We start from the raw sequence: 143,451 nt of genomic DNA on the forward strand, positions 1-143,451 counted from the left end.
ATAAAGCCAGAAGCCTCAGGAGTGATTATTTAGCAAGGTGACAAATAAAGGAGACATACCAGAGTGTACAAAAGAACTGGCAGGGTAGGAAGGTGGGTACGGTTCTCCTGAAAATGCCCCCAATAGTGCCCGAGTGTCAGTGCATTCAGCACATCTGAAAGCAGCAGGTTTAGAACTGATTAAAAAACGAAAAGCCTTATGTAAACTTAATGCATAATTAATCTGAGAAATTCACTCACAGAAGACATTATTGAGGTCATGAGAGCATTAGAGCCACAAAAACAACTCCATTGGTACATGAAGGATGAGAACATCCACTGTTAAATTATTTGAAAACTCACCTAATGCAAAGGATAAAACTTGCTGTATCCTAACCGGGACAAGCCTTCCCTCCACCAGCAGATCATAGGAGGTTTCTCCTCCAAAGCAGTCAATGCCGATGGCCAGAAAGGAGAGCCTGGGCTGGACAAGCCCCTCTTTCAGGCTTTTTGTCCAGGTCAGGTCTCTAGCAGATATTATAAGAGGGACTTTGCTGCTCTGCTGTGGGCATCTGACTGGGACACTGAGGTCTGCAGGAGTTATCCTCAGCTGTCTTTGCACTTAATTGAGAAACCCAGCCCTTACAGGAGTGATTAATCTCACCCCAATTGCAATCAGGTGAATTACCCTCCTGAGGTGCCAGTCTTGGGGTGATCCAGCACCATGAGTTGCCCCAGGCAGCCTATGCAGATGGGAGGTGCATTGGGGTACCCCAGCCTAGGGACCACACCAAGCCATGCTTCCTGGACACCCCCGACACCAGTGGGCTATAAGGATTTGGATATTTTTAGGCTTTTACAAGTCAAGGAAAGGATGCATAGAAGTCTCCCCCCTTCCCCTTTTCCACCAGCCCCTCCCACTTACCTCCATTTCATTTGCCCCTTCCCTAATATCACCATCAGGGTCTCACAGTGCAGAGGCACCTTTCAGACTCACCCAGCTCTCCTGACTGGTGTTTGGGATTCCAAGGTATCAAAGACCTTCCTAATGCCAATTAAAATTAAAAAAAAAAAAAAAAAAAAAGGAAAGCCTCCCTTTTGCCAAAGTCTGTAAGCGAAACACCCACAGGCCTTGCCCTCCTCTCTGTTTCTGGCTTGCTTTACAACCATAGCAGCTGTTTCGCATTTCCCACTTTTTTTTTAAAAAAAAAAAACAACTCACATTAGATCCAGGTCTCTTTTGCCAAAATCCAGCAAGATGCAACCTTCATTAGAAGTCTGAGAGACCAAGAGCTGCCTTTCCCCAGGCAGCCCCTCCCTCAGCAGGGCCATGGTTTAAGTACCTGAGGCTCCCTTTGGAGAAGGCCGACGACAGGCCGAGCACAGCTCTGCACATCCAGGTTCGCTCTCCTTGCTCTGTGCCCAAATGTCCCACGTGCACAACACCTTCTCGGGGTCCCTACAGCACGCCAGAGGGGTTTGCTTACCCAGGACCAGCCCTCGTGTCCCTGCCTGTCCCTGGGCAACAGCCTCAATGCTTCTAGCACACACAAACCAGGGGTGCCGCCAGCAGCACCGAATGGTCCCTGGGGGGCAGTGCCAGGCTCCGTCCTCCCGTTCCAAGCAATCCAAAAAACTAAAACAGGATTTCCAAATAGTTGATTTTGCAGCTAGTTTCATAATGTTTTGTTGCAATGAGCTTGGGCTGCTTGTATTCACAGAAAGCAAGTATTTCAGGGCCCCAGACATCACCTGAAGTGCCTCACCACCTCGTCCAGGGCTAGAAAGGCTGACTTGGGAAGGAGGGAGAAAAGAAAAGAAAACAGGTGTCACAAGACTCCTGATAAATAAAGCAGCATCAGAGACCATGCAGAATGTGTTCAGGGCCAGGTGAAGTCAAAAGCCTGATCCAAGCTCAGCTTTACATTGGGTTCAGCCCACTGCATGGCACAGACCTGTCTGCTGCAACAGGACAAGGCAAGCAGACTTGCCTTAAACTCCCTTATTTTCCTCAAAGGCCTCAAGGCCTGGACTATTCCAGCTATGCAGTGCATTTAAACCCCATGAGTAAGGCAAGTGTGCAGACAAAGTGGCACACTACTGCACGGGAAAGTGGCAGCCCTGCAGCTGTGGGACCCAGGGGGGGGACTTGGGCAGTGAAACCCCCAGAGCCCCTGGCTCACAGGCCCTCAGTGATTACAGCAGCTGGGGTATATCCTTAGAAGCTTCCAGGAAAGCTGGGTTCCCATCTGTTGCCATTAACAGTTGGAGTCTGCACTTTCACTGCAGGAAATGAAAGCCTGGAGCAACCTGGTCCTTCAAATTGGCAAGTGTGCTGAGTCCTGCAAAAGCATTTCAGCATTGTTTCCTTCATCTTCTCTTACATGGCACCTCCTGTTACATTTAAAGAGTGTTTGTGGGGCAGCTGTCATCCAAATATCCATTGCAAGTTCCACGGAAGAGTCTTGACAAGCACAGCATCCAATGTCCCTCAATTTTATTGAAAAGGAAAACTGAGTGCTGGTGGCAGCCCAGAGCCTCTCCGAGATGCAGTTCCCCCACCTATCAAATAACAAGAAAAACAACAACCCTTCCTCAGCTCACAGAGGTGTTATAACTCATACCTGACATTTGCAACATTCATTGGCAACCCCCAGTAAAACCATTACCACTGGAGGGGATGTGAGGCCACACTCTGCCACCTCACTCTGTCTACACACAACGAGTTACTGCCACCGGCTCACTCAATATGTGAGACAGAAAATAAAATTTAACTTTCATCTGCTTTGTGTTGCTTTGAAGTGACATTTTACATGCTGGCTAGACAGGGGACGCTACACTGTCATCAGGTCACCATGAAGATCCGATTCCCTAGAGGGACAAGTCTTTCCTTTTTAAAAAAAAAAAAAAGTGTAACATTGCAAAGACACTTAGAGACATTTTTCCTCATTCACATGGAGAAAAACTTGCAATCTCAGGTTTACTGAATGACACAGAAGTGTCATTCATCTGTAGAACTTGGAAACAGACAAGGAAAAAGAGAAAGAGTTATATTTCACATTTCAAGCGTGGCTCAAGCTGGCTTCATACAAAAGGACTGATGCCCCAGGGCATTTCAGGTGATTCACACCATCTGCCCACAGGTAAACCTGAGCCTTAGTAACTCCCCATGAGATGGTGTGTACCCAGTCCCTGCCAGGCCTTCCCCAGCTGGTTTCAGGCTGGTTTCAGCATGTTGAACCCTCGTAGCTGGAAATCTCTTTGGATATGTTGTCATTTATGTAGTTTCACCTCTGCTGGTGTATTCCTTTGCTAAGGATCTAAAGGATCTCTACAGCTTCATCTCACGGACTTTTTGATCCACCTGCACAACAGCCCTAGCACAGCTGCTGATGCCCCTAAGTACCTCACTGGGAAAAGCCCGTCCCTCTCCAGGGCTCAGGTCCTTCAAGCACTCTGGATGTCCAGCTTGCCTCCACAGGGATGCACGATTGCCAACGCAAACTGACATCCCAACTTTAGAGAGTTTCCAGAAATCAGTGGCTCCTGACTTGAGCAAACAGAAGGAGCACAGAAACTTCACCCAAATAACAAATGCCCACTTTCCTGGCTCAGTGTCAGCACTCCAGACTGCTCCCCAGGTTTAGACCACCTCCCTCTCAACATTCCTGCCCTCCTCCCCTCCTTTCTTTTTGAGCATATGGAGTTTGCCTCTCTTTTATAGATAATTTCCCTTGGACTTGTTGATTCCTCACCCATCAAACCTAGATTTACCTTATCCAGGTTGCAGCCAAGACTTAGTGCCAGCAGCTGTCCATGTTTATGGCAGATTGTTTGTTCTGTAACCCTCTGCTGCCAGCCCTACACTGAATTTCCTTCCAGTGTCAGTTCAGCAGAGAAGAAAAAACTCAACGTCCTGCATTCAAAACAGGGTTTGTTGGGTGACCCATGCACAGTACAAGTCCTGCAGGATGACAGGGAATTGATAGCAGCAGCTGGACTCTGAGCTTGGCACTACCCAGGAGACAAAGATGTTTTGTGTTCACCTGGGCCTGGAGAGGCCACTCTCATTTACATCTCTAAACACAGCACTTATTCTCCTGAGCATCCTAAGGCCTTTACAAATTAAGGGTCAGGTTGTTCCAGCTCAGGACCATGCTGCTACTACTCTTTCAGAGGCATTTTGCACCCAGAGCTTTGTCAAAACCTAGTGCTGGGTGCATCCTCTCTGCACTGTACCCTTTAGCTGGCCACAGAGCAGAGCATCCAACAGATGATCCAACAGAGATCCAACAGAAGGAGAACTTGGGCCAGGATCCCTCCTCCATGTAAAAATGGAGCTCTGCTAAAGCAGCCCCCCATCAAACGAGAACCTGCTGTTCCACTGGGTCCTTGTTCCTTCATCAGAGGGTCTTAAAGACGTCGAGATCAAGGGCCCTTTCATTGCTCATTCCTGAAAGCCAGGAGGAAGCTGCAGATATACTACGAGCACTTAGGAGGAAAAACATTACAGCATCTAAAGGCACTTTAAATGATTTAGATACAAACTTGCCTGTAATAAGACATCTATTTTGGTTAATCTCTTAGTTGCAAATCTTGAAACTCTTGAACCTGCCTCAGGCTACTGTCAGCAGCACTTCATTTAACACTGCTTATTGGGAATAACTGCTATTTCCCACTGTAACCTCCAAACCTCTTAAAGTCTCTCTTATTGTTTTGCCCAAATATACTTGCCTTGAGGATACAGAAGGTTTTTTCTCACTAAGAACTGTTAAGATGATTTGAACAAGCTGAATCAGAAGAGACTGTTTCCCAGGTGAAGTGGCCAAGGCTCAAAATACCTTCCCTGCGATATTTAGGGAGTGATTCTTTTCTTGATCATTTACTTGGGTTATGAAATCGATCGGCTACGCTTTGATCGCTCCTCACAAGCAAAGCAGTCGAAGGGATGGGTGTGTGTTCATCCTCCCAGAGAGTCACCTGGGGTCAGCCATCTGGGGGAAGAGACCACCTCCCCTGCCTACACTGGGGATGCTGGGACCATCACCGCTCTGCCATGGACACATTCAAAGCTCTCTGCGGAGACTGGTCAGAGCTTTAGCACCACCAACACAGCACTTATGTTTTAAGCTCAACCACGTTTTTATTTTAAGAGGCTGTGGAGTGCCCAGGCATTACTCCAGCCCGTCGGCCCTACTGCCCACACACCCCAGCTTGGCTCCACTTACCAGGCTGGATTTAAACGCAACCATTCACATTGAGGGCAGCTGGACATACCTAGGAATGACTATACTGATGGGCTGTCACAGCTCCTGCCCCAGTAACCAATGGGAAATGCAGTAACCCTGAAGCAGGGGTGATGACCCACCCTATCCTGCTGGCACAGGGAGCAGCATTAAGCAAGTGCACAGTTTGTTCCCAAGCAGCAATCACACATGCCCCAGGTAAAAACAGAGGTACAAGAGGCCTCCAAGCAGGTCTTTTCAATATGGTATCTTTAACTATAATGCAGGATTTTCCAGCCAAGTCCTGTGTCTGAGACAACCAGTCATCTCTGCAGGTTTGCAGACCCCAACAATGGTACAACTTCAGTTACCACCTTCTCTCTGCTCAGTGGGACACGGTCCAGCCACTATGTAGTTTTAACCAACATGGTGCAGGGCACAGAGAAATGAGGGCCCACAACCCCAAAGAGAAAGAAAGGGGCTCACACCATGCTCAGACCTGGCTTGGGATCAGCCTCTGTTCCCACCAACATGCCTGAGAAAGTGCTCCAGCATGAAGGGATCACAGCTCCCAGGGCCTTAGAGGCACATCCTCCCATCCCTCTGCACCAGGTTTTACACAGAAGTTTCATTGCAAAAAGAAAAAAAAAAAATATCAGTGTGAAATATGTATATATAAGCTGTTTTTAAATAAAAGCATAGCTGAGTAGGGTCTGGCTGCTAAAGGACCCTGCCTACCATATACATGCACCCTGGTTTAGTTGGGATGAAAACCACCAACTAATCCAGTCTCTGCCAAGCTATAACCAGCACAGCAAGAATCAGCATGCTGCCTGCAAAGCTGAATTGGTATCAAACTCAAGAGTGCTCACCTTTGGCACACCATGGTCCCTGGAAAGCTGCAGAGCCAGTGCTCAAAGCCACTTCTTTCACCTCTGTCCCCCATCCTCTGCTTCTGCTCTGGAGCTAACCCTTAGCCTAAGCTCAGGTTGCAGGTAAGAAATATTCCACTCTAGATTTAAAACAAACACTCCTTGCCCCTTTCCCCCCCCCAATATCTCACTTTGCAGGATCAAAACCAAACACTTAAACCCCACTTCACTCCTACTGGAGACAAAGCATGTGCAGCGAGGTGCCTGCACAACCTTAAGCTTTTGGAGAACACTAGACCACAGTGCAGAAAATTATATTTATACTTAAAGCAGAATAAAAAACTCTCCAAACCTACTTCTTACACTTGGCAGCTCCAGTTCTCACAGAGGTTGCCAGCAGGACAGAGCCATCTCAGGAGCTCTGGGTCAGACCAACCCCACATGTCCCAACTCAGAACAGTGTTTCCCACCCAGCACGCTCTCAGCCCCATCACTCCTAATAGCAAACAGCTGCTGCTTTTAAGACCTCTGGAGAGTTTAGGAGTGGAGCACCTGCACCAGCAGCTGATAGCACTTACTGCTCTTTAATTAAGCTAATTTTGCACCAGGAAGGAAGACAAGTGTGCAACTGCTCGTCAGGCCACCTCCAGTTCCCCAGTCCTTGTGCCATGGCAGTGAGATGCAGGCAGGTACTGGCTCTTGCTGTGGCACCCAAAGGTGCCCCGGTGCCAGCAGCAGGAGCTGGGAAGCATCCCAGTGGCCCCTCAAGCACAGGATGCTCACAGGAAGAGTCTCTGGGCACCTTTATCACAGCACAACCATTATTTTTGTGCTCTGTCTCACCAGCAAACCTTGTACAGCCCAGCACGCTTAAGGCAATGCAGCAGCACTTGCTTCGTTGTCCTACAAAAGCCCACGTTGCGTGTACTCCAAAGCTGACATTCATGGTCTAGCACGCTGGCCTCACTGACAATAGCACAAAAAACACCTTGTTTAAATCAGCCTTTTCCTCTAGCAAGAAGCACTAAGAGCGTGGTGTGCTCTGCTAAAAATAACGAAGGTGCCAGATTGAGGTAGGGTTAGGTGGCAAAACCAAACCAGTGGGAAGTGTGCCAGCTACAGCTGCCAGCACGACCTCAAACCTGCCCACTCCTCCTCCACACCAGACTGCAGAAGTGCTCAGAAAAGGAAACAGCAAGCATCTACTCCGTCTCTTTTCCTTCACAGGGCTGAAAATGGGTTCGGTGCCTCCTTCTGCATCTGCAGGTGTGGACAAGCCAGTGCAGCCAGACCCAGGGGAAGGAGCACTGAGGGACATGAGGGGGACTAGAGGGAGAGGGGATTCTTTTGGTGCATAGAAGGTACTTCCAAGATGCCCCTCCCAGTCTTACCTTCACCCATTGATGGGTCCCTGGGAGGCAGCTATGCTCAACATCCATAAATCTTCATAGCAGGACAGATGGTCATTAGAGATACTCCTTCAACCTCCTTCCAAATGCTTTTTCTCTTCATCCATCAGCAGGCTTTCTCCTCTGCTAGATAAGCTCCCTTCCATTTTGGAGAGTTTCAGAAGTCATTTGCAGACATCTCAGCTTGCTCAATAATTTTGTTCCTTATTAAATATTGCTAATGATAGGGTTTTAGACTCTCGGCCATACATCCACTTTCTGTTCCAGTATAAATTTTAATCTATCTTACCTCTTCCTTCTATTCAAGTCTTTAAAAAAATAAATTACTGGAATAAAAAGGAAAGCACCAAATAATTGAAAGGAGCAGCTAAAAACAGAAGGGAAGGAGAGCTGAAAAAAGTTACGATGATTGAAAAGTTCAATAAAATTGGAGGAAAGAAGGAAAAGTTCCAATTTTTAACAAAATGGGTGATGAAAAAGGCCTTTTTCAGCTAAGTATTTTTAATATGAAAAAATGTCAACAGGCTGTAATCGTGATGCAGGCCCATAGCACCGTCCTGCATTGTTTCTCATTTGTGCGGATAAATCGGGCCCGCAGCTCTGCCTGGCTAAGCACTTTGCAAGAAAATCCCATTCAGAATTCCCCCAGTGGGCTGGGACTGTGCTACCACACCACGCTGAGTGTCCACATGGGTTCTCACCGGTACTGGGCAGCAGATCCCTTTGGCAAGAGCTGTTTTCCCAACCCAGCTCAGGCTCCCACCTCCACGGACCGTCCCAGAACTGTCACTCCACTTCGCTTTCCCTGGATTAATTGGCTGGAGGTGCATTTTCTCCTCTCCCTTCATCCTCATGTTAAATCTTTTCAGCTGGTGTTTTCGAAGCCTGACCAATAAAATGTTGAAACCAATAAAATTGCTTGTGGGAAAATTTTTCCAAAGAGAGAAAGCATAAAAATGATGGTTTACAGAAAGCTATGAGCAGAAAATGGGAGTTTAGTGTCAAAATGCTCACGCAGCTGAAGCTCGAACAGTCTATTCTCACCATAATAATGAGCACATACATGATTAATGAAAATGTTTATCTTCATAACCCACTGCAGCCAGTTAATATTTAATCCAAAATCCACGTGAAAGTCCTACATCTCCTGGTTCCTCACCTACCTCCTTGTTTCCTTGGAAATCTCTGAACTCTGCAAACTGACCCGGGATTTGGCTCTTTGGGGCTGATCTAAGAACCACGCTGGCTTTTTCTGACTTTCTGCATAAGTACCACACCTTTTGATCCCGTAACCGCCGTCACTTGGGACCTACAAGGTTTCTTAGATAATCCCGGAGAGTCGGTGCTTTGTAACTCGTTTCACTTTGATATTCAAGGCAAAGCTGGACAGCCCACACATGAAAAGACAGCCTTCCCTTTCTTCCCAGGCTTAATTTCATCTGCAAATTAAACATATCGAGACAGATATTTATAGAGGAATGCCCCGATCCTCCCAGGAGGGCTGTGGAGTCTCCAATGTGTAATTTTGCTTTAGGAATATGATTTTAATCTTGACTTTCTTCTGAGGCTGGTGGCAGGAGAGGAGAAGGGCAGGGAAGGGGGATCGCTGGCGGCAGCGCTCACCAAGCGCTCCTCTGCTCCCCCAGCAATTTCAGCTTAGAGCTAATGTGGTACGATATGGTGTGGATGTACACAAAGGGAATAAGGTTCTTTCTGCTTCCCTGTCTTTGTGTTCTGCAAAGCTATTGCAGGATACAGTTCTTAAAAGGCTACAATTTTTACCTTAAAAAACCAAATGAGGGCTGTAAACTTTGCCAGCAAGAGCTTTCAGCTGTGACTTCAAAACCAAACAACAAGCCACCTTTAAAAATGGTGTACAGATTAAAATAACTGCTAAACCCTGAATCTTGATGATTCTTTGTGACAAGGTATTCACACACAATCATCCATCTCCCTGTATCCCAGCCCCTCCATCCCACACTGTCACTGTGGGTGGTCCCCAGCACTAAAAAAACTACAAAAATGAAACGTTTTGGCTTATGTGGTTTTCAGAGAAGCCCCAGAGGGGAGGACAAAAGATATCAGTCTTCCTATGGGCTTGGCTTTTGAAATCAAGTCTTGCTGCTGTCGGTCTGAGCTCCAGTGGAGCAGTGATTCCTGTCTGCTGTCGATGCTGCAAAGGCCCCGCAAAAGGTTGGTCCACCACCCTGCAGCCCGACTGAGCCCAAGGCATCCCGGGGTGAAGGATCTGCAGGTGTGAGGAGGTTTCTGCAGGGCAGCCTGTGAAAAACCGCATCCGCTCTCCTGGAGCTGTTGCAGGAAAGGGAGGTGGGCACTGAGCACCGAGCACTGGCTTCTTGCTGTGGGCTGCTAGGGATGATGTGCTGGGGGGCCTCTTACCTTGGGAACAGCGGGGTCCACCCACTGGAGCCATATAGCCCCCATAAAATCTTTGTGAGCCTCATCTCCCTCTTTCAGCAGGCACAGCCAGTGCTTGTGCCCACACAGGACCAGCCGCAGCCACAGAGGACCCTGGGGCGATTTGCCCAAGAGATGGGCACACAGCAGCCCAGGCTGAGCCCCGAGGGCAAAGCTACAAACTCCTTTATACAGCAATCGCCTTCCTTCTGTTTTCCTACTAAATATTGTCTTCTATTTGCCTTCCTGATAAAGAGCCATTTAACGCCATTCTTCTTTTACGCAGGATCACACGCTTAAACCTGCCTTGCATCGCACACACACGTCTACAACAAATTCTGCTGCTGGGAACCCCGCTGACTAAGAGGCTCTGGCTCTGGCGCACCGGTTCGTTAGCGCACGGGTGATTGTAATGACCGAGGTGTCATGTCACGCTGCTGTTTGTAAGGGTTTGGTCAGGATGCCTGTCACCACCAGGCCCCGGGCAGGGCTGGGCATGCGGCACCATCCCTGCAGGGCTATTTCTGATGGGAACACTTCAAGGGAGGGAAACTTGCAGAAAAGATGGTTTCAGTAGTAATAAGAAGAGGGACTTTGGTACATTACTGCATGCTATGAGGTATGTCTTTAAGCTTCAGTAAACTTTTGGAGTCCCTGGGAAGCTGGTAATGTGCCTTTGAAGGAAGCATGACTTATGAAATTGCAGTTTTTAGCTTAGCTGGGTAATGTTAATGAGAAAATATCGTGGGCTGCGGGGTGGAAGTCTCCTGAATCCCATAAGTTAGGAATAAATTATTCTGTTTTCCTAAATGAAGCAATGCAGCATGATGCTGCTCCTAAATCAGGCTGATGGTGAGAATTATTTATTAATTTGCACAGGATCAGACACAAGCTCAGCCAGATAAACACAAGCCAAACTGTAGCAAAGAGTGACAAACTTCAACCTGCTCTGGGCTTGGAAGGAAAGTTTGTTCTGTGGTTTTAAGAAGGAGCCAGCAGGCTGGGACCAGCGCCCTTCGTGACCGAGGTGGCACGAGGAGGTGGCACAGGGGTGGAAATGGAGGGACAAATCCTCCTTTCTGCTGGAGCCGCTGTGAAGATGATCAAAAAAACCCCAGGCTTTCAACTGCAGTGCAGCAGCTTCTCAGTAATTAAAGCTTGAGATCGCCAGCTCTGCCGATGCCTGCTGCAGCCCAGCTTGCACATCAAAAGGAGATGTTTCCCGTGAGGACAGGTCCCACGTCACCCAATTCAGGTTTTGATGAGCACTATAGGCCGGTGAGCAAGAGTCATGATCTGGAAAAGTCTCTTAACAGCAGCTCATACTGAGCAGGTGATAACGCATCCCCCCGGGTACCCCGGGCTTGTGGTGACTCAGCGGTGCCCTGCTTTTTGGGTAGCACAGGCTCTTCCAAAGGGACCATCCCATCCAAAGGGACTGTCCTTGGAGCAGGGGGTGGCCCTGTCGGGCAGACCGGGCTCCCAGCTCGGAGGGCTCAGGCTCTGCGGGTACCACGCAGCTACAGCTTCCCCTCCTGCCAGCACCTGGCCTCCTACCCGGGGAGAATTTATTCCTCCCTGAACAGGTCTCCAATGACGTTATTAATCAGGGAGATGGACGAGTACAACACAGTTTATTGTGCGCTGCGGATGAGTGATAAGTCTGGGTGCCGATGCCAGGGAGAGCAATCAGGAGAGGGCGAGCGAAAGGAAGAAGAGGGAAGAGCAGCATTGTGGGTAAATGCGTGCGCTTCTGGTGGTGATTACCCTCCAAGTAATTAGTTTTTAAATCAGGCAGACGTTTCAGGAACTACTCAGTATGAGCTGCTTTAATTATTTATACTCCCTTTTATTCTTATTATTTATAGTCATCCTCTTTGGATGGTGATGGTCTCTGGGTTGGGCTGGTCAGGTGGAACTGGGACCCACCTCCAGGCCAGCCTAGCCAAACAGCCATCTCCTCCAACGCCACCCCTGCCACCAGGCATCCCGAGAGCCCGGCTGTGCTGGGGGGTCCTCCTCTCCCTCCTGCAGCCAGGCAAAGGGGAGCAAGCGCCCGTCGTCATCGCTGTGGAAAGCCCTGCTCCGATCAGTAATTAAACTCTCACTCATCTTCATTTTCCTCATTTGTTAAAGTGAGGCCACTCAATAAGCCATTAGCGCAAGGCCCTTTCTGTCAGCTACAGCATCATTAGGCAAATTTCCCTTCCAGACAGCTCGGGCAGGGGAAGCAGCCCCTTGCCTGCCTCCGCTGCTGCCCAGACCCTCCCCATCTACCCCCTCCCAGGACGCCCCTGCCCTTCAGCCGAGGCTCTGGGGAGAGGATGGGGCATTTTGCAAGAGCAAACCCTTCCCCCAGCCAGGATTTTCCCGTAGCACCACACAACCCCCTGCTCCATCCCAGCATCTGGCGTTGCTGCTCTCCCTTCACCAACCCCACCTCTCCGGAGCTTCATAAAATCTGGAAGCCATTCCCTGCGCCATTCCCATGAACGGACCTCCGACCCACGGAGCTCCTCCTCTGGGCTAAACAAAAGCAGCCCTTATTGCTTAGCTCGGGAATTTGGCCTGCCGTCCCCTCACCCCAGCCATGAACCGTTTCTCAATCTGTCACCAGGAGAGCATCTGCCTGGAGAGCCCCGCAGCATCCTCTGACCATCTCCCCCCATGGGCACGCTCAGATGCGGCATTGAGGAAAGCTGCAAAAAACCCAGATACCAGCATAAAAAACCCCACCGTAATGGGAAATGCTGCTGCAGATTTGTCCAGAAGCAAAGCCCACAGTCCATGTTTGTAATTATTACAACTATATGTTGATTTTTTTTCCCCTCTAAGAGCTTTTGCTCTGGGCCTTGCTCCACTAAGAATAGTGAGAACACCTTGATCTCGCTGCTTCTCCACCATAGACTCATTTGGAAGAGAAGAGCTGTGGGGGTGAGGAGTGTCTGAGCTAAAGCAACAAAGAAAATGCAGTATAGCACAAAAAAGAGAGAGTGTTGCAGGGGTTGCATTGTGGCAAAGGTGGCCCATCAACAAACTTTACTGCACACCTCACTGGATGCCGTACAAGATGAGCCGATTCACTGCTCTGAAACCTCTGTGCCAGCAGAAAAATGTAGATAAGCCTGTCCCATACTCTATACACCCACAGGAACCCAACCCAACCCAACTTCTGTCCTGTTGGCTTTGTTTTCATACAGTTCCAGAACCACAGAATCCCAGAGGGGTTGAGGTTGGACAGGACCTCTGGAGGCCATCTGGTCCAACCCTCAAGCAGGGCCACCTAGAGCCAGCTGCCCAGGACCATGCCCAGACAGCTCTGGAGTTCACCTGGCTTGGGGGGAAAAAAATACATTAGACATGTAAGATACAGATTAAAACACCAGACTGGATGGTGTCTTGTCTGTGACACCAGGGAGAAACGTAGTTTTCAGGAAGGTGTCCTGAAAAGTGAAGCCAACTTCCAAGAGTGTCCCTGCAGTCCCGAAAGGTTTTGAAGACCATCTGCCAGCAAAGCCAAAGCCACATTTGTGTGACCTGCAAGGTGCTGACTGGCCTTGAACTGGGTGCAACCCACTTCTTCATAAAAATACCAGCAACAGCAGTGGAAACAGTTCACCACGAAAGCAGATGGAGGGGACCCACCTGCATCCCTGGGGATTTGCAGGGACATAGGAGGCCATGCTGGCTTGGTCCCTGGGGTGCTCAGCACCAGCAGCTCCAGCGTTTGGTGGGGTACCTGGGGCAGATCTGAGGTAGGAAGAATCAAGGGGGTTGGGAATAAATCAAACCTTCACCCCAGAGTGAGCAGAAATCAGCAGCTCTGGAGCTGGACTCTCCCATCACCCGCAGGGTCCATGCAGTAACGATCTCACCGTGGATGGGAACAGACACTTCCAAACAGGCCTCCTTCTATTTGCATTCGAAACATTTATTTTGGGAAATACATATTAAACACTATTATTTATACAAAAATGGGCTAAATTTGTCATAATGCTTATAACCCCCAAAAGGCCGTTTTAATAGATCTGAATGAAGGTTTTTTTATTGTATTTTCTTTTTTTTCCTTCCCAAAAAAAAAATAATCAGGTTACAAAGGAGAAAGCGGCGTGTCTTGCTTGTCCCAGCTTGAATAGAGGAAAAAAAAAGTTTAAGATGACATTTGCAGAAGTGCCTCACACAAGAGATTTTTCTCCCCTTTCAGTCTTTTTTTAACACTTGAAATATATATATTTTCTCAGTTAATACACTTTTTTTGGGGCTTTGTTTTTGCTAAAATATAGCAAGTCAGCAAGTAGATAATTGTTCTTCCCCAACAGCTCCATCGTGCTGTTGTGGGGAGGGAAACATGATTTAAGGAGGGGAGAGTGGATTCTCCTTGTGATGCACCCACCTTTGGCTGCTGGGGGGGACATGTGTGGGGACCCCCTGCAAACCCTCCGCTGAGCAACGTCATCTGGGTGTCTCCACCATGATGAGAGCAACCTCCTCCTTCCTCCTGGTCAGCTGTGCTGAAGAAGGTGGCTTTGCCCCCCATGAAGACCATGGGGTGGGCTCTGCAGGTGCCTTCCAGCGCTAGAGGATGGGACACGCTGCCATTTTAGTATGTGCCCCCCCCAAAAAAAAGGGTGATTTGCAGAAAGTTTTATCCCTTAGAGAGGACACGGAGACTGACAGAGCGGACAACTAAGACAAGAGGAGCCGGGGTGGGGGGCAGGACTGCAGAGCTCTGCTCCAGGACCACCCGCTCCTGCGTCACGGCGTTATTTAACTGACCCCCCCCTTGCAGGGTCATATTTACTGGAGACTCGTTGAAAAAGGAGGCATGGAAGGGCAGAGAAGAGGGGGCCACGGGGCACAGCACCCACAGATGCCACCCCAGCCCTCCCCACGGCTGCGGGGCTCGGTCCGCGCATGCACAGTCCCCTCGCACAAGGACTAGCGACACAGAGGAGCATGTTACACCTACACACGTCACACAGGGGATCCAAAAAATAAAAAAAACCAAAATAATTAAAAAAATACCCAACAGCCTCCTCTGACGTAGGGAAAAGCCCAAGAATCACAAGGGTCAGACAGGACAACCCTCCGCCTCCCACCACCGCTTTGCAGAGACGTTCCACTCTCAGCCCCCTTCGGACAAACATACTCCGAGCCTTCAGCGGAAAAAAAACCACCCAACCGTATGAAAAATAAATATACAAGTGTTCCCAGGACACCGCCACATCTATGGTCCGAGGGAGAGGGAAAAGGAGTCTCTACAACGTGTCACAGGCCTTTGCAGGCCACAAAGACAGACAAGGCAAGCCCCCCCTCCCCTCTCCCACGCTATTGCATGGTAACAGTCTGAAAAGGCACTTCTCCCAAAGCAGGTCGCTCTGCCTGGCCGGAGGTCGGTGACAGGCGAGGTGACACCTAAACACTCCCAGTTTATTGCATGTAGGCAAGGTAGAGGGGTTGGGTTGGGGGCTGGCGGGTGCTGGAGGGCTGCAGAGGGCTCAGAGGAGGCGGCAGGAGACAAGGATGGCACCATCTTGCTCTCTTCACACCACCGTACCTTGCTTCTGAAGGCTACATTCGCCTGGAGGAACCCTTGCCTTCATCGGACGGAGAAGAGCCTCTGCACGGAGGGGCAGGCAGGGCTCCCGGGGGCACCCCAACCCCGCTGGCCCCATGGATCTGCTCCCCCGAGCTCGGCTATCGGGCCAGCGCTGGGGGCCAACGAGAGCCCGACCTCCGCGGGGAAAATGGTCCCTGGCCCAAGGATGCTGGACCAGGGCTGAGAAGAAAACTCAGGTCACAAAACAGCGGGGGATGAGCGGTCGCCCCGCTCCGCACGACAGAGACGGCATCTGGTTATTTGGTCAGTTAACATTGGCAGGGGGCTGGGGGGTGGGAAGAGGGACAGTGGCAGAGGATTTATATAAAAATAAAGGGGGAAGAGGGGAGAAATAGCGAGCGTGAGCGAGCAAGGTCCTGGCTACGGAGCGAGACGGTTACATTTCGTTAGCCACCAGCTCTTTGTCGGTCACGCCGTTGGAGAGCGAGCTCTGGCCCTCGTTCAGCCTCTTGACCCTGTAGGCTTCGAAGTGGATGTTGCTGGTAATATCCTTTATGTTCTGCATGTGCGTCCTGCGGGAAAGGGAGACGGGGGCGATCGCACCTCGCTGGGCGCAGGTTCGGCCAGCCCAGCCCAGCCTCCGCCACCCCAGCCCTTGCACCCCCAACCTTTGCTTTCAAACACCCCTCCAGACTAAATTTCTCCTCCTGCTTTACTGGTTAACAATATATTTAGGGCACAAGAGGGAAGTAAAGGTAATTATGGGTAGCCAAGACCAGAAGCATCCAGAAGCCTTCACTGGTACCACACGGGAGCCTTTGCTGCATAACACCCATTTGGGAAGGCCCTGGTCCTGCAAGTCGCTGGGGTCAGGTTTTAAGGTCCACGCAGTGACCTGCCAGCAACAGCTCAGATGCAGAGTTTATCTTGCAGCCAAATTTAGGAGGAGCCCAATGTCCCCTCCAGCAAGCCAAGGGGGCTCAGCCTCCCATTTCCCCTGCAGCAGGGACAGCTCTTTCAAGAGGGACTAGTGATCGCCCAGAATCCCCAACAGCACGATCCTGGGATGCAGGAGAGTGGTGTTTGGGGACTGGAGGTAAGACCCAGGGCTGTTGAAGGATCACTAAGGCCAAAAGGCTTCCCAGCTTGCGTGCAGGCGAGCTGGAGCCACACCACGCACTGCTGGCAAGCTCGGGGTCTGTCCTGACCCATCCACTGCTCCTCTCCTCCCTTAACTCAGCACTGCAGCTGGGAAAAGCCCTCTGAAGCCATGTCCCATTGCGTGGGGCCACCCCTTGCAGAGGGGCTGCAGCATTGCAGCAGGCTGGGAGGGACGGAGGGACAGATGGATGGATGAGGAGCAAAGCAGCAGCTGCTTCATGCTGGCCTGGGCTCTCCCCTTTCTTTGGATGCCACCTGGTGACCAAAGGCTACAGGGACAGGGCACAGTCCTACCGACCTGATGAGGAGGTCCCGCAGGTAGGCGAACTCACAGTGTGTCGTGTTCTCCACTGGCAGGAAAAGAAAGAAACCCATCAGCGTGCACCCACGGCAGGAGTATGGCAACCGCTCGGGGTAAGGAGAACCTTATGGGGCTTCACTAGCGTGTGGAGGGCTGAGAGGAGCACTTACCCCCAGGGGCTGTGGGTGCAGGGCTCAAGAGTCCTCTTTGCTGTGATTTACCCATGTATCTGCCCCAGCTCAGCAAGACCAACTGGCTGGTGAGGTCTGACTGAGCATTCCTAGTCCCTTTCCATCATCTCCCACCAAACGAGGAAGCTCCCGGCAGCATCATCCGACTCAACCCTCCTTGCTTTGGACAAACGCAAGCTTAATTGGGCACCAAACAAGGCAGCAGAAGGGACAGGGTGAGCTTTGCAGTGAGTGCTGGGCACAGCTCCACAGCTCTAGTCTATAGCTTCACCACGAGCATCCTGCGACATCCCAATCACACCAGTGACTCTGCTGCCCGGGCTGCTGGTGCTGCAGAAGGACGCAATCTCTTGCTGACAAAGGTTCCTGCTGTCTGAAGAGGGCTCAGGGCAAGCAAGAGTGTCCGCAAGAGGGAAAAATCAAGGGCTGTTGATCCACCACAATTAGTCTGACAGCTCACAGTTTACTAGGCATTTGAATTCATAGGATCAACTCCATTTTTAATTGTTTTTCTACCCAAACAGGCCATGGTTGGGTCCTGGGTTCTCACCGTGCTGAAGGCAGATACCACATGCAGAAGGTGAGCAATTTAATGAGTCCCATTAAACTCAGAGCTTCCACGGACGGAGCACAAGAGGGCAGCAGAGCTTTAAAATACACAGATTTTCCGGGCATCTTTGTTAAGCCGTCCCTCAACACAGGATTCCTATTACAAAGACTCATAAATGAGAGAAACCTATGAGATGAAGGGGAGGAAGAAAAGCCGGGTGGCACTGGAGACATGCCAGTTGGCTGTCAGGGACAGGGAAGTGTGTAGATGCGCTGGAGCCAGGAGCCTTTATCTAGCCTTTAAACCATGACTTAAAATGGGGGATAAAAAAGGGAGATGCTGACAGGATGAAGATGGAAGAAGTAAGAGATCCCACAAGGACACCAGCCAAATGTTTGGTGGAGGGTGCAAAGACCTACAGATGCCAGGGAAAGGCTCTAATCTGGGCTCGAGGCAGGGACATCAGCACTGCACTCCTGTGCCCTCAGATCCAGCCATCAGGCCTTTAACTGTGCAACCAGCAGAAGCCAGGCCAGGGAGGATGACAAGACACCCAGAAGTGTCCCCTCTGGCACACATCAACTTCCCAAGCCACACAAAGGCCCAGGAACGTGGTGTAGGAGCATGGCCCAAGGTGTTTTCAGTCCCCGAACACCAGGGAAGTAATCTTCTTTGGAGGGGCAGGGAAGCACTATATACACCTCGACTTCTGCTCGTTTTGGACCTCATCACCTCCTGTTGGGGCAGGGAGATGGGCTCAGGAGGTAGGGAAACAAGGACAAGGTACCTTCAATGGTGCCCCACTTGGTCTTCCTTCCAAGGATTCTTCTTCCATTAACCTGGTACTCCTGGTCACTGCCCACCACTGCAAATGGGATCATTTCCTGAGGAAAGAGAAAAAAAAAGCTTATGTTTTCCTCCTGAAAACTGGTCAGGAAACCAAGCTGGCAGACCCCTTGGACAGAGGCACAGCATCTTTGGAAAGAAAATAGAGGCACTTTGCCAGAGACCGTCCAGGCCATCACCAGCACCAGGAGCTGCAGGGCCCATCCAAGCACCATCCAACCCACACCATCAAACACTAACCCTGAATTTCTCATTCACTAGCCGATCTTCAGAGTCTTCATCAAACTCCTTCTGAGGATACACGTCGATCCCATTGGCAAGAAGATCGGCCATTATCTAGGAGAGAAGAGCAGAAGACCATGTGAAGGAAGACACGGGCAGAGGAGCTGCACTCCCACCACGGCAGCAGCTCCCAGCTGACCCAAGAGGCTCTCGTGAGCCATGCCCAGCAGCATCTTCCCTCTCCATCCTAAACACTGCCCACCTTGGGGAGAGAGACCTGTATTTAACTGCTACACACCTATCGAGCGTTTGCCCTGGAATCTCTGCAAGAACCTGGTGCCAAGACACGGTTCAGGCTGAGAGTGAGGTGAAGTTATATGAGCTGGGTGTTGCTTTGGGATTGAAAAAGACAATGAGACAATACAAACTGCACCAAGCAATGGGGAATGGAGCTGCCAGGCACAGAACCCAAAGTGAAGAAGTTACAGAGGTTACGAGTGTTTGTATGTGGGTGTCTGTGGGTAGCTGGCCAGCTCTGGGACTACAAAGTCAGCCTGGGACCTAAAACGTCACCTGGGCGCTTTCGACTGCTGATGCCATCCCTGGGTAATGAAAGACCATGGGGAGACCGCGTGGCTCACCCGTTCTGCACCAGGCGTGCGTGCACGGAGGAAAGCCCATGCCTTGCTGTGGATTGAGACAGCCCCTCCTCAGCTCCCCACCGCCAGCTCCCGACCAAGGGAACTTCATGCCTTGCTTCCCCCATAAATCTTGCCCAGCTGAGCTCAGCAAACCCACACGGTTTTTTGCCTGGTTCCTGTATCAGCGCACGATGCTGCACAGGATGGGTTTTCCAGCCTCCTACGTGCAGCACCGTCTACCTCCCAAAATAAGAGAAACCAGCCTGAAAATAACAACAATAACAAAGGAGGAAGGAGAAACAGGCCCCGAGACTTAAAGCTCGAAACTTATCCTGCACTGACAAAGATCCAAGAGAAACACAAGGAACTGCCTGGAGTGCAGGCCTTTCCCTCCGGCCACGTGGGATCGCTCAGAGCTGCAGCCGGAGGAATGCGCTGGGCTCCCGGCCAGGCGCTCGCCTCCCCAGCCCTGCCGGGGCGGGGAAAGGGGCAGGAGGGGATGGGGGACAAGAGATGGGAGCCCAGATAAGAGCCGCCGGCCCCTTACCCTTTGTTTGAAGTAGTCCCTCTCCTCCAGCGTTAATGTGTCGGCTTTTGCAATCACGGGGACGATGTTGACCACTTTGCTGAGGCGTTTCATGAACTCGATGTCTAGTGGTCGGAGCCTGAAAAATGCAACAGAAAAAAGGGGATCATAGAATGGTTTGGGCTGGAAGGGAATTTAAAGATCATCCAGTCCCACTCCCTGCCCTGGGCAGGGACACCTCCCACCAGACCAGGTTGCTCAAAGCCCCATCCAGCCTGGCCTTGAACCCCTCCAGGGATGGGGCAGCCACAGCTTCTCTGGGCAACCTGGGCCAGGGTCTCACCACCCTCAGGGTGAAAAATTTCTTCCTAAGATCTTATCTAAATCTACCCTCTTCCAGTTTGAAGCCATTACCCCTCATCCTATCTTACCCCTCATCCTACCAAGGGATTCACACACTCTAGCGAGGCGGGGGGCTGCTGCAATCCCCTGGCAGAGAGGGCGTGTTCAAAGACTAGACACAGAGGGGGAATCGCTTCCTTTCAGATAGGACAGATAAAGACATCTTCTTAAAAGCACAACAGCACGCCTCCGTCCCAGAGGAGGTTGGCAAACAAACACTTAAAACGTTTCCCTTTCAAAGCACCCCACTATCGCCTGCGAACCCTCACAAAGCCCCATGAAGTGGGAGAGGGCTTTTATCTCTGCACGGATGTTTGGCCACAGAGGACTGTGGGAACTTGCCCAAAGCTACACGTGTCCTTGGTGAAGCCGGGATGAGAGCACGGGTGACAGTGGCTGCGGGGCCAGCCCGCCCACAATGTACGAATCAAGCTGGGGAGAGATCACGGTGTGAAACCCCCTCCAACCCTATCCAAGCTGTCACCCACTGTCACGCACCACCCAGGGAGAGCACAATGTGGAAACGGCCACAGGTGACTACTCCTGCTCACACTCCCTCCTGCACTGACCATGAGCCAGGATCGCATCTCGCATCCATTGGCTGGGATTAAAAAAGGCTCTGCTAATTCTCCAGGGGCTCACACGGCACAGCGGAGATGCTGCTTGGTCCAGAGGGCAAAAATGCCAAAAAAATCTCTCTGACGGAAGTCTCAGCAGAGGAAAGCTGCAGAGATTGCATAACCCCAACGATCAGCCCCCAGGGAAATCTCTCCCTGCTAAATGCTCCTGCTGACAGCACAGAGGTGACCTCCGTTGCCACACTGCTCTGTGTCTCAGGGCTGCAGATAGCGATGAGGGCACCTGGCCATGACCCTTCCGCTCTCCACAGTCCTCCCTGAAGGTGTTTTTACTGCTGGGGCTTCCCAAGTCAGCTAGAGAAAAGCCCTCCTTAGGATATCCCCACTTGCTGCAGGTCCCCCCTGGTGGATCTGGAGGTGACAGGGACACATGCCCATGCAGGAGAGTTGAGCAGATGTTGCCTTGAAAAAGGAAACCTGGAGATCCCACAGGAGACCAGGGTACAGGAACACCTTTTGGGTGCTCATGGAATAAGGAGCATGTTAGAAATGAGCCCTCGCTGAAAGCACACAGGGAAGGGGCAGGAAGGTCAACCGAGCCCCAGAAGCAAAGGGACACCTCTGCTGCTCCTACGTCCTCATGACCTCTGGTGGTGGCATGTGCCAGCAGGATACAACTCAACTCATCTTTGGTGAAACCGGGATAGAGAGAGGTGAAGTCACCTTTCGGAGGACCCATAGGCTCCAGTGGCAAATATGGGGCCAAGAATGAGACCTCCCCAAGGACAGACCAGCCCTGTGCCACAAAACAGAGGCCCATGGCAACAGGGAAGAAACCAAAATAAATGGGATGGTGACTTAGCGTGTGGGAGCATGGAGCAGAGCAGAGCACTCGGGGAGAAAATGGCCAAGAAAGCACCTACTCCCAACACACTCAAGCCAAATCCCACCATGGTCTTCTCAGACCCTACAAAGGGCTCAGAGACCCCGCAGACCCAGCACGGCTCCTGCAAACACAACGAGAGTCACGGGAGTGCAAAGGGGAAGAGGCTGTCCCTGCTCCTTGGCAGTCACCAGGCAGCGTCCTCATCCCACAAGACCACCCCTACCCAGTTCCAGTGCCAAGGGAGGGATGTCCACCCCCAGAGAAACCCGCTCAGCTCTGGCTGATCCAAAAACAGCAGCTTGAGGCTGCTCTGGAGCAGCCAGCACTGGTGACCCAGACGAGCCCTCCCCTGGTCAAAGCCACTCCTCTGCAAGGGATCAGGCTGGACCATGCCAGGTGGACCTTCTCCTCACACACATAGCCCAGAGCACATCGTTAGCGTGCGAACAAACGAGTTCCTAACACAAACTCAGGAGTCACAGATCACTCTGGGCCCCAGGAAAGAAAGAGTTTGGCAATTAAAAAAAAAAAAAAAAAAAGAGAAAAGAAAAGAAACAAAAAAAACACAAGGAAACCCCCATGGACACATCTAAGCAGACTTGCTGCTGGCAAACATTGTTTGGAGCTCTGCATAATGTATTTCCCAGACCTCCAAGGAAGTAATGCAGTTATGCTCCTTTCCCAGTAGACTTCTTTCCCCTCCTCTCTCTTTGCTATTTTTCAAACAATTTTTCCCCTCTAAAAGCCTCTTCCCTACTGAGACTGTGTTCCTGCCTCTTTCATCAGCTCTTCTTTTAGAGTGAAGACCGGGATGCATATGTAGCTGATGCAGATGAATTCACAATCAGCCAGACATTTGAGTTTCAGCACGGCTGACAGGTAAAAGCCCCGTTACCGAGCCCTCATTGATACCCGGAGGATGCTGGCGGTGAGCTCAAAATCAGGAGGCAGAGCCAGAGCCAGCCCACAAGCCTGCCTGTGTCCACCAGCATCCACACAGGCACAGTGAGCGTGACCCACACCAGTCTGCACCCAAAGCACCTTTGATATAACTTTCTGCTCCGACCGGCTTCTGCAAGTGCCTTGTCCACGGAGGTCACCTCCTTGCACCATCCTGGAGAACAGGAAGGGAACCAAGGGACTCCCCAGAAAAGCAAACTGTATTTTTTTTCTAGAGTATTTTGCAAGTTTCTAGGTATTTTACCACTTCCTGCTGCGTAGCCCCCAAAATCCCTAAGATTTAAAAATCCCTTTTAAAAGAAAGTGATTCTTTTCACTAAGAACAAGACCTGTCGCTAGACGTCACGTTCATGTGAAGACACCAAAGGAGAATAAATGGCTTAAGGTGATCACGAGTGCAAAGAGCTTGATTTGCACTAATAACCCTGTACAGACCCATGCAGACACGGCCAAGGTCACGATGGAGCAAGCCCAGATCAGTAGGGACTTCTGCTGGTGCCTGCAGGGACCAGTTTTAGTGTTTAGCCACCACCACCTCGTGACAAGGCACAGCAGTGCTGGCCACCGCTGGGTATCTGAACTTGGTTCACCTGCACAAACCATCGATGCCAGCACCTGGCAAGGATTAGCAGTGAAACCCGTATATACACAAATATACAAAACAGCAAGAGAAAGCGAGTTATTTCATTTCCTGTGTGCGCAATCTGCTCTAAGCACATCACAAAAGAGAAGGTAGAGCTCAAGAAGAAAAAGCATCTGGTTTTCCTCCCCCCTCCCCAAATTGTCCCTGATATTATAAACTTGCATCTAGACACATACACACTTTGGGTTTTGCTGGGAGCGGGTGGAAGAGCTCTAAGGGGAGTGAATGGACTGGAGCAGGGGCTGCAGGAAAGGCTCCAGCCCACCCCAGCCAGTGCTGGTTGCTTCCCCATCCCCTCTTGCTATGGGGCTGGGGAAAACAGAGCAGCTGGGGACATATTATCACGTCTGGGCACATGTTTTTGTGGCTGGCACATGTTATCGAGGCTGGGCACACGTTATTTCTGCATTGCCCGCAGCCACAGGCCCTAAGCAGAGGCTCATTCCTGCTGGTTCCCTTGAAATGCCGTTATAGGAATCAAAATTCACGGCGAGCTGCAAAGTTATTTCCTTTTGGTTGTGCCCCAGATCAAACTCGCGGCAAGAATTTGAGCCGTGCGTTAAGCAAATACCAGCGAGCGCCCAGCAGCCGCCCAGCCCCATCACCAGGACCCACCAGCTCCAGGGACCCCCACGGGCACCCGTGAGAGGCAGATCGTGGGGAAAGCGGTAGTGGGTGGCACTCCGTCTGCCAGCAGCTCTGGTACACACAGGAAAGGGGCTGCCGAGGCCAGGCAGCGTTTCAGAGTGCTGGTTTGGAGCCGAGCGGTGCTTCACAGGGGTCAGAGCTGAGATATTTATTGGGTGGCAAAGAGCAGGGCTTGCGCGGCTGCAGCCAAAAGCCCCTGCCAGCACATTACTTAGCCTTCGCAAACACGGGTTTACGGGAGTGTTACAAGAAAGACAGGGTGTGTGCAAACTAGATAGGTTGCAAAGCCTGCCCTGAACTCCCTGCAAAGGGAGACAGCAGCAGAAATGTGATTTAATCCGTTGATTAACACTCGAGCTGCCCAGAATGAAATGGAGCTGAGCAACCTTCCACTCCAGCCTCTGAATCTGTGCACTTGGTTAACTTAGCTTTTTTCCATCTTCGTCCCTTTTTAATTAAGAAAATAGCAAGCTCTCACCCAGTGACCCAGTAGGCTTAGCCCTGGGAAGCTCCTGCCCATGCCAGGGGCGGGATGCCGAGTGCTGTGCCATGCCTGACCACGCGAGTGGGGTGGGACAGACAGACACGAGTCGCCACTGCTTTGGTTGTGTCACATGGTGAGGGCAATGCAAAAAAGCCCCAAGCAAATCCTATCCCAGAACAGATGGCACCAAGCATCCCAGGATGGCAAGCGGCACGAGGAGCACACAGATAATGCCACATGGGCACAGCGGGGTCCTCCGCAGCGGTTGTCCCTAAGGCAGGTTCCTGCAACATTACAAGCCACTGACCTTGCCAGTCGTGCTCCCCATCGGCTCCTGGTGAAGCCAGAAGCACCAAAGCAATGACCCTGATGCCCTTCCCATACCCTTCCACGTGGGACCACAGACCACTTGCCCCAGCAGGGGTATACACCTGCACTTAACATTGTATGACAACCCCATGTCACACCCTCCCAAACTGTTGTCCTCCAAAATGAGCACGACCCTCTGCTACCAGCGCTGCCACAGCAGCTCCACCCCTCAGGAGAGGTGGCCACGTCGTCCATGCTTGTCCACGGACAGGCAACGCTGGCTGGGGAAAGCCCATCCGTGATGATGAGAAATGTAATTTGGGCTTCACAAGGGAGCAGAAAGGAAACCTAATGCCTGATCAAGCTCTTGGAGAAGCAAAATTTCCCACCGATTTCTCCCTCCCAGGCGGGGTTTGTCCCACTTCACTCATTCCTCAGCTTATCTCCATCCTGTGGCAGGAGGGGACGCGTGGCTTTGACACCGGGGCAGGAAAGTGCAGCCCCCCCCAAACCATGGCCAGGGAGTGAGTGCTGGCCCCAGCCGGGCTATCAGGCTACGGGGAAGGAGGATCAGTGTGGGGCTCAGCAACAACAGCCTCCAACCGCCGGGCTGCCTCGGATATTGGAAACACATGTTCATTGGAGAGAAAGAAAAAAAGCAGCTGAATTCCCCGCAATTGCTGTTAGCCGGCGGGTGAGAGAAACCAGAGCGCTCGGCTGGAGAGGCTCCGGTGGGGGACGTGGGGAGGAGGCTCCACACCATCGCCTGCACAGCCCGGGGAGGGCAGCCATCACCACCCAAAACCTGCAGCCTCCACACAGGTCAAATATCTGCAGGATCCAAGGACTGGGCGCGCTTTTAAGGGTTAAACACCCAAAGCTAAGGCTGCAACACCCAACCTGCCACGGCAGGGTCTGGAGATCGGGGTGGAGATAAGCGGGACCAACACGCTAGACTGGCCTAAAAATGTCATCTCCCTTTGAACCATTTTCTGCTTTATCGTATTAAACCATAAATGCTTCGTCGGCCCCTCTGCTCCCAGTCGACAGCCGGTTACACAAGAAGAGCATAACTGGCCCAGTCATTTTATTCCAGTGAAGGATGCATTTTTGGTCTACCCACTGACAGAAGCAAAACAAAGTCTTTTCTATTGGAATAAATCTCTACATGGGGAAGAGGAAAAGGCTGACATTAATACAGTCGCTGGCAGCTCAAGTTTACTTTTGAAAACAGACCCAAAAAAAAAAAAATCCCCAAGCAGACAGAGCCAGAAGTGGAAGGAATTGACACAAATCAAAAGGAAACTTAGGTCTCGTTTTATGTTGTGATAGTTTAAGTCACATTTTTCAAGACGCTTTAAGCGCCCCAGATTTTCACTGCAGGCTACGTGCCTAAGAAAAAAAAAAAAAGTAAAAGAAAAAAAAATAGAGCAAGATCTGGGCCTTTGATGCTGTCGCTTGAGAAGTGCCAGAGCCAGGAGAGCTCTGCGCTGAATAAACTGCAGCCCACTTGCAGACTAGTCAAACAACCTACAAAACACCCTTAAAGGGTGAGGGTGTTCACTCCCTCGGTAGCACGAGGAAAACCAGCTTCTTCCCTTACAAAGGCAGGGGCGCAGCACAGAAAATTAATGTTCTGTTTGCAAAGGCAGCCTTTCTGTCTAATCCGAGAGCTCAGTGACTGGTGTCCATCCTTGGTCAAGCAAGCAAGGTGACCAAAGCAAAGCAAGCAGCTAACCGGAGCTCAGGGAGGCTTTGATGGCCCCTTGGAAGTGGAAAGACCGCATTTCTTGGGGGTACAGCAGCTCTGCTGCGTTATTGTGAGGTCTCCAGATCCAGCAGCCCTAGGAAGGACAGCTTCACGCTCAGCTCCTCAAGCCCCCAGGAAACACAGGGGAATCCCAAGGACAACCCTGACAGCTGAGCTGCCCCAGACCGAACGCAGGAGAGGAAAGCCCGAGGGTCTGAGGGAGGGCAGCAGGGTACGTACGAGTGGCCGGTGGCTGGGATGAAGTATATACAGCAGTGCACCCGCGTGTCGGGGATCCGCTTCTTCCGGTTAATGTTGATTTCCTCCTGCAGGTACTTCTCGTACTGGTCATTGATGAACTTCATAATGGGCTGCCAGCTGCAGAGAGGGAGGAACCCGGGACATTGGGTTGCGTCTAGAGGGATCTAGACTACCCTGAACCTCCCACCCAGCCTGACTGAGCGAAGCAGAGCCTGCCGAGCCGCGGATGCTCAGTGTCTTATAGAATCCCAAAAAACAAACCAACCGACCCAAACCACACTCAGGCACCCACTGCTGGGCAGGACAGTCCCACAGCTCTTCACACCCCGCCGTGGCACGGGAGCAAAAGCTGCATCAAAACCCACAAAGCCCAGCCCAGCTCATGGTGAGGAGAAGGCAACTGCCACCGGCCAGCCAGGCCAGCCCTGTCCCAGCCCGGGAGGGGCCATCTCGCACAGCCAGTCACTGTCCCAGGGACTCCCGGTAGGGCTCACCCTTCAGAGCCACATGAGCGAGGTCCGGGGACCGGCCACGCTGGCACACAGCTGCTCCCAGCTGCAAACAAAGCTCATCTCATGCCCAGAACAGCAAGACATTTGTGGGCTCTCGCAGGGCCCGTGTCTCACGCCCTGGGGAGCATGGCACCGCGCTGCCACCCACAACAACCCTCTCCCCGGCTCCCCACGGAGCATGGGTGGCACAGGACCAGGCTATGGCCCTCGGCACCAGCCCCAGATCAGGATGCCCCAGGGTTTGGCCACCTTTCCTCCGCACCAGTCCCCAGCTCACCAGTTCTCATTGTTGATGTGATCTCCAAAGCCTGGGGTGTCTATGACTGTCAGCTTCATGCGAACCCCCTTCTCTTCAATCTCTGAAATGGAGAAGAAAGATGGTGCATGAGGCAAGCATCGATGGGGCTCTGGCCATGCCTGCGCTCCCAAAAGCTGCCGGAGACTGTCCCCAGGGGAGAAACCCACCGTCACAGCTCCTCGCAGGCACAAATCAGCCCTCCAAAGAGAGGAAGTACCGCACCTGCCCTGAAATGCCCCCCCGCCATGCCCATCTCAGATGTTCTCTTCCATCACAGTTAAGTCAATGCTGGTGGATAAAGAGAAAACAGATGCTTTTTCAGCCCTGCAAGCATCTCTGGATGGTCAAAACCCTTTCAGACATAAGGGAGTGGAGGTTTAGTAGAGGTCCACAACCCCCATGAGCCCCTAGAGACACAAGGCAGAGCAGAACCAAAAGCCAAAGCACCAGGTGGGATCTGCAGAGTCTCACCATGAGTGATGGATTTGATTTCAATGGTCTTGGGGATCCGCTCTTCAGAAGTCGGCTGTACAGATTTCCTGCTGATTTTGGATTTGAAGAGGGTGTTGATTAACGTGGATTTCCCCAAGCCGCTCTGACCTGGAAAAGAGCAGGATAAACCACAGTCAGCACTCACTCGTTCCCGGGCTATTTTTTCAGGGGCCAGGGAATGGGGATGCTGATGGACTCAACCTGCACCGGATCTGCGTGAGGGAGGTCAGAGCTGCTCCCCTGCAGCCTCCCTGGCTTGAGGAGCTCAAGTCCATCCTGGGCAGGACGATGCTGCGGGCAGCAAGGACCTTCCCTGGTTTCAAAGCAGCCGGCTTGCTGGGAGTGAGCAGGGCAAGAGCTGGCTCCTTGCACCCATTGAAATCACAGCAACCCTGAGGACAGGCAGACACCTTTGGGCATGTTCTAAGGGCTGCGGTGATACTCAGCAGCCCTAAAGAAGGGGACGCATCCAGGGAACTGCAGGAAGGAGCATCCCGACACATCTGTACCTTTACCCTCCTGCAGCCTCCCCTGTCCAGCTCCGCAGGGAAGACTTAGGAGCCGCTTGGCAAGCCCTTATCTGGACAGAATTAACGGAGCAACAGCTTTCCAAACCTCAGCCCTGCAGCATCCACTGCCGCTTCCCGGCCGGACTTGCTTTTGCAATCGGACCAGCTGGCTGCAAGGACCCCTTTAGCCAGGTCCAGGCCAGTCCCACAAACTCCCAGGAAGCACATCAGATTCCACAACTTGAGCAAAAAAAATCTTTTACAGAGATGCTTTTTTATGCTTTATATACTGGAGCTGAGGTCAATCCATGCAGAAAAGGACACCAGCAGCTCTCAGCTCTCCAGACCAGTTGTCCCATGAGCTCAGAGAATAATTTTTCCAGAGCAAAGAAAACAGAGAAACTCCTCAAAACCCAGGGAGTAGACACTTGGCTTTAGAGCAGAATGTCCTGTGCCCCCTGCAATCACTGCAGAGCTCCCACACACACCAGGAGGGCCCCTTCGGCCCCGTTCTGCCGAGCCATGTTGCAGCCATGTTGTGGCACTGTTGCTGGCATGTCCCTGGCACTGCCAAGTATCTCTTAAGCATGAAGAAAGCAAGGATTTCAACTACATCATAGAATCATAGAATGGTTAGAGTTGGAAGGGACCTTAAAGATCATCGAGTTCCAACCCCCCTGCCCTGGGCAGGGACACCTCCACTACAGCAGGTTGCTCAAAGCCCCATCCAGCCTGGCCTTAAACACTTCCAGGGATGGGGCAGCCACAACTTCCCTGGCCAACCTGTTCCAGTGCTTCACCACCATCATCCTCCAGCACCCTGACCCATCCAGCTGCCAAAGGCACCCAATGCTAAGCCAATGGGAGGGTCACCCAGCACATTGGCACTGGGCATTACCTCCTGGCCAGCCTGCTCCCTGACCGAACAGCTATTTGGAGCTGAGCTTGCAACGCTACCGATGGCACACTGTAATCCAGCACAGGAAAACCCTGTTCACCAGCCATATCAGTGCCAAGATGTGGAAGAAACACATGGACCAGGCTGGGGTCTGGTGCTCCTGGTCCTCTGCTGCTTTGAAAACACACAGGGCACAAAGTGGTTTGGAGCCGCTCTCGTTGCACCACTCTTCATTAAACAGAGCACGTGGGGAGAGGGGGAAAGCGGTGCAACATGCTGATAGAACTCCTGGCAGCCACTCTCTGCATCCCTGCCCATCCAACCTGCCGGAGCTGGACTGCCTGAAAAGGGACCAGAGGCAAGAACCGCCAGCAGCCATGGATGGGATGTGCCTCTCCAAACTGCAGCCACAGGCTGACCTCGCTGAGCAACAGATGGGGCTGCACCCTGGGGACATGATGGCCAAGTGCAGGACAGACTTGCTCCCAGCTCCCGTGACCTGCAGCCCAGCGCCTTTCCCTGCGCTGAAATCAGGAGGGGAAAGAGCGGCAGAGCCTCACTGCGCCCGGCCAGCTCTCCTCTCCTCCCAGCTGCTCTGCACCAAAAACTGAACACAAAAGATGTGCTTTGGTTTTGTTTGTTTTTTTTTCAAGCTTAGACCTTTTTTTTCTCATCTCCACAGCCTTAGACAACACGGGGCTACACTGATCTCATCCCAAAGCCTCCTCTCAGAACTTCAATTAGGCTGGCAAAACCCTTTTTAACTGGGATCTGATACACAGGGCAGAGGATTTTCGAAAAGCCCCATCACAAGGACACAGAGTGGGCACAGTGACCCCATGCTGGCAGTGGTGCTCAATCCCCACCTCCCCTGCAGAAGACACCTCCCTCCTGGCATCTCCCACCTGTAAAACAGGAATTGCAATGATTTCAATGCAAGGATGAATAAATGGATGGGAATAAAGGAGCCAAATTAATCCCTAGGAGACTGACCATCCCCTGGAGAACTGCAGCAGGATGAGGGCTGGCCGTTGCCTCCCAGCCTCAGCAGAGCATCCCCTCCCCAAGGGGCACCCCACGAGGTGCTGCTCCTCCCGCATCCCTCCCCGCGTCTTCTGGGAGGGCCAGAGCTCGACTTGTTTATGCTGCCACGAATTCCCCAGCCTGTAAACAGTCAGCCCAGAGCCTGCCAAGGGAAGAACAATGTTTTCCAGCCGCGCTGCAAGCACGGGCTTTCATACCACACACAGCGCTGCCAAGGCAAAGCCAGGCCCTTTCCTCAACATCCCTCTGCATCTGCAAAGCAGAAAGCCGAGGTGCTGCCGCGGCACAGCCTGCTCACAGAGGGACGGATGCCTCTTCTGGCAGGGAAACAGGGGCTCAACTCACGCAATCTCACTTGCAGACTCTCAGGATCGGTGCTGCGACCCCTCTGCCCCGGGAGTGCTGCTCGGCTGGCAGCAAAGAGCTGGGTTTGTTAAAAATCCTTGCAAGAGCTGGTTCTGCAGTGACCGCGTTTGCAGGGATCTCCCAGCCCAGGGAGCCCTGCCCATACATCAATTTGTGTATGAAAATATCAAAATAGGAAAGACAGAGCATCAGCAGAGCTTGCTGGGAAGCTACAGACCACTAATACCTTTTACACAATTAGCAAACTCTGGATCAGGCTCTCCCAGAACTGTGGGGGCTCCTGCCCCATGTGCATCCTCACACAAACCCATAGCCCTATGCAGCTCCTCGCAGGAGGAAGCAGGATGGCAAGACACCACCACCACCTCCCACCACCACGCTGCCTCCCCTGGGAGATCCAGGCAGGGAGAGCTGCTGCCTGCACAGCTCGGCCCCAGGGAGCACAGCTCACACGAGGGGCTCCACGGGACCAGGCAAGACACCGATAGCTGGAAAAATGCAGAAAAGGCTCATTTCTTTTCCCTTTTCCCCTTGCAGGAGCACAGACCCCACAGCAGAGGCTGCAGCCAGCGAAGCAGCAATGCAGCCAGTGGCCTCCAGCTGAAATAAAGCTCCCTCGTCCCATCCACCCCGCAGCCTCAGAAAGCTAACGAACAGGAGCTTGCAGGCAGCAGGATTTAGGCACACAACCTTCCAGCCCTCCCTCCCTGCACGTGGACACCTTTTGGGACACTTTCATGTCCCCTCTGTGCTGCATTGCAGGTCCCCAGAAGAGCCACCAGTAGCAGAAGCCATTTGAGCTGAGCTATGCAAACCCTCTGGCTGGTCTTTATTCCCACCAGTAAATCACAAGCAGCACTTCTTCCCTGGTACTTGTACCGTGGTGGCATCTGCTGTCCGAGCTGCTCAGCACAATCTCTCAAATACAAAACTCCTAAGCAGGAATTTTAGCCAAATTTGGCTAAATACCAGCAAAGATCAGGGCTCTGGTTTACCAGCAGTGGTGCATGCCCCTGAGCCCTAACACGCTCCCTGACTGCTCAAACCAGCACAGGTCTCCCAGGAGAGGAGTCAAGGGAGCTCCCTGCAAGGATTCCATGAGCCCCAACACTCCTTGGGGGGTTCCCTCCAGGATGTGCCTATGGGTAACGCACCCTGAGACGTGGGAAGATGCACGAGACCATGGGCCACGTCACATCACCAGCTTTAACGACAGCTGAATTCAAGCCAGCTCCTCGGGAGCAGGGTTTGCTGACCCCTAAGGCATAGACCCTCGTGCTGAGTCCAAGCTGTTGCTCCTGAGGAGGCTCCAGAGGGGACAAACATCGTCGCAGAAGAACAAAAACAACTCGCCGAGCACGTTGCGGGCAGCTGGCGCGAGGAAGAGAACTCACCCACGACCATGATGTTGAACTCGAACCCCTGCTTCATGGCTTTCCGTCTCATCTGCTCCAGGATGGCGTCTATTCCCACATAGCCGAAGTCTGCAGCCGGTTTCTCCGGCCGCATCGGCGCCGGCTGCTTGGGGCCGGCATCCCGTGGAGCGTCCGTCATGCTGGGTGCGTGGCTGGGAACTGCCTCTGGACCTGCGGAGGCAAAGAGAGGGTGGTCAGGGGCGGCAGGCAGCGCCTGGATGCTGCTTCTGGCAGGGAATGAAAGGAGCTGCCTGTTGCATCCGAAGTGGGAATAAATCACATGCTGCATCTCCACTATTAACACCGGCAAGCGGGGATTCAGGGCAGTGGGAGGCTGAGATAGAGGAGACGTGGGATCTTCCTTTGCCTGTAATTACATCAAATTGGGGATTCCCCTTCTTACTGGATTCACCTTGATCCCCGCCAGCATCACCGAGCCCAGCGCAGCTGAGCACAGCAAAGGGACGCTGCTATGGGGGGAGCAGGCATACCAGGTCCCATGAGCAGCCGATCCACTGCCACGGAGCAGGATCCAGTGCCGAGAAAGTCCTCGGCACAAGTCCAGGAGTTTATTTTGTGAGTGATGAAGGCTTTTAGCAACACGGCCCTGTGCCCAGGCGCTGCCGTTAAAGGCTTGCAGACCTACCCAGCCCGCCCGCTCCTCCCTACCACTGTAATTACAGCGCTATGCAGATTGCTGGTGGGAATGCCTCCTGGCCACGTTTCGGGGAACTGGATGGCTCTGCAGACACAGAAAAGTCCTCAGCATCTACTGACACGTGCCCTCCTCAAGCTCCAGCTGACGCAGCGCAGAGGCTGCTGGCCCCAGCTCACTTCTCACCGAAATACCAAAACCCCAACGCATCTGCATCAAAACGGGTCACACCAGACAACACCCACGAAGCTTTCACGATCCTGCTCTAATTCTGCCCAACCCAGACCCTTTGGCTTCCCGCAGAGACTGGGCACTCATCTCTCCTGCAAGACGGCTCCAGGTTAGCAAAGGGCTCCAGGAGAAGCAAATGTACACCTACTGCCTGATCTAAGACCTTTATAACAAAAATTGGGAAACCATCCGCTGCCCCTGGCACGAGGCGGGAGCATCTGCCATTGGGAAGGACAAACTGCCCCTCACGCGCTGGCAGGCGATGCAATCTGCTCCCACCCGGCCCCAGCTGCTCCACATCATCTCAGCAGATATAGCAAATACCCCCAAGGCAGAGCACGCACAAGCTCAGCCTGGTCCTTGCCGGCTCCTGGAGGTATCAGCCGTGCAGGTGAAGCTCCTCTATCGCAGGCACGGAGAGACAGGTTTTAGGAAAACACACTTCGGAGAGCCCTCCCCACCCCGGGCTGCTGTTGATCAATGCCGGGGTCCCTGCGGCCACCAGCCTTGGCAAGCATTTTATTTTTATTAAGCCTTTTGCAAAGCTAATTTATTATTTATTTGATTATTAGTAATTCAAAAATATTATTAATATTTACAAAGGACTTATTGCTAAGTCCTCATCCTCATCCCATCAAACAGGAATATGGCTCTCAGCTCATCTCCTCACCCCACGGTTATTTCTGGCCTTTGACGAGGTGCTGCCTGCTTTTCTCTCCCTCCAAAGGGATTTGTCTGTAGGAGCGTGGCTGGTCCAAAGGGGCTCCTCCAAACACCAGCCCATCATCCCTTCTCCTCTGGTGACAGGGCAGGAGCCGCAGGAGGAGTATCAGACCGGAGCCTGCTGGGGTCTGCGAGGTGGAATCGCTCGGTTCCCGTGAGCACAGCGCGCTTCCATGCACTCAATGCACTCAAATATACTCAGATACACTCAATGCACTCAAACGCACTTCCATGCACTCAAATATAGTCCAAGCAGGAGAAAAATATATAAAGATAATAAAAAGCAAACCCAGAAGATTGTTGGGTCACTCTGACGACTTTTTTTTTCAACCAGGCTGTGCAGACCAGCATTAGTCACAGAGCTGCTCGCGAGCAAACACGCAGAGCAGCAACGCGCTCCTCCCCGGGCACACAGGGACCCAGGCTCTCGCACAGCCGGCAACGCGCTGCCACCGTGCCCCTCGCAAAGCCACCCGGCCCAGAGGGCCAAAGGTCTCGCCGCAAATCCCAAATTAGCCCCGTTCCAAAATGACAAGGCCAAAAGTGGAAAAAATCCCTACATACCACTGAAAAAAAAAAAAAAAAAAAAAGGACTAAATCACATGGAAAATATTGTGTCACCGGCAGCAGCGCTGGGTCAGGCGATGGCTTTGACTCCTGCAGGCACCGCCTGCCCACTCGGGAAAGCCCGAAGAGCGCTGGCCCCATGGGACACCAGCCTGGGAAACTGGTGCAGATAAGGTCCAGCAGCGTGCACAGAGAAATTAAGAAATTAAACCAATGGATAATAAATCCACCCTCCGCTTGCGATAAAGGCCAGGAGCATCTCCAGCACCCCCGTGCTGCAGCTCATCTATCAAGCTCCACTAACGAGCTACCTGCAGCGTGCAGAAGGGGCTGACCCCCTCCCTGGGCAGGGGGACGTGCCGGCAAAGCTGTCCCCGGCACAGGGAGGAGACGTGACGTGCTGCCTCATCACGTTGCCTTGAGTGCGAGAAGGAGGGCTCGGGACTCCCCAGCCCCCAGCAAGACAAAAGCCACAGGAAGCGCGGGGCGATGGCAGGCGGTGGTTTGTCACCGCCGAGCACGCAGGCGTGCTGCCGCCCGGGATGCGCTCGAGCGGCACAGCCGGCAGTGCGGCCCACGCTGCTTTGGTTCCTCTGTGGGGGAAAAACTGATTTAAAGGACATTTTCTTCTAGCACCTGGCTCCTGTTTGGGAAAAAAAATAAAATAAAAATGAAGATATTGCAACTCAGAGGGTCTGCAGGGCAGCAGGGATGCAAAGACACAAATGCCCCAATGGCACCAGCAGACTCCCAAGGGAAATGCTGCAACCCAGACCTTCGCTTTTCCCTTTAGCTTCCCAGCACTGAGCCATTTTTTTCTGAACAAGGACTTGAGCATCGTTTGGCTCCAATGGGTCTGTGCCAGCAGAGGCAGGATGCGGCCGAGCCACAGGACCACTCCGTGGCACAGCCACACGGGGCCGGGAGCACTCCCAGCAGACACTTGTCTAAAATAGAAAAATCCTAGAAATAGACTGGAGCAGAAGCAGTGACTGCCTGGGACATGCCACGGGCAGATCCTGTACTTCTGTCACCCAGGGACAGTGCCAAACCTGCAGCACTCCCAGTGCCAGCATTGCCAAGCCACCCCCTCCAAAGGGATGGGTTAATAAACACCCAATACTATCAGAAATTCCCAATTGCCACCGAGATCCTGGCAAGAGCAGGATCAGCCCTCACGCACCATCGCTTCACCAGTGCCACCGTAACACGGCTGCTGGTTCCTCCCATGGGGAGGGAGCTGGGGAAGCACACGGGCTGCTGGCTTTGCTGATGGGGTCAGAGATCTCGGAGCCTGCAGCTCCTTCTGGCTTGCATGTTCTCAGATAAACACGAAACACGCTGTTACACATGCTTGTGCCATATTTAGACCAGGGAAACCCTCTCCACACTGGCCCGGGAGATGTCAAGACCATCAGGGCAGCGCTGCAAGGAACGGGGACAGCCCCAGGGCTCCCACCCAGGCGCCAGGCTGACTCAGGACAGCTGCTCCAAAGGTGATTTTGCCAAAAATTCTAGGCTGTTGCACTGTAATTGTTGCATGTCAGACACGAGCCAAACCCAACATCTGCGAAGCAGCAGATGAAAGGCACCCCGTGGAGGGGGGGGAGCCCCGGGGAGCCCCCCGCTCCTCCAGCCAGCTGGACGCCGTGCGTGGGCGGCCGTGGGATGAGCTTTGCGAAAGGCTGCTGGCGAGGGGCTGCCGGCAAACCGAGGGCTTAGAAACGCCATGCTGATGCCGTGCGGCTACAACAACCCGGGACAGGGGATGCAAACACAGGCTGGTACCCCAAAACCCTGAACCCCGGGGCTGGCAGTCCTCCTCGAGGATCTGGGAAAGGGATCTGTAGGAGACTGGTATTTCCACTGCAGATACACAAAGGTTAAATAACCCCTGTAGAGGCTGAACTGGGAATGTCTCAGGTAACCCAGCTCCCGGCCAGACCCAGCAGCTCTGTGCTCTGCTCCAGCGATGCACAGGGAGCAGGATGCAGGTGGTCCAGGAGGGCAGAGCTGACCCTGGAATGGTGCCGGTCATGGGATCTGGTGCTCAGCGGCTGCACGAAGCCGCTGGAGAGAGGCCAGGAGGCTGCACCTCTGCCACTGCCACCCACCGGGTCATCCTTCCAGCCGCCAGATTCAAACCATTCGCACGCTATACGGATGCACACGCAATCAGTGGAGAAATGCTAACGCTTGCTGGGGAAATCAAAGAGACATCCCCCGGATGAAGGGAGTGCTGAGCATTTGCCACCTTTCGGTGATTCCGCAGCCGGTTCTGCAGAGCTACAAGCACCGAGACGACCAGGACGGTGGCGATAACTCCCCTTCCCTCCATGCAGCAGAGACTGGAAGCACCGTGGGCTTCCAGGCTCGTTAGATGGGTTCACATGAACACAGAGAAGATTCACAGACACGAACAGCGGTACATCAGGACATGAAAACACAACTTCTTCCCAGGCAGCTAAGCGTCCACAGATGTTTTCGAGGAAGCAGCGCGGACCAACTAACCTTTCAATTTTTGAGAGCAGCAATCTTAAAAAACTGTGCCTGTAGGGTGTAACAGAGACATATTTAGAACCAAAGAGTGAATTCATCATTCCTGGCTAACTGCAGCTGGCCAGCGGGACTGCAGCCTCTCCCCTTGGCACACCGAGCCTGTGAGCATGAGCTATGGAAACGGATCCAGCCTGCGACGAAGGTGGCAAAGCCACAGCTTTCCCTTCCGAAGGGACAGGAAGAGTCAGGAGAGGGAGGCGGCAAAGCCGGGGCTGGATGCAAACCCAGCGTGGCCCAGGCACTGCTGCTTTCTTCGTTTGCCCGGGCAGAGCCACCACAGGATTCCTCAGTGCCACAGTGGATCCACACTGGTCCCACAGGGATGCGTGGGTGCCAGGGAATGCGAGGCACAACTTAGTCTGAAAACTCAGTCCCAGCGCCCTGGAGAGGGCTCAGCCCGGTGTGCAGAGCTGCCATCACCACAGAGCCTGCAGCACCAATCTGTAACTAAGGAACGTTTCTATTATTTGATTGCAGTCATCTGAGCACAGCTGGCACAGCCAGCCCCGAGCTGGAGCCTGTCCCTCGCATCCCTGGGCACCAGGCTACGGTTTCAGGCTGGCTGCCAGCCCAGGCCCACCTACCAACCGGTTATGCTTCCTTCTTGGCTTGCATTTCTACCCAGGTGCCAACAGACACGACCTAGAAGTAGCAGAGGATGCTTAACTACACTTCATTAGACCAAATCCACCCAAGAGCTGTCAGAGAGGCAGCCAGGTACCTCCTGAGCATACAAGATGCTCCAGGCACGAAGGCTTTTATTCACGCAGAGCAATAAATCCATTTTCAGAGACCAGGAAAGGAGCAGCGACTCCTGTTCTGCAGCGAGCCCTTCGGTAGGTGACCAGGCAGGGCCATAGCACCGAGCCACAGGCACAAGCCACGGGCACGCACTAAGCACAGCTCCAGCCGTCCCTGCTCACCAGGCATGCTTCCATCCTCGCTCTGCTGCTTCCCCCTCCCCACTCCGGAAATATCCTCCACAGCTCACCCCTCTGAAGCTCTTTCATTTACAAGAGATGGATGCTCCAGGGCTCCCCATCGCTGCTTCCCTTCCCAGCTTAACCCTCCGGCTGCCACACGCGTTTCTGGGCTGGGATGCAGTGAGCTCATCCCAGAGGTCAAACCGTGGTGCCGGCTCTGCCTGGACACAACATCCAGTGCTGGCAAACTGTGGCCTGTGATTTCAAGGGCAAGACCCTGTGCCACCTCGGCGTGTCCCAGGTACGGCATGAGGCCAACCACCGCCTTCCCCAGCCCTGACACGTGCCAGCCCTTGCAGCGCGGCCGACAGTCGTACATCCTCATTTCTCCAACCACGTGAGGCAGCAGCTCTAAACCACTTACAGAGACCTGCAAGAAGCTGTTACGCTGTTCTTCTGTTTGCCCAGAGAAGTTTAAAAGAAAGGAGATGATCACAAATAACCCCAAGTCTTGCAAATCGAGCTCCGAGCCTCAGGCACACAGAGGTCTCCAGCCACGGAGCCCCAGGCAGCTTCCCCCAAGAACTGACCCCAAGACCAGCCCTGCCTTGCTGGGGACAACCCCACGGCAGGGGAACTCTCCTGCACACCAACACCAGCAGAAGCCATTCCATCACCCAGGGAGGACCCCCACAATGCCGATTCCCCTGTGGGTCTGGGGAGCGGACCCCCTGTCCACCCTGGGCGACAGTGTTCAGCGCAGGAAGGACGTGGAGACCCTTCCCAGCCCCTGGGCAAGAGAAAGCACCTCTCACCCTGCCACCGCTCCTCTGCAGAGCTCCAGCCTTTGAAAACAAAGAGGCAGGCAGCGCTCCCCAAACTCGGTTGGCCCAAAAAACGCCGCAGGAGCCACGCAGGGCACCTGGGCACGGGGACCTGGCACGGCTGCGTGTGCCCAGAGCCACCGTGTTTCACACCCACGCTCGACCGAGTTACTGACTTCTGCAGCTACGGAAACAAAAAAAAAAAAAAAGAAAGGCAAGCCAGCAGCGTCAGGGCTGCCATCACCCTGAGTTACAGGAGTAACAAGGAGGGATTTATACATCTTGGCTTTGGGGTTTTTTTGTATTATTATTATTTTATTTTTTCGGGTTTATTTTTTTCCTTTGTTTTGCTTTTTGGGTTTGTTTTGGTTTGTTTTTTGGGAGCAAGGGGGTTTTTTTTGTTTGTTTGTTTCTTTTTTTTTGTATCTTTTTTTTTGTTTGTTTCTTTTATTTGTTTTGTTTCTTTTTACGAAGGGCAGCTGTGCCCCAGACGCTCCCAGAGCCCGTTGATGGGGGGGCCGCAGGAGCAGCAGCGGGGCGGCGGGGACCCCGCAGGAGGTGTGTGTGTCCCCCCCCCACCCCCGGACACAGCCGCTATTCATCCCCGGACAATGCCGGCATCGCGGCCAGGCGGCCGCCGAACAACGGCCCCGCTTATGGGGCGCAGGGGCGAGAGAGGCTGGGGCGGGGGGGGAGAGGGGGGTTGCGGGACGACCCCCTCCCCAGCCGCGCCCGGGTGCCCCTGCCCCGGCACCCCCCGCCGCGCTCTGCCGCCCGGGGTCCTCCGTGGGAACCTCCCTCCCGCCTTCAGGCCCTCTCCCAGAATAATACACTCCCCCCAAAAAAGCAATTTCCCCCCCATCAGATCCACCCCCCCGACCTCCCCGGAGCCCCCGCCCCCAGGCACCGGCGACTCACCCGCGGCGGCAGCGGCTCCGACAGCCGGCGGCTCCCCGCCTCCTCCCGCGCTGCCCTCCGCCTCCTCCCCCATCGCCCTTCCTCCTCCTCCTCCTCCTCCCCCATCACCCTGCCTCCTCCTCCTCCTCCCCCCCTGCCCTCCTCCCCCTCCAGCCCGGCCCGGGGGGATGGAGCCTCTTCCCGGGAAGTTTGTTTCGCCCCCGGGCGGTTTCCATCCCCCGGCCCCTACGAGCCCGTCCCGGGCCGGTGGGGGTCGTAGAGGTTAAGAGGGGGAAGGGTTTGGGGGAGATGAGAAGCAGCACGTCCCCCCACCCGTGGTGCCCCCTTAGGAGATGCAGGGCGGGGTAGGTGCTGGGGACTTCCACAGGGAAAAAGCGAGGCTGGGACAAACTCAGCAGCCCCATCCCACTCCCATCAGCAGACCCCGCGGTCCATCCCGCTGCTCCAGGGATGAAGGGGCAGGGGCATGTCCCCATCCCCATCCCACCCCTTTTGCCACTCACCAGCGTTGAAACTTGCCTTTTGCTTTCAAGCAGCCTGAAATTCTCCCACCAGAGACCAAACCCCGTCTCCGGTGGGTGTTAACACTGCTGACTTTGCACTGCAGCTCTTTGAAGACCCCTGGGCTTCACCACATCCCAGCCTACACCCACTAGCCTGGCTGCTTTTTAAAATCACGTCAATTAAGCTGAATAAACATATTATCTGTCTCCACAAGCCCTTCCTGCCTTGTATCTTGATTACCAGAGCTTCACCACCACCTCTCTCCCACCAGCGGAAAGAAGGGCCCCAACAGGGACGCAGCGATGTGCAGGGGGGCAGGCAGGTGGGCTGCATCACCAGCCCTGCTCCCACTGGCGGTGTGGGGTCCAGGGAGGTGCTGGCTTGGGTGGAAGCCCCCTCGGTGCTGCTGGGTGGTGGGAAGCCCTGGGCAGCAGGCACAGAGAGCCCAGCAACGCCTGGAGGGCCAGGAGCAGAAGGGGCTCTCCCTCCCTTCACACCCAAGATGCAAAAGCCAGCCTTGCCTCCTTCGGACCCCCGGCTCCGACATGTTACTTTGACCTGTCCTATGATCTCGGACTGTTTTTCCCCCCAGCTCCCTGCAGTTCTCAGGACATCTGCATTCCCAGAGAAAGGCCTGCAGGCAACGAAAGGGTTAAGAAGGATTTGCACATTTGCAGTCCTCAATACCCAAAGGACTCCATTTCCCATGCACAGCCCACAAGCCAGGGGCTAGTACTTGCCCATCCTTTTTTAACCTGTTTATCAGTATCACCACTCCCCCATGCCAAACTCCTGCTCCACAGGCAAGCCCTGCCACCCCTGCCACCAGAACCGCAGCCCACCCTGCCTCCTCACCCATGACTCTCGTGTGGCTGTCACCTTTCTTCTCCCCTTCCGGACCGCTGGCGGCAGTGGCTCTTCCTCCACCCAGCGCAGCCACCGCACGCTGGCCTGGCAGCATCCCCTGCCCGCTACATCTGGGAAGGCTGCCCTAGAAACGACGGGGTCTCAGAGGGACGAGACTCGCGTCCCCCCACTTCAGCCAGTGCCACAAATACCAATTTCTGAGAAACCTCCACCCCAGCACCCAAGCAGGAAACCCAGCCTCAATCTGCTTACGCTGCAGCTGCGCGGTGCTTTCTGCTGGATTACACCACTTTTTATGACTTAACAAAGCTTTAACCCCTATCAATGGGCATTAGTGTTTTAATCTCCCTAATCTCCGGGAAAATCCAGCGCTAGATGCCAAACTGGGCTTGCCCGAGAAGCAGCTGGGTCTGTTTGCAAGTCATTCCAGCCTTGCGTTAGCTGGAAAAAGGTCAGAGCAGAGCTGGAAAGCAGCTCATCCCAGCTCTCCAGTGCTCTTCCATCCTCCCTCGGGTGCTGTGCTTGCATGGGGAATCAGGGAGGGATCTCAGGTGCACGCGGGTTTTGTGGGTGCCATCCTCTCTCCGTGTCCCTGCCACTAAACTAACGACATCTGTAACACCGTGCAGGTGGTAAGCACCCAGCACACGGTTCACTTGCCCAAACCAGGACCGGCAGCAGAGGGGTGAACACGGGGTGCTCGGCCACGTGAACCAAGACCTCCTTCCTCCATGTTATTTTAACACCTTGAAACTGTGGACTTGTTTTAGTCTTGCCTGTGAGTGGAAAAAAAACAACCTAGAAAAGTTTCCCCCTTGGTCACTGAAGCTCTGCGAAGACAGAAGCAGGATGGGAGCTCACGCTGCAAGTTGTTTTTCAGATTAATTCATAGAAAATATTTTGTTTCAACTCCTATCTCATCCTTCCCAGAAGCAACCTAAGGTGGGGGAGCGAGCAGCTCAGAAGGACAATAAAGTGTCATCTGTGGCCTCAAAGCAAATAAGTACATTGGGCTCTGCTAACTGCGCTTGTCCCCTGAAGGCTCTCGGGGGGCTTTGGGGCTGTTTGCACAGAGGAGGCACTCGCAGAGTCACAAACAGCCACCTCCAAGAGTTGTTATTACAGGAGCATCTCTCTATTCCTGAAACTTTTCCTTACTTACTCCTGCACGTTTCCTTACCTCTACAGTGCAGATGAACAGGAGAAGGATTAAGTGACTTGCCCAGGGTCAGGCAGAAAACTTACAACAGAGCCAAGAACTGAATCCAAATCCCCCATTCAGAGTTTTAAAATCACAAAATCATGGTTCTTCTCTTTTAAAAAATTATAATCGGAGTCAGGAGCGATCCTAGTGAGGCCCTATGGCTGCTGTAAGTCATCCAAGGGATTTGAACTAACTACAGATCCAGTTCTTGGGCTTTCAACGAATCCAAAATAATAAGGTTCCTGTCTGCCTTATGCAGTTCTACCCGTACTGCTTTACCTGACATCTTTGCAGGTGAAAGCAGGTCCCCATGTCACAGCCACGATGCAGACGGGGGTAGGGATGAGCTCCAGCATTAGAGCAGAGCTGGCAGGGCTCAGTGGAGAAGGTGGTCCAGGGATGGTCCAGCACTGATGCGCAGGAAAGGTTGGGAGGCAGCGGGAAGAGCAGATCACCAGCGATGGTTTCCATAGGACCCAAGTTTTGAGGAAAATCCCAACCACCCATCGCCTTCTACCTTGCACCAGAAACCTGTCCAGTAGTGGGGCTGTCACCCAGCCATGCCAGCCCTGCTCCAGCACCGTGGCTGTCCCCTACACCAGACAACACTCTACCCTTGGCCAGCACGTGCTCCAGCTCCAGCCACAGCTCTGAGGAATGACCGAGATCTGCAAATGAAGACAACTTAACCGGGACCAGCCAGCCTGGGAGGGAGACCCACAGGGCTGCCAAGAAAAACCTTTCACCCCAAGCTGTCCAACTCTAAGAAAACATCAAATCCCTTAAATACGGGGAGCACGAGGAGGATGTCTTTTCTCGCAGGAACACCGAAGGGACATTTCTAATTTGTACTGCATCGCACCGATCCCCAGCTAAAAGTGCAGTGTTAGGGCTTAGTTAATCATTTTTCTTCTTTTAATAGTGCGGCGATGCTGACCACCTGCAAGTCCCCAGTGGCTTCGACGGATAGCTGGAAATCCTGCCAGCTATATTTATAATCTCAGATCAATAGCAGAAGGAAAAACACATCCAGAGACCTTGGTAAAGCACCAGTAAGCTCAGTGGAAGGCAGCATGACCGAGAAAAGGACGTGGGCTTGCAGACCACGAGATCAAAACTAAATTTTTTAAACACTGAAAGAGACACCATCACTTTTAGCAGGAGCAGAAAGGACATCCCATTACCAGGAACATCTAAATGAAACTCCAACACTTTTCTAAGAACCTGGCTGCAGGTGTCAGACCTTCCAGGTGGAAGCCGAGGTAGAAGGGCTCTGGCAGGTAGCCACCATAGCCACCGTGGTGCTTTCTGAACGTGCAGGGTGACTCTCCAGAAGGTCTGTAATGGTAAGACCTGCAGAACAACGATACTTCCTCCCTTCTGCCTGTACTGGACTCCCAAGTCTATAGATGATGCTGGTTTCTTTCTTTCAAGCTACCTGGTTTTCAGCACTGAGCAGCTTCCTGAGCAGGCCACGTCAGAGAGACATCTCTGTAGGTATCACACCGGTTCCTTCACAAAAGGAGTTATTTGGTGGCCTAACTCTCCCTAGACAGAGACAGCAGTGAACCAGCAGGTACTGCAGGGTGCAGACGCTGCCAGGAGCATCTCAGGGCCCTGCAGGCTCCATCACATGGAGCAAGGACATCCTGAGCCAGCACAGCGAGCGACCACCACCAACCCCTCCATGCCCAGCCAGGAGCAGGCAGCAGAGCCTGCCAGCGTCATTGAACTGTGGCCACTTTGTGGAACCCATGTTACACGGTGGCAGGACTGTTCCCACTGCACCAAAAACCCGAGGGCTCCTCCAGCCAGACACCTTCAGCCTGTTCCCATTCTCAAGGAAGGAAAGGAAGGAAAGGAAGGAAAGGAAGGAAAGGAAGGAAAGGAAGGAAAGGAAGGAAAGGAAGGAAAGGAAGGAAAGGAAGGAAAGGAAGGAAAGGAAGGAAAGGAAGGAAAGGAATTATTTCACAGGCTGCCATCAGCCAGCGCATGCAGCTGGCACCATGTCCTTGGTGTGAGTCACCCGCTCCCTGGGGAGGCTGTGCCTCACTTCCCGGCGTCACATCCTGCTCCCCAGGGAGGCCGTGCCTCCCTTCCCAGTGTCGCATCCCAGCATTGCCCCGGCAGCAGCCTCCCTTCCTCCGGTGCGTTTCTTCTGCAGAGGATCTGCGGCATCTGCTCCCTTGAGCAGGGAAGGCAGGAGACTCCTCGCTGTGCCTGAGTAATCCATCATTTTCCAGAAGGGAATGGGCTTTGCTAGGAAGCCACTCCGGGGTCACAAATATTTGGAAAAAGCAAGAAAAAAACCTCCATTCCTCCCAACCCCCACCTCTTGCAGGGGTTTGGCCACTGATGTGCTGGTTCAGACAGACATGAAGCACATGCAGTGTCTTCCAGGCAACTCGCCCCCCGCTGCTCCTCTGAGCGCAGGTTTTGCTCAGCAGGGACCAGTTTGCCCTGGTACTGAAACACTGTGGCTCAAGACTCACCGGGAGAGCTCTGCAGATGGCACAGCTCGGCCCTGCCAGAGGAAACGCACTTCACTCCTTCGCCTGCTGCCTTTTCTTTAGGAGTAATCCTCAACCTTCCTCCTCCTTAAGGGTTTGATCTACTCCAGACACCCCCAACCAGCCTATCACAAAGCACGAATCACCCTCAGAAAGGGCAAAGCAAAATCTTCTGCACATCACCCAGATGTTCATCCCAGCATCCCAGAGCCCTGCCCCACCAAACTCCCATATCCTGCCCTACGGCAAGGGGAGGGCAGACAGACCCTCTGTGGGTCTCGCCCAAAAAGGGGCACCTCACCAGGGTCCAGCACTTCACCACTGCCTGTTCCTCTCACCACAGTCAAAGTGAACTCAGCAGCAGGGGACGAGGATGAGTATGGTAAAATAAATGACCTTGCAAGGGGCAATGGTATGGAGTGAAAATTCAGGTCGCCCCGCAGCTCAAGCAAACTTGTTCAAGTAGTTTAAACTCCATTTCACCCCAAAGTGGCATCTCCTCTCTAGATTGGGAGATGCTCAGGCAATGGAAGGGGATGCTCCAGCACTGCCCAGGCAGTGACATCCCCAGGGGTCATGGTATCCACCCGGTATGGACCAAGCTGCAAAGTGGGTGCTGGGGTGTCCTCAGGGTCCCTGCAGACCTTGTGCACCCATGCGCTCATTCCCAGCAGTGCGATGGATACGCGTCTGCGCAAGCTGCGCGTAAAGGGCCTTTCTCCATCCTTTGTGTGCTTCCCCCGTTAAACCTATACATTCCCTTTGGAGGTAAAGAAGAAAGAATTTAGGGCACCCTAACCTTGAAAAGATGAAAAACTCCTTTGCTCCAGCTCCATTCAAGCTGCCAAGCTGCCAGGCTGTCTCCTGCAGCTTAATTAATAGCAACCCATCCCCAGCAAGCTGCTTGCAACGCCAGCTGTCTCCTCTGACAGAGGTGCTTTTCTACAAAGAATAGTGCTTTGTATTTTGATGGAGAAAGGTCAGGAGGATGAGGGGGAAGAGGAGGACGGGTGGGAGGGAAACCGCGTTGCTTCCCCACAGCTCCTGGCGACGTGAGTGAGTCCCACACGGTCCCCATCTGCTCCTGGGGTCAGATCTGGGAAATGGCAGCACCCGTCCATCAGCCCCGGGGTGATCGCATCCTAACGTGCAGCAGAGCAGAGGGGCATGGGGAGAATTCAGACCCGTGGTCTGCAAGCCCACTGCTGCCAGGAGGCCTGGCGAGCTCCTCCTGGGGTTACTTTAACACAGTCCAGGACCCCCCATGAGGAAATCCCTGCTCTGCTCTTATCAGGAGCCACCCTGATAACAGCACAGGATCCACGCTGCAGGGAGCCAGCGTTGGGCACCCCTGCCAGCTCTGCTGGGCCACCAAAAAGGGACAGTCCCTGCTGTCATTTGGCTGTTGCATAAATAAGCCAAGCTGAGGCTGAGAGCAATCCAAGGTGATGCAGTAACGCGGCACAGCGGAGGATAAAAGGTGAAACAGACCCAAGCCCTGGGTGTGCGGCATGAGATGCTGACAGCCACCAGTCCCCAGGGCATGGCCGTGGGATCACCTTCATTTCTGCTCGGCCACGGCAGATTAGAGCCAAGCACCAAGTGCCAAACCAAGCCACCTCCTCTGACCCTGGGCAAAAGAGCCAAGGGCTTCCCTGGAGCCAAACAGGTGCTTTTTCCCTGCAACCGCCCTGCTGCAGCCTGGCAATTAAGTCCTCCAGCTCTCCTGAGAGAAGGATGCTCCTGCCCCAGCCCTGTGCCAGCGCCTGGCTGGGCACCATGGCCCCGGGGAGCACCACGACACGGTAATTGCTCTCTGAGGAGCACACAAGCAGCTCTCCTGCTCTCGCCAGCTGGCTCAGCCTCTGCGCTCGCTGTGACTTTTGTCCCCTCCCTATCCCACTCATGTGCCTCTGTGCCATCCAGGCAGCCTGGAGCCACCCCAGCACGGAGAGGGCTCTGGTGCCAGTGCAGGACTGCGGCACATCTCCCCTTCCACCAGTTTATCTGGGGCAGTAAAGAGAGATAAAAAATGCCAAAGACAGCAGAAAGCAGTGTTGGGGCAGGTCCCTGTCCCACATGCATGTCAACACAGTCCCCTACCCAGGCATCAAGGCTTTGCTGCGCTGGGGGAGGACACAGCCCGCAGTGCCCCCCCTTCCATCCACAGCCACCCAAGGAAAAAGTCCCCATTGCTTAGCAAAGGGCTATTCATCACCCGGACTGTGTGGGATGAGAAAGGGTTAACCCACTGCAGCTGAGCCAGAAATACCATCCAGGACAAAGAGAGACTTCATGTCACCCGCATCCGCCCAGCGAAGAAGAAGGGGCCTTAATCCGATTCCCAAAGAAAATGTGGCTTTTACAGCCCCGCTTGGCTGGGCTCCTCCAGCAAGTTTTGCATCTGCAGCAAGTGTTAACCCAGTTTGGGAGGGGGCCAGAAAACAGGAAGAGAAATCACTTTTCCACAAGTTCCTGAGAAGGGAGAGCCGGATGGAGGCGGCTGGACCCGGGCAGCGTCCCTGCAGTGGGACAAGGGGATGCAGCTGTCTCAGCCTGGCAAGCTCTGATGGCCCCAAAGCACACCCCAGAGCAGCCAGACCTCAACATTGGTTCTCATGTGATCTATCAGGAACTGGAGAAAGCATCACTGCCAAATTCCCAACAGGTGATGCTTGGCTGTAGTGATCACTGATGGCAATGAGGGCACACAGGAAGGGACCCACGAGCATCCTGACACTGCCTGGCATTTTGGGGACCGCATCTCGGGATGACGAGGGTGAGCTGGCTTGAGGCGGACAGTTTCAGGGTGTTAATGGCAGAGCTCTGCCACTTTCTGTGACCAGTTCAGGGACCTCAGGGATCAAAGCCAGGGATGCTGCTGGGAAGCAGACGGTGCTCACATCCGCCACGGATGCGGACAAACCGTCTTTGCCTTCGTCTCCCAGCTGACACCCGGGCACAGGTCCCATGATTCTGTATCCCTCCCTGTGTTACACTGTGGCCCCGATAGCAACACCCCTACAGCAAACGGGGGTTGTCCGTCTAGCATCTCCGCCACAGCTCCTTCCCACCACCACGACTCCACACCCTCCTGTTACCTTGAAATGCCATGTGCCCACTCCCCATGGATTTTTGGACAGGCACTTCTAGGATGCCACTGCAATGTTAACTCTTTCAGTCCAGTTTTTGTTATTATTTTTTAACGAACGAGCTAGCTTTACCATAAACTTCTCCACAAAGTGCTACCAAATTTTAGAGATAAATGAGATAAAGTACAGTTGTGTTCAGACAAGGAGTCACAGCACCCAGCAGGCGTAACTCCAGGAGATCTCTCCTTCCCTTTTCCATGTACCACAGCAAAGCTGAGACATGTTATTCAAGGATCAACATCTCCAGCACGGGTTTTGCCCAGCCCCAGCGTAGCTTCAACAGGGCTGGATGCGGTGTCACAGCCATACGGAAATCACAGCATTTAAAACCACAGGCTATAAAAATTCCACCGTTCTCAGAGAAGGGAAGTCTGGATTCCCCATGGAGAGGCGTCCAGGAACCGCCGCTGCCAGGTTATTAGCCACCGAGCCATTAGACCCCACCGCATCTGCATACCTCGAGCTATGGCTAGCACATACTGCAGACAATATACGTGCTTAATGGCTGTGAGGTCAAACACATTCAATACACCACCTCCGAGCCCCACAGCCACACAGGTATTTTGCTCTCGACATGGAAAATCATGAACTACAACTACAAAAGCACAGAAGGAGTCACAGCTCCCAGGGCTATTGCAGTCCTCTACCTATTCCAAATGTATTTTTTCTGTCCCAACACATCCTTATCCGTGCTCAGGATGCCCTTACAGCAGGGCTGTAAGCAGGGCACACACCCTGGATGGCTGTACTCCTCCTGGATGCTGGATCCTATGGTCTGGAATCACACCTGGATGGAGAAACGGCACTTGGGGGTTCACATGTTACCACAATTCTTGCTGTTTTTTTTCACAGGGTGGTGCCTGAGCTGCCACTCATCTCAAAACCCAAGCTCGATCGAGCATTGCCTGCACATGCAAATCTCCCATCATCCGGCCCAGGCCCACGTATCTCGCAGGGGAATTCAGTCAAACCAACCAACGGCCATTAGCGCCGGGGAGCCCAGGACCCTCAGCCAGCACATCTCCAACAGCGGCGTAACATCTCTTCCCACCCCAGCGCTGCGCTGCCGGTCTGCTCCATCTGCTGCACCCCGCATCCGCAGCAGCGGGAACTCAGTAAAATTAAGCAACTCCTTTAACACAAGGGATATTTAACCCCTAACTTGCCTGGTGCTAAAGTCGGATGTTCTGGCGCTCCTCTGGTCCCTGCGTCCGTGGAAGTCCACCCTTGAAAGCTGTGCAGGGCACGCGGCTGCTCAGCTCACAGAGGGCTGGATGCTCCGAAGAGGGGTTTGGGAGTGAGATGGAGTGACCTGTGATTTATGGAAGGGCAGACACAATGTTCTGTCAGTGCCCTCTGGCCCTAAACTACAAAAACTCACAGAAACCCTGTATAGACAGCTCGGCGTATCGCTGAAAGCCGTGGCACTGGGCAGCAATATCGGCCCCATTGGAGCCCAGCTGCTCCCCTGGCCTCTATCTGCCCTCGCAGAGCCGGAGATAGTCACGGCCCCGAATACGTCAGCCCAGATCCATCCCGGATGCTTCTTCCTTGAATGAAGTGTGGTCACACCAGGGATGGATATAAAAAGCATGGGCCGAAATCCTCTGGCACAAAGCCTTTCCTGCAGGCAGGACCAGCAGGTTGCAGCACAGGCAGGAGGGGAAAACCCCCACCCTGGCTGCCTCCGAGGGGGGTAAAGGCGCTGGGTGACAGGAGGTCATTGGGGTACAAGGGGAAAAGAGGGATTTTTGCCCGCACGCACCACACACGGCCTGGACTGCCCATGCCTGGCACCCCCAGCCTCTGCCGGACTAAGGCACACCGAGAAAAGAACCACGCACTGAGCAAGTCCTGAGGGTTCCCACTGTGTCACTTAAATGTACACATTCCCAATCCTCCACCATCACTGTGCAAACAGCCGTCAGGAGTGGCGAGAGGAGAACCAGGAGGTGCCATTAAAATTTAAAAAAAAAAAAAAGAGAGAGAAAAAAGAAAGGGGAGAGGGGAAAAAAGCAAGTTTCCCACTGCCCGGCTGCAACGTTTTGCATCGCTGCAACGCTCCGACACGACACGGACCCAAACTACGGGTGGGGACCGCCGTGTCCCCGCACACCCACGCCAGCCGGGAGCGCGGCGTGACCCGGCTGCCTCCCCCGGCCCCGCGGAGCCCCCGCCTCCTCCGGAGCCCCCAGCCCGACCGGCCGCCGCTTCTCCTCCTCCTGCCCCTGTGCGACCCAGGGAACCCCCTCAGCCCCGGGGACCCCTCTCAAGTCCCGGCGTCCCCTCCCAGTCCCGAGGACACAGACCACCCCACTCCCCCCCCAAGCCCCGTCCCCCCGCACTCACCCGGGCGGCCGCAGCTCCCGCGCGGGGCCGGGGCTGGAGGAGGCGGGGGGGGGGGGGGGGGAGGGAGGGGGTTGGACGGGGCTGGTTCAAAAGAGCCAATTAAAGAGAAAAGCCGGGGAGAAAAAAAAAAAAAAAAAAAAAAAAAGCCGCTCTCGGGGCGGGGGGAGGCGAGTGCCGCTCCTCCTGGGCTGTCCCACGCGTGGCACCCCCCGCTTCGCTGGGGACAGCGAGTGGCCGCGACCCCACACCAGGCTGGGGGAGTGCCGGGGCCAAGATCTCGAACTTATCCCCCTCCGGAAGGATCAGACCTCCCCTGGCAGGCAGCTGGGCATCCTCATCCCCCTGCTTTTTTTTGAGGGGGTTGTCCCCAGGCCTCCGGGTGCCTCCAGTTCACCCCGCAGTGCATCCCCCCCTGCGCAGGAGGGGGACATGTGCCCCGGGGACAGGCTGCAGCTCAGCTTTAGGGGTAGCCGAGCGTGTGCTGGGGCAGGATGGGCGAGAGTAGAGCAGGAGGATGCTTTTGGGGAGCGCTTCCCACATGGGGACTGAGAGCTACAGAAAAGGGCTAGGGAGTGGACGGTTCCCCTGCCACCTCCTTGGCCTGGTGCCCTGCACCACCCACCAGCGCTCACAAGGGTGCTCGGGAGATGGGTTTTTCCCCAGCACTCATCAGCACAAGGGGCCATCAAACATCAGAAGGCTCCCTCCCCATCAGTTCACAACCAACTTTCACAGCAGAAACCAAGGAGAGAGACAACCACGGGCTGTCACCCCTCCCTTACATCACCAGACACTCTCCCCACAATGCTACCGAGATGTGTTTCTCAGGGGAAGTAAAGCAAGAGCATCTCCAGTGCAGCCAGCAAAGCCCACACAGCCACACGTCTGCCAGGCAGGCATGGCTGCAGCAGCCCCTTCCCATTGCCTGCACGCATGCAGACAACCACACCAGCCACCTCTGGCTGCGGCAGGGCTCCCAAATTCAGTATGGACCCTTGTCCGGCATCGCCAGCAACCAGGGTCCCTTTTCACCGCAGGGCTATGGGTGCTGGGCGAGGGCAGCCTTCCCGCAGCAGGGTCCCAGCCCACGGGGAGCTGACATCCCAGGGGCCCCCCCATCGCCTGGATCTCGCCAGGGTTGCTGCCACCCTGTTTCACCCCCAAGACCCAGCACCAGCCGCTGTGACTCCCCTCTCCCGCTCCTGGCCTGCTCCAGCCCCGAGACACAGCCCAGCACATCCTCATCCCATGGTGAACCCGAGCGGTCGCTGCAAGTCGGCTCTGCCTCCTCCCTCTGCACAGGCCCTGACAAAGCAGTTCCCTGCGCCGATGCCTGCGTCATGCCCATGGTATTTTCCCCTTGCTAAGTCACTGCTCTATTTTTCCCCTCCTTACCCTGTAACCTCCCTTCCACTCATCGCATGGCCAGCCTCCAGCTTGCCTGCTCCACGACTTCCCTCTGGAGACCCCAGCACAGCCCTTGCCACCGCTTTTTATCCCCCGAGGCGGGGGAAAGCTCAGGCAGAGAGACTTACTCAGCCAAGGATTACGAGGAGGACAACGCACGCTGCCTGGCGTCCGCAAGAGCCAAGGATGCTTCAGCACCTATTTCAGCTGCCGCCCCAGCGAGTCTCCCCCCAACTTCTGAAAAGTTCTGCTCAATTCCCTTCGTAAAGGTCTCACAAAGCAAATCCCTCCTGGCTCTCTGCCTTCCCTCACCACCAGACATGAAAAGCACTCGAGTTTCTCCCCGGGTAACGCGGGTAAAAGCCTCCAACATCAAAGGCACCACACAAGAGTTATCCCCCCTCCCGTCCCTCCCATGCAGCAGCGCTGGTGCTGCCTCCCTTGAAAGTGCGGCAGCCTCAGTGGTTAAGGCACAAACTGAGCTAGAGACATAGTTTTGATTTTTTTCTGTCTTTTTTTGGTTGTTGTTTTGTTTGGTTTTTTTTCAAATTCAGCCACAAACTGGGCAGCTTGGGGCAAATCCGAGCCAGGCTCTCCTTTGGGGACAACGCGAATAGCACGGTGCTGATGGGGGTTTGCCTGCTGTCTGGCGTGTGGTCACCCGAGGAAAAGGGGAATCAAAATAATCCCTGTGCCAGTCCTCTCTGCTCATTGCCCAACATGAAAGGAAGCCACTAAGTGACCTGGAGCAAGAACACAAACACCCTCCGAGTGAACAGATTCACACACGTTTCTCAGCAGCCCCTGTAGCTCCGTTCCTCCATCTGCAAAACAGAAACAACATCTCTCCCCCTTTGCGAAGCACTTTGATATCTCTACAGCAAAGCAGGGTGAGGGAGGGGTGTTTACCTTCCTGGAAACAGGGAGCAGTATTTACACCCAAAACAACAACAGCCTCAGCTCTCAGAACACCGGGGGGAGAGTTGCAGATGCAGCAGGAACGGCCGTGGATTCAAAAGACGAGGAGGACTAGAAAATAGCTTCAAACACCGCAGGGATTTCAAAAAGTCATAGGACCACATGGTTTCTTGGCCCATTTATGAGCATTCTTCATCCCTTCATCCCACACAGCAGTTGTTCCTGCCAGATCACCGCCTGCCCAGGCTGCTAGGTTAATTTTATTGCTGGAACACTGAAACAACCTTCATTTGCAGGGGGGAGGTGGGAGGGCTCTGCCGTTTAACACTTGGCCGCATTCATGCTGTGATTAATATCACCCGATGCACAGATACCAGATGTTCTCGGGGCAGGCTGGAGCGTATCCTAAATTGCACCAAGATGGAATTTTTGGGCAATTTTCAGGGAGTGCTGAGGGCAGGCGCTAATGGGAGAGCAGAGATTTGCACAGATATGCCAAAAAAATAAAAAGCCGGTGGGGTTATGGCACCGGTCATAACCCCTGGGCTGGCTGCAGTGCCATGGGCTGCACTTCTCATAATCAACAGCTTGTCATTTTGGGGGCAATTACTCCAATTCCTGTTCTTCAGTGGGTCACAAGCCTCTGATTTCCATGTGTCCACAGCAAAAAACACTTCAGTTTTGCTCCTGCCTCTGCTGCTCCCCCAGAGCTCCAGCTCCAGGAGGGAATTGCTGGCACAGGAACAGCAAACGCTCGTAAGGTTCGACCCCTCCATGCTCCTTCCCCAGGGTCCCACTCCAAGCCCACTCCAAAGCAAACCCCCCCAAACCAAGAGCATCACTTCATCAGCAGCTTCTCCCCATCCCTACAGGCTGCCCTGGGGGGAGCACCCCAGGGTCACCTACACAGGCATCTGTTTAATTAGAACCAAATCCTATCACGTCGGAGACAGGATCATTCCAAAAAATCCTATCACGTTGGCAACAGAATCATCCCAACTTTTTGAAGGCCACGCACCACCCTGATGTACAGCTGACCTCCATCAGGGAGACTTCTCCTGGCCCTTTGCTGGGTGCAAAGGGATGGGGTGCAAGCAGAGCTGAGACTGGTGGCCTGTCCATCTCCAGCGAGACACAAGTCAATGCTTGCTTGAGGAGGGTGAGCACCTCGCTGTACCAAGTGGCCACGGAGCAGCATTTGTGGCAAAGTCTCTTTGTGGCTTTGTACCCAGTGACCATGTCTCTGTGAGTATGGAGGGGCTGAACCGGCAAATACTGAGGTCCAAATCAGGAGGGAATTTGCTGGGGCACCTTCAGCATGGCAGAACTACAAGAAACACAGAAACCTCACCATGAGATTCTCTCTCTTCTCTGCACCCTTCCTGCTGATCCCACACATGGGCTGTTGCTGATGTCCTCCAAAAATGAATTCAGGCAGTCCCAGGGCCTGCTGGTTTTCTCTTTTCTTCTTTGCCTGCATCTGGGAGCTTAGAGTGGAAGTTTGGGTCACTCTCCGGTTCCCCAAACCAGGTCGTCCCCATACTTAATACCTAACCACACAGGCTGTGGTTCACACAGCACTTTGACAGCACTGGGTGCTGCTGATTACGTGACTGGTGGCAATCACTAGCGTCAGTGTCACCACAGTTCATACCATATGAGACAAACCGAAGAGTGAAAAAAGGGTCCAGGACAGGAAAAAATAGTGCTAGTTGTGCCTTCTGACATAAGCATGAAAAGAAGCAACAAAAAAAAGAGCATTTCTCCTCCCTGAAATTCCGTTGCTCCCCACTGCTGGAGCCGGACACGCTCGCTGCCGGCAGGGAAACCGTGGGAGCATGTGTGTGTCTGTGTGTCCGGGCAGGGACAGTGACCGCAGGCTTGAGATGTCCCACGTCCCATGAGGCTGCCTTTTTGTTTCTACTGAAAGGGTAAGGTCTGGCTGACACCTAAAGCCTGGTTTGGGGGGTTGCTTAGAGCAGGAAGGAAGGGTAATCACTCTGCAGGCTCCCAGAGAGTCCCTGCTACAAAGGACTTCACCCAAATGAAGTCTCTCTCTGTCTCTCCTCCAGCTTTTCCCACCGCAGAATCGTGTTGTGCATACAAATCCGTCGCTGAATTGTGAATTTACACCCAGAAACCAAAAGTAAAAGATCTCTGTTATTCACTTCTTTGAGCAAAGGTTAAGTCCAACCAAATACATCAGCTTTCATGGACAGCACGAGTGTTTGGCAGCCAGCGGGAAGGAACGGGAACGTGGGAATTCCTCCTACGACTTGGCAACAGGCTCTTCCCCCGGCACGGGAGCCCTCTGGGGTCTGCTCAGCCTCTGCCAAGCTAAGAAAACCCCTCATTCAAGCACTCAGTAATCTCACAGGACATCCTGTAGCTCAAGAAGGAGTTTGGATGAGTGGCTGGATGGATTCAAGCTGCCTAATTGCTGAAGAGAGAGAGAGAGGGGGGAAAGGTGGGGTGGCAGACCTGGAGCGGAGATGTTTTAACCTGCTGTTTGGAAAAACACCTCTCTTCCTACTGAGCACAGAAGGTGTCTACAGCAAATTAGCTACCAAGTTGGCCATGCTGAGGTGTAACATGAGGTCTGCCTGCCATGGACACCATCATGACATGAAAGAAGTTGCACCAGTATTTCCAAGTCCCTTGTTTCATACATGGAGGCGTTAAAAAGCAGCAGGCTGGGGAGAACAAGCGTGTGATGGCCCGCAGTCTGTGCATGAGCTGTAGGGAAGAGGTATGGTCCTCTCCTGAAAAAGGCTCTGGTGTTTCTGCCCCTGCCCATGCATACACAGTGAAGGGACATGCCTGGCCTGGCCCCGTCATGCTCCCGGCAGCAGCAGGACTTGGGCAAGCTGTGGCAAGCCAAGTTCTGCAGAAGTACAGCTGGGTTTTGGGTGCAGACACTGATGGTGTTGGACCTGCAATGCAAGCTTCCACCCCAGGTCCAAAACACTCACGCTGGACATCTTCATACAGCACCACTCCAACACCACAACAGACCCTGTGGCTCCCTGAAGACTAGTAATGCCACTTACCCTCACCAGAGCTCCCAGGCCGCCAGCATGGCATCCAGCCCCTTCCTCCCTCGCTCCAGCTACTCCCATCATCCCACTCCCCATGACGGGGCACATCTTGGGTTTTGATACTCTTCCAGCATCACAGTGTGTTTTGAGACACAGAAGAGCCAAGGTATACATCCTAAAAGGTATTTAGGCACCTAATTCCAATTAGACTCTAATGCTTCCCAAAAGATTTCAGTATGTATCTAGAAGCACCAATATTTGAGAGGTGTTCAGGGGCAGACCTGCACCACAATCACACCAAGTGGGGAACAAAGCACCCAGAACCTGCACCTAGGTCTCACCATCAGCACTCCACCCTATGCAGCGTTACCTATACATAGACCAAGACCGGGGCTCAGGACCGAGAGCACGGTGTCCACATGCGTGTGACAGAGGCCAGGAAGGCAGATGGTTGCATTTGCCAGAGAAGTGGAGACACCCAAACTAGTCGCTGCTACTGAACAAGTTCTCAGTGGATCATCAGGAGCCATCACAAGAGCTGCTGGGAAGACAGTCACCTCTAAAAAAAGCAGAGTTTGGTTTTAGGTGTGAATAAAAAACATTTCTTCAGATCTACCGTGCACACTTGCCACGTGTTTTATTTTGGGGTTCATTTGTTCCTGTTTGGCTCTGTTAGACCTAATCCCTAGCTTTACAGCACCCACAGACCGAACATCGTAACAGCAGATCATGCTTTCTGGTCCAGCGGAAGGAGATCCTTTCATGGGATGTATTCAGAGCCAACTCCCCTGGACACAAACCTGCAGGACACCAAGAGTTCTCCCCAGCCTTGTTCCATTTCCTACGAGGACTGGAGAACATGGCCAGAGGATGCTCCAGACTGCAAGTCCCACAGGGTCCCCCATGAGTACTCGAGGAAGTGAGGCAGCCCCCGTTGACCCACAGCAACATGTGTCCCTGGCTCCGACGCACCGGGTGCTGCACTCCCCACACCTTTGTCCCAACTCAGCCAGCACAAAGCGGCAGCCGAGCTGAACCCCATCACCCCATGAAACCAGAGCAGCCCCACAGAAACCCAAGCAGGGCTCAGAGCCGCCCTCCTCCCCAGGCTGCGATCTCCAGATAACGGCAGTGGCTTCGCTCGCAGCCTCTTTTAAAGGTCACAGGCCCCGTCAGGTTTGAGGTTTTCAGTTCTGCAGAATACAGCTCTCGTTTCTGACACCTTCTCGTAGCCAAGAGCAGGGAGAGCCACCAACCTCAGCACATCCCCCCACGTCCCCGCAGCACCAGGAGCACTCTTGGGCACCAACCATCAGTCATGTTTTTGGGCCTAAAAGAAAAGCATCAGTGAGGGCTCCAAAAAAGACCCCAGATCCAGAGTTTGGGATCAGTCAAGCAAGGGGTGGAGCACAAACTTATTTTTTAGCCAAAGAGCAAAGGGGAAACCAGCCGTGTCTCCAGCCTCACTAATGGATGTCCCTGCCCTCCCCGTCCCGTCCCATCCCACCCACAACCTCTAGGCAAGGCAGGATCACAGGGTCTCACAGAGACTTGCTAAAACTCCCTCCTTGGGCCTCAAATTGCCCATTCATTTCAGATTTCAGGCAAGCTGAGAGATCAACTTTGGCCTCCCTACGGATCTGCAAGATGAGCACTGCCCTCTGCCCCACACAGAGCCTTTCAATGAGCTCTTTCCCAACCTCATCCCAAACCTTTCCATGCCACTCCCACTGCTGCAGCCCCGGGGCTCCGTGTCCCTCTGCAGGAGCCGTGGGAAGGAGGGCACATCCCGCGCGGGGACGCGCTGGCCCACAGTCGCAGGGAGGGAAGGGCTGGGAGGGGGGACCACGGGGGTCAGCCAACAAGAAGAAGAAAAATAAATCAACCGTGCGGCGATTTACACAGCGGCATTTGCTCCTTCCTGCAGACCCACATTTTCGCCACAGCTGCTCAGCAGAAGCCGGGGATGCTGAATCGCCTGAAGGGCTCCAGGACTCTTCTGTGGAAGGATGTTTCCTTTTCCAATGAATTTTGTCCCCCCTCCCGCCCCCGCCATCCACCCTCCTGGCAGGCTCGCAGAGTCCCGTGGACCAGGGATGCTACGTGGACAACTGCTTCACTACCTCCATCCATGAGGTTTTACTCCAGGACGGGGTGAGCAGGGCAGCAGCGGGCTTCCACCCAGCACCGTTTGGGACAGCAAAGCCTTTTCACCCCCCCACTCCATTCCGTGTGACCACCCTCCTGGTCTTTGCACAGTGTTGCAGCCACGCAGGCAAATGGGGGTGGCTCCAAGGGAAATAACTGTATTTCTGCCCCAAAAAAACCACAGCATCTGCCCCTCAGGTCCTGCAGCCCCATCCAGCCCACCCCTCCATTCCTGCCCCCACAAAGCAATGCCGGGACCAGGGCTGGTTCACACACCCTCCCGAGCTCTAACCAGCCTCGGCACGTTGCGCAAGAGCAGTGGGCACCACTGATGTATCACAGGGCTGCACACACAGCTTTCAGCCAGCTGTAACTACTTTGGGGATTTAACTCAGCCTCATCTTTCCCTCCCCCAAGTTTGCTGGCCAAAGCTTTCCTGGGGAAAAGCACCCCATGGAAAAAACTGGGAAAACAAACAGTATGTGCCTGGCCAAATCCCCAGCCCCAAGAGCTGCGTGGCTCTGGGTTCGGTGGGTTATGTGCTGTGGAGAAAGGTGAGCAGCAACAATCTGCACTGCCAGCCTCCCCAGGCACAGAGCTGCTTCCTGAGGATGGGACCTACCCCCTCCCCATCCTCACTCCTGGGGGCAGCCGGGGCTCGCCCTGCCCCATGTGAAATGGGGCTGGAAAAGAAGGGGTGAAGGAGGAAAGCCAGGGAGGAGGATGTTGGGAGCACAGCATAATGCTCCATTCATGGGAAACACACCTGAGAGGGCACCCACACGCTCTGCTCCTGGAGCTGCAATAACGCCTCCCAAAGTGACTCAGGTCCCAGCACAGGCGTAAGAGGTCTAATTTTCCTTCCATTATAAGAAATTTTATGTTTTTCAGTGACTGTTAGGAGGAAGTCAGTGCGAGTGAGCTCACATCAGCCCAGGTGCCGCAGAGAAAAGCTCCGACCATACCCCGCTTGCTCTGCCTGCAGCTCCCACCTCATTCCTCTGCTGCAGCTGTGGGCTCCCAGCCACATGGCATAGGTATTTTTTAGCCAACTGATAACATTTTAAATAAAATTACCTAAACCTCCGTATTCCAAGCCAACAAACTGGGGTTTGGAGAAGCTTTCCATAATGAGGCAGTGAGCTGAATTACATCTGAAGATGCAGCACCCACCAGAGAGCTCGCTCCAGTGAGGACCACCACCAGCAGAACCGCTGCCCTCCCCTCCTCACTGCCTGCCCTTCCCCACACTGCCTGCAAACAAACACTCATTTCTCTTCTACCCTGAGCATCACTTGTCCTGGACCAACAACGAAGCTGCTATTCCCTGCCTGGCCAGGTAGATGGTGCTCAGCCAGCATGAAGAGGGAAAGTATCCAGGCTGGAAAAATTAAGTTGCCTCTGATTAAGCCAATAACTCAACGTGGTTTCCGCTGACAAATGCGGAAGGTCCCGCTCCAGCCCCTAACAAACGGGACCGACTCAGATCCTGATCATCTATTTTAGACTTTTGCCTTTCGCTTCGGGCTGGAAGGTGGCAGATAAACCGGTAGCGACCATTTCATCCAAACCAGTGCTTTCCTAACTCTCATTTTCTGCTGGAAATTCACTCTGCTGACACTTCGCCCCCCACCTTTGACCAACTCTCCCCACACATTTCCCACAACCCCAAAACACAGCAAAGCCCAGTGCAGCAGGAAACAATTTGCTCATTTTTCCCCCCTAGAAAGACAGGGGTGTGGGGATTCAGGGGGGCACCAGCAGCGGGGGGGCATGGGCTTTCCATCACATCACCCCAGGGTCGCCCTCCTCTGTCATGCCGGATGTAGGATGTCTAATATTTCTCTGGTTCTGTTTTAACACTCACACCATCTTGGGAGCAGGAAGCTTAAGCCATTTCCTGCAAGGCATTGCTCTGCCATCCAAATATTTTCAGCCTCGGTGCAAGCTGTTTTAAAACCAAGCCTGGCAGCTGGAAGTGCGAAATCAGAGGAGGGGCTTGTCGAGCGAAAATTCAGTTTGTGAAACCTAACGAGTCCCCGCTGCTGCAGAGCAGTAAAATAAATACTGCCACAGGCAAAAAAAAAAGAGAAAAATTAATTTTGCATGTCTAAAAATGAGAAGAAAAAGCAGAAGCTCACACCAATGTTCTCTGTGTCCCTCCCAAGGGACACAGCACTGTTCCCCAGCAGAAAGCCACAGCCATGTCCCCCCCTTCTCTCTGCAGCCCGTGATTTGAGGCTTTCCCAGCTTTGCTCTCTCAGTGGAGCCCAAATGATGGTTTTGGTTTGCTTGCTCTTCAAATGACCATCCAATAGACTGTCTGTCCCACAAATGGGCTGAAATAACACCAGAGAGACCCTTCCCGCTCCACCGAATGGAGGAGACGCCAAATGCTCATTCCCTGAAGCTCCGCAGAGCAATTTTGGGCCATGCCAGGGCAGAACTGGAACCCCAGCAGAGTCGGGTCAGCAGAGCTCAGCCCCATCCCCACCTCACCCTCAGCAAGGACCAGTCACCGCTCAGCCCCATCCTTTCTCCCCCTGCCCAAAGTCACGTGTGCAGAGGAAGGGTCCAGTCCAGACCTGGAAAGCTCCTCTGGCCACGCTGCCCAGGGTTTTTTGGACAAAGTGGGTCCAAGACTGAAGACTTTTGGACAGAGCCCTTGCCAAGCAGGAGCACTGAGGAAGAGGAGAGAGGTAACGCTCTTGTTTTGCTTGCTCTGAAGCTGAGGACAGACACAGCCAATGGCACAAGCCCAGGGATCCCCTTCTGCTACCGCAACGGCTTCGTGGAGAAGAAGCCATGGGGTGAGGAGGACAACAGAGCCAGGCTCTCCTCTCGCTTCTTCCTCCTCTGCTCCTCTCCTTCGTAACCTGTGCTCCTGAATGCTTTCCTCGCTAACTGAACTGGGATTAAAATAAGGAGCTGGTTTTACTGCACTGTCTGAGCTTCAGAGAGGTGCCCAGGCGTCGCCGGGGAGGGGAGAGCAGGGAGGTGCCAGATGGTGATGGAGAGCCCTTGGGAAGGAAGAGCAGGGTACACTGCTGCTGGGGACACCAGGACAAGCTTCGGTCCCAACAAAAGAAAAGAAAACAAAATCCCCAGGACAAACATGGGCTCTGGGGAGATGCTGGATGATGGTGGCAAGGGGTGAAGGCAGATGGATGGCAGCCCATCGCCTGCTGCTGTCCCTTGCTGCTCCACCCCATGTGTCACACGTGAGCACTGGATACTTCCTCCCAGCTCTTCTTCTCCAGGTAACGTGCACAGACACGTGGCCTTGCTAGAGGGAGACAAAGCCAAGGCCCGGGGCCCATGCAAAGGCCTCTGCTTCACTGAGCTCCCACTGAGCTCTGCTTCACAGAGCTGCTCCTTTGCAAGACATTTCTGCCCAGGAACCAAAGCCACAAAGCAGAGAGGAAACCTCAGAGCTCCTTCAGGGCCGCACAGGAAGCCTTCACCTCCCAACCTCAGGCCATGTGTTCCTGGGCTGTAAATAAACTTTTATTTACTACACAAAGTAGGGCAAGGAGGACTGTTTCCCCGAGGGATGGTGGGAAGAACATCAGCATTATGGCAGGATCTCAGATTTCATCTGACTCCACAACACAACTCCTGGAGACCTTAGTAGGAGCCACACAGGGCCTGACAACAGCTCTCTTGTGGCCACATCCCACCCAAGTCCTCCTTGTCTCATCGTTTCCAGTCCAAACAAGAATCTCTCTAGGGCACGGCTCTGCCCAGGACCACCAGCTTTGGAGAGAGCATGGCTGGAGCAAATTTACCTCCCACATTTCACAGAGCAACACACAACTGAGGTCCATCCTCCGCAGATGAACCATGATGGATCCAATGCTGCCATCCAGGACCACCTGTGTCTCTCTGCTCTCAGCACTAATGTGCTGCGTTACCAAGGTCTCCTCTGCATTTCAGAGCACTGAACCACCTAAAGCCTGGGCATCATCCTCAGCACTCAACTGGGTCCTCTCGTCTTCTCCAAGGCCACCAAAATGGGTGGACAGGGGATCTTGGGGGCAGCATGACCCCAGGGAGGCCCTCAGCAGCCTGTGAACTCGGCCTCCCATTTCCACCCCCTTTATCTGCACGTTGGGCTGTAGGAGGATGTGAGTTCAGCCAGAGTTTGTCTAAACAATTATGTTTTATCAGAAAAGCTGCTCAGATCTACTCCTTTTTCCCAGGACAAATCTGGACAACTCCAAGGTAATCTCCATTCTCCTTCCTATCTGTACAAGATGGAAGTAGGCAAGGAGGACATGAGGCAAAGAGCATCCAAACACCCCACCAGTGCCTGCTCCACCTTCCTCAGTGTCAGCAGTCTCCATCACTCATACATCAGGAGGCAGCATCCACCCCCACATCTGGTCCCCACACATCCAAAGTTCGCCTTCCAAATCCTTTTCCTTCCTCCAAACTCCAGGTTTTTCAAATTTAAGAGAAAGGAGACTGAAGAGGTTTCTTCTAGACTGGAGAAGGTTTTGATACAGAAATGCTTTGATACTGTCCCCTCTCGTCCTGGACAGCTGAGGACCTCCCTCTTTGTAAAGCCTCTCCAGTGAGCTGGGCAGAGCAGCTTGTCCCATCTTGCACAACCCCACCGCACCTCTGCGACCAGGACCAGCAATCTCCTTATCACCAGCAGAACCTTGAAGAAGGGACTCAATGCAAGGACTGAACCCAAGGCATCTTGCCACGTTCACCAGCTCCTTGTTACAAAAGGAGAAACTAGAGCGGGTAGAGGAATTCACCCATGACAATGAGCAAGTGAACAGCAAAGGCAGGATCCTCACCAGGCTCTCCTGCCATCCAACCTTTTGTCATCTTCTCACTGTTTTTCTGGCTCTCAGTCCCTGAGCTTATATAGATAGGAGTGATTTGCCAGTGAACGCCCCAAGTACATCACACATGTGATGGAGGACAGCAACCTCTACGCCATAATAGCATGAACCTGAGCATTCGTAGCTTCAGAGACTGGAACTAGGGACTCAACCTGTATTTCCACGTACCAGCACTGCAGAGAAGGGTTCAGAGGACACCACCGCCTTGGTGCATGAGTTGAAAGCAGCACAGCCTCCTCAGAGCAAATAACAAGCAGAGTAAAAAAAATAAAAAATTCCCATCCAGAGTCATAACGTACAGGGGAAGCAAACATGGGCAGGGGCTCCAGTCCAAGCTGGGTAGGGCAATACTTGTGATGTCCCTCCAGATCTACCCATCCCACACGAAATACACCCCAGGTGCATTCATGCTGCAGTTAGGAGCAATACCCTACAATTTAAGACTTGTGAGCTACCATACAGTTGTAACTGAGAAAGCTCCTTTCAAGAGCTTATGTATCATTAACTTTTATCACTGCCCTCTCCTCTTATGCACCATCCCCCTTTGGATTCCCATCTAATCTTTTTTCCCTGAGATCTCCCCAAACTGAGCTTTTCTTTTGCGAGCGCGAAGGAATGTCTGTCCCACTCCAGGCACAGCAAGAGAGGAGGAGAGGGGAGAAGACAGAGCCATCATAAAAAGTTAAAGTACTATTGATAAACATCAAAGACAGTCTGACCTGTGCACTTAAGTAAATGATTGTCCACAGCGACCTGTTTGCAGAACAACCTGACACAAGGGGACCGGGTTTGCTGGGGGGCTGTCAAGCACTATTGATAACAAGGGATTAGTGGCTTGCACAGCCTGCTGCAACATCCCTTTGACTCTGGAAATAATACAGGGGGGCAAAAATTGTCACGCCCAAATGGAGACATCTTCTGCTGAACTGATTGCACAGGCTCTCTTTACATTCAGCAGAGAAAAACAAACCCTCTGAGGACACAATCCACACCAGCCTAAGGGAGACATCCAGATGATTAACTCAAGTGCCATGGAGTGCATACGGATGAAGCCATGTGCAAGGGATACATTGGGAGCATTCCATGCAAAGGTCTTGCTCATAGATGGACAAAGGTTGAATTCACACAGAGACAAAAGGAGGTAGGTGCTCAGCTCCCACTAAATATTTTTGGACCCCGCGGAAACACTAGCCGGGGCCATGCTAGAGCCACACCACTGAAAGCCAGAGAACACCCAGGGTCTGGTAAGTCCTCCCAACTAAAACGTAACCTGGACACTGTCTCTTGGGTTGAAAAGCTAAACACAGATCCAAGGTTATGCTCATATTTGCCAGAGCATCAACAATCTTTGAACTTCAAGGCGTTGAAAGATGCTTTGTTTCAGTCATTCTTCATCCCTGTTGTACAAATTGCCTTTGCTATGCAAAAACCAACCCACTGCTTCCACACAGAAGAACCTGCAGACAATACAAGTCAAGGAGGAGCCAAGCAACCAAAAATCCCCATGCTGTCGCTCCTGAACTGGCACAGCAACCTTAAATCACTTGTTAAAATTATTTGCTTTTCATAAATGGATAAACATCTGCAAAGTTTTGTTGTTTGCAAAATGTTTTGGACCAGACCCTTGGGTCCAGCTTTGTCTCTCGATATGTCCGGTACTATCTTCATGCCACGATAAAACAAAACAATGCAAGAGAGTGAAATATTCATGCATGTGACCCTACAGAAATCCAGGGAACTTCTGCGCAGAGACCTACTCAGAAGACCAACGAAATGAATGGCCCAAATTCAACTAACTTGAAGGAAAGCAGCCCTCTCCCCAAGTCCCTCCTCTAAAACCTGTAACAGATGTAAGAAAAATTGGGCCCAAAGAAGCCTGAGCACAGGCTGCAATCCAAGACCAGCTGCTTCTTCCATTTATAGCCACGTTCACTTCAGCTCCGTCGCAGCATCTTGGACAATACAAAAGTGTCTGTGTGCCTGTTTGTTTGCTGGAGGAGTAAAGAACACAACTGGCTTGCTGTCAAGTTATCTCTTTTGCTCACAACAATGTTTGATCTTCTCAAAACAAAGTTATCTCTCTATAATCTCAATTCAGTTCCTCAAGTCCTCTTACACAGTTTATAGAGTTGGCACCGCACCCAGCCTATGGTGTCCCTTCGACTACTGGCCAACAGAAACATCTCAGGCAGGGACAGAGGTCTAGAAATAGTCTGGAAGAAAATCATTTCTTAACTACAGAAGGTTCATCACCACTGCCATCGCTTCCCTCCCCCACCAGACAAGTCACAAAACGAGTGGCCAGGCCTTTCTGCAGGAGATCAAAGCAAACTCTTTGTTTTATCTTGGTCAAGATAACGGATTTTATTTGCCTTATCAGCCTGTAGGATGAATAACCTAAATGTGAGAAAGGTTGAAGATGCCAAAGGAGCTGATGGGCGGGGAGCATGTTCCCCAGCACGACCGCCATGGGCTCCAGACACGCAGATACCGCAAGATAAACAGAGAAACTCTTGGGTCTGGTTCATGCACGCCACCCTCAGCCAGGGCTGCGTCTCCCATCACCTTCCAGTGTCACTTATAGGTACACAAACCCAGCAGCAGGCAGGAGCACTCACCCGCGTTTCTCAGTTCAGCAAAGGCACCTCTCTGCCCTGGTTTGCACGCGTGGAGGCGCAGAGCCAGGAGGGTCCCACAGCCGCACAGGGCTCACAACCCAACACAACCAGCACTGGTCCCACCAGCCTGCAGAGAGCCCACACTCCAGGTGCTGTACTGTTGGTCACTTTCTGCCTGGAACAGGAGGCTTTGACCTCTACAGAGACGCGTTCAGACTCAGATGCTTTCTGCAAGGTTCAAGAAGCAACACTGATGCACAATCCAGCCCACAGACCCAACCCAGCAATGGAAGAGACCTGCCAGGTCATGAAGCCCAGCACCAGGAGGGCTCTGCAGCTCAGCACCCACAGGTTCGCCCTCTCCTGGTTTCAAACAACACGAGGCAGGGAAGGGAAGTGGGAACTGTAACATTTCCTATGGGAAACTATTCCTTTGCATAATGAATCTCTGCTGGGGAGATCACTGCTTTTCCTATGGGCCCTCAGGGACTTCCAACAGGGCAAAGGAATTAGGAATTCTCCGTGTGATTGTGCCTGGGGGTCTGGCTGCCTGCGCTGGAGATGGGGGGCAGGCAGGCTGGCTGCCTGGGGTGTACCCTGCGTGGCTGAAGCACCCACATGGGATCACGACGGCATCCAGATAAACTGTGCCCACACAGACATAAAGGAAGGGACACATGAACACCAACATGACTGGAGCTGAAAATGATGTAATGAGTTTGGGAACAGCTTTCCTGGGGGGGGAAAGATGTGCAGCAGAAGTACCATCACATCTACATCACCTGGCCTCCTTCCTGACATCCTCAGTGCCCAAAATACACCCCAAACGGAACGCACCGTGGGAGGGGGAAAGCAGAAAGCGCCCACACACCCCCCTGCTGCCCTCCCTGAGTGGGCAGGAGGCCATGCACGTGGCGTCTCTGATCAGGCAGTGTCTCCAAGATGGGACGCGATCATCTCCTCCTCACATGCTCCCGCTCCTTCGTTCCAAGTCACTGGCGCTGCAGGTTTCCATTTTTCCAGATTATCTCATTTTTGGCACCTGACTGCACGGACTGGGACTGCGTTTCCCACTCAATCCCTCCATTTGGTATCTCGGGCTGTAGGCGCTTTCCCGTTAAAAATAACAACAACAACAACAACAAAAAAAAAGACTACCCGTAATCTAGCCCAAATGTGTCAGCTGGTTTTAAGGAAATGTTTCCCTACAGCTTTAATCTCTTTGTACAGTTAAATTGTGGTGCAGCTCGGGGAGCTGGAAATGATTACTCACTGCGTCTCCGCTCAGCCTTGGCCTCTTCATTGCGGGGAGCGTCGCCGTGTTAATTGTCGTCCAAATCCCTCTAACCCTCAGCTCCAGCAAGCCAGCCCAGCCCCATACTCGGCATCCCCCTTGCAGGACAGCACAGAAGAAAAGTCGCCCCAAAGTTCGGGTGGCTTTGCTTCTCCATCCCTGGTGTCCACGGCAGGACGGAGGCTTGAGGCTGGCTGGGGGGGGGGGGGGCACTGGGCTGCGGCCCCCACAGTGGCTTCCCCAGCACACAGCAATGTGTCCCTGGTTTTCAGATACAGCCTTCGCAAGGAGCTCAGAAGATCTGACAGTTTTCTTTTACTGTATTTTTAATTTTTTTAAATTTTAATTCAACTCTACGGGAGCCTCTAAAATAGCGAGTTCTAAAGAAAAGGCTGTCCATAGGGGCCCAAGGCTGGAAAAAAGAATGAAAAAGTTGAATTGCCTCACTCTCCCACTGTCATCCTGCTTGTTCTACAGCAAAACAGGAGGAGGGACCCTGCTGCTTTTTATGAGGTGCCTGGCACACGTGGCTGTCCCAAAGGGTGGCATCAGACAGCAATGGGACAAAGATCCCAAAACAGCTGAAAGCTCAGAGATGGTTCAGACCATTTTGCACATCACCGTGGTAGGACACGGCTACTGCAGAGGAAGGTCAAGTCCCAGTTTTAGGTGAACGTTCCCATTGTTCCTATTGTGCCAAACTCCAGAGCATCCTTGCAAGAAAGGACAACAGGGGAGAAGAACTGTGGCCCAACCAGTTGCCAAGAGCAGGAAAACAGAGGGCAGGAGCAGGCAGCAGAGCCGCGGTGGAGAGAGCCTGCCTTGCTGGCAGCGTGCCGTCCCCAGGGCCCTGGGCAACATGACCACAGCAGCTTGTGTGGAGACAAAAAGGATCATCAGATCAAACCAGCTTTCACTTCTCATCTGGGATTGCTTCTAATCCATCACCTGAGATCCCAGTACTGAGCCTTCACCACAAGTACAAACAGGTTCAGATTTGGGGAGAACAAAGTATTGAACTTATGTGGAAAAACTAACTTTTCTGGGACGAACAATGTCTTCCCTCCCACTCCTGACCACCACTGGGTTGCAAGGCATGAAGAACAATCGAAGAACAAAATGTTCAACCACACATGCACAACACCAGTGTCGGCAACGGGGGGCACCAGTGGAAGGGGATGCTGAGGCAGGAGGATGTGGCAGGATTAGTCACGATGGACTCAATGCCGCTCTTAATTTGGATATTAAGATTTGTGAGTCCTACACATTTAAGACAGCCTCCTGCAGTGTCCGAGGCTGCGAGTTCAGAAACAGCACTTCCCCTCACCTTTTATATTTAATGTTGATTTTTAATTGCTTGTGCCTCTTTCTGCCCTTTGCATATTCTACCTTTGCCTACACCCACTGCACAACCCTGCTCAGATTTCTCTGCACAACTGACTATAGCATTCCACGTTGCCTGGTCATTCCATCCCATCCCATCTCCTTGTCCCAGCTGGGAAGCACCAGCCACCTTAGGGACACGAAGTCCAGCTTTGCCCAGGATGCTGATGCAGCGGTACATCACACCCATGATGTGCATCCATGTCCCACCTCCCTATCACCAATGGCCCAACTCAACCTTAAACATGCAGGAGAGTATAAGAAGGACTCAGAGAGGGAGAATAGGGATAGGGAGGAGTATTTCTTGCTCTTCTGCCCCATGAAGACACCTCCTGCCCTCCTCCCACCTTGAGAACCACGGCTCCAGAGCGGGCTCAGCCCACGCCACCAGCCACACCGCCCTAATGAAGTTCAGCGCTATAATTACTCCTTTCCTTTGTGGTTTGCGCTGAATTGCTGAGCTCTCGGTGATTGCCTTTCTCCTCCAACCGGCCCCTTCCTGCACAACACGCTCTCCTGCATACCTTTGGCAGCGGGACGAGGGGTTAATGGCAAGGCAGCTGAGCCCCAGCAGCTGGGAGAAAGCAAGCCCCAGCACAGGGCTGATGGCAGCTGGAGGCAGCTGCCTCCATCTCCTGCTCAGCTGTTGGCACTGGAGAGCCACCAGGCAACAGGATTGAGGGGTATCCAGTGCCATGGGAGTATCTCTTGGGCGCCCCAAACCCTGGGAGCAGCAAGAGGGAACAGGACTTCACACCGTATGTTTTCTCTGCTGCAGGCATCAGGGAGCCAACATTTTCACTTGGGGGCATGTGGTGGCACCAGAGGTGCATTGGACCTGGAGAGCACCAGCAACGTGCCTGCACATTGGTCACCCTCAGAGCTCCCTGAGGGTCCCTGTGCAGCCTCCCAAAAACTCCTCCATAGGCTTACACCAGTGACAAGGAGAGATGGCATCCACCCACCCAGCATCACCCCAGGGTGGGTGTTGTGGACCACGGGGAGGAGCATCCTGAAACAGGGTCCTGTGTGACAGTAGCCCAGGTCAACCTTGAGTCATGGCAATGGAGGAGGTTGGAGACAACTGGGAAGGGGACACAGGCTCTGGCAGCGACTCTGGGCTGTACATCCACGCTGACATAGAGGGAGAAGGAGCCAGAGCCCTCCCTACCCCCTCTACTTTGTCTCCTGGCTCTTCCTGGAGGCATTTAGCCTGAAAGCCCCTTTTGTACCAGTACCGAGGGCTGGCTGCTCTGCCAGGCAGCCCCCAGACAGCTGGGCTCTTGGGTAAAACTCATCCCCAGCAGCTGTCCTGGGCTTCTGGAGTCCTTTTTGATGCAAAGGGACCTCCCTCTCCCTCCCAGGCAGCTGGGGGATTCAGCAGCTAATATGGTCTTCTGCTCTTAAAGTGCCCAACCGTCTGTGGCTCAGAGCCTGGGAAGCTCAGAGAAGCCCAAACCCAGCACCACAAGGCCGAGCACCCACCCACAGGAGATGACAGGCCTCCTGGGCACCACACACATGGCGGCTGGGGACAGTAGGGAGCCCCAGGCTGACCCCATCACTGGGCTGGATCTTAGACCTCAGCCATGCCCAGCTGGAGATGGACCAACCCACTACATGCTGGAGGTGTTTGTCCATTCTTTAAAACACAGCTCAGAAAAGCCACACCTAAGCCATACACATGTACAGTGAGATAAACCCACTCAAGTCTTATGGCTTCGGCATCAGCTCCACCATTGACTCCTGATTTGATTTTAGATCATGCACACACACTGAAAGCCAGCCTCTTCGCAGACCCCGTTACTGCCCTGTGACCAGGGAGAGGAGATGGAACAGGGGACCATCCCACGGTGGGGCAAGACAAGGGCACGTGGTCCAGCTCCAGGGCCAGGTACAGACCTCCCAGGTCCTTGCTCGGCTACCGCACACCATCCCACAACCCCCAAAGAGAGACACAGGGTGGGGTGGGGAGGTGGTGCCCTCCATCCTACAGCTGCATCCCTTGCAGGAGAGAGCTCGTGGGTGATGGGGAACAGAAAAATAATTAAAAGGCCAGAAGAGAGGAAAAAAAAATATCTCCAAAACATCAGGGAGAATAAATGACAGCTGGCGGGGGAGGGAAGCTGGCTTTAATACGGGATTAATTGAAAACAAGATAGAGCTAATATAAGCCAGGGCTCCAGTTTAATAGTGGCTCTGGTCCATAATGTTATTACTTTGGTTCCAAGGCCAAAAAAACCCTGACTCCTGCTAATGAAGAGGCGGTTTCTGCCCCACAACCATGAGCAACAACACTAAACAACAAGCCATCACAACAATGCTTCCACAGCCACCGCCTCTCCAGCACCTCAGAGGCTTTTCTAGATGCTGCACAGGCGGGTGGCTCCACACACAGGGCCCGAGCCAGCAGAAGTGTCATTTTCTGCAAGCACGCAGGCTTTTGGCATTATCTTTTTAATTTCCTTATAGACTTGATAGTCGTTTTTATTCAAACTGACAGCTCTCTCAGCCAAGATAAGCCCAAGAGTAACAGCCACGTATGTAGACATATCTGAGCACAGACCCAAGACCAGCATCACCACCAGAGCTGAAAGAGCAGAACGCAATACTTGGCAACCCCACAGCAGGGGACAAAGATACCAGCCAGCGTTTCACCCCGGCAGCTCTACTCACCTTCTTCTCTCTTTGGTGGGCTCTCCATCAGCACTGGCGGTGGCTTTGGCTCTGCCTGGAGAGGCTGGGGGGCCACGGGAGGCTCCGAGCTCTCTGCCTGCCGTGCCGGTGGGGCTGGGACCTCAGCAGCCTTCGCTACCTGAATTTCCACGCGCTTGGTGGCCGTGTCGGGCACAGGAGCATTGGCCGTCTCAGCTCTTCGCTGGGGCATCTCGGGGATCTTTGATGCTGGTGCCTCCACCCTCCGGAGACCTGGCTCCTGGGGCTTGCCAAGGGTGATCTCAGTCCTCCGTGGGGTGGGCTCGGGGGGTTTATGCCCCAGCACATCTGCTCTTTTGAGGCCAAACCTCGACAGCCCTGAGGTGGAGTTCTCCACCTGCTTGGATGAGATGTCAATGGAGATTTCTGTTCTTCTGGACACTGGCTCGGCCAGTTTGGGTCCAGAGAGCTCCACTCTCCTCAGAGAGGGCTTGGGTGATCTTTGGCTCATGGGGTCCGCATGTCGGGCAGATGGCTCCGAATTCCTGGCGCCGAGTTCCTGAAACTTCTGTGTGGAGCTGGACACGGTGGACCTGAGTAGGGTGTTCGGGGTCCGTCTTTGTGGGGTGGAGGAATTTGAAGACTGATCTACCTCCTCAACCTCAAAAGATCTTTTCAGAGCTGGAAAACATGGAAAGGAGTTCAGAATTTAGTTATCATCCACCTAGGATGTTAGTTATCATCCACCAAGAGATGCCTACAGATGCTGCCCGAAGCTCATAACCCCACTCCTGAGGGTGAGGGTTCATAACCCAACTTAATGCAGGTGGGGACTGAGGACCAGGCTCTGCCTCCTCAAGAAAGTTACAAACCCCATAACAAAGCAGGAACAAGAGCCAGAAAATTCAACCTCAGAGCAGAAACTACCCCCGTGCTGCCCTCTATGCCCCCTGCACCCTACACATGCTCAGAGGGGAGCAGGGGGCCCCATGGCAGCACGGCAGAGCGGAGCAGGGCACAGGACTCGAGGGCAACCAGCGATCCAGCTCCCAACACCTCCCCTCTCACATCCGAAGGATGCACAGATAAACACAGGCTTCCCGATGAGCGCTGCCAGCAAAATCCAAGTTGGGAACAGGAAAACAATCCCAGAAGAGCATCAAACTCATATAAATCCAGCAACAAAACCAAGGGTGGCAGCCAAAGAAGTTCATATCCTTAAAAACCAATCCTAGAGATCACCCGAGCCAAAGACCGAAGTGCTTTGAAAACACTGACACGAGACCCTGATGCAAGGAAGGAGCCAATCAGGAAGGACAGCCTAAAATCTAAGCATCATCATCCCTATTTTACCAATGGGGAAGTTAGGAGGCAAAGAGAGACGGATGCAACATCAGATTGGATGTTCTGATTTACGCTTGAAGAGGCGGCAGCCCTGCCTTCGCTGTGCCCCAGCACCGTGCAGGATCCACCCCACACTCTCAGCTGCAGTCGAGCAGATGCACAGGTCACCCTGCACAGCGGAGTGGCACTCACAGGAGCGCCCATCCTTCGGCTCTGCCTGTCATATGGGTCCCCCTCAGCACGCAAAGCTACGTAAGAAAGAAACCCCCAACCCTGCCCCGAGCCAGAAGCGTGGAAGGAAACCTGATGGATGCTGGTGTCAGACCCTCAGCTCAGGGGCACAAATCATCACCGAAGGAAGCCTCCATCCGCAGAGTGATGCTTCTATCCCAGCCATACACGTGAAGGTCAGAAGCTGCCTGCCCATGTCCTGGCTCTCGCCTGGACATCCACATGTTCCCCACACAGCCCTTCCCACTCCTCTCTAGCCAGGCCTCTTGAAAGAAGCAGAGGCCCTTAAGCCCAGGAGACCCCCTGCCCCATGCGGGCTGAACTTCACAGGAAGGGGAGAGAAGCACTGCTGGATCCCATCCAAATGCCACAGGCTGCCCATACACCCTGTGCCCCCCAGCACCTAGGCAGGCACAGGGTCAGGGCAGGATGAGACACAACCCTGGGGTCCCAAAGCAGTCCCCACGAAGCGAAGCTGAGCCAGCATGGTGACAGCCTCAGTATGATGACAGCCATGCTGCCAACGACCGGCACAAGCATCAGTAACGAGACCACCATCCTTTACATCAACAGGATATATCACCGAGATTTAGCCTTTAAAAACCTGGGCTTGAGGTCACACAGGACGCCAGGAGCTGGAGGGAGAGACTGGAGCACAGCCTTCCCTGGTCCCAGGATGTCCACCCACCCCTGGCCACTCCTGAGGTGGAGCTGGAGAAGAGCCACCATGCGGGAAGCACCTGCTCTGCTCCACGGGGCTGCTCCAACTCGCGCTGTGCAGGGCCAGGGGGTCTGGGGACCTGGGGACACTTCGTCCCTCGGACACGTCCATTCGCTGGAGAGGAGCCAGCTGGCTGGGCTGGGTCCAGCTGGTGGGATGGGGGGACATCCATGTGGCAGCTGCCCTGGCTCTCCTCCACCAGCAGATTGCAAACGCAGCTGCTGATACCCACCGTCCCCAGCTTCAGCCAGGGCAGGCAGCAGATGTGGCTGACACCATCCCGGGCAGCAGGGGCTGGGGACAGAGGTGGCCCCGTCCCATGGCAGCAGCTCCCAGGGGTCCCAAAGGAGATGGTGAGGGAAGTGAGACCCTCAGAACTGGGACTCGCATGTTGGAGAAGCCACGCAATGGGGAGGCACACAGGAGCTAGTGTTAGGATACAGGCTTTGGGCTGCTTTCCCTTTTTGGGGAAGAATACACAAAAACTGTTAAATACGAATAACAGGCTCCAAAACCAGCCATAACGGGCACTGCAGAGGCTGGAATCAGGACCCTCCCCAGGATGCTCCGTATTAGTGACCTGGCAAAAGCCCCTCCGTGCTCAGGGACAGATGGACACAGCACAGACACATACCCACATCTCCCAGTTGTGGTTCAGACCCCAGCATGGGAACTGCCGGGAAGCGACGGGTGCCCGCGATGGGCTCCCAGGGAGGGGGTCCTGGCTGGCGTGGGCAGGGAGGGACACATGGGGTGATCCACCCTCAGGGTTAACCTGATGGAAACAGCACCACGGCCACTTTATGGCTGCGAAGAGAGGAAAGCGCTGAAGAACAACACACAACATCCACCTTGCAAAACCCAGGAAGGGCCCCATGAAGGGCACTTAGTGACAAAATGGTCTGTCCTGCATCTCAAAAATATTCAGACATTGGTACAAGGAGGGAGGGAGGTGGTAACGAAAAATAAAGATGTTTTTCCTCTATTTTATCCGCTCTGCTTTCCGCATCCCACAGAGCCCTCCCAGCCATGTCACCACTGGCTTGCAGAGGCGAGATGCTCCCTGCGGCAATCTCTGCCCCGTGGTCTGTGCTCAGCACATCTCGTGCTCTGCAGGTCTGCGTCTAAGTCTCAGTTCCCAGCCCCCCCCGAATTAATCTAAAAAAAATCCCACACTTGAGAGTTGTTCCAATGTGTCCATAACTCTCAGGTCTCCAAAACTGAGCTGGAGCTCAGACTCTCCAGCACAGACTTTTCTATTGTTTTCCTTCTCCATCACACCCTTAATTCAGACACTAACATTTTAGCTATTTTTTTCCCCCAAATTCCAAGTTTAAAACAATGCACCAGTCAAGCCCACTTTGCATTTTTGCAGGAAAACAAAGGGAGCCAAAGGGACGACCCAACGGGGAGCCTTTCCCCGGCCTCGAGCAGAACCGGGCAGGGGAGAGCAGTGGAGGACGCAGCCCAGCCAGGTGCTCCCAGCTCCCTGGTGGATGGGATCTCAGTTTTGTCCACGTCAGGCTCTTAAACATGCTCGTCCCTCCTCCAGCCAGCCAGCTCAGCCTCTTCTTATTCTCTTCAACAAAGCAGCCTAATAACCTCATGACAGATGTGTCTGCAGGAATAGTTTGAAAGTAAATGCTCTCAAGGAACTCAATAGCAAAGGAAATGCCGGCGAGCATCTTTCCTTAATGAACATTCCCCTGGAAATTTCTCAACACCAAGAGGTTTGGGGATTTCTTTCTGACCTGATAATGAGCTTTGGATTCAAACAGCCCCACTGATCTCCAGGGTTCATTGCATGAATCACTTCCATCATCTCAGCTCCTTTGAGTCCTCCTGCCACTTGCTACTAAGGAAGTGGTGACATCAGTGACCAAGTGGTGGGTTATCGATGGCAGTGCCGGAGCTGCTGGGCATGGCCCTATCTTTTGACATCAAAACTCTTAAAGTGCCCCAAGCCAGGGAAAAACCTGCCCAACACCACCAGCATGGTTTTTCTGGACCACAGCCATCACCTGCGCTTGTTGAAGGGCTGGACTGAATACAACACCCATACATGGCTTTTCTCCAGGCCTTTCTGGGCCCTGCTGCAAAAAGGAGAAAAAGGTCAAAGCCCAAACACAAAGGGGTTCAAAAAGCCTAAGGAAGAGCTGCAAAACCATGATTACAGCCACGTGAGACCCAAGCCATCCAAATAAAGCCTCCCATGCTGGCACTGTGGCCCCAACAGGCAATAAGGGGGTACCGAGGGGCTGTGAAAGGAACCATCCAACCCAAGACAGGGTTGGAAATGGCTCAGCACAGTTTCTGACAGCAAATTCACATGGACTCCCAGGTCCCAGAGGCATTCCCTTCCCAATGGTGTCACCAATTTGCCTGGGGACAACCCAAGAGCTTTCCCTACCGGAGCTCTCTGCAGGGTGGGATTTCCATCTTGTGCCTCTGGTTGCACGGGGATTTTGGTACCCAGCTTGTCCTGCCAGCACATTTGGTCACTGCCCTGACCCCAGTGTGGCCCAGAGAAGGTCAAATATCCCATGCACAAGAAAGGAGAGGGACTGTGACCCACAGGGCTTGTGTTTCCACCTCTGAGACAGAAACCCACTGCCATGAGCGTGATTCTCAGGGTTGCCACCTCCAGTGACGCCGGCCCTCAGCTCCTCTGCTCTATATCGTCTCTCTCCTGCTCCTTGCACAGAGAAGAAAAAAGGACCTCAGGAAGCAAAACAACTCTCGAAAAAAGAGAAAAAGCTTAAAAATAGCCTGTCCTGCCCAGAGCCAAGAAAGGAAAGTAAACAGCCTCTGCTCCAGATGACCCTCCTCCCGCTTCCTGCAGGGAAGCTGGCGTATTCGTTACAACAACAGGAGCCGAAGGCAGGGCAGCGCTGCGGGGCCCCGCACCCCGCTCCCACCGCGCCATGCCGGGGTCCCACACCAGTCACGGCTAATGCTCCAGGTCCCCACAGAGCTCCAGATCCACATCTCCCTGATACCCTGGGCCAAGGTATCCCTGTCTGGAGCAGGGTCTGGGATGGTCACATTGCAGGGTTATCCCCACTGTATTTTCCAGGGGGTTTTTGGTGCTAGCAGGGCTTCCCCAGCCTCACCAGCAGCATCCGATCTGCTGGTGGGTGTGGGAGGCAGTTGGCAGGGAAAGAGGCGGAGGTGCCGAGAATCGCCCTTCCTCTTCTTCCTCTGGAGGTGCTTCTGCCACGGGGCGTGAGCACAAACCAGTGTAACCATCCACATGCGCTTCCTTTTAACCAATTCCAAACCAACTCGGGCAGCTCCAGCTCAATCTGCCATCACTGAAGGCAGCAGCTCCCCTCTCACAGCAGGGAAAGCCCAAAATCCCCTAAAATGAGATATCCAAGCCCTTCCTTTCAGATGCAACCCCCACCCCTGCCAATCTCTGCCTGCAACCATCCTCCCCGGGCTGGGAACCACTCACTGTGGTCCCCCTTTGGGAACCAGACTTTTGCAAAGCCCTCAAGGTAGCAGGGTTTGGTTCAGCATCACCGAGATGCAGCTCTGCTCCACAGGGACAGCCAGGCAAGGACCAGCTTTAAAAAACACCATTATTAATCCTGGCAGATGGGGAAGACATGGGCTTTCCAAGAAAAACCTGCTGCAGGCAGCTCTACCCGCTCCACACAACAGCAGCAGCTCCTGAAAACCCACAGTCTTGACCCAAAAGCGGTCCCTGCCAGCCAGGCGCTTTGGGGCAAAAAATGCACGCCTTCATCCCCACCTTGAACGCTCCCCAAGCAAGCATGGGGCCTAAAAAGCAGCAAAATATTTATGTGTCCTTCTATTTTGTGCCGTGGCGCTGGGGATGTCTGCTCGGCACAGCCGCTGCGTCCTCCCGGTCACCCCACGGCCAGGCACAAGCAGGTCACACGCCACCAGTTAAAGCTGCTCTTTAGGGATCTTGCAGATTGGGAGGAGGGGGCAGAGGTCTGGTTCAAATCCCAGTAGCTCATACAACAGCCAAGATTTTTCCGGAGAAGTCACAAGCCAGCAGCAGGGCCGACCGAGGCCTTGTATCTACACGCTCCTCTCCCAGAAGATGAGTCCCTCCTTGGGGGTCCCAGCCAAGCCAAGGGTGCCCAGATGCCATGAAGGGCTGTGGCTCCTGCCCAAGGGCTCCACGTGTCCCGGTGGGAAGCACCGGGGTTACACTGTGGCTCATCCCACTCCAGGCACCCCGTGGGACCCAGGGTGGGTCAATGAGGGACCATCTGCTCCTTCTTTCTTCCCTTTTTAAATAGAATACCCCAACTAACAGTCGAGGGGATGCTTTGTACAAGGAAACCTCTATGCACAGAGCTCCGGGAGGAGACCAAAATAAACAGCAAGGGAGGCTGGCTCCTCCGGGACCCGCTTCACAACCGGAGCCTTGGGCTCTGCCGCGGCTGCAGCGCCCAAGTGTTTCCCATTAAACATCCTCTGCCCCTCAAGTGGTTTCTGTAACCCAGGGCTTACATTTGCTTGCTTGCTTGCTTAAGCACAGAAAGCTTTTCTTGGGTTTTTCAACACATAAGAGCCTTATGGGACTAGGGCAGCCAGGCGCCCCGTTATTTCACACGATACAATGGTACCGTTTCAGCGTGCTGACTTTCTCTAAACTGCTACCAGATGGTCACCTCCTGTTCCCGGGGAGGAAACGGCGGGGGGAGGCTGCAGGTCTCATCTTTCAAGGAGCCCTTGGAAACCCAACACAGCATTAACCGCTCACAGCCCTTAAAGCTTCCCAGACCCCTGTCACCAGGCAGCAGGATGCTCATGGTGGTTTTCTGGCCCAACTCAAGTGCAATGAGCATGTTTGCCCATGTTACCACGGGGCCACCTGGGTTTGGTTTATCTGAACCCACCATCCATGGTGCCGTTGAATAGCTGCTGCCATCCGTAACAGAGGTGGATGCATTTTAGTGAACTAAAGGCTCAGTTATAGGGACAAGAAGAGTGTTCTTCATGTATCTATAGGGTGTATAGACACTGTATGCTAAACCTAAAGGTCCCACAGCAGCAGGAGAAGGGAGCTGCATCCTTGCCGCAGGGTCAGTGCAGGACATCTCTATCCCATCCTCAACAACAAGGTGGTCCCAAGTGCATTGAGTCCCTCTGTGGGGTCAAAAACCTGGGGCTGAGATGGAGAGTTCACTGGCAGGGCAGGCAGCAAGTGATGCTACACACGCTGGTGGGGCTTTGCGAGTACACAAACAGCTTCAAAACAGCCCAAGAAATTCAGATCCCCTCTTACAGCTGGAGAGATGAAGGCAGGAAACTTTAAAAGCACCTTTCCTGAAGCTACCAGTCATCCAACGTAAGAGAAAAGTCAGGGTTGCTGGATCCCCTCCCTGTGTTTGCGCCAGGAAGTTTCACACATTTCTTTTACCAATAAACCAAACTTGTTGCAATACATACATATAAATACATATAGATAAATATAACACAATCTGCTGTTGTAGCAGGAGTCTGATGCCATCCTGGGTCAGGTTATGAATGGTTTATGCACAAATAAATCCTTTTTCTGACTTTACAAACAGCATTCAAAGGAAGTTCCAATAGGTTGCATGGTCTGACACAAATCACGAGTAGAAGATAACGCTGGCAACGTGCTGTCAACATGCAATGCCTTCCTGAACAGTGCAAACAGTTCCAAGAACTGAGTTATAGAAGAAATTTGGGGATAAATGCAAGTTCAGGACTCTAACATTAACCAAAGCTTTTCAAGCAGCATTTCACTGACACGCAGTAAGCTAGGAAGACAGACACAGCAAACCCCTCATTTACCAGAAATGAAAACGCAAAAGCGAAGTTGGGACTAAGAATAGAAAACCATAAAATCCACACTCAGATTAATTCAAAATCCCAGCTTCTCACTCCTTATAATGCAGTTCTAGAAAGGTTTTAGCTTTGATTCTCCATTACACTTTGGTTTATATAACCACTGACCCTCAGCAAAACGCTTCCAGATCAGACCAGTATATTTTACATCCCTTATATTAATTTCATACTTGTACAGAAAATTGCATAAAATACAGGGTATCCAGCCCAGCAGATTGCATTACTGTCTCTCTGCAGCTTTTGCCTTCGGTCTGTGCTCCAGTTTCCTTTCAGAAGGGGAGGAGGAAGGAGAGAAATAAATCTTCTCTGTGCCTCCCAGGGGACTACAGATTTGATTTGGTTCACTAATATTTCTAAAACCCCTTAAAATGATTACCCAGAAGGCAAAAGTATGATGCAGATGGTCTTGCAGATCCCGCACTGCCCTGTGTTACCAGCTTCGGGGCTGGGTTGGTGGGTGCCAGAGCTGGAAGGGGTGAAGAGCAAATGCAGCACCTCCACACAGGGTGTAGGAAGCCATAAGCACCCAGACACCAGCCCCATGAGTCACGACTCCCAGCATCCATGCAGGGCACCTCGAGAGTGACTCACGTAGGTGACCAGTCTTGGTGATTGGGGACTAGTTGATGAAATCATTAAGTGATTAAGTCTCAGCTTGAGGAGATGCTCTGATAGGTGGGGTTGCAACATACTGGTTAAAAAGCTACAGAAAAGGGTAAATTAGTAAAAATGGCTGAAGGAGGGAGCTGGGAGCCATTCAGGCCCACAGTGCTGCCTGTGCTGCCCGCTAGCCCTGCCTGTGCCACCCGCTGATTGCTGGTGCCACTGCAGTGAGCTCTGCGTCCCTGTTGGAGGGGACACCCAGCACTGCAATGCGAGCAGTTGTCCAAACGTCCTAAAGGCTGGCAGAGACTCCCAGACCACCCCTCCTTTCTCCTCCCTGGCAAACTGAGCATGCTTTAAAAAAAAATAAAATATAAAAATCCACCCTTTCCACATTTCCCCATATTTGCACTTCCAGTAACCAGATGAAAGAAATACTGAAGTCCCAACCCCAGTCCTCACCACACTCCTTCCCTCCCAAACCAGTCCAGCAGAGCAGTGCCAGCATGATGCTGTGTGCCAGTGCCCTCACCACTAACCCCTGCCATGACTCCCAGTGCTGGGACAAGCTGGAGAGCACCCAACCCACCAGCAGCAAGGGGCTGCACAATTTTGTGATGCTTACTCAAGGTGCTACCTCTACTGAGGGAGGATAGTGGCACAGAGCAATGTGGTCATGGTGTCCCCTGCCCTGCAATCCGTGGGACGTCATTGGTGGCAACACCCCAACTTGCCCTAGCTTGGGTGCCAGCAACAGGGCATCCGCTGCAGTGCTGGGAGGACGCTGGGGGACAGACTGCCCTGACACCCATGACGTATCACCTTTTAGCATGCAAACCAGCCAAGAGCCAGCTTGGACAGGCTCTCCACCTAGGTCAACACTCTGAAGGTGTCCCCAGGAGCCCCAAGTGCTGAGCTCCGTCCAGCAACCTCATAAAAGCAATCAGGGTAAAAGCCTGAGTCACAGCCATCAGGAGATAAGAGCTCTCATTAATCTGGAGGCAGCTTTTCAGAATAAGTTGAAGGTAACAATAAACCCCTTCATTTCCCAAGGGAAAACCTACTCCTCACCAGCACTATTTGAGCATCAGGGACAGGAGGGTGGAGGGCTCTCCTGCACCCGCACAGCAGTGGATACAAACTGGTGATGCCTCCATGAGTAAAGCAGAGGGGGGAGAGGTCCAAATGACATCCTGCAGGGATGAAATGAGAGGTGGCCAGGACACAACTTTAGCTCCATGCTGAAGGGCATGAGAGCCCACAAAGAGCTCTCCTGATGGACACTGACGCCCACCAAACAGGCACATCCCCATCAGGAACCTGACTCGGACCCATCGACTCATTTTACAGCCTTCAAACAAGCTTAACCAGGATTTAGGGTCACTTGACTTGTTACTTCCATGTTCCACCTCTAAAGACCAGGAAGGTGCCAGAGCTCACTTCAGCAGCAGGGAGGGAAGGAAAGAGGGAGGGAGGGAAGGAGGGAGAGGGAAAGTGCCTGCATAATGGTCCTCCAGAAAGACATTGCCTTAAATATCAAATATCAGAGTTAGAAACACGAATATCTGGAGTGATTATGGGCTCTGAAGTCTCCATTATTGCCTTTGGATTTATGACAAGTCCCAGTCCAGGCTTTTGCGGCTGCTGTCTGGGTCCTGGCTCCTGGGAAAATGGGCTGAGCAGCTCCCTGCAAGGAAGGGCTGCAAAACAGAAAATAAACCAGCATCCAGACAGTGTGGCCACAGGACTCCCAGAGGTGCGAGGACTCTCACTTAGCAGCAGGTCTGCTGGCATGCACTGGCCAAGAGATGTAGACATGGCCACTCAAATGTATTAGGCATGACTAAACACGTTCTAGAGGTGCTTCCTACTCACTCCACTGCCATAAACCACCAACAGACAATGAGCAAAGAGTAAAGCTGGAGAATGATTCTTACTAAGGGAAAGATGCTACCAAGATCCCAGAGACTGGGGAGTACTTGGAAGAGTCAGTATAATGTACACACTCCAAAACCTTATCTTACCTCCAGCCACAAGCAGTACACTTGCACTGCCAAAATAGCTGCCCTGGCCCCAGTGTAAAGATTCATCAACTCCCTGTCCCTTCCCATCCAGACACTCTTGAAAGGTTTCTTTATGATTAGGGCAACACCGTGCTCGCTTTGCCCAAGACAGATCTCAAATGGGCAGCAAGAGCTGACCTGTACCAGCCAACGCTGGAAACCCTCCATACTGATGCAGAGCCAAGGACACTCTGCTCCATGCTGCAGTGGATTCCCATCCCCAGGGACATGCAGCCCAGCCCTCTTTGCATAAGATGACTATAAACGACGACCTTTGGATGATCCTACATCCTAACCGGAGCCAGAGGCTATCCCCAGAGCCCAGCTCACATGGACAGAGAGATCCATGTCCTGTTCTTCCCTTTCCCACTCCCTCACAACCTTTATATTCCCAAGGAACTAAATATACATGGGGGGAAAAAAATAACACAACAAAAACCACACAACTGCAGGTTTCTGCCACTGTAACACCAGGCAGATGCGATTTTTTCACTCTATGCATAAAAGGACAGCTCTGCTGGGGAAGACAGAACTCCCGCCTTCTCACGGACACCTGCCCCCAGCTCCTGCCTCTCCCACCACGCGCTGATTCGGCAGAAAACTCCCATCCACCCCATCCTTTTGTCTCAGATTCAGAACATAGATAGGAAGAGTGGAAAAGGAAGAAAACTCTCTGAAGTGCCTGTAAAGCTCATCTTTGAGGATATCAGAGGTGACGAGCTGCCAAGAGCAGCACGGTACATCCGTCAGCTGGGAGAGCAGTGCTGGCTCTACCCATGCTGGGCTGGTGATGAAGAGGTACCAGAAGAGCCAAGTCACAGTATAATTTCTTGGGACAGCCCAGGAAATCCAACAATTGACGTTCAGGAGCTTTGCTTCACTCCTAGGGTTGAGATGAGCCGAGATATAATCTGAAAGATCCTTTTGCATTTCCTTTTCCAGGCATTGAACCTCTGCACACGTGGGACCGTTAGTCACAGACCCAGACTTCCAGCCCAGTCCCATGGATGTAAACCCAGGAGAGCACTCATCCTGAGGATCCATGGCAGGGCTTACAGGAGAGACCCTAAATCCAAGTGAGATGCTGACACAAACACCAAGCCCCTCTATGGGGCTTTTTATATTGAATTCAAGCCACATCACCCACATAACATTGTGACCATCCCTCTGGCACGTTCCTGCTAATATTAGCAGCAGGGCTGAGTCCCAGCATCCGCAGCACATGGGCAGCAGCTGCTCCCCACGGCAGCAGGCACGCCAGCCCCCAGCAGCCCAGGGGATGCACCATGGCCATGTGTCCCACAGACATCCCGGGCATTTGGTCAAGTAAATTTTAAGGACGAGCCCGTGAGATTCATACATATAGAAAAGCCTATTTCTAACACGGCCCCCTCCTGAAAACAACCTGGCTGATGGCTTTTTGTCTTTAATGACTCTTAAAACCACGACATAACTTAGCACAACTCATTGAGACAAAGCCTTTGGCTGAAATACTAGAAACACTCTGTCTCAGGTTATGCACCTGTGGGGAAGGTGTACAGTAGTGGGGAAAAAAAATAAAAGATAAAATAAACAGAGAAACCTTCCTATCAGCATTGATGTGTCCTGGCAGGGCTGGAGGGTCCCTGCCCTCAGTGCCCAGCTCCACGCAGCACACGACCACTCCGACCACAGCACTGCCAAGGCTCACCCACCAGCAAACATGCGTTCCCCAAGGGAGCTGGGCTACGGGGAATGTGTAAATCAGGGATTAACGACCACCAACAAAGCCTGTCTTGAGGTTTCTGCCAGAGCAAAGCTACAAGCCTGTCTCCCCCCAGGCTCTAGCTCTGGACATCACAGTGAACCCCTCAGCACCCCCCTGCTCCTCCACGCACTTACAGCCGCACTCAGCTTTAACCATCATTCACAGCTTGCCCCCGCTATGACACTTTGTGTTTCAACATTAGGAGGAAACGAATCTGGTGTTGACTGACAGCACTGGCACAGGCAAGCAGTGCTCGGCATCACTGCTGCCAGCTCACCGTCAGTGATTGCCAGCAAAAATGCGCCTCGGTTACCGATGGGACTCTGCTCAGCAGCAGCCACGTCCCACCGGGGAGAGGGGCCAGAGCAGATCTCTTCTCTCTTACTACATGTGTGCACAGTGCTTTAAAACCTTAGCAGGAAGGTGAGTACCACGTCATGGAGTTATCTTTGGGCATCATCACAACCAACCAGAGCTGCGAGCAGCAGCATCCACCCCTCTCTGCAGTCAAGCATCGCAGACATCAACGATCCCGTATCACCCAACCTGAACAGGACCAGGATAGTTTGGGATTTACACAACATTAACACACTGCACAAGCATCCCACCACCCAGGTTGATTTATTGCTACAGATTCCCTTCCTCACCGCTCAGGGCTCCACGTCTGAGACTCTGGGGAGCTGAGCGACCCGCAGCCCCCTTCCGAGGCACAGGTGAGCTTGGGAAGCTCTGCCACAACCACAGCTGAACCAGCCATGCTTCTGAAGAACTGCCAAAATCTATAAACCCAGGGGCAGAACTATTATGCTCTGTGAACCCCAGCAAACCACAAACCTTAAAATGCTCTCCCCCATTAGAGAGGAGGAAGCTCTTGCCAGTCAAATAAGCGGGATTTGGGCCCTCTCTGCAGGACCTGCCAGCTCGGCGCAAGGTGGGCACATGCACTGCTGCCTGGATGTGACCATCCCCACCACATCATCAGGCATAAGCAAGAACGCGCTCCGCTGTGCTGTGTTTCCCTCTCATGCATTGCTTTGATTTGGAAACTGAAGTGAAATTGAGTATCTCGTACTCCCTCACCCTCCCAAAGGGCCCGTGCATCCTCCTCAGGCTCAGAGATGCAGCTCCCACACCAAGAGCCCACAGCCAAGCCCGCAACTCCCTGTAACCCAGCAGGTACAAGAAACCTGTTGGTCCTACGCCGGGGAGGGATGCTACGAGGAAAGCAGGCGGGAACAGCCAGGGTGATTCGGCAGGGCAGGCAGCGTGTGACCGGCAAGAACAAAGAGGGCTCTGGCTGCCGGGTGATCTGGTGTTTCTGCTCCGTGGTATTTCTGGCTGATCTTTCCTGCTTGGTTACGGGCTGCCTGGGGCTGAGATACCCACCCAGCAGACACGAACACTGCATCTCCTGCCCTACAGGCTAGAAATTAATTGCCTTGTTCTTGGGAAGCTGCTATGCAACCCAGAAAACTAATTAAATTGTGAAACAGTAGCCCGGATCCCTGCTCAAGGGCAAGGCCAGACCTTTTGGCTGCGGATGCAGAGAGCTTTCCCCAGCCTCTCCCTCTGCACAGGCAGAACGATAAGGCTCTCCATGGACTGAAAAAAAAATCGCACTGCGGAGCGGCTCGGTGCCACCAAGGAGCACACACAGCCCGAACAAGCAGCCCCGGGGCTCACAGCAGAGCCTTTATCATATCCAAGTAGGGAATTACTCATTCTTCAGAGATTTAAATGCAATTGGGGCAGGCGAGAGGAGAGGCTGTAATTACATCAGCGCTCGGGAACCCTGTGGTGGGGAAGCTCAAGGGTCCCCAAAGGACAGTTACAAAGGCGCCGTTGAACCCCGAGTGCCAAACTGATGGTGTGTTCGGATCGCTCTCTGTGTCCCAAGTCTTGTTAGTCCCAATCTTCCTATGGGATGTGACTTCCCTCAGCCTCCTGCTAAGCCCTTCCACCCCCAACCTTAGCTGAAGAAAGCCCAAGGGCTGGAAAAAAAGGGTCATGGACGTGGCTAAACCTTACGATGAGGGCTGCAGAGTCCCCAGCTCTGCCACCCGTTTCCTGCCTGACCTGGAAGAAGAACCCTTGTGCTCTCAGCTTCCTCAGCTACCCAGCAGGAAAAACACCACTGCGCTCCTTCCCGAAGGCAAGGCTGGATTCACCAGGAGGCGGTGAAGTCATCTCAGCCTATAGCTATACACGCGCAGCCCCCGGATAAGCTTTCACCCCGGCCCCCAGATCTCCACTATTTTTTTTTTTCCTCTTTTTTCTAGAAACCGCTGCACAAAGCTCAGTTTGGGTCACTGCCAGGATGTGAGAGTGTGTAGGGACGGAGCTGCTCTTCCAAAACTCCACTCAGGAAGATGAGCTCCCCCGAGCCCATCTCTCAATGCCTGCTTCAGATGAACCCCACCACCCCTCTTCTGCCTATCTTTACCTCTCATACCCATCTGGCAGCTGCACGCTTCTCCGCTAGCTTATTTTCTTGCCTGAAAAAGCCAGCAGGCTGGGCAAGAGCCACAGACACCCAGGGAGAAGGCATCCCCGTCCTCACGCCAAGGGGATTGCAAGGAAATTCTCCATCGGAGAGTGAGGCAACGCCATCAGGCAACTGGAGCTCTGCCATGGGACAACTGGAAAGCTTTCTATCCAGGGCGGGCAGCTCCCACTATGGACATATTTGAAACTTAGGTTCGTTATCCCCCTCCCGGCTATTCTAGGGCTGTGTTTCCATCCAAAACCTGGGAGTCGACAGAAGGGCTAGTGCCTGGGGTTTCACAAACTTTTAATCACGTCAGGCATGGTTTTTTTTCAGCTAAAAATCTACATAAACCAACTTGGGAAAGGCAGGAAAGGAAAAAAACAACCCTGTAAGATCCTGCCTTAGCGGATAACACCCGGGAGCAACGCTGCTCCGAACAAAAGACACCGCAGCCCGGCGGCGGCACCGACAACCACCGGCTGCCGGGGGATGCGGGCTGGCCCCCGGCGACCCCCGGCCACCCCGCTCCCCTTCCAGCCCTGCCCACCCGGGCGGCTGCCAGCCGCGGCAGGGGCCCCCGGGAAGCGGTGGGGAGAGGCGGGGGGCGATGCTCAGCCCCGTTACACCGCGACCCTCCCAGCCCAGTATTTGCGGGGGGGTGAGGGGGAGGCGGGCGGCTCCGCGCTGCCCGGCTCGGCACGGCAGCAACTTTTTTCCTCGGTTTAGCTCAAAAAGCAGCCACCCCCACCTCACCACCACCACCACCCACCTTCGAAGTCGGAGATGATGCCCTCCAGGTGGGCGTTGACGGCCGGGTCGGCCATGGCCCCCCGGCTCTGCGGGGCGCGGGCGGGTGCGCGGAGCCGCCGCCGCCGCCTCCTGCGGCCCGAATGAATGGCGGAGGGCGAGCGGCTGCGGCCGCCCCCCGCCCCGGCGGGCAGCCTGCCATGCCGCCCGGCCCGGCCCAGCCCAGCCCAGCCCGGCCCGGCTCGGCCCGGCCCCCCTCACCGCCCACTGGCTGCTCCCCACGCCCGTCACGCCGCTCCCCCCCCCGGCCCCCACGCACCGCCCCGGGGGGGTGGGTGGAAGAGGCACCCGCGGAGCCCGGCGCTGCCCGCCCCGTCGTGCAGAACCGAGTTTGTCCCGCATCCTCCCAGCCCGGGGGGGGATGCCTGAAACCCGCGCCTGGCGTCTCCTACATCTGGCACCCAAGGATGGTGCCCCACGGAAGGGATGGCACCGTGAAGGCGTGGGTCACGCCACCGATGCTCTCGAGCACAGATAACCCCTTTGCTTCTCAATTTTGCCCATGTTTGGAAAAGAGCAACTCATCCACCCTCCTCTATTTTTCTAATTTCTCAAAATCAAACCAGAGCAGCGCTAACCCACCGCTGCCAAACCCGAGCCACTTCGCAGCCAGCTCTGGAAAAACAGAGCAAAAACCTGGCTGCAAAACCTGCCCCAAACCCCAGCGTGTATTTGGGCACAGCTGTGCTGAGCCCCACGCTGCCACAGCTCGCTCCTCTCTGGCCATCGAGGCAAGTGCCATCTCTGGCCACCGACACCAGCCCCTTCCCTGGCACTGCCACCTTCCCCCCACCTCTCACACCCTCCGGGTTTATGCATCTCTCTGTTCATTATCCGCTGTTTCTCTCTTCCCGTGTTGATTCAGAGCATACCCTCCTGACCCTCTTTTTTGTCCTCCCCACCCTGTGCTTTAGTAGCATCATTTAAAAGTGATGATACCCACTGAAATGTGTCCAGGCACATCAACAGGAAATGAAGAATTAATGGGCTGAGGTTTTAGTCCACTTTGGGTGAACCATAAAGAAAAATTATGCAAAACTGTACTACTGTTACCATCTATTACTGCAGAAAGTACATGCTTCATCACCTATGTCACACTTTTAATTTGACACTTCCAAAGTCTGCAAACACCACAGACTCCCCAAGAGTGTACGTGAACAAGAAAATGAAACCAACGGCACCAATTTCCCAGGCTCAAGAAGTTGCAGGTTTTTCCACACTGTTAGCAGCTTGAGGTTTTAATCCAAGGAAAGGCATTACTTTAAAACATGAGAACTGCTTAGTCTTGAGAACGCACCTTCAAAGTAGAAGTATGGTGTTTTAAGGTAGGTACAGTGGTTTTCCTCCCTTTTCACCACCAGCAGCGCTCAGCGCTTGCCCTGCTGGCGATGTCACAGACCGACACACCACAACACTGCAGAGAGGAAAGGGCTTTGTGTCTCTGTGCATTCGCAATATGGACATGTAAATGCCTCCCCGTACACTACACCCTCCGTAAAGCCACCGGTGAAGGTCTCCCTGAACCCCATTCCCTGTTCCCAGTGACATCGAGGAGAACAGGACCAAACATGGACCTGCGGCGCTTGTGCCACGGAGCTGAGCGCACGGGTGTCACGTCCCTGCGCTCCCCGCATCCACACACACTCTGCGGGCGGCGGTGGCGACTGCCACACTGCACAGCAGCACACGCTGGCTGACCCCCTTCGGTGGCACTGCTTTTCGAAAGAAAGCGGGTTTATTTCTCTCAAGTGCTCATGTGCAGGTCACATCCGCAATCCATCTCAGGCAGGTAAAAATGTAGCTGCCAATAATTAACATTAGTTACTGAGTGAGAAGAAAGCTACAGTGTTAAAAACTGTCCGTAACTCCCTTGTAGGAGAATCAGAACCTACATTAGCCTTTTACAAAGGCTGTTCAAGCTTAACACCCCAGTACAATCTCATCACAAGGTTGTAGAATGGGTTTAAGGGGGTGGAAGGGAACGAACTAAGCAAGACAAACTAAAAATCAATGTTGTAAAAAAAAAGATTAAAAAAAGCAAAAGGGTCAATCTGAGGAAGGACTGCACACGTTTTTGATGTTCAGTTTTCCCCCTTGCAAACCTTTGCACTCTCTGAACTAGGTCACACGGGGATCAGTGTGGCAGTGTGATGGGGACTCTGTTTTTGAGGTCAACCGGAAGCAAGAAGTAGTAAACCACTAGAAAAAACCCTATTGTCTGATGGACTCTAAGTTGTGAGTGTCATGATGACGTCTGCTGGTCTCACAAATCTGGTGAAGAACCTCAAAGTTCTTCAGCAGAAGAGGTTCTTCAGCAGAACAGTATGAGGCAGTTTGGTTCAATCCCAGTTCCGTGGGTCACTCAGCATTTCCTAAGCAAAGACGACGTTATCATCCTGGATCTAATAAAAGTTTAACAAATCAACAGGCCTAGAGGAGAGCCCCAAGAAGTGTGAAATAAAATATCCGGACTCTAAGTAGGAGTTCATTTTCATTAAAACCAGCTGGTTAATATTGCACCCTTGTGCACCTAAGGCAGAGAGGTGTAGAGGAAGACGGAAAAGTACAGCAACTAAAGAATAACAAGAATATCCAGAGCTCTATTAGTAAATATTTAAAGCAGGAAGGTATGTAAACAGCTCACCCCACAGCACATAACCCAAGTGCCTGCTAGTAGAGGAGGAGCAAGCTTTCTTCTGAGATAAGCCCATCTTTTTCTCTCCTGGAGATTTTCTTGCACCTTTATCTGATTTAACCACGGTCAGTGGTATGGCATAAGACCAAAAAAAAAACCCACATTCACTTGTCCAGTCTGCACATAACTACTAAACACCATTTCCTGAACCCAAAAGCTTGTGTGTAGCTAAAAGCTTCTTTGAGAAAGGCAAGCAAATCCGGGAGCTGAGCACCCATCCCAGAGGGATGGAGAATCCACCACCTCTCCTAGAATTTGTTTCCAGGGCTCCCCAGCAGCACAGCACAAGCTTGTGTCATACTGCTCATCCAAACACAGTTTGGGCACAGGCCCTGCTTCACCCTTGTCTGGTAGATCAAGAAGTTTTATGATCCTGAGCCTTCTCCTGATGAGAGATCTCCCACACTGATCACGTCAACTACATTCCCTTTGATAAACTAATCAAGTTCTTCTCTTTCTGTCGTTTGTGTCAGGTATTTTCTTCAGTCCCTTAGTCACTATCTGCCTTTCCTGCTCCTTTCTCCCAGCATTTCATAAGTGTTTGCCGTTGGATTTTTATTTTAATAAAGAGAGAGAACTCATTTTTCCAAAGAAAGAGCAGATCGCATCTCCTCTCTTGCTTGCTGCTCCCCTTGCTTACACAACCAAGGGTCTCACTGTTTTTACTAGGACTCACCTCAAGCTCCTGCTCAGCTGAGACCCTCAGGATACTTTACCCAGCAACTGCTGTCCAAGACACAATCCCTGGTCTGCAAACCACTGGCTGCAGGGTGGTTTTAAGTAACGACTTTCCTTGCTCTATTACATTACAGTGGAAATATTTCTTGTTTCCTTACTAACCCAGGCCACCAAGGGCACTGACTGCCCAGCCCTTTTTCCTGCACCGTCACTCTGTTCTTCAGATGAGCGATGAACTTCCTGCAATGTTGTTTTGTTGGCCTAGAAGTGATTTCCTGCCCCCGAAAAGGCAATCTGTAAAATCTGCTGATCGCTTAGTTACAGATACCAAGCTAAAACCAGCTTGATACCATGATAGCCAGCAGATGCAAGAAACCTTGACTCTTGTCTCCTGGGTACCTTGTCTCTGGGCTCTCCTGCCCTCCAGGCAGTGATATACCTTGAGGGCTTCTCCAGATCGCAGCACAACCTCCTCCAGAAGCAGCCAGTGCCGGTCACTGCCCTGACATAGGTGTGGAGGGACCACCATGCAGAGCATATCTAGAAAGTCACTTCAAGGAGGGGAAAAAAAAAAAACCACAAGAGAGAAAAAACCCCAAGGAGATGGTAGGTATCAGTGTTAGAAGATCCCTTATCAAGGCAGGCTAAGGCAGAAGAGGGACTTTCCTATACAGATGCATTTTAAACAGCACTGTACAGTTTCTTTGCAAGCTGCTAAGAATGCAGTTTTTCAGGCAGATTTTCTTCCTCCCACAAGTCAAGGTTTTTCTGAACCCGCACAGCTCATATCAGTCTCACGATCTGCTGCAGTCATGAGCGTCAGGCTCGGTTAGACTAGGTGGCATGAGTCATTGTGGCTACCTGAATCTTAAATTATCTCCTACACAAAAGCAGGTAATTCATCCACAGCATCTTCCCTTTCCTCCACCTATTTTAATTAGAAAACAAAACTCTTTATTGATTCTGGCCTCTTCTACAAAATGCTTTGAGACTTACTGACCAAAAGTACTATGTGGGAGCAGCTAAATATTATTATTAACCACATAATGTTTCTGTTGAGAGTCCAAATAACTTGTCTTGCTGCCGATCACACCTAAAACATCCTTTCCGGCCTTTCTGGGTAGGTGCAGTGCGTGGGTGGAGGCTCTTGCACCATATGACACCAACCCCCAACATCCATGGTGGTCCAGCATCCCCACGGCATCGCTTCAAGCACAGGGCAGCACTGGCTGCACCATCCACTCAGCTGTTGGCAGTTGGCATTGGTGCCCATTTGGCTGCACCACTGCAGGGTAATGGGTAGAAACAGACGTAAAATGACCCAGACATGGCAGATTTTGAAGTGAAGGAATGGTGAGTCACATCTCTTCTTTCTAAGCCAAAAAAAAAGAGGCTGTTGCAATTATCTTCCCTTCCGCTCCTCTGCTCCCTGCATCTTCCGAATTCTTGTTTTTCTGCCCAAAAAGCACTTCTATTTCCAAATCTACCTGGAAGAAGTGCAATGGTCTCCATATTACAGGTGGAGAAACTGAGGCATGTAACAGCCATTACTCAGAAATGGGGAACTGGCAAGTAATAAGAGCAGAGCTGGCTGCAGTGGTGAGCAGTGCCGAATCCAGCCCCAAATCCTTGGGAAGTGCCAGTGTCACTGGCTGGGGACAGGGACAGGGCTCTGGAAGGAAAACCAGAGACGCAGTTCCCATCATCTCCACCCACGCTTTCATGTAGATGACGGCATGAATCAAGCCCTGCTGATTACGCAGGAACTGTCAGGAAAAAAGGCTCTTTCCCAAGACTTCAGGTTCTTCCTGCTTCCAAAGGAGTAGGAAATACAGCGAGGATGGCCGCAGTTCAGTGCTAGTCACACTTCCCTTCCTTTGCAAGGAAACTAAGACCATGGGAAAAGTTTAAAAAATTCAAAATTGATGATTTGAGATTTTTGGATAATTAACTGTTTTTCTTGATAAAGAAAATGTGTCCAGATCTCATCCCTTAGTGCCACAGAGCTACACAGCCCTGGTTAGAAACACAGAGCTGGGGTACTGCACAGAAAGGGCCAGATAACTTTGAAGACTGGGTAACAGAAATAAGATGAAATCTGGAAGAATGACAGAAGGTCAGAACCTAAAGGGCTTTTAATAAAGTCTTTCCTCATGAAAAGTGTATCAGCAGGAGGGACCTCGCTGCACCAGTGACCGTGAGCCACCAATGCCACGCAGCTAAAGGAAGCGCACTCCTAAAACACAGTAAATGAGATACTTGCAGCAGCAAAGCAGAAATCACTAGTGCTCCCTCCTGAGTCACCCTGGCTACCCAGCATCACTGAAAGCGAGCAGAAATGACAGCGGAGAGGGGACGGGACCGCTAGAAGCATCACACACAGATACACCACAGGGGAGAGCTGCTGCGGGCAAAGATCACCGTTGCCAAGGGAACAAAAAAAAAAAACCACTCCAATCCAAACCCAAACATGGTTACGATATAAACAGGTCAGTAAGAGCTGGAAATGAGAAGAAGTTTTTAACAGCTAGTGATGGGAGATATAAAGGGACTGCCGTGAAATCAAGGGGGTAAAAAGCAAAATGGGTTTCAAGGTAGGGCATGGGTTCTTGTGGAAAACACAGTGCGACGTGGGGAAGGAGATGGTTCCCTGAGCCTACAGCTTCTCAGATATTCACTGCACAAACAGGGGAAACAGGAAACTTGATGTTCTGGGACAGCCCTGGAGCTGAGAGGCCCCATCAGAGCTGGGCAGGTGGACAAACAACCACAGACACAAAGCTCCTGCAGCCACCTCCAGCAGGGAGACGGCTACGAAGATCAAGGCTTAACTTCATCATAGGTTTAACTCCATTAAGTCAGTGTGCAGAGTAGGTACTGGCTCGTTGTCAAACAGGACAAAGGAACGTATCGCATGTGGTTACACCAAGCAGGGCAAGCAGAGGACCAACATCCATCCTCTCACCCTGCTCATCTGAAAACAGAGCTGAGACTTTCCTGCTCCTCATGTGTGCAAATTCTTGATGGTCCCTAACGCCTGCCCTGCCTCTGTGGGGACTGATGAAGCTGCTCTGGTTTACACCAGAGCTCTGGTGTACACCCAGTCCAGCTGCCTGTCGGCAGGCAGGATGCTGCGGGTTAGAACCCACCGTGCTCAGATGCAGTGGCACGTGGCTGTGCTGGGAGGGCACAGCTCTGCCCTCCATGAACAACCCCTGTGCACTCTGAGCCTCATCACCTCCAACAACCAATTTGCCCATTTACCCGGTGATCTGTATGCACGGGCTGAGCTCACTGCAGACCCCACCGACCTCATGCCGGAGCCCAGCTTGAAGCGTTTCAAGCCGAGGCAGCAATTCCGGCTATTGTATGTGCCGAGAGCCTGGAAAGGGAAACGCCATCCCGAGCCCAGGCCAGGCACATCGCCCCCGTCCCAGCCAAGCACAGATCCAGCTGCCTCTGTGCTCCCAGGAGGGCAGGAGAGGTCCTCACCACACCAGCCAAGTGGGTTGGCAGCCCCTGTGCTGGGGAAGGGAAGCACAACTCCCTGGTGGTGATTAAATGACGGGGGACGGTCGCAGGGGAAGGAAATGGAAAGAGGATCAGGAACTGCATCTGCCTGAACCTCGCACGGTTAAAACAAACTCAGTCTCATGCCCTTGTTCTTCTCATTTAGTTTCGGGTCAGACTTTCCGAAGAAACTGGGAGGTGCAGTTTAGGTTTCCAAGCAGAAAACCAACTTAATTACTTTGATTAGTTTAAAAATATTAATTATTAATTACTACATTTTAATATTAAGACCAAACCAGGCAGAAACCCCAGCATTGCGTGACAGCACACGTTTTAATATAAATGAGAGGCTTCAGAAACCTTGCTCATCCTCTAATGAGTTTAACACACACACGGCACAGCACATTTCCATTGCAAAGCCGTCCCATGCGGCTGAGGGTGCCTCTGACTCCAGAAGAAACTGCAGTGCCTTGACCTCAAGGTAGGGCAGACCTCCCCCCCATTTCCACTGCCTGCATGCTATGGTGGTTGCAGGGGGGAAAAAGGGGAGGTGAGGCTCAGTCAGAACGCCGAACCCCCCGGAAAGAGGCCAGTTCCATTACTGCAAACTTCCTAGCAGCCCCTAATTAGAGGGAGAATTTGCAGGAATAAATAAACTGGCAGTGCTACGTGCACGCACTTCACTTCCAGATGTGCACGTCTCATTTTCACGTGGTGTCCGAGGCAGGGCTGGAAACTCCATCCCCGCACAACAAGGGGAGGAGGCGGGCACGGCGTGGGCTCCCCACACTGAGCCCACCCCTCCGGCAGCCCCATGGGGGCAAAACCCACTACATCCCACACACCTTGGCTGCCTTGGGTACCATCCTTCATCCCTGCAGTGCTCACCATCCCTCTCCCATCACACAGGGCCACTGGAGCCCCGTGGGACCCTCCCGTCCCTGCTGCAGAGCAGGGTGTGAGTCGGGAAAGCAGCTTTTACAGCCACTGCCTCTGCTGCTCTCTCAGCCGCCTGCTCACGACCTTTTCAACTCAAAACTTTCCAGCCATAAATATACCAGCTCATGGCAGGAAACTTGCTTTTCTTATATTTCTCCCCTGCTTCTCATCGAGCCATTTCCAGCAGCTCACACTCCCTGCGCCAGCCCCCAGTCATTTCTCCCTGCTCCTCCGAGATATTTCAGCCACACGACAAAATCTGCCGCAGCACAAGGACCCTAAAACTCTCTCTAAAGGCTCAGGAAGTGCCACAAGCTGTAGGTCAGGCCTCAGGAGCAGCTGTACCTCCTGATCTCCCTGCTTACCATCAAAGGTTTTATTATTATTATTCCTTTTTGACATAAACCAGTTTGATAAGAACAATTCCCAGACGGAGCTGCAGCCCCACACCCACTCAGCTTCCTCTGGGTAGAACGGACAGAGCGCGGGAGCTCATCGCACGGTGGGAGAAGGACACAAATACAGGCAAAAAGGAAGGACAGGAAGAATGAACGCAATTTTCCTTTCCTTTTAAAGGCTTTGGTAAATGCCAGTGAAACCGCCAGCAGCGATGCCAAGGTGCAGCAGTTGGTGTCTGTGCAGCACCGAGCACCACCAGCGGCTTCCCCTTTGCTCCAGCTCCATCACGCAGGGATGGGAAGGGTCCACAGGCATTGCTGGCAAAATCCATGGGCTGTGCACTCCTGTCTCCACGCGGGTGGGAATTTGGGTGCCCCAGCATCACCCTGTGATGGTTTGACCAGGGGACCATGCCCGCAGCCCCACCAACTGCACTGCCACTGCCCAGGAGAGCTTGGCAGGTCCAACACAGGCACATACAGAAAATTAGGCAAGATTGGTGCTGTTAAACTCCTGGGCTTGGGGAGTGCAAATGGGAAAGAGATAGGCCAGCCTGGACCTGAGGAGAGACCAGCTGCCTTCAGCAAGGGGAGGGTCTGCCTTGGGTTTTACATCTCATTAAATTGTCCTCTTGAAAAGTTTACTACATCTCTTTCAGGCTTACACAAAAGACATAAGGTAATTCCACACTAACCAGATCCCAGTATAACCACGCTGGCTGCAGTGTCCCAGCTAGCTGCTAGCTGCTAAAGCAGCAACCCCGAGCTGTGTGTTCGAGGGATTTACCCCAAATACAGGAAGATGCAGCCCAGGTGCTCCTCTCCTGCTAGAAAAACAGGGCAGGGCAAAGGGGACCCAAAGCCCCCTCTAACCAGGCCACCCATCAGCTCCCAGCACACCAGCCTCTGCTCCCCACCACATCTCAGATACCCAGCGCTGCTATCACAAGCTCAGCCTCTTCTACAGCTGCTGAAGTTGCACAGTTGATTTAAAAACCTGGATTAAAAAAAAAAAAAAAAAAAAGGAAAGAAAAGTCCTGAATCAGCATGCAAGCTTTGAGGGGAATTTCCTTCGAATCCCCCTTTCACATGCTCAGCCACTTCTGCCTGCCCCAGCTCTCGCCCGTGCACAGCTCCGTGCCTGAGGGCTGCCCGCCGCAGGGCACTTGTTTCTGCCGAGATTAAATCACTACTGCAGGAGGGACCTGACGCTGTCACCATCACCCTCAGGCTCACCCTGTCTTCTAGAAGAGCCTGTCAACACCAAGCCTCATCCAGGGCAGAACAACCTTGGGCTTCCCCCCATCCCCGCCTGCTCCAGTGCAGCTTTCCAAGAGTCAGCTCTCAGCAAGAGCCACAGCCAGCACACGCGGCTGGGGGATGCTGCGGATTTCAGCCTCCAGAAACAAAAGAGGATCCAAAATTTGAAAAAAAAAAAAAAAAAAGAAAAAAAAAGTCAGTCAGTTGGGAGATGTGCTGCAAGCGGGCCAAAAGCTGGGGCCGTCCAGCGTTTGCCCTAAATGGGAAAGGGGCCCATGAACACGCCGGGGGCAGAGCACCAGCCAGAGAGAGACGGCACCAAGCCAGAAGGGAGAGGAGGAGATTTCCAGTGAGCAGTACGAGGGGGAGAGAAACTCCCTACTGGCAACACCCCTGACAAGCATGGACAGTCAAACGCTGGAGATGGGCTGAGTCTGAGGTTCCTGGAACTGGCGAAACTCAGAGACACTTCGGCAGCGTCTGCATTGCCATCAGCTGTAGGACACAGCCCACCCCTGGGCGGTTGTATAGAGCATCTTGCTGCAGGCTGATGGGCAACTACCTCTGCCACCTTGGGCTTTAAAGGAGGACTGCAGAGTCCAAATGTCCTGAATGAGCAGAGCTGGGGCTGCTCCCTCGCAGTGACAGACAGGGCTGGGTTACCTCCACCCGCACGCAACCCATCCTCTGCACCCAAAACCCCTGCAGCCAAGCCCAGCAGGGAAAGGGGAACAGGCCAAATTCCCCTTCTGATGAGTTGTGGCCACTGCCATCGCACCAAGTCATGCCACAAAGTGAAGTCCATCTGGTGCTCACTTGCTGTTATTGCTTCTGCCATCTCCAGACTCCAGTCCGGCTGTCTCCACTCGCCACCCCACCTTGCACGCTCTCCAGTGAGCTCAGCCGCACCGTGCTGACTTTTTTCATCTTAATTTGCAGTGCTACAGCCTATAATAACCACACCAGGTCAGGGAGCGTTGGACTAGATGTTCCACCAACAGAATTAAACTGCCCTTGTTTACAAGAAGTTAAAATAAGGTAGAAGCAAAATCTGAAATGTTTTTCCTTATAAAGGAACGACAGGAGGAAAGTGCTGCACGCATTAGGCACCAGCCTCTCTCGTTCAGCAGGGACTGGCAGTGTCTCTAAGCTCAAGAGATATTGTTATTCCCAGACAAGTAACCACGGGACAGACCAACACAGCCCTGCTTATGTTAACACAAGGGAATAAACTGCCAGACCTGAGCTCTGTCTTTACACACCTTCCTTCTCCCCCCAGCCTACAGAAAAATCCCCCTGCACCACAGTACCCCAAAATTTGGCTGGTTTAACAACCAGACGACATTCCTGAGAGTCAAATAAAACTGCCCTGCTGCCTCGATCCAGTGCCCAGGCCCTTGGGGAGCAGCTCATCTGCAGAAACAGAGCCTTGATGTATCAGCAACACCCTCCCACAAGAAGGAGGACCCTTAATCACTCCACAGATGCACACCATTGCCATCAGCTCCAGCCCTCCAGCCACAGTTCTGTCCATCCCCTGCCAGGGACATCTCATCTGCAGCTCCGGCTCCACTTCTGTAGGTGGTTTCCAAACAAGTCTTCTCCACAACACTTTGCTTGTAACCCTCCTGCCAGCTGGAGGGTGGTCGGCTATTTCATACACTGCAGAGAAGTGCTAAAGCAGGGCAGCTCCAGGTGCTCGCTCGGAGCCAAGGACAGTGACCCGATGCAGAAGCAGGGCTGGGCTCTCCCTGTCCTCACCATCCCCTGCACAGCCCGGGCACTCAGTGAGGTTTGAAAGCGCAATGGCAGACGCATTCTCCTGCAACTCTGGTGAGCCAGGCATCACGGAAGCAGCTAGAGGCTGATTTGCACATAAGCAGTCAATTACTTGGAGAAAGAGATGCCCACTTGGTCGCTTGCCAGCCTGCAGACAGATTTAAGACACGGGGGAATTGAACCTCCGGTCCAGATATCGCTGTGGCCAAGCAGGCCACCTCCTTTGCTGGCCTCTGGGAGAGCCCCTGGCAGCACAATAAAAGGAGCATTTAGTAAAGCTACAGCCTTGCTTGAAAAAACTTGTGGATGATGAGCCATTTTGCAGCCAAGCTTCATATAAACATGTTGATAATGATGTTAGCATCAGAGCTGGAGATGAATAGGGCTGCACGGCAACAGCAGGCCCCTCTGTCTGCCTCAAGAAAGCCCCTTTCTTGCAACGCACATGTTTAATCCATGATCTGTGTCTGCTGCCAGCCACATTCGTACTAAAAATCCGCTCACCTCATCTATCTTCTATATATCCATGGATTTAGGTGAGGCAGGGGCGCAGGCAGAATTGCTGGGCTCACTGGCAAATTCCACTCTGTTCTGTGCTGTCCTGCTCTTCGGTGAAACCTCTGTCCTGTCTTCATTAAACACCTTCATCAGTTTAATGCACAGATGGAGGCCAGCGGTGTTGTGCAGATATAGCACCCTTACATCAGCCGTGGCTAAAAGCTTCAGTGTTTCACAGCTTTGATGAGGCCCACCTGAAACAAACTCTTGGACATGAAGATCCATTTCTCCACCCTATCCAGAGGATACATCTGCCCTTGCTGTCTCTCTGGGCAGGGAGGCTGGGGGACATCCTAGCAACCGAAAGCCAACATCACCTCTTGCTCACAGAGGTCCTCCTACACACCACATCCCCCTGCACCTCTCAGAGAGGGGCTGTCCCACCTCCGTTCTGTGGACAAGGAACAGCCTCACCGACCATGCCGAGCTGCTCATTAGCTGTGATACGAACACAGCAGCAACAGCATCAGGTCGTCCTCATTTTGCTGAGGATAACATTAGATTTGGGACACTTGGATTTGCTTTTAGTCCCGTTGGTGCAGTCCCAGAACAAAGCCTCCAGGCTCCTCTCTAGCTGATGGGTCTTGACTTGGGTGTCACTTTGATTTGTACCACTCAGCAGCTTTGCTGATCGCTTGAGAAAATGCAGGTTTGTGTAGCTCCCGGTCTCTGAGTTTGGTCAACCGTGTGTCGACTACAGTCAGCTCCATCACTGCACAAGAACAGACACCACACACTTGCCCTGGCAGAGGAGACATCATCAGCAGAAGCCAAACTCCTGTAAGAACAATTCACTGGGTTCAAAGAAACAACCTCTTCTCCTCGGGTATTGCTACCACCCTACATCATTTATACATGCTGACCAGCTACAACCTGCCATGATTTTCATGGTCATTCCTGTGTAACAATAAACATTTTATTAAAACTATGGAGCAAGCACTCCACAGCACGATGAATATTCATCATGCTGCCTTCCAGTGCTGAGCTGGGATCCCTGCACAGTAGAAGGTCTGCAAACTCTTCCCTACCCGCTTGCAAGGCACAAAAGCGTGGGAGTTGAACAAGGATCACTATTATCCACTAAACCACAGGATGAGCTTGCAGGAACTGGCAGGCTGGATCGCTTCCAGTCGCTAAAGAAGGCAAATAGTCCAGCCCAGCTCTCGCATGCCAGATATGTTGAGCATCTGCAGACTTGAAAATGCAAAGACAACCCATCCCCATCCTGAGAACCAGGCAGTCTCCCTCCACACAACCCTAGCAATGTGTGTTACTCAGAGGCAGATTGGTTCCATCAAACAATTCTCTTTATTTTCCTAAATTAGGCATTAACAAGGCATTTTGAATGCCGCGTTTTCCTTCTACATCTAACAATTTTCTAGCTAATAGAGAGAAGAGCTGGCAAAACTTGAGGAAGGCTGACAAAGTGAAATAAAAACCACATTTTATAAGGAAACAGCAACTGGAACCAGCCACAGCACCTACACACCAAGGCACAGCCACGGGGTTGCCCAGGAAGGTCTGACCGGAGGTGGAAGGGACAGAGCGCTCAGTTAGTTACCTTATGCAGCAGAAGGACGGCTAACAGTGGATGAACTGGGCATCTTCCAGGGAGCAACATCCTAGGCCAGACAGAGTTCTAGACGTCCCACGCTGTCTGGGGCTTCCTGAAAAGTTTCCCATCCCCAAGATGAGGACCTCCTCGCATCTCATTACCACTCCTGATCTTTTACATGATGATAACTCTATCTTTCAGGCACATCCAAAGAGAGACTGGATATCTGTCTCCCCCCAGCCCACACCAGACACCCAGGAAGAATTTCCAGCCCCAGCAGTTAGACCTGTTAGGGATTTACAGGGTGTACTTGGCCTGCATTTCCCTTGGGTGTTTCTCCTGAGGGAGCTGTGCAGCTCTCCTGGAGCTGTGGCATTGGAAGATCCCATAGGAGCAGCCAGAGCATCACCCCTCAGGCTTCCCAGAGCTCAGTTCTGAAGACAACAAAATCTCCCAGCCTGGCAATGCAAGAGCCCCACAAGGCGTTTTCTCTGCTTTTGCTTCCTTTCCCCTCTGACCTTCACTCCCAGAGCTGGAAGATCCTTGCAGCCAAGCCCGCTTGGAGCAAACGCTTCCTCAGCTTGAGAGCCAAGAAAAGCCCTCGTGGATTACAGTCTGCTGCTGCATTTGTTGTCAAAAAAGCATGGCGTGTCAAAAATCACTAGAAGGGCAAGGGGCTGTTATTTATGACTCAGATTTATTGCTACTCTCCTTCCCTGGGGCCCCTGGAAATCCCAAAGTGCCATGAATTCAAGGCAAACCCATGAAACGCAGCTCCTCAAAGCCAACATCCTCCTTCTCCCCTTTCCCACTCCACCCAGCCCCCAGAAGCTCCCAGAGGTGTGGCATCCCCCTTTGCCTGCCAGCACAGAGATAAACCTCAACTCCTACACCTTCCTAGAGAGAGAAACCCGATCACGGTGCTGCAGGTGTGCAGGTCCAGTTCCTGCAGCATCCCAAACTGATGGAAAGCTGCATTTGCAACAGGGGTTTAAGAAAGCACAAGGAGGTGAGAGACTTCAGGTGGAGCTACACAAGCAAGTTAAAACTCCTGAGGATGACTTTTGCCCCCAGCCCTGCTGCCTCGAGCCTCTTGCTGTGCCTGAAGCTTCTTCAGCAGTGGCAGGCGCTGGGCTGACCCGAAGCCACAGCACACACCCCCGCAGAGGGATCCGGTGGTTTTGCTCTGCCTGAGGTGGCTCCCATCCCTCCTCGATGTCACGGGGCCACCGAAGCTTCTGGTGCAGCCCTGCATCTTGCACGGGACTGTCAGCAATTTGCAGATCGCATGTCCTGGCCCCATCTATAAAAGTGGGATGTTTATATAACCCTAGGGAAATGCCAAGCACAGCAGGATTGCGAGGGAATATACTTTCAGCTGCTGGAGTCGGTGGAGCTCTGACAGCCCACGTCAGTCGAGTATCTGCCCTTAACTCTTATAAAAGGGCAACCTCCTATTTAATGGAAAACAGCAAAGTCCATGCAACGTAAAATGTTCCTGTTCACAGATACAGCTGATGAGCAAGGTATTAAATCCAAAGAGCCATTTCCAGCGCTTCCTGAGAGAGCCCAGCTCCCCGCAGAGCAAATACTGCATCTCTGCTGGAAAACACCAGGTTTGTTGTTTGTTTTTAAAGCAGTTTCTTTTCCAAGCCAGGAAAAGGACTGAAAACCAGCCTGACTTCATTGTGTAAGTCAATGCAATATGAATAAGAGGGCTATGAAGTGGATATTTTTGATGGGTTATTTTGATGATAGATCTGACATATCTGCTCAAAAAAAAGTATCACATATTCACTTGAGAGCAACAGTCAGTCTCAGAAAGCAGCTTTACAGATATTGTCAGCCCTTGACACTAATTTGCTTTCCTAAAAACAAGAAAAAGACTTAAACCATCCAAGAAGCAACAAAGAGCCAAGTCAGAGACCTGGGAGCCAAGACCTAAAGCAATTGGAGGGACACGTGTGACAGTCACTGGGAGCTGGGGACCTTGGGACAGGCAGAGGGGGGAACAGCAGAGGTACATTATGGAGGTGATGCCTCCAAGCCTCATGCACCACCTTAGTCATCCTCACACATATTGCCACAGACACTGCTGACCTACGTGGTTTAATGCAATTACTATTTACTGTTTAAATAGAGAAGGAAGTGTGAGAGACAGTTCAATTAACTCAAATGGCTTCTCCCGGATGGCCAGAGGCAATTAGGGAACAGTCCTGCTTCTGCTGGTCCTTCCCAGCCACACGGCACTGTGCATCGCTCCTGAAGGGATGTGGGTATCGTAGGTGGGAGAAGCAGCAACCTGAATTTTGACTCCAAACACAACGTGAACTTCTGTTAAAGTTCAGGCAACTTCTGCCCCCTAAAGCCATCCTTGGTTTTACCCTGCCATGCCCTCCAGATTTCAAACTGGCAGCACTGAAATTTGACACTAAATCTTACGCTTCGATTCCATTTGTTTATCAACAGTTAGTGCTTTTTATTTCATGGGAAAATCTGTCAGCAGAACGTCCTGAGTGTAACCAAGGTGCCTTTGAACAGTACATCGGACACAGAACCGGATTTCCCATGATTTATGTTGTGCAATGCTTTCTGCTCGCTGCTGCCAGGGCACAGAGGGGCTCAGACCAGAAACAGGGCACTGGCGGCCACCAAGAGAACATGCAGCCTTGTACCAGAGGGAGTTTATCAAAGAAAAGGAATAATTGCTAGGTTTTCATGGCTACTTAGTGCTGTATGATGAACTTTTTCAATGCAGAAAATTGCTGTCTATTGTGTAGATTCACAGAGGGATCTGCATCGCTCTGCAGGTAACCAGCAGCAAAACAAACCTCTTCTTGCTTTGCACAGGGTCTGGCAGATGAGCAAAGCCTGGGCCAGCAGACAAGCCTGAGCTTTACCAGAGACGGAGCGGGGTCGGGGTCTCTGCTGGCCTGCAAGAGGAAACGCCGGACGCGGTGAGAGGAGGGGGAGGAAGGCATCAAGCCAAGAAAGGGAGAGCTCAGCCTAAGTCCCCACCCCTACTGCTGCAAAGCCCTCCCAATACCCCCTTCTCTCTGCCTCTCGGCTCCTTTTCTCCAAAATATTCTATCTTTTCTTCCCCCAGGCCTGCAGCTCTCCCATCCAGGCAGTTGCCTCACAGCCCTTCAGCCTCTACGACCGAACCACCTCTGCATCGCCTGCTGTTGAATGTCCCTTCTTTCCATCCCCCTGTCCCCTGCCCCGCTGGCTGTCCCCTTCTTGCCTTTGTACAGAGCAAGATTAAGTTTCCTCTCTAGCTGCAGACGAAGGGCCCCCTCTCTGAGTGGCCTCGAGACAGCGAGGGGGCTGTGGAGCAGCAACAGAAGTGAGTAGAGGACACCAGAGGCGGGTCTTAACCAATTTGGGGATCAACTATGGGATAAAAGGCCAGTTTTAACAACCCAGCCCAGGGGTGCATGTGTGTGAGCCAAAACAAGACCAACACCATGACACACCTCTTGCCATAGCATTTTAGAGCAAGGCTCAAGCCAGCATCCAAACCACGTATCTCAGCCGACACTGAGGACATTACTTGAGATCCAGCAGCATCCCTCATGTCCTCACAGCACAACCAGCAAATAGCCCAGTACTACCAGTAACACCAGCCTGCTGGGAAAAAACCTCATAAGTGAAAGGGAAAGCACCTTGGAGCACAATCTGCACTTAAACAGGCAACTCCAGTGGGTGTCCCAAAGGGTGAAGAGGTGTGAGAAGAGGAACCAGGAACAACCTTTCTGGATGGAACTGCTGCCTACAGCGCAGGGGAGCGGGGAGGGAAGGGTTTCCTGGTTCGTGGCCAGCGCTGCTGTTCCTCTTATGGAGGATATGCCTTCCCCAGGGTGTGTTTCAACTGAGAGCACGAGGCACACAGTTTCCATAGGTCACTTTCCCTCTCCACCCACTGGGAATTTTTCATGTTTTCTGGGAAAAAACCCACCTCAAAACACAACCAACCACCTGCTCACCAATCTGGCAGTTTCCAACAGGGCCCCCTTCCCTGTAGAGAAGCTGCCAATACAGATGTCAACCAGCCCTTTTTAAGGAGCTGAAGCTAGGTTTGACCAGTTCTCCACTCGAACCCTTTGGAATGCAAGAGAGGAAAGAAATGGTAAATATTTTAGGTGCTGAAGACCTTCTGCTTCCTGGGCCAACAGTTCGTCTGTTCTCAAGGTTGCCTGTTTTGTCTCTATGCTGATAAATCAGTGAACACTTAAGCGCAAGCCCTCCTGGTCACTCCTTTTCTGGAGTGGCAGCTCCAGCCTTGTTGCTCCAAGTCCCATTGACCTCAGAGAGCTGAGAGAAGCCACAGGGGAGAAGTAAAGCAAGAAAGCAAAACTGTTAAATGCTTCAGGGTCAGGGGAGAGGACTTGGGGGGACAAATTGGGGGAAATGTCAGGCCTACACCAGGAGAAGTGACTCTTCTGAGTGAGAGGGGGCAATGTTTAAAGACTTCAGCTGACGGTCAGCTGCAGAAGACAGCAGAGAAGAACAAATGGGTTTAATGTCCCCTTCCATCTCCCTAGTGAACGGATGAGAGTCAGACAGCTCTTGAAGCTATAGTGCAGCAGAAAAGAGACGTATAAGCTGGTGTTTGGTGGTGCTGTAGCTGTGAACATGGCACTGGCAGGTGATTTTGCACCACCCAGCACCAGAGTCCCTCCAGGGGAAGCTCTGCCTGCATTTGCTGTGCCTGTGGTGACCCAGGAACAGACATCTCAGCCCAGGAATAAACCCCATATTCTTGCTCTTTGGCCCATGCTCCCCAGCAGAGATGGATCCAGTAAGAATGATTCACGCCCCAAGTCTGATGTTCAGCGACTGCCCAGCCCCATGTCTCAGATTAGCATCAGCCATTACCTCCACCCCAAAGGGAGCCTCATCCCGGCCCTGCACGGGGGTGCCAGCAACTCAAAAGGGTCAAATTCCCAGCTTTATCATGACAAATCCCTCACAGCTGTCTAGCAGAGGATCCTGAAGTCCCTATGAAAAGCGGAAAGTATCTACCTCATTTTCCATATAGGAAGTTAGAGCACACGTGTTAAATGATTTACGCAAGGATACAGAGCGATTTAGTGGCAGAGCAGGAAAAGGACTCCAACAGCCCAGCTTCTAATTGCCACGAGGTCATTCCCTCCCGGCACAGCTTGAAGTCCTGACTCACGGGTAAATAAAAGCTGTGCCATAAAGTCGATCTGTTTAGGAAAGGGGCACCCAGACGCTTTTAGCAATGTAGTGAGAAATATCTAGCTATTTTGGCTGAATGAAACCCCTCCCGTAGATACAATTATCAGAATTTACTATCTTCTGCTGGAATCCTCAGCAGTTATTTGCCTTTTTACAGCCGAACATCACCGCAGTCCCACGCCTGCTCTGGGAGGTGACATTCAAGCCGGCGGCGCAGGGAACTCCCGGGGGACCCGCCGGGGCAGGGGATGAGCGATGTGACGGCGGACAGAGCTTTGGGACAGGGGGAGGACCCGCTGCCCCCCCCCGCCGAGGCTCCGCTCCGCCTCGGCAGCCGGTGGGGAAGCGGACACCGCCACCTAACGGCACCGGCCCGGCCGCCTCCAGCCCCCCCGCCCGGAGCTGGGGTTTGGCAGGCAAAGGGGCAGCATCCGGCACATCTCCCGCCCGGGGTGGGCGCCGGTGGACAGCCCCCCCCTCCTCGCAGCAAGGAGCACGGTGTGCTTCCCAGCATCGCCACTTCCCGAGGCTGAGCATCCCTGCTCGAACCTCGGGCACTCACCATCATCCCCACCAGGTCATCCCTGCCTGCCCCGTGGGCACCCCGTTCCCAGCCCCAAGGCACCCCTGGGGACGGGGATGAGTCACCGGGAGTGAAAGACTCATGAGTCAAAGAGATGTAAGACTGAAGCCTCTGGGGATGACGATACTGCCCTTAGCACACACAGATTGCTGGGATACAGCGGATGATAACTTCACTTGAAACGCATGATGACTCCCTCTGGGGTCTTGCAAAGTCAGTCCAGGGACCTCTGTTATCCATCCCCAGCAGGTACCTACTTCTTAGAGGTACGGAGGTGGTTAGTGAAGCCAACCAAGATGATTCTTACACAGGGAGGGCCTCCATACACGTGCTAAAAAAGCAGCAAGGAAGTTCTGGAGTGCTCTTTACAAGGTATAGGCTTGAAAAGGCCAGCACAAACAGTTAAAATAGCCTCTCCTCTCTCCTTTACAGGCAGCGTAGTCAAGGAAACAGGTCTCTGGACTGGGAAGTGGGAGATCTGACACTGATCACTTGTGCAGCCCCAGGCAATTCACTCTGTTTCTGTACAAGTCATCAGGACCTGGTCTGCAAGTACAGCCCGCAGTCATCATCCAAAAACTCTGACCAGAGCTGGGGTCCCTACAGCACTGTCACAGCAACATCAGCAACAGAGCACTTCCCACTAAACACTCCTGGCCAGGAGAAAGCACCACCACAGTGTGGGACAAACCTCCAAAGTCACTAGGCCAGGCAGCAAGGTGCTGGCAGTGTGATGCTCCCTATTTCAAGCACTGCTTAGATGACAAGATCTTGAAGCTCTTTGCTTATGGACTACCAGGGACCAACTGGTACAACAGCTCATGGACTGGTCAGCACACGGTGCTTCTCAAGGTGCAGAGATACAGACAGACCAGGTTGTTCTCCTGGGCTCAAATAGGGACCAGCCCAAACATCGAAGTCCAAGTGAACATCTTGGAGACAGCAAAACACAGGGAGCCCATAACTTGCTGCAGCTCACGCAAGTCAGTGGCACAGGGACAAAATCCCAGACGTGGGCACTGCAAGCAACCTCACCCACACTGATGCGTGGCTCTGCCCAACACAGCTGCTCTCAGCAGTCAGATGGCAAAGCAGAAACGGCTCTGGGCTCAAAGCCTGGCTCCGAGTCCTGATCCAGGTTTCCCAACCCACATTTTCACACCACTGACTCCGCAGGAGCTCCCTTCCAGCTTCCCAGGTACCCCTCAAAGCAAGCATCCCTGCCAAACATTCAGGATTTTACCTCTTTCCGTTTGTCCCCCTAAACTACCGAGATGGCATCAAACATGCGTTGCCATCGACAAAAGCTCTGGCTTCATCCGAGATGCCCAGCCACTGTGAACCCCTTCAAACCCCCCATGTCAGTCTCCCTTCTCATCAGCAAGGTCTTGCCTACCCTCAAAGTCCCTGCTCCAGCACCATGACTTAGAACTTGAAGCACACAGCCCTGGAAAGAAAAAGCATCTGAAACTAATAAAAAAGCATGTCCCGCACTCTTGGGGAAGGAAAGGAGAGAGCATTACACACAGGCAGTGCCAGCTGGCAGAGGGTGGGCTGCCAGCAAGGGGGTGCTGCAGGTGTATACAGATGCTGCCCCAGGTTGGGGAGACACAGAGGGCAAGCTCAGCATGGGGGAAGCCAGGGAGAGAGTCATTTCTGAATACACAGACCAACACCTTCATTAACAGCCACACCAGAGTATGTTCACACCTCTGTGCCTTGACCCCACTTCTCCAAACCCAATAGGATTTTGAAGAATCAATGTTTCAGACAACAAAAGAACAAAAATATGAGTTTTTCTGTGCTCCAGTGCACCAGAGATCAAACTTCATTGTCTTGATGATATGGTTTAATTTTCCAGATCAGACAGTCAGGGGTGAAATGCAAACAAATCTTGATTTCCACAGACTCAAGCCACAAACTTCCTGCCAGTTCGTGGTCAAAACTGCAACCCAGCGATGTTGCAGAGCTAATGGCAGGCTCCCCCACAAATTTTGCATCCAAGGAATCACGCTTATCATTCCCCAAATTGGTTTCACTGGAATCCAGAATTTGCTCCAAGAACGGCTGCTTTAGTTTATAAGTAATGATGTAATCACAAAATTAATACAGACCTGTTTGTGTAACACCAACTTTGCATGAACATAGACCAGGCCAAGGAAAAAATAAATAAATTTAAAAAAAAATTCTTCAGTTTCATACAAGAAAGACATTTTTTACAGTGAGAACAGTCAAAATCACTGGAACAACCTCCCCAGGGACATGGTAGAGTCCCCATCGCTGGAGGTTCTCAAGATGTGCTTGGACATGGTGCTGGATGATCTCATCCAGGCTCCTTTTCCCACAAAAGGCTGGTCCAGGGGATCTTTCAAGGTCCATTCCACCCTGGGCTGTTCTGCGATTCTATGAAAAAAATGCACTTTCAGGTTTATTGCATGATTATTGCTTGTAAAACTAATGCATTTTATTCACCTGTAAAATCATGCCCATTCTCTCGTGAGCCACAAAACAGAGCTATTTATAAATCTCTAACAACACTCTTGGCATCAGCATCCCATTGCTCTTTTGGATGTTACGCTGAAGGGCCATTTCACTTCACCTGCAACACAAACAGCAGCTTCATCCAGCAGCAAGGGCTCACGCTCTTCCTGTGCCGGGGGGCACGGTACCCGGGTGCTAGGACAGGACAAATAAATATAACAGCAGCAGCCTGAAGTGCTAGAGCAGAGGCAGAGCAGGTGCCACATCCCACTCAGCGACGACCGTGAGAAAATTAATTTTCAGTGTTGGTGCTCAGGAAGGAAGCTGCCCTTGCAAACAGAAGCCATTGGGAAGAAGCAGCGGGTATAGCCAAATAAACGCAGCGTAAAGGGGACGTTATGCATGGACACTGAATAAGCGAAGGACACACATACACAAAGGATGCTGTCTCCATCAGCTGTTCAGAGTAGCCAACAAGCACTAGTAGTCCAGGTGGAACAGCATCATTTCCGACACACACACCCATTTAAGAGACTCACAACTCCCTTGGCTGCAGTGTAAGAACAGCTTTGAGTTTCCAGCTGCATTACGCCCCCCCCCCCCCCCAGGCAGGCACTGCTGCGATCCCCCCTTTGCATACAGAGAGCTTCAGCACAGAGACCCAAACACCAAATCCTTACCCAAAATCAAAGGATGATGGGAGCAGAGATGCCTTTTTCCAAGGACTTGGAGAAAATCTGGGGCAGAGCAAGAAATTTCACCTAAATTTTCTCAGGTCTGATACTAAAATGGGACTCATTGCCCATCAGGACCTTCCCTACTGCCCGTACGATGCCGGGGTCCGGCCGCAGAGCCCTGAGCCCGACTACAGTGCTCACAGCACGAGGCATCGCTGCTCTCTAACAAATTAATCTGTCCATTAGTTACAGCTGGAAGTACTGCCTGGAGAAGCCAATAGGACAAAGATACTGTGCTTCTGAGATCGTTAAGGCAACAGAAGACATGTGTTGACCCAGACATACTTCCCTTACTACGTACTTGCTCCTACTCAGCATTATGGTATGCTGGACCTTGGAAGCGCCCTGACTTGCATGAGAAATGTCCTCCCTCACCCCCGGCAGCATGGGAATCGCTCTGCTGGGAGTCTCCGAGTCATCCAGCAAAGCCCAAAGCAGGAGGGCAGGCAGCAAAGGAGCTCCTGCCCTGGGGTTAGCCAAGTTCGACAGAGCGGTGTTGAGAAGTGTTACCTGTGCTGTCAGGCAAGAGATGAGTTGTGCCCCACAACGGGATTGTATTTAATGGAGATGAGCAGAAATTCCAGCAGATTTAAGAGCAGACATCAGGAAATGGATAATGCTTCATACCTTGACGTGCCGCAGACAACTGCGGGAATGCATCCGCTGGCCAGGCAGGAGCAGGCAGCCCAGCACGGAGGATGCTGCGAACACAACCATCTGCAGAGGCAACTCTGCAGCCTCACGAAACCCAAACCCTTCCCCGGGAGAGAGCCTGCACAGACCTACTGCTAAATAAGCCCAAACCCGCACTCACAACACGTTACTACACAACATCTAGGATGAAGGTAAATACTTGAACAAGAAACTCCAGTGAAAAAAGCTGCAGGTAGTTTTTACAGTGCACAACACACAAGCCCATGGCCTTGGGGGACGGGGCATCACACACCATAGGGGTCAGCACCAGGCAGGGACACGAGCAGTAGACACTGACAGCAGAAGGGAGGGCTAAGGACAGACCGACACCAGCAAAGGCAGGACAGACAGGAAGGTGCCCCTGGGTGCCAGAGCTGGATGAACGCGGTGGGATCTAACAGCAGGTAGAACCACCCAGTCTGTAAATGCCCGATTTGACATCCCACACATGTGACACACCACAAGCCAGAGGAAAAAGAAAAATGTTTGGTAAAAGAACATGCATAGCTGTGAGAAGGCCACTAAAAAGAAACTTGTCAGGCTTTTTTCTGCCATTTCTTAGCAATTACACGGACACCAAAGGACATGAGACAGAAAAGATAGCTTGAATGATTGGAAACAACCCCCTGCCCTGCTACACGCATTTTAAAGATTAACTTTTATTTTAAAAGATGAAGAAAATGAAGAAACAAGCACATTCCCTCCCAAAAACCCTTCATACCTCCAGCATTCCCAAATAGGGTCCCTACTCTCCTTTCCTACTGTTCAGTCCAGGCACATGGTGCTTCCCAGGTGGCTCTGAGGACCACTGAAGATGCTCTGCCTCGATGCACTTCATCTGAGAACTGCTGCCTGCCTAGCCTCCGAAAGCCTCACGCTGCAAACAGGGGCTGTCTCCTCCCTGCTCAAATCATTCGGGTGCATAGGATGATGTATGAAACCATGTTAAACTCTGTACGCATATACACACCAAATATATCCATAGTGGATACATGTGGAACTGAAAAATTAAGAATGAACACCAATGGGTTAACAACCAGCTCATCCTTCCTGCTGGAGCTCAGCAGTTTGCTTGCCAGCACCTACAGCACTCCCAGCTGCTGGGCCCTGCCTAACGCATGCCACTCATCGCAGTCAGGTGTTACAATTACCTACTCATCATTTGTTAACTCTTAAAATGAGTTTTCACAGTGCAATTTTAAAGGTGACATCAATAATTTATTTACCTGGGAGATCAGACCTCCTTTCCCATCATGGTTGCACCCATCCTGTCACCCCATCATCACAGTAACTAAAACCCCACTGCCCGGGGTGCTGAGGGCCCTGCCTTTTCATTTGAGAATAGGTAAGGGGCCCCGTGATATTAACAATCAAGGCTTTGTAGCAAGATCTGGACTAGTTAAAAGAGCCATCTGCTAGGGAAAGACAGGAGAGCCATCTCCAGGCCACTGCCACCAAAGCAATCTGGCAAGGCAGAGAGAAGGGGCAGATGTGAGGAACACAGCACCCCAGAGCACAGCTCCACGGCCCCAAAACCATTGGAGAGGGGTGCCTGGAAACAAATTCATTTAGACCTAAGGTTTTTCATGCAGTATTAGCCTGTAGAAATGCGTAAGAGATGGTTTAACCAGACTAAAAGGGGGCTAGTAGATTATATGAGACTGTTTCTTATACCAGCACCCAAAGGCACCAACTGAGACTGGTACCTTGTTACAGAGACCAAGGAAGACCCTCAGTGCCCCGGAGCAGGCAGTGAACCAGGCACGGAGCTACAGCATCACCTTACACCCTCTCCTGCATTCCCCAGAAACAAGAGGTGCTTGTCATCCACAGAGGTGGGACCCTGGGTTGGGGACACCGCTCTGTGCGAGAAAGCCCGAGCTCTCCCTGGGCAGAAGAGATCCCATGGGACATGCCGAGCTCCAGCAGCTGTGGGAAAGCAACCCTCAAAGAAGAGGCCAGACCCAATTCCCACCCGCCCTGGGGTGCCCTCACCCTGTCCAGCAGCCACACACTCGGTTCAGGATTCAGCCATTCCCACCCACAGCAGAGTATTAATTAAAAGCATGTTCAGGGCCAGAACAGTGACTGGGACGTGGCCCCCAGCACTGCACGGATCTGCTTTCATCTGAGTCATCTTTCGGTTAGTTGCTAAAGCCAGAGTCCCTGCCCTCCCACTGCCCGTGCTGGGAGCACTGCCTGCATGGTTGCAGCAGGGGGGAGCCCGGGGCAGGCTCAGCTCTGCTCCCTGCTCCTCTGCCCCACCAGCACCAGAGGCTACGGCCCCACGAGACCTCCGGGCACATCGGCTGGCCCAGCCCGCTCGTGTGCCAGTAGTGGGACTGGTGTGAGCCGAGCAGCTCACCCTGTGATTCTATGCTGCGCTGTGGACCTGGAAGCCACCAGTGTGACCTGGTGATATTGTCACTTTTGTGCCCCAAATCTCCTTGAGCACAGTTCTCCTCTGCGCCCACGCATGGGTTTTGCATTCCCTCTGTTGCTGCCCCACTGGGCGGCTTTCCCTGCCTGTGCTGACCCTTGCAAGCAGGGACCTGCAGAGAAAACCCAAGACCAGACCTTCTGCCATCTATTGCCCCATCCTATATTTCACCCTGGAGCCGCATATCAGAAACGCTGCTGAGATGGCTGACACAGCTCTGGGAAGCCACACAACACACAACCTATTTGTGCTTGACCAAGGACAGAGTGGTCGAGGTCAGCATCCCCCACTGGGCCCCGGCACAACCGCCTTAGGTTAAAGCACAGTTACTTATGCCTGGCCCAGGCCACCAAGCACACCCGTGTGCCCTGCCTGTGTCCCTGCCACAGTTCAGCCCCATCTGAATCACCCAGTTCCAACAGAGGTCAGTGAAACACATATGCGCTCAGACAACAGGGATTTGCAAACGTGTTCCTGGCGGTTAGCAAGAGCTCTAGCATCTTTGCACAAAGACACTTGCCCGGGGTCTTTCTGCCCATAGGGAACCCGGTTGCTGCACGCCGTGGGAGCGGGTGACAGCCAGCCTGGGCACGAGGGCTCTGCACTCCTTGCTGCAGCTGAACATGATGTGCAGCTTGAGGGCTGAGAGAAACCCACCTTTGACGCTCTTCTGGAACAAAGAGCCCCAAAACATGTCACCAGGGAGTCCCCTTTCTCACCAGCAACCCTTTGCAGAGCCTCCTGCCACCTCTGCACAGAGGGAGGGGACCCAGCAGGGCACCGAGGATGTAACGGGAGATGGGAGAGGCCAAACCATGGTGGGGCCAAATCGTCCCTGCCACCTCCTCCTCTCCCTGATGTCCCTGAACACAGTGGCAGAGGCTATCCAGCCCAAAACCCTGTGCTGCTGAAACACCCACCAGGGTCTGAGTTATGGGCAGCTCTCAGGAATGCTTTGAAGTGGCTCAAAGCAGAGGAGAAAGCGCGAGCAAGCGAGCGGGACAAGAAGGTGCCATCCGCACTCTCCAGAGGTGGTGGGGAACAGAGGATGTTCCTGCAGGTAAGTCCTTGTCCAGGGGCACTGGGTGCTCTCAGCACATCCATGGACGGGGCCCTGCGGGTCTGGTACAGGCCAATCATGGGAGCAGCTTTCTCTGGCCACAGTTTTGCTCCACCCTGGCTTGAGCGTTTCCTCTCATCCCTGTGGTTTCCCTCCCAGCGCCGATGCCCAGCAGCCAGCTGGGAACGCCCAGGAGAAGAGGCCTCAGGCCTCCCAGGGCTTTGGTGCTGCAGGAGGGTGAGCTGCACCCTGCCGGGCGGGAGAAGGGAGACCCACCGTTGGGCTGCAGCACGCCAGGTCTGCCCATTTTGGCACAGACACTTCTCTCTTTGATCCTGGTCATGCTGCTTGTGCATGCAGGGACCGAGCCTCGTGGGTGACGCCACACTGCCTGTCCTCTCTCCCTGCAAACAGTCACAGTCATCCCAGAAGCAGCTTACTGCAACATCGCTCCCTGACGGCTCCACATACCCAGGAGCAACTTTAGGAACCACTCAGACATGCCCCATTAGCCGGGATTTGCAGGGAAGCTGGGGAATTAAATGGAGTTATTCATTCCTCCGCAAACCATCCTCCATCCTCCCCCCACCCGAATGCCCCCACACACGGCCAGCAAGGTGAAGCACACACCGGGGTCCCTGGCCACCAGCTCCAGCTTCGAGCAAGGAATGGCCACGGGACACGCAAGCAGCTCCTGCCCGGCCAGGCAGGCAGGATGGGAGGGCAAAAGCCAGGGGAAGATACTTTGGCAAGCAGAGAAAGCTCAACCACAATACACACACACACACACACACACACACACTCAGGAGCCAACCTTCAGAGCTGAAACGCGTCTCCATGCCAAGAGCTGGGCTATTTTCCTCCCTCTCCCCGGCTCGCAGCTCTGAGCTAACAGGCTCAGCATTCATCCCCCCGCGCCGAGCGGCACATGGGAGCGGAGGGGGGGGAAGAGAGAGACTCAAATGAAATCCAGACCTAGAAAGCAGTTTCTTTTTCCCCCCTCTCGCTTCCCCCCTCGCTCCCCCTCCACCCGGCTTCTGCTGGAACCACCTTCTGTCTAGAGGGCTCAGGAGGATGAAAAAAAAAAAAAAAAAAAAAAAAGAAATGCAGAAAGGAAGCGTTGTAAAAAAATAAATAAATAAAGGAATCAGCTGAAATCCACCCGGAGCGTGGCAGTTTCTCTTCTTAAAGTGCAGAAGCTCCTGGAAAGGTAGGAGTGCAGAGGCAGAATATAACATATTAAAAGATCAATAGCCTACCTGAAATCCGGTCCTTCTCCATTACTACAGGATATATTTAGCATCCGCGTGTCACGGCCGTCCCTTTTTTCGGTGGCGTCCCCTTCTTTCCCCCACTCTCCCTCCCTCCTTGCCTTGCCTCCTCCTCCTCTTCCAAAAAAAGCTCTTTGTCTGGTCTAATTTCTTCAATCTGTTGCAATCATGAATGCATCCAAATTACCACATTTCCATGTGCTGATCATATGTTTGTGCTCCAAACTGAAGTAGCTTTGTCTCTTTGAAATGAAAAGGAAGAGTAAGGGAGGAAGAGAAAGGAGCAAGAAAAAGGAAAAAGGGGGTGCATGACCCGAAAAATCTCGTAACTCCCTGAAATACTCCACCAGGCGCAAGAAAACTGGAAATCCCGAGTCCTCTGTTAAACAGTCTTAAAGCTACAGCATGCGAGAGTCCAGGGAACACTCCAGCCTCCACAGCTCCCTCTTAATATCCACCAGGAGATGCTTAAGGAACTTGGCTCCTTGCAATAACAGAGCGAACAACTCATCCAGCTTCTCAAATCTCTCCTCGCTTCCCCAGTCTTATTTTCCTGCTATTTCCTCTATCCCCTCCTCCTTCCTTGGCTCCAGCATTTTAAAAGAGCACAGATCCTGCGCGTTCCCCCACCCTGCCAGGTCTGAAGTTTCGATTCATGCATAAACTATTCGGCTGATGAAGGCTGACTTCATTCCCAGCACAGCATCATGGGCTGCTGCTGCTACCAGGCAGGACCTGAGCCCTGCACACGTTTTCTCGCCCCGTGCGACCTGCCAGAGAGCTTTGCCACCGGCCCTGGCACCGAGCCCCGGATTCGCCTTCCTCCCCTCTGCAAAGCGGTGATAAGGGGAGGATTTCTGCTGCCAGCCCGAAAGTGATAGTGAAAGTCTCTGCCCCGGGCAGAAGTCCTTGGTCTTCTCCTCGGTCCCACAGAGGAGCAGAGGTGGGATTGGAGAGCAGTTTTCCTTCCCTGCGATGTCCAGGCAGGGCACAGGGATGCAGAGAGAGTGGAGCAGCCCTACGGAGCCCGTCGCCAGATCCTCCCTTCCCTGGCTGGGATGGAAGGATGCGCGGCTGCAGCGATGGGCTGGCCCCACTTGGAAACTTCCACTTGGCTGATGGCCAGCGCAGGCAGCGGGAACGCCGCGTTAGCACCTCTGCCGAGACGGTGCCCGCGCTGCCTGTGGGGCACAGCACCGCCCAAACTGCCCCACACGACCCTCCCGTGTCATCCACCGCCAATTCCTATTGATAGCGTGGAGCCTGAGTCACCCAGCCAGCTGCGAGGGCACAGCTTCTGTCCCCAGAGCTGGCAAACAAGCCATCCCTCCCGCAGCCCAGAGGCTGGGATGGCAGGCGCCGGCAGGGATGGCACAGCTGCTACGTGAGCCAGGCGCGCTGGCAGCACCCTCGTGTGCTCAGCACTGTACACGTGACACTTTTTGTCCCAAAATGCTCACAGTACATATGGAAAATCACAAGTGCAATAGCTGTGACAGAGCCTGTTACCTTCCCCCATAGCATGGGCAGGAGGATAATTTCTTTCCTAGCTGGATGAATAAACTTCCAAAGAAAGACTCCTGATGCTTCCAGGACATTTGGGTAGTCCAGACCTACCTTGCATTGCTTTTTAGTATGAAAAGTCCCAGTAAACTTGCATGTTTCCCCATGCAGGAGTTGATGGAGAGTCACTGTCACCAAACCAGAGGGAGGAACACAACTAACACCAAGCGGTGGGGTCAGGCCAGGACCCCCACTGCACAACAAATAGCAGAGAGCTGGTGGGAGGCAGCCTCAGGACAGTCCATCCATTAGGGAAGTTTCTCTCTAATCCCCAGTGGGCTATTCCCTGGGCAGGGAGGATTAGATTCCTTCCTGAACTCTTGCTCTTTTTCTACTTGCTGTTAAAGCTCTGCATGATCCTGCTGCCAGTGCCTAAGGCATTACAGAGGAGACAATAAACAATGTTTTCCCAGGCACAGACCAAAACCATGTTTCCTGCCCAAGACCTCGAAGGTGCCAAACACAAAGCGAGGACCCCGGGGAGCCACATGGCCTCATGCAGCACAAAATCCAGTCCAATGCCTCCACCGAGCAGCCTTTATTGCCGAGCTCCTTATGCTGGAGAGGAAGGGAAAAGCTCAGGGGAATTATCAAGAAAGGAAGAAGGTGAATGGAAAGGAAGAAGGGACGGGGACAGCACACGTTTGCAAACTTTAACCCATCAAGACCCAGGTGATTAGCAGGGACAAGGCAAAGGCATAATTTCTCGTAGGGCATATCACACGAGGCACTCAAAGAAGTGAATCCAAATGATGATTAACGCAATTGAACTTTATATTCATAAAAGCTCCAGGTAGATGTTCTCATTCAAGCTCCAGGTCCTCAAGCACATTTTAATGGATTCCCTTTAAAGGGGCAGACACGTATCTCCATTTGAAGCAGTGGTCGCAAAGCGCTCCTGTCACCACTGCTGGTAGCAGTGGCATAGGGGTGCCTGTGTTTGAGAGATGTGGGTGCTCGGCCACACCATGCCCATGATGCCCATCAGGGTTTGCTCCCTTTGAAGGTGCAGGTCCATCGACCTGCATATTACAGCATCGGGGGGTCGCTCACCCTCCTTGATTTTGGAGAAGCTCACCACATGCCTGTTTAAATGGGTATTTAGTGGTCTGTGCATTGTACAAGTCTGTATAGAGAAAGATAAATATATTGCATTTTTATTAAAAGGACTGGGGAGAAGTTAAGCACATCCAGGATTTGGGAAGGGGACAGAGAAGAGACTCCCCTGGTTGTGGCTGTTTTCTCAGGGTTCAAAGCCCCCCAGGGCTGTCTTTTGGCAGACCCAGGAGGAGAGGGAAGAAGCAGGAACAACTTTTAGGAAACTGCTATCTGCCATAAAGATAAACCCAATTTCCATTTGCAAACAAGAAGCTGAAACAAAGCAGGAGCCTTGCTCCACCACCGCCCTGTGCTTGCTGAGCCTGGCACGGGGGCGCACACGCTTTCCCTCGCCCCACCTCGCAGGTTTAAACATTACCAGGGGTGGCAGCCAGCAGGAAGCACTGCCAGGTGCAGAGAAAGCTAGGAAGGAAATCACAAGAAAGAAAGTCAACCAAACCCTGCTCCAGGCTCAGTTTGAATTTTATCTCTCTCACACCTTTCCTAGGCTGGCCCAGCAACGCCCAAGCCCTTTGCTAAGCAATAAACTGCTTGTTGTGCACAGACACGTAGATACACAGGGAAGGTGCTGTGAAGACAGCACAGGCTCACCCCCAACTGTGGGCATGCCACAGAGCCCGGGACATCAGTAGGAAGCCAGGAGGAGATTTAGGACTATCAACGTTGTCACCAGCCACAGCAGCAGCAGATGCCTACACGTATTCAGGTACATCCTATTTGCAATTCCTTGTCTGCCTCTCTAGGTTTATGCTGTGATTATGTTCCTGTGGCATTTCATTCAACACAAGAGTTATTTTCTTTCCTACCTGGTTCCCATAGTCACAGCTGGCCACCAGGCTTTCAGCAAAGCAGCCAGGTATCACCTTATAGCCCCAGCCTTGCTGCTGAGAGAGCTGGAAAGGATGAAGGCTGCAAGTCCCTGCAGGGATCAGAGGTTCAAACTGCATTGATAAAGGTGCCAGGAAGCAGCCAGAGCAGCCAAAGACTTCCAGGGCCTGGAGAGGTAGGAAAAATGGGGATTCAAGTGGTTCTTTCACAAGCTCAGCTATCTGCAGTGCTAGTGAGCTGGGAGGAGAGCACAGAGGGCGAGGACACTGCGGCGGAGCGGAGCATACCTAAATCAAATTATGTTCAGTGAAGCACTTTCACATGAGGAAGTACAGGTCCAAACTCAAACAGTGCAATCAAGTGTTACTCCATTATATTCCCTCTATGCCATTTACCCCCAGGCGGGACCCAGCCAGCAGATGACAGCATCTGAGCCTCCACTGACTGTGTGCTCCAAGAACATTTCATTTACATTTATATAAGCCTTGAGGATGGAGAAGAAAGAAAACACGGACTAGAATTCTCCTTTTGATTTGTAAAAAAAAACAAACAACAAAACAACCAAAAACCAAAACACTAAACCCCAAGGAGATGCCCCTCTTTCCAAGGAAGGTACTTACCCCTCTGAATGCTGCTGCCCTGCTGTTTGCTAGTTATTTTTTCTTTCTTCCCCACTCCTCCTTTCCCCTCTCCCAGCTGGGCAGATACGGAGCTGCCTGCCCTGGACCACAGCTCTTGGCTGCTCCACATTCACTGCCAAGCACTATTTTGACCCTCCCTGATTATTTCTTATGAAAACCTGCATTTGTTTAACACAGGGGAACACAGATCCTTCTGCGTTACTACTTTTCCCAAGCCAAAGCCCATGCCCAGGACACAGAGTTCATCACAACCCATACAACAGTTGCAGCACGGCATCTCCCCTCCCACCCCAAGCCCACACAGACCCTTGAGATGATGCCTACATGAGTCTCCTTCTGTTCCATCGCCTCCCTTGGAGGGACGTATCTTTAAGGAGAGCCCCTGTGAGGGCTTCTCCTCCATGCTGGCTCCCAACCTTTCTGCCTGAAAGCCTCAAACTGCCGGAAATCCCTTGCATATCCTCCCCGGGCTTTTTGCTCACGCTTTAACACTCGTGCTGAAGTATTAATAGCAGCTGGCAGTGCAGAGCGAAAGGCGAGGCAGGAGGACTGGACGCACACCCTCGCAGAGAGTGCAGGGAGTCTCACATAAATGTTAACTTTTCCACAATCCTCCGCTTATGCTTTCCTCCCTGGACTCCTCCCTACCATCAGTCTTGCCCTCTCAGTGCTCACTCTTCTCCAACTCTCTACCTGAGACCCCAAAATGGGGGGTTACTCCATACCTGATGGTCTGTGGTCATTCCCCACCAAGCAGTTGGTGGGGAAAAGGAGGATTCCCAATGGTATTATTGTGTTTGCTCTTCTTTGGAAGACCAGCCATGTGCTCTGCACCCTCCTGCCTCCTGGCCAGGTCACTGCAACAGCTCCTACCTGGCAGAGTAAGCCAGCAAGGAGAAAAGTCTTCAAGAGTTAACACCTGAGTCTCGCAAGCATCAAGTCTAGTAGCATCTAGATGTAGCATTTTCATCTAGTAGCAGAATTACCCAGGCCTGACACCTCTCTGAACATCATAATATGCTTTTGACCAAAAATTAAACTACAAAATATTTAAACCAAGAAGGGACTGCTCCATCGAGTCAGTCAATCAGGAATGCCTCTTGCTACTGGTGCTTTTCTTGGACCTCCCTCATTGCTTTTGCGGGTCCCAACATTTTGGCCGAGAGACTTCACGCTTTGCAGGTCAACCCTGAACATCTACACTTTGCTTTATCCACCAACCCAACTACAAAATTGCCTTACAAACGAATCATCTCTCTGCAACAAATGGCATGAAAGGCCGTTCTCCCATCCCCTTTGCAGTCCTAGACACAAGCTAAATATAGCAAGGAGTAAATCGGTCCTCTCTGCCTAAGGTACAATTAGAGGTTTCAGTAAACACTAGCCACCGCCGGATGTGCCGGCCTTGGAGGCTCAGAGGATGCCTGTGGTGGGTAGCCAGGGCTTGGGAATTTGCCTCTGCCCACGTGATGAGGGACACCAGACTTTGAGGGGAAGAGGGAAAGTTGAGCAGCCACGAGCTGGTCTGCCAACATGCCCAAGAGCAATTTGCAAACTGACGTTTCAGCAACAAAAAGACAAAGAAAACAAACGCCATGGAGAGATGCATGTATTCAACCAAGAGAAATGTGACCACACACAGCAGCTTAGGTAACCAGCACTGCAGGAGCCAGCACATACAGCCCAGGTCAAGACACACCAGCCCTCCTTTGGTTTGTTTTTCCCCTGTTCCCAAGGGGACGGGTGCCAGACACCACACCCCATGCACGCACACTTCCATAGCTGTCCCAGTCCTCCAGTGCCTGTTGCCACCTTGGCTGGAAGCATGTCCCTTCACTCCCTAGCCCCGGGAGGGCTCCTCCTCGCCTGCTCCATCAGCTCCTCCATGGCACCTTGGGTCAGCCCCATCCCGGGGCAGCCATGCCCCTTGCAGGACACGGCCTGGGACTGGCAGAGGTGATAACAAATATATTTCTCTCTCCCAGGGAACTGTTCTCTCCTCTAGAGGACCAGTTTAGGAATTTTTTCCCCTCCATCCTTCGCAATGAGATGAGACAAATCAGAAGAAAACATACTCCACTGCTCTTCCCCTTCCCTGCTCTCCCACCTCCTCTCTGCTGCAGCTGATGTGAGGTTCTTTCAAAAGGGCATTAGAAGCTTACACCGAAGATGTCTGGTCCCAAGGCAATAAATAACCTCGCTCAAGGACTACTGCTCCTGTCCCAAAGGAGTTGCACTCTGTACCTCTACACCTCCTTTCCTCAGGGGAACCCTGTGGACCTCATCAACAAACCCATATTACGCTCCAGTGGGGAAGATGATTATCTAATAAACACAGTCAGCAGGTAAAGCCTGCAAATATTACAGAGCATTAAATCGCCAGTCATTCCTGAACTACTGATTTATATTTCACTATCTCTGGTTTCCTCACACCAGAGCCCATAGTGCCAGGTGCTGTATGAAGAAAGCATCATGATATCTACCTACACATCTACCTATCTACTACGTCCAGTAGCCTTTTGGGAGAGACTATACATAAGACTGGAGATGAACCACGGGTATTGTAAGGGAACAGGATGACAAGCCAGTGCTCAGCACATCCCTTCAATACCAAACAGGCCCACGGCAGCTATCACTATTCCTTAATTTCTTAGCTGTGCACACAAGCGCCTACGCTTCCTCATTCACTGTAAGTAATGCACATCTCTGCTTGCAGCACGTGGGAGCCCCACAGGGCTCTCCCAGGCAGTTTGGAGCCCACGTGTCTACGTTATGCAAGGCCAACCCTCATGTGTCTGTGCAGGAAACCAAGCACCTGAATGGAGAGCAGGGCATCTTGCTTTAACTTCTTGTTGCCTGGAGTTGGGTTTTCCTGCAGAGCTGTGCTGCTGCAGGAGGGACTCTCCAGGCTGGCTGGTGACCTTTTGCTACTTCATCCTCATGATGAGAAAGACCAAGAGGACACATGTCAAATGAGGGTTTGTCACTAGGGAGCCCGAGGAGAGCAAGCGGTGCATGTGCATGGGAACGCTCTTTGGCACGGAGGTCCATGCAGCTGGGGTGACCAGTGTGGTGCTTAAAACAAAGGGGAATAGAGGCTGCCCAAAGAAATTCATATGACCTCATCTAGGGATATATCCAAAGCAATGAGGCCACAACCACAAGGCTCTAGTTAACCCCTCTGCTGCTCCACCAAGGCGAAAGGCACAGTCCACGTGCACAAATATCACACTGCAAAGAGACGTTGTGCATCCCCACAGCTTCCAGCCGGACCAGAAGTGCTGTGCTCACAGCCTGGATCCTGGTATGGCAACAGGAAACTAAAAAAGGATGCAGTAAATGTTAGGACAATCTGAAGGTCTGGACTAAGGTTTACAGGAGAGGTTCCCAAACTCAGTGTGCTCAAATACCCCGATTACACATCAAGGGGTATGCCGTGTGGTGGGGGTACCCGTGACTGAGCTGCAGAAGATGTGTGACAGTTCTGGCAGCATTTCCCTGGGGAAAAAGACCTCAAAAACCTAATGGTTTTTATAGCACTCTGAATTAGCTTATGTAACAGTAATCATGTACGCTCGACTAGGGAGCCCCTGGCTTTTGACATTTGTTTATTTCCACTATTCTGGTTAACTTGCAGCCTCACGTAAACCAATTTCTACAGTTGTTCTCTTACAAACTCCAGGCATAATGAGAGGAGATGGTCCTCAGGGCAAGGTACTAACTCAAGAGATGCAAACAGGAAGATTGTTGCCGTATCTACCTTTAACTCACTGCATGAATTTGGAGCATCCTAAATTAATGAACCCTGCTGAAATTAGATGTTGAAGTGATGATACCAATTTGAGTTTTGCCCACAGCTATGTGGGTTCAGCTCTTCCACCCACCCGGCCATACATCTTTCCATTTCAGTGCTACAGGGAAGGATCTCTAGGTTCACAGGCGATGCAAAAAGCACTGCTTTGACCTCTGCTGCGCTGTTTCCCCCAACTATGAAATCTTCAATAACTATTAAAGGGAAAATGCAAGGCTTAACCAGGGAAAAGCAAGAAAAGTAAGACAAGAACTATCTGTGCACGTCTTGTTGAAATTTTCATGTCAGACTATATTCTCTCCACTTTTATTGCTACCAGCTCCTGCAGAGACCTCCTGGGTGCCCTGAGCAGCACAACAGCGCAGTGCCATCGTGGTCAATGGGGTCCTGGAGCCCGTGCCCCGAGCAAAATCTCACAGGCTTATGCCACTACCAGCACCTTTCAATCACCTCACTCAACCTGTACCTCCAGCCCACCCTTGTCCACCCACTGTGACTTCCGGCCCTTTTATCTACTCCCATCAACCTAAAGGGTGGACAAGGGGCTCAAGCTGGTGCAGACAACAAACATGTCAGGCATGGGAGTCCCTCCACTTCATACCCAACAAGACAAACTGCCCTGATGAAGGTTTCATGACATCAGTGAGTGCCCCTTTCTAATGCAACCCAGAGAGCTGGCCTTGAGCATGAAGCCTTTCTAAATTATGCCCTATGCTTCCAAAAAGCACCGAGACAAGTTGTGGTTGACCCTCAGCCAACTGCTGATGATGCAGAAGTGGGGCCGCTCAGCGCCCTGTCTTTTTTGGATGGAAAAGCTGTGCCTGCCCCGGACTGCAGCTGGCCCTGGCAACTTGCCCCTCCTCTGATCGGGCCAGCTCCAGGCAGCCCTGCAGCCACAAAAAGGCTTGAAACAGGAAAGCTGAGGCACCTGCTCCCCTCCCACCCCTTCGGAACCACTCATGAACAAAGTACCTGGCCCACAAATAGCACAAGTGCAGCAGCAGTTCTGGTGCAATGCAGCTGGAAGGCATCCTCCTCCCTGCATTCACCTACACAGAAAAAACAAGCTGTTTTAGCTAAAATCAGTAAACTCTACCTTTTTCTGGACACTTCTGCATTACCCCCGCCAGGGAAGTTCCTTCCTCCTAGCAAAAACTGAATTGTAGCCTGGAAACAAATCAAAGTGCAGAGCACAGCTGGCTGCCCGAGAGGAATACGATGCTGATTTCTTCCACTCCAACTGCTCTGAGGCTGTTTTCTGGTCAGCTCGGGAACACACTGCTGCTCCGGATGGCAAATGTCAGCACATATTTCTCTCTTTCAAATTCATCAGGTACAGTTGTAGGAAAATGAAGTGGGAGTAACTTCCCTGACACACAGTTCTTAACTCTGCAAAAATATTGCCCTAAACTACCCACTTCAGGCGATGGTGGTGTTTTAGGGGCCACAATTCTGAACCCTGATGGAGCTTTTTATAAAGGGCTTCTTCCCACTCCTCTCCTCCCTCTCTGACTGTTCCCAAGTGCACGTTGAACAGAACCTCCAAACCACTCCCAAAACTCGACCTTATGGGCAGAGTCCCGTGTCCTAATGGAAGGGGGACAGTGCCAAGCCCCAGACATCTTCCTTGTCCTTCCAGTCCTCCAGCTGAGGCCACCCCAGCTCCCGGTATCAGGCTACACCCCAGGATGGTGCTGTTGTGCCTGGTGAGTCGCAGCCCCAAGCCGGCCCATCACTGAGCTGCAGGGGGTGAGGACCACAGGACTAGCAATGATGTGGCAAGAGGGAGCCAGCCGTGAGCCCAGCTCCACATATCTTCCACTGAATGGGCCCTGGTTGGGTTTAGCTCAGCACTTCCAGGGTGCTGGACGTCAGAAGTTGTTTCCGTACCCATAATTATGCCCTCTCTTCATATAGCCTGAACCTCATTACAACTGTGAGACGCTTGAACACTGTCTTAACCTGACACCTCCCGCTTCCCAGGGCATTCCTCAGGTACACATGATACTAACTCCACTTTTGCAGCCAAAGAAAAACAAACTGAATCAAAGCACAGGATGCACATATCCCTAAAGGTAGCCATCTAAAGAAATTATGGTCCCCTATAATTCTGTGTTGAAATGGGTTCCTCCAAGAAGTTTATTCTTCCTGTCCTTAAGTAAGTGCTCTCAGACACTTTCTGATAGTCTCCAGCTCTCTCCATTGACCAGACCAGATGAGTCCCACCTCACTGGTTTAGCTGGGACTATGCAGCAAGCCTGTGTGAAACACAAACTGAAGCTCCAAAGCCCCAGGGTTGCTGCTCACCAAGCAATATTGCACGCCAATGCCACACAACCACCTTCGAAGGAGCAAGAAAAATTGAGAGGAGTCATAGAATAAGGTTTCCAAAAGAAGTCAACATCAGATCTCCAGGTTCCTACCACCACCGCATACCCCAAGGCAATACGTGGTGTCCAGACAACTGTGTAGCTGTCTAGATCCCAAGAGCTGTGGCTATGTGGAAATATATATATATTGTAGAAATGCACGTCATCCCTTTCCTTGTTTAGGGTGGCAAAGAGCCCGAAGCAACCCCTTTCTGTGATGCTTCACTTAAAACCACTGCTCAGTCATCCCAACCCCAATTTATCTTTTACAGGAATAAAAGCTTCTGGGTTGAGGGCCAGATGTGCGGAGGGGAAAATTTGGACTTGAAACAAGGGGAAATTGAGCTCCAGTTATATGGAGTCGTAAATATTTACTGCAATGTAAACTGGAGCACTGAGCTACTCATTTGATTTTAACTTGAAAAAAAAATATTAAAATTTAAAAGGTCTCTCACCAGAAAAGTGGAAAAGTATATAATTAGAGTCTAAGAAAACAAGCTTGAACAAATGCGCTGTGTCTTTCAATTTAGATTCTCTACACTCCAGTCACCTTTGGAGCCGTACCAATTCCCATTTCTGTCCTCGGACATTATATGAAAACATGCGGTGCCAGGGCTGAGACTGCAACCTTGTTTTTGCACATGCAGAAGATAAACATGCACTTCAGTTCAAAACTACCAGCTTCGGTGCTGGTGGCCAAGTTTTGAAGCATCAGCTTTGAAATGCAGCTTAGTTCTTCTGGGCTGAAAGATAACTGCTGCAAAGCTTTAGCACCCAGACCGATACTGCAATTCCACGCTAAATTATCGCTCAATGCATTTTTCCTGCCATTTGATATTAGTTCAGGGTGCAGTGGCCCACTCTGACCATATTTACATCCTCCACTGATACATCACAACATCGGGGTTGGAGATGGGGACAGTGCATGGCTGTGAAGCTCCAGATACAAAGCAGCAAGTGTCCCAGCAGCAGGACAGCATCACAGTGTGCCATGTCCCCTGTCACCCTTGTCTGTGCCATAACATTAATATCTGTCCCTGTGCTTATCACCAGCATTTGACAAGGGCCAGGCAGGCAGTGTCACAGCTCCCAGGGCATTTAAGTGCACGCTTAACCGGACATCTGTGACTAATCCCCATTCCACATGTGCTGATGCCTTGATACAGCAGAATGCTGAAGTCACCGCTCCAGGAAAGCATCCCGAGGGTGGCTTTTTCCTCCCACTCACGCAGAGGGAAAAGCTGAAAAGGTCTGTTTTGATAAGTACATCTGGGAGCTGAGACAGGATGTGAGGGCTGAGAAGATGAATTGAAACAGCAAATCGAGCCTGGAGGGAGCAACTGTGAGTGACAGAGAGACCAAGGGGACAGGAATGGACAAAAGCCCTGAACCAATCGTGGCCAGAGCAGGGTGTCGAGGCAAGTGGGGTTCTTGCGGGGCAGGCTGATTGCAGTAGAGACAATTGTCAGCATCTCGGAGAAAGCAAGGAAGCAAATGCCAAGGAGAAGTCATACATCTCAAAAGCAAACGTGAAGGAAGATTTCAATTGCAGCAAAGCACCTCCTATGAAAGATGAACATCCATGGTGTTCAAGAGACCCTGATTCTGGAGAAAGACACTTCCCGCAGAGGTTTGGGCCTTTGGAGCAGCATGGGTCCATTGGGGCAGGTAGAGCCAGCAAAAGGAAAAGCCCAGAAACGGGCTGTCTCAGCTTCCTTTTGGGTATGTTAAATGACAAGACTGAAATATTCTACTCCCAGGGCATAATGCAGGTAAGCACCAGGGACATGTCTCTGTCCCTGGGCAATCCCGACCAGAGTCACGCACATGCAAGTGGAGCACAACAGGCTTGGGCTCTCCCAAGCACCAAAACTTCTGCTACTGCTTTCCTGAGACTGGAAAACACCTTTTCCAAGAAAGAAACCCTCCCACCTGCTTCCTTCTGAATCAGAAACAGCTTCAGAAACATTAAGCTCCAATTAGGAGTGTAAATTTAGTCACAAGCACATATAATCCATAAATCTCCACATCCAATAAAAAGTAATAGCTAAGGAGAGTATGAAAGGGCCACTAATTACTAAAGCTGTATTTCAACCTCAGGCCATTCCTGCTTTCTGTTGCGCTGTGTTAGACCCCTTGAATTGAGATGGGGCTTTGTAATTATTCTCTCTGGATCCATTATTCAGTAAGCAATTAATCTTTTATTTTATATTGCTCTCTCTTTTCATATTTTTTTAAAATATATATACTGTTCTCTTTTTATATATATACTGCTCTCTCTCTGCAGCATGGAGAGCTCTGCAATTATTAGCAGCCAGCTTTGCCTTCCCAACCATGGCCACTGGACAGCAGAGAGGAGATGTGATTTCTGAGAGTTACCTCTTGCATTCTTTTCCTTTTTTTTTTTTTTTTATTGGATGAGAAAGTGTCAAATGGAGAAATTCATGCAACTTACTTGGACTCGTCTGGTCGCTGAGTCTCCGAAGTCTCCCGCTGGAGGTCCGGGTGATTCCTAAAGCAAGAAGAATGGTTGAATGAGCCAAGGGAGTTCATGTGAATATGGTATATGGGAAGCAATCTCCTACTATGACTCTACATCTGGCGAGGCACATTTTCTGTTGGGAATCTGGTATGCACAATCATGTCTGCAACCGAAGGAATGTTATCTGTTATTTTAAACAGAAAAACACCTGAGAAGAGACCTCCACCTTTCCCTGAAGATATCAAACATTATTATTCAAACACATTAAACCCACAAATGTATTTAGGGTTTCCAGAAAAAGCAGAGAGAACTTCTGAAATCTTTAAGTGGGACATGCACCTTCACCTTTTGCTCCAGGATATTTTATTCTAGAAACAAGTGCAGCACTTCCAGAGACAGGTTTCCTTGCTGAGAGAGGAAAGTACAGGAGTTTAAGGACCAGTACATGCCCTGCACTGGCAGAGAGCTCAGCAAAGAGGCTCCTGCAAAGACACCACTTCCCAGAGGCGCTTGGCCTCTCCAGCCAGCTCAGCCCCAAAGACAGCAGTGGCTCCTGCCTTCAGCATTGCAGGAAAGCAAGGGGTGACTGCTCCCTGGCCAGATCGCTCCCAGGGAACACGTTCAGACAGGCTGAAACACAGGATACATTGCGTGTTCTGGGCAGATGCTAAACCAGAACACAGCAATGCAGATGCTGGACTAATTCTGCTCCATCTTCTTAAGAAAAAAAAGTATTCATCACACTCATTGGGGTAGCACATGGTTAATTCATATGCACTGTGCCGGAGAAAGGTATGTGAACATCTTAACCTACCCTACATCATACATTACTTTGAAAGGCAAAACCCAGACACACCTGTCTCCTCCATTCCCATACCCACTTCAGAAAGCAATCAGTAACTCCCCAATGCCTGCCTGCCTCCCAGACTCCAGGCAACATTTCTAATCCACCAGCAACTCGTTTAATTTCTCTGCCGTCCCAGCTGCCGATTTGTGAAGTGGTGATTGCCACAACGCTCGTTTCCCAGGTATGCTGAACAACTCAGCAAGAACCAGAATTCACCTTAACAAGCCTTTGATTAAAACCTAACCATACACAGAAACCATGCATCGATTAGTGCCTCAATTTCTCTTTTCTTAGCTCAATAAATGTGGACACAGAAAATGCAGTGAACCACATTATGCAGGATGTTATTCTGAAACTACCCCAAATGCTATGATTGCCCAATACAGGGATTCCCAGAAGGTCTGGCAGCTCCTCAGTCTGCGGTGGGCCCTGCTAGAGGAACAGCAGCTCCAGGATGGTGTCCACCATCTCAGACACCAGATGCTGGAGCTGTCAAGCTCCAGGATGGAGCCACAGAGATTCCTCAGCTCAATACAAACCTCAGCTGGGCACACCACTGTTTTGAATCAGTATTTCTACCCTGCAAACAGGTCAGAAATTCCCAGATTTTTGGGGTGATGTTGTTAAATAATATTATTTAAACTATCTCCTCAACATCTAACAGATCTGTTGGACAATAAGTAAAGGGATTAAAACAGCACCAATTTAAGCTGCAGAACATCCGTAAACTTTGTAACATAGCCACAACCTCACAAACCTTGTGAGCTGGAAGAGCGCATCACACCAAAAAAAAATTAAAATAACTATATATATTTAAAAGGCAGGAAAAGTTTCATACCAAGGAGCCCTGGGATGGAGGGAGGGAAGGGAAAAGAGCTGCCTGGCAACTCAACATGGAAAAAGTGTCTCACACTCAGAAGCCCCTGCTTCTATATATGCATATGTATGTGCATTTTCTCTCTCTCTCTTTCCTTTTCTAATATAAAAAGCCTCTGTGCCTACAAAGTTATGTGGCTGAGCCACAGGGCTGGTCCCACAGAAACGGCGGTGCTGCCCGACCGCGGTGGCACAGGGACAGTCCCCAGCCATTCCCACCCAGAGCCATCCCCCTGCTCAGCTCTGCCCCCTGAAAAGCATCACCAGCCCAAGGGCCAAAAATAGAGCCAGGACGTCCACCCACACGTGAAGACACCCAACCTGTCCTCAAGAGCTTTATCTCTGCTGCAACAGGGCAGACACACATCACTCAGCCTGCAGTTTCCATTACCCACAGCGAGAGAAGGGCTGAAGTTTCTAGGAGCTTGCGCACTATAACCAGCAATATAAATTTTAAGCATTTTTTTTCCTATTAAACTCAGCCCCTGATTTTTTTTTTTTTCCTTAATTATTTCCTCCCCCTCCTAAATGTCTACCGCTTCTTTGGACACTAACAGGAATGAAAAGGCGTATTTCCTCTGCTCAACAGGATTTTAAATAGCACTTCTTCAGACAAGCTGCAAGAGCACTCGAGTCCTGGCTCGGTTCCTCGCAGAGAACGAACACCTCTGCTTTGTCTGCACGCAGGCAAGGTGCGGTGTTGAAATCCGGCTTTCACAATTGCTCAAAAAGTAGAGAAAAACTTCCCTTATGGGTGGCATGCCGAAGAACGCAGATATGCAGCCATGCTGAGGTAGTTAAATACATCCTTTTATGTTCAAAGACTTCATTCAGTCTGTGGCAAAGCAGGACGGAAGCGGAGTGAGGAGCTTACAAGCTTGGACAGGATCGCACATAGGAAATAGGCTTTATTCCCTTTAGCAACGACTCCAGTGGAAAAACACACATAGGACTGGGAGCATCCAATGCAGCACAGCTGTCAGAGCATCCGTGCCCTGGCTGAGCCCGTACCTTTTATGCAAACACTTCTGAGAATTTGCTTATCTGCCCTGTCTCGCAGGTTTCCTCTGGGGATCTGTAATTACTATTCACACCCTTTCTAAATAGGTAAATCCAAAGGTTGACAAGCTGAATTGATCTGCTCTGTAGTGGATACAGCGTTAGAAGGAAGTTTTTCTGACAGCTGTTGCTTCAACCCCTCCTAATAACATTGATAATGCATAATAATGCTGTTAATCCCTTTTCAACAGAAGGGAAAATAAGGCGCAAACAAGCGATTCATACAGGCTGTCCAATAACTTCACAGTGAATCTGGAAAGAGGAGGGAGCGCTACGGAGTCCAAGCCAAGCTTGTTATCCGTGATGCCCCGCTGCCCCTCCACCGAGGGAGGATCCAGACAGTCCTGGAAAGCAGATAAACAGCAGGGAAAGCTGGCAGCCTGGCAAGACAGAAGAGAAGATCTGTGAAAAAAAATTAAAAAAAGAAAAAAAGAAAAAAAAAGAGAAAGCAACAGCTAAAAATATGTTGCTCTGAACACAGTGCCAGGAAGCCGGCAGTGTGGGCAGGACCGGAGAGCATCGGCGTGCTGAGCGCGTTCTGGGGTTACCTCTATTTATAGCGTGGAAGCAGCAGGCTGAGCCCCGGGTTTGGGCTCTGAAATTAAATTCAAAAGGTTTCCACCCCAGACACAGCGTCTATGAGTCTTCCCTCTTAACGCAGTTCAAATGCCCTCAAGCTATGTTATAAATTTCTTGTAGTGCACTGGACTAAGAAACAGAATGAAATATGCTTTATTTAGCTAAAAATCAGGAATGCTTCGCCACATCCCTGGCAGAACGACTTCAAAATGGAAGAGTCCAACAGTTAAAATCGGTCAATCCAAGAACAGTTCATTCCACCCAGCGGATGTGCCGCAGCAGGACACAGTTATGACATTCGCAGAGCTTAGCCTCACCTTGGCTCCCTGGCTGAGCAGCATTTTTTTCACATTTTATAATCAACGACTAATTCCCTCCAGATCCACAGGCTGGGACCATATGGCAGAGCAAAAGGCAGCACCACCGAAGGACACTGGGCTTCACTGGGGTCTCCTTCACAATTGCTGAAGCCATGAATGGCTCCAAGAGGGTTGTGTCAGCGCAAGGGAGATCCCAGCCAAGCTCACGTTTAAATGTTCGACTATTTTGTGCTTCTTGCAGCTGCTGATATAACACACCATGGATGTAAAGCATTCCAGTATGGAAATGGGAGCATTTCATAGACACTTGCCCTGATGCAGACACGGTGCAGGGCAGCAGGGAGGCTGAATCCAGCCTTTCTAGAGGTACTGTCCTTGCTGCAGCGTGACTGTTCCAGCTGACTGTGCTGAATCTGAACCTAGAGCTAACAAGGGAACTGCCAGAGATGTTCACCTCCAATACAGTCAACATATACATTCTCCGAAGTTTTTGCATGATACACCCCAAATTTTTTATGTATACATATAACAGTAACAAGACAGGCCACTTGAGATTTATTTTCCCTCACAGTAAGTGATCCATGCCCTTACACTCATACCACATAAAAATCAAAAGAACAAATGAGCAATTTCCATTATCAAGAGAAACCACAGAGTGAAGACAAACAATGGAGGATGTAACCCAGGAACTTGCTCTCTCTACACAGTCCAGAAAAAACAAAAAACAAACAAACAAAAGAACCCAAACCAAATAAAGGTCGTGTTGGAAAGGGACAGGCTAAAACCAGCAGGAGACATCCCACTCTGTGCTGGAGTCAGCAAAGCGGCACCAGCTCATCTGAGCAGCCAGCGTGACCCTTGCTTCTGTTAAATGTATTTAGTAGTGGGGCCAAAATCAGAGAATTCAGCTTCCTTCTTCACCCAGCATAAATGCAGCAGAGTGTCCAGATAGCACTGGAGACACGTTTCCATCCAAGACCAGTCTCCTCCTATGGACATTTCCACACTCCCGGTTCCTAAGAGCTGTCTCCTGGGCCATACAGGTCTGGGCAAGGTCACGGAGCCCATCCTAAACTCCACCAACATTGGCACTGGGGTGGTGGGAAACCCCCCCAGCAGAAGAATACTTCAGAGGTGTCTCCAGCACCTACACAACACCAGCATTTTAGAGCTGGCTCCCTCCAGGGCAGGATCTGCACCAGCCTGCGCACTGAGGAGGCATCCAGCCCTACCTCCTCCGATCCATCCTGCCCTTTGCTGTCTCCTCAGGCCATCCCACTGTCAGCTAAAGAGGAAATAAGATAAGAGCAAGGACGACACCTCATTTGCCCTGCAGCAGATGCAGAGCTGGCACAGGTACCAGTGCGGACTGCTGGACAGAGTTTTCCAGTCCCTTTTAGGATGTGCACATCCATCACAACAGTCTTAGGACCATCTGTTCAGGACCATGCAGAGTGTGAACCATATCTCATTTTATCTACTTCACAGGTACTATCCAGAAGACAAAAGAATTGCCTTCGCCAGCATCTGTATTTCATCCTGTTCCCCACAGACAAGCTCTAAAAGCTCCTTAGATAAAATGGCTGGAGAAGATGTCATCAGTAACGAGGGTTGGAGCTGTTAACAGAGGAAGGATAACCCACACATGGTTTGGTCCACACCGCACAACCACGGCCTCGGTGACTTCTCCAACATACCAGACCAGCTTCTGGAGATTGAAGGGCAAAGTTGTAATGCTGATATAGGACATCACCTTCAGAGGGAGAGCCCTGCACACGGAGCTGTGGGTATCACTGGAAACAGCTGGGGACAGAGAGGCTCTGCAGAAGCTGAAGACTGCAAGGGAGAGACATCTGTTTGCAGAGTAGCAAAGGAAGAAGAATCTCTATTACTTCAAGCTCGAGTCCAATGAACCACACAATTACAACTTCACTTCCATTAACTTGAAATCCACTTGCAACATAAACCTCAAAAGGAATATGTTTTAAAAAAAGGAAAAAAATTCATGTTCATTTCCAGCACTAATCGGAAACATGCACTGAAGAATAAAAGACACTTTTCCAGACTCTGTGTAATACAGACTCTTTCCAAAGAAGCTGAGCACAGCTAGAAAAAGAACCTTCAGTGCGCATGGTTTCATTCTGGATCAAATGTCTCTGGCAGCAAACAGCTTTCACTGGAATGGAGGGATGCTGACAGATGCTGTTCCCAAGGGGCACCGATTACAGACTCAGGAGCAGATCACTACCTTCTCCAACATGGCTACCACCACATGGGTGCCCCAACAAGCTGTGCGTGTCTAGGTCGAAGGCTACACACGGACCATACGGCCCAAAATACTATTTCACTTATGTGGGAGCTGGATATCATCAAGTAGGGCCAGACAACACTGCTAATCAGCACAGAACCATTAATACAAGTGGAGCCATGAGTTCACAGCTTGCAAGAACCCAGCCCCAGGCTGGATTACAGATAACCCTCAAGGGGACCACAGGAAAATTGGCATTAGCAAGATGCATATATTCCTACCACAATGTTATACTTCTGGCAGGTGCCAAACACATTCTAACACTAAAAAAATGCTCCAAAAGCTTGTGCTAGTGATAAGAGGCAGCTAGAATTAGACCTCAATTTTTTCCAATGTTAGAAAGGCTTCCCCAAGTCCAGCAGCGAAGTCCAGGCCTCAGCAAAAAGCTAAGTTAAACAGAAGGTCCAGTCTTGCATTCAGTGGTAGAAGATGACAGGGGACGCAGCATCTTAACCTTGCTCAAGTTCAGGCTTTAATTCAAGATATTAACTCAAATTAAACTGCAGTAATTCTCAGGAAATCAACTGATGCATCCATAGAGCTCAAGGCCAGAAAATCGCCTTGCCTGACCCGCAAAACCCACACCACACATTCCAAGCTTGTGCTTGAAAGAAGTCTTGGCTTTTCAGAGACATTCAATCTCAGTGTTAAGATTAAAACCTTGGAGTGACCCCAAGTGCTTTGGCAAGTTGCTCAATATTAAAATGGCCTTCAAACAGGACAGAGGCCGTGCCTCTTCCCCGCGCGTGTGTTCCGAGGTGAGCAAACTCAATCCTCAGATAGCCACTTGATAGAAATAACAAGATCATTTCACCGCTTTTTGTGATCATCTGTTCTTTACTGCCCACAAATTCCTCACAGCTGATAGTCATTCAGAGATACGCTGGACAATCATGAAAGCACAAAAAAAAAAAAATTAGCACAAGCAGTTTTTCATATGAAAAAGCATGTTAGTCATCATCTGTGATCCTTCTGGTTAGAGTGTTTCAGTAACCCGGCCGGGCAGCAGAGGGGATGCCACGTCACCACACTGACACATCAGATGACTTGTATAAATGCATATTTATAATGCGAGTACCCACACAAATTGGAAGGGACTGGAAAAATGGGTCTTTTGTATGTACTGTCAGATTTGCTGGTTTATGTGATTCTTTTACTTAGCAGGAGGAGGGAAATGAAAAGGATTTATAAAGGGACAGAAAACTGTTCTTGTGAAGCTGTACTGATTGGGAATGGACCTGGTAACTACTGTCAAGTCTAAAATAGTTTCCAGTTCCCTGTTGAAGCTAACCAGATTTCCAAAGAGCTCTTGTCCCTCTAAATTTACCCTGTTTTCACCATGCTCCTCATTTGCTCACCCTCTTTAGCTCCTGAAATCCAAGAAAGACACAGGACCCAAGAAGTACAAGCAGCGACCTCAGTGGCATTTTCACTGAATGAGGGTTTTTTTGCAAGAATTCAGAGAGCTCACAAAGCCATCACGAGAGCAGCTTGGATCTGGTCCCATTTGTTTAGGGAAGGCAAAGGAAGGCATCTGGAAGGAAGGAGGGAAGGCATCTGAACTCATCCAAGCTGCAGCCTTGCTCAAAGAAGGCAATGATCAAACTCTTATATTAACCAGCTGCCACAAGAGCAAGCTGGAAACGTGTTAGTTAATGATTAACATTAACAGCACAAGAGTCCCCAGGAGCCTGAATGGACAAGGGATAAGGCTGAGCACGCAGAGCAAACAAAGAACAAAACAAGTGATCACTGCTCATCTTTTGCCTTCCAAAAAAACCCCAAATATTTACAGCATCCAGACTCACGAGCACACCTAACTTTCTCAGGTTCATCTGGCAATGGCCATGGATTAGTTGTAGAAAACCACTGTCAGATTCGAAGGAGGGGAAAGGAATTTTAGAACTGCAATGTGGTATTTCCATATGGATCAAATACTTTCAAGCCACCCCTCGGCTCTCCTCCCCACAGGCCCATAATGCTCTGTCACTGACCATACAGGAGAACTCCTGGTGCAAACCTCCCAGCATCTGGCTGTCTGCTGCACTCTGACACCCTGCACAGCTTTAGCACACTAAGCAGCAATGTGTTACTTTGGAGAGAAAAAAAAAAATATAATCCTTACTTAGATTTTAAATCAATTTCTTGCCACCTTCTTGTAACCCCAATGCAACGCAAATTTTATTTTTCAGCCACAGGATTTGCTCAGTAACCGCTCACTGCTTCCCTGCTCTTGCTTCAGACACACAGAACTCCAAAACTTGTGCTTCAGAGGGTCCCCCTGCAACAAACATCCCTGGATTTATCATCGGAGCCCTGCAAGCCTGGGGCTGCCATCAGGATGTAATACAGACCCCTTCTGTTTGCCAGGCTCTGAAAGGCAAATGTTGATTTTTCCCAGAGAGGGATGGGGGTGTATAAAGGGGAAAAGCTGAAAACAAAGAGGCAGCAGCTCACTAGCCAAAGGGCTGCCCATGACAAAGGGCAGAGGTTAAGGGTTCTCCTGAGCCTGGGCAACCCACCAGGATGACCCACCAGGCTGCTTGGTCGAGGCATGCCAGCATCTGTAGCTAACAGGACACCAGAGCAAACCCAGCCACCTTGGACTCAGCCTTAGGGAGCCTCAGCCTCATTCACAGCTGGAGGAGATAAAGGGCAGCCTTTGGTTTTGAGACCAGTGTCTGACTCTAAAGACACTGCAAAGGGAACAACTCAGCCAGGGATTTTACTTGGGTGCAAACATGCAAGTACAAGCCTCACCCCAGACTCATGACAAAGTGCCCTTTTCCTCCACGCAGTATACGAGATGCTCCGCTGCAGCCATCTAACAAGTGGATGAAGGAACCAAGGACAGGTAAAGAAGCAGCCGAGGGACCACAGTTGTTAAATCCCATTCCCTCCTTAGCCAAAAACTCAGATACGCAGGATCAAAATCCACAAACTGTCTGGGCACCTGACTGGGAACAGGTACTGCTGGAGAAGCATTAGGCTCAGGCAGATGATGGTCGCTTGTCTCTCTGCATCAAACTTCCACACAAAGGTACTTTGGGCTACAAACGCCACCCGGAGCCCTTTCGCCCAAGCATCCCTGGCGTAGCAGAAGCCTGAACACACACACACACACACACACTTTGCAATCATGTATTCATACAATGATGAGTCTGCATCGCTTTGGAAGGAGCCCTGCAATCCTCTGATATTACACAGAATTGCATAGAAGTCAGAAATCCCTAGATCCAAGCTGCGGTTCAGAAACCAGCTCCCTGGGCAGCCCTACACAAGAAATTTAAGCTTAGAATCACAGCTTCCAACTTAGGACACCAAACATCCCCATTCTTACATTTGTCTTTAACCCCAACTCAAGCCGCATCTTGATCTCTGCTCTTTCAAGGCTAACCTGCCCCAGGAAGATGCTGAGGTGGACGGCCAGAGAGAGGACCAGCTCAGCTGCAGGGGCAAAGCCATCTGCAGACAGAGGAGTCAGGAACCGCTCTGCTGCCATCACAGCTCTATCATGACCCACTGCACATAACTTTCCTCCACATATCCTTTTTTCTGCCTGTAAAATGAGGTGTCAAGCACTTCCCCTGCTTATAGGAGCAGAAGGGATATATTACTTAATGTTTTTACATTTGAGCTGTACGGTAGAGAATGAGTCAGGCACTATCTATAGATTACTGAGATAATGTCCACCGTCCTTAAACATCAGGGAAGAAGGGAAGTTACAATTTGAGACTATGATGAAGCCCTAGACCCATACAATTGAGGGTTTTCTCCTATTAAGTCTACCCCAGGAGTAGCCAAGGCAATCCAGTTTCATAAGCTAGTAGCATTCCTTGAATGTTTTTCCTTGTATCTTACAATTATATTTAATAGCGGCTGTAGCAGGGAAACTGGAATAGAAGAGAACTTCAGCTAATTTTTAGGACGTATTTGAAGTGCCTAATGTTGCAGATCAGCTTACACTAGAGTTTGCAAAAGTGCCTTTAAGAGGTGTAGTACAACTCCATCTCTATCTTGAGAGGGCCTAAATGCATCTTAAAAATACCAAGGCTGCACTTACAGCCCTAAACAGCTTGTGTAGCTGATTTTGGGATTGTGGTTGGTCTTTCTATGGGAGTCTGACTTGGAGCCGGAAGAGAAAACTGTATCTGTGAGTGGTCAGCAATCAACACTGAGATTAAATTTCCTGTGACCTCCTCCTCTCCCCCCAGTCTCTCTCATATGAAGCATTTCAAGGAGGACTAGTTCTCAGAAGTACCTATTGCCCCAGCCGAGCCTCAGAATCTCTGTCACATCCTGCTCCTGCACACCAGAGAAGTAAGGCACCCAGCACAAAACCCACTAAACTAATTAAAAACCAAGATGGAGAATCAATACATAAACACTAATATTTTATTGACTTATTGTTTTAAATCTTTGTAAAGGACAAAATAATTCTAGACCCAGCACCTACCTTGCTGCCAAGCCATGCTCTCCAATAGTCAGCTCTACAGAGGGGCAGCAGGAAAATTAAGAGTAGGTTCATCTAAATAAGCCCCAGCTCTAGGGGGCTACCACCACTACTTGATAGTAACTCCACAATTACAAGCTCTTCTCCCCAGATACCAAGCAATCCCAATGCAACTCCTTCCTCTAACGGGTTTCTGCAGCTGCCAGTGAGGAGAAGGTAAAGCACCCGGCACCACCAAACAGCTCAGCCCTGGCAAAAGGCAGAGTGAAATCACTCCTGGCACAGGTGGAAACCATTTCAAAGCATGGAGCACTGCCTGCAGCCTCTAAGGAAGCTTTTCTCTCTTAAAAGAGGGCTCACACAAGGAGACACAAAGCCTATTCTGTAGGTCTGGCTGAAAGGCAGCATTGTACGTGGAACATGGCACGCTCAGGGTAACGGAGCCGGGCAGCTGAGGTCCAGCCCCAATCCAGAACCCCTCCCTCGAGACATTCACCCCAACGGTACAAGTGTTCAGCCTCCGCTATGAAAATCCTCACAACACAAAAGGCAAGTGCAGCTATTTCTGTAACAAATACACACATACACACAGTACTGAGATCTGCTTTGTGCTGGCGTGGATTTTCCCTTGAAAGCTCAGCCTACAAGTATTGAGTAACCCAAACCCTCGTGCACCAACCCCAGCACCACCAAGACCTTTCTCTCTGCTAAGCAGCAGCACGAGAGAGGATTCCCAACGTGGTGAAGTTCATGGACTTGCACCATAGGCCATAAGTAATGACCCACACCGTGTGCGACCTGCCACGGTGCACGCACAGGCTGCTGCCAGCCAAACCTGAAAGACTTTTTTCTCAGTCTGGAGGCTCAGGTCGCTTCTGATGACCCCTAAACCATCATCAGAGTTTATTAGAAAAGCTGACATTTTGTGAATAGCATATTTTACAGTCAGAGGGCTCCAAGACCTCTTCTCCAGAGGGGATCCATGACACTGCCATGTCCCTCTAGCCCAAACTTGCCCTTTGTTCCCCCTGCAGGAGCATCGCTCAGGTAGGAACTTCCCCACCCTGTCCAGAGCTGCAGGATCGACAAGGGGCCAAGGGACGATGCTCTGGGGGGTGTCAAAATTCCAGCCTTATCTCCAGAGGCTGAGATCACGGGTAGAAAATGTTTCCATGTTGTCTCAGCAAGCTTCCTGCTGGCACCCCTCTTCCTCTTCACAAAAACACCTCTTTGTGAATGGGTTTGGAGTCAGAGAAGAACATTCACCAGTAGAGACCAAACGTATTTATTGCATCTACTGTTTCCGAGACATCAGATGTGTAACAGTGCCTGTTCTCAGCATGTCTTTTCCTCAACCAACTCTGCCCTGAGCAGGTCAGGGGAAGCAGCCCCAGCTACACAGAGGGATGCTGATACTTCTGAAAACTGCTGGTACACCAAGCAGCCACTTGCTGCAAACTGGTGGCCACATACATTAGCACCTGTGAAAGAAGGATACCCAAAGTTTTGGAGATCTCTGATTATCATCCTAAGGCCTGGATTTGACTCTGCTCTGTCACAGATATCTACAAGCCTCAGGGCAGCACCCGCCTGAGTGTTTCACTTTAAATGTCTGGGCAGGAGCCTCAGAGACCCTCCATGACATGAATCACTTCCATCCCGAGATGGAGGTGGAAGATAGGGTGATTCATCTGACAGCCCTTAGCTGGAGAGAGGCTGCAGGGACCAGCTCTGATTCAGACAGCTGCTTTTAGATAGCCTAACTTAGGCAAAATTAAATTCCACCTTGTTTTTATCCGGGCCTCAGTCCTCTGTAATACAGGATCTCAGCTCTCTCTGAGCTTGAAGATCAATGTCTGAAAGACTGAAGACACTTACAGGAATAGGAAGCACTTTCGTTATCTGCACAGTCATTAGACAAGGAGCAGGAGTCAGAATATCTGATTATATCCCATCCTGGCCCCACAAACCAAATGAAGCAGCTTGTTTCTCTGCAGCTCAGTTTCCTCAGCAATAAAGTGGACATAAGCATGTCTTTCACAGGGAATTTCCCCATGGACACTTGGGAAGACTTTGGGAGCACAGGAGAAGAGGTGATACTTATTCACAAAGCACATCCCCTGTAGAAGCCCCTCTGCAGGGCTCTGCCCTGGTGATACCAGCACAGAGCAAACCCACTGCCAGGTAGCCCCGTGCTTCAGGAGAAGATGAGAAACAGCCACATCCCTCTCTGGAGGGACTGGTCACCACTCATGCCATAAGTTTCCTGTGCGTAAACAAAACATTGACTCCAGCCACTGGGCATCTGTCACCATCAGTTTATTCCATAAGAAAGCGAAATTGAAAAAAAAGAAAACACGCAGCTGAAACAGTGTTTAATCTTTCAAAGATTATGATTACATGATTTGAAAAGCAGAGGAAGCTGTTAAGCCCCCCAGTGCAGAAGTCTCTACTTGGTTTATAGTTTTATTTTGCCCATAATCTATAGGCAACAGGGCTTGGATGCTTCCAGGATGTTCTGAGGGACTATGCTGAGGCACTTTTTAATCCAAATCCTGATCTCCCATCTGTGTTTTGACCTAAGGATACATCATTCAATAACTATCAGAACTGGGAAATAAAAAGGTTATAAAAGATGAAGATGATCCAAAGTGGGGATGAAATGCCAGTATGTTAGAGTATATTAGAATTCAAATTAATCCTGATATGCTGGAAATGGGCAACAAACAGAAAACCCAAAGAGAATGTGATTTAGCAAGGACCAGTGCAAAGGCCTAATCTATACAAAGACTCCCTCAAGTCAGTGGTTGCAAGAGGTTCCTACGAAAGATTCATACCCTACGTGGGCTGAATCCCCAGATTTTATCATCATCAACTACAGAAATAGCTTAGGGTGCCAAGTACTCCAGGCAGGTGCTTGCAGGAAGGTGGGATGGAGATGACTGAAAATTGAGGTGTGGAAGGCAGATTGTCAGAGCCCTGTAAATGAGATGGTCCACAGCATCCAGGCTCAGCCCCAGGAGGAGATGTTCACTTTGTAGAACATCAGAATTAGACCGTTCCCTTTGCAAACTTCTAACTAACACTGTGCACCGGATCCTCAATGGGAAAAGCCACCAGGTACCCAGTAGAGCAGCTCTGCTTCAAGCATCTGTTTGCACTAACCCAGCTTGTCTGTCTGGGGTCCCTCCTGTGTAAGAAGCCAGGACAGATCACCTACATGAAGAAAACCTGACCGTGCATGGCCAGCCTTGCAGCAAGCAGACTGCTCCCATCAGATCTGCACAGGTGACTCCATCCCTGCAGCCCTATGAGCGCAGAGGGAGAAGCAGAGTCTAATGGAAACACCCAGACATCCTCCAGTCAAGACAGTTAACAGCAGCTCCTCCAGGCTGTGTTAATAAGCCATGATTTTGCCTTGAAACTGTGAGTACCTTGGAATAGGACAAGGTGCTGCTTGCCACCTGCTCCAGCTCCACATGACAGCCAGGTATTTGCTTAGAGAGAAACACAAACAAACCCACCCTGGCAAACTTCATACTCTCCTAGAAATTCAAACAAGGTCATCTCCAGACGGAAAGCAGAAGAGCATGGAACAGTCCTGGATAAAGCAGCTGCCCTGGTAGCCCACAGCCAGTGGAGAGGAGGTGCTGAGGAAACACGCTCAGTTCAGCAGTGAAATCAGTTCCTTCATTGCATCTCTGCTCCCTCTCCGAGCTCAGCAGCACTGTGGGCTCTGCTCTGGGTCTGCATTGTCCTCTCCTGCCCTTCCAGGCCCAGCCTTGCTCCTGCCTCACCATGTTCCTGTACTGGTCTCCCATCTCCACCGCTGGTGTACACAGTCTGCCAGCACAGCTTCTGTTTTCCCATTCACTGACCCACACTCCTGCATGTGCCTGACCTATGGGAAACACTTCTTACCCCTGCTATGCCTCTCAGAAGCAGGCTGTCCATCAGATGGAGGGGCTTTGGACACAGAAGTATCTCCACAGGGCTAGGAATGAGGCCACCGTTTAGTTTTACCCAGGGCTGAGGTCAGGTTTCCCTCCTGGCTGACCAGGAGCTGTGTGACTATGCCCTGGTCTGACCTTCCGGCTCCTTGCTTCCTGGTGTCCGGAGCCGTTAACTGTTCTCCTGTGCTACAAACCCTGCCAACAGCAGCCCACAAACTGTCCACCAAGGAACAGGAGCAGTCTGTAAAAGGGTCTAACACAGACACCTGCAATAATAAGCACCCAGCACATTGACATAAGAGACTTTTCTGGCTTATATCCATTCCCAGGGGCTCCCATACTTATATTCACGCCCCAAAGCACATCAAAGGCTCAGTAAGATCTGAACATTAATCCAGACATGTTGTGAAACAACTTTTTACTATTCCCTCTCCACCACAGCTCAAGCACAGGGCTCTTACTTTTCCCATGATGCTTGGAAACTTAGCAAAGCCAAACATAAAAAGCCAACCAAAACCCCTTCAGCCACAGACATCCTCCTCCCCTCTTCCCACCACATACACACTGTCCGAAAAGCCTGACATGTATTTTAAAACATCGATGCTTGATGCCAATTTCCTAGAGAGCAGCTGGTCCATGGAGGAGAAAATGGAGCAGAGCAGTGGAAGCACATTTGAAACCTCTGCAGATGGATCAAACGCAAGGGCTGAGCTCATCCTTCCCAACATTAACTGCAGAAATCAGCTGTCAGATTATTTCACATCACTGTTGGGAGGTTTATCTGACAAAATCCCACTCCAGGAAATAAATCACAGCCTTGTGCTGCAGCTGCCAAGCAGGACGGGAGAGACCACCCAAGCCATGACATCCCCCGACAACCCCACAGCATCAACAGCCTTCCCATGCTCGGATGTGGGACTCGACAACTGAAGCATCTCACTTGTCAGTACAGCAATTTGGGAAAGCGTTTACAGATGCAGATTTAGTTGGGTGGCAATTAACGTCGAAGGGCAATTAGCTACAGTAATGTTAGTCCTTCAGGCTGCGTAAGTCTGTTGAGTAAGTATTCAACAGTTCTGAGAGTCATAACGTAGCTACTAAAACAAATATTAAAAAAAAAAAGTGTTAGAAATTCCATGGTAGGATGGGGTGGATTTGGTACAGCTTGGACACAACTCAAACTCACGTTTCTCATTATTATGCCCGAATTAGTAAAACATGCTCTCAAACATAGAATCATAGAATCGTCCAGGTTGGAAGAGACCCTTGGGATCATCGAGTCCAACCATCTACCCTACACTACGAAGTTCTCACCTATATCATATCCCCCAACACCACATCTAAACGTCTCTTAAACACATCCAGGGATGGTGACTCAACCACCTCCCTGGGCAGCCTATTCCAATGCCCGACCACTCTTTCTGTGAAACATTCTTTCCTAATGTTCAGTCTAAACACATGAAGGCAGGACACCAAAGGGGAAAAAAACCCCTTCACGCAGCAGGCAGGGCTGCAAGAGCACATAATAAAGGTCTACTTTTAAGGATTTCCTGGTGCTTTTAGCAATTGACCTTAGATAAAAGCAATACTGTACATGTGACTCCTTTTATCACTAGAACACTGGAAATCGGCAAGGTCAGAAACCTTCCCCAAAGCAAACCAGAGGACAAGGAGGATTACAGCATTTCAGGATTGAAGTGGCAACATCAACTTTCAGTGCTCCAAATTAAATTCTACGCAGGCAATGAGCTCTGTTTCAGCCTCATTCCTACTGATTTAAATATATATATTACTTTTCATTTAAAAAAATTAATTCAAAGTCACACTGGATGGAAGATGGGAACTGAGTATTAGAAGAGAAAAGCAGTTGTAGAGTGCCA

The 143,451-nt window shown here is 51.9% G+C and overlaps 1 protein-coding gene across 3 annotated transcripts; it reads right to left on the reverse strand.

The window, feature by feature from the left end:
• Positions 1 to 13,820: 13,820 nt before the first annotated feature.
• Positions 13,821 to 114,938, reverse strand: SEPTIN9 (septin 9). Of its 3 annotated transcripts, none has more exons than XM_074160157.1 (11): positions 114,352 to 114,938; positions 70,683 to 71,342; positions 32,335 to 32,526; positions 28,103 to 28,231; positions 27,611 to 27,692; positions 26,801 to 26,938; positions 19,922 to 20,039; positions 18,752 to 18,847; positions 18,453 to 18,549; positions 16,922 to 16,973; positions 13,821 to 16,034 (listed from the first exon to the last, which is right to left on the reverse strand). In XM_074160157.1, exons 1-11 carry the CDS (start codon positions 114,371 to 114,373, stop codon positions 15,899 to 15,901), a joined length of 1,722 nt encoding a protein of 573 aa, XP_074016258.1. In that variant the 5' UTR covers positions 114,374 to 114,938; the 3' UTR covers positions 13,821 to 15,898. The 3 variants fall into 3 exon arrangements, with proteins under 3 accessions (XP_074016258.1, XP_074016257.1, XP_074016259.1); XM_074160156.1 differs by lacking the exon at positions 114,352 to 114,938 and adding an exon at positions 86,484 to 86,640; XM_074160158.1 differs by lacking the exons at positions 70,683 to 71,342; positions 114,352 to 114,938 and having other exon boundaries at positions 18,746 to 18,847; positions 32,335 to 32,413.
• Positions 114,939 to 143,451: the final 28,513 nt, after the last annotated feature.

This window comes from Numenius arquata, chromosome 17 (assembly GCF_964106895.1).
Source record: "Numenius arquata chromosome 17, bNumArq3.hap1.1, whole genome shotgun sequence".
Classification (NCBI taxonomy): Eukaryota; Metazoa; Chordata; class Aves; order Charadriiformes; family Scolopacidae; genus Numenius; species Numenius arquata.

Excerpts from the sequence above, each read along its gene's own strand:
- SEPTIN9 (XM_074160156.1), bottom strand. The coding sequence starts at position 86,538 with ATGGCCGACCCGGCCGTCAACGCCCACCTGGAGGGCATCATCTCCGAC. Across the intron at positions 28,232-32,334 it reads GTTCAACATCATGGTCGTGG|GTCAGAGCGGCTTGGGGAAA; the intron begins GTGAGTTCTCTT and ends GCTCTTTTCCAG. Across the intron at positions 16,974-18,452 it reads CAAGTGGGGCACCATTGAAG|TGGAGAACACGACACACTGT; the intron begins GTACCTTGTCCT and ends TTTTCCTGCCAG.